We start from the raw sequence: 144179 nt of genomic DNA, 5'->3' as shown, positions 1-144179 counted from the left end.
CACTGTGGGCTATGTAGGGCAGGGGTGATCATTCCCATTCTCCATTTTCCAGAGGAGAACGTTGAAGTCTACAGAGAGCGTGGCATGCATAATTATGGTCACCAAGTGAATTAGTGACAAAATCCACCGACGTCTCCCACTAGCGCCTGCCATCCAGGCAATTGTCTCTAGAGACAGTGTGGAAATGGGAAAACGGAGAATGATGATCATAGCTAATGTTTATATAGCATTTACTATGCACCAGGTGCCGTGCTAAGTGCTTTACAATTATCATCTCATTCGGTCCTCACAAAGTCTCTAGGTGCTATCACAGATGAGGGGACTGAGGTAAATGGGTTAAGTGACTTGTCCAGGGTCACCCAGCTAGTAAGTGTCTAAGGCTGGATTTTAACTCGGGTTTTCCTGATGTCAGGCCTGGGGCTCTTTCTACCGCACCACCTAGCTGCTCCATAGAATGAGGCATGGAGGAGGAAAGAGTAATGGAGTCAGAGGGCTTGGGTTCAAATCCTGACTCTATCACTTACAATCTGAGTGACCTTGGACGAGCTGCTAGCCCTCATTAGACATCAATTTTCTCATCCGTAAAATGAGGGGGTAAGACTCAAAGAACACCCAGGTCTCTTTCAGCGTTGGGTCTATGATCCTATGAAAAAGAAGGTACTTATATAAGTTGAATATTTTATAGCTTATTCACAGCTTGAGAGACAGCTTGGTGAAGAGAATAGAGCTGGCCTTGCTTGTAGTCATGAGATCGTGGATTCAAATTCTGACTCTGCCAAAAACCAGTTGTGTGACCCTGGCTAAGTCATCTGACCCCTCAGTGCTCTGGGCAAATCTTGAAGACCACGGAGAAGATGCCAACCTGCACTGATGGAAAGGGTTTCCTCCCCCAGAGTTCCCTATACTGATGAAATCACAGGTCAGGTCCCAACCCCTATTTGACTTTTGTCACTGGCAGAGGACTGTGGGGACAAAGAACTTTTCCCAGTCTGTGAGTATTCAGGAAACTGCCTCTTTCAGTTTGGAGTTAAGCCTTGTGAGAACCTTCCACACTTAGCCTACCTTCATTCTTCATGTCCCATGAATGTGCCCAGTGACATGAGCTTTCACACAAGAAAGGACAAAACCAGCAAGTCAATTTTGTGCACGTGTTTCAGACAGCGTGGATGTTCCCACTACATACCTATGGCCTTTGCAAGATACCTCTGGTTCTTAGACATTCATCATTCCTTGTTTGTTCTGTGTCTGGCACAGAGTGGGGCCGCATGCCAGCCCTGTGCATTTGTCCTGCCTGGGTGAAATCCAAACCTCCCACAGCTGCCACCCTCCCAAAAGATAAGCTACAGTCTAGATCCCGAAGGTTGGGGTGGAGTGGGGTGAGGGTGGTGAAAGCTGTTCTATTCACACGTGATGTACACTAAATACAGGCCTCCAGTGACCCCCTGATCTGTGGATGGGCAGAGTATCACCTAGGCCCCCATGGAAAGAACACATGGGAATGATCTGAAAGGTCAAGTGAGGGACCAAGATGGCGAGTGATCTGAATACCAAGCCATATGAAAATCAATTGAAGGAATAGGCCCATTTAAGGGCAGCTAGATGGTGCAGTAGATAGAGCACCTGGCCTAGAGTCAGAAAGACCTGAGTTCAAAATTAGCCTCAGACACTAGCTATATAGACCTGGGTAAATCACTTAAGCCTGTATGCCTCAGTTTCCTCATCTGTAAAATGAGCTGGAGAAGGGAATGGCAAACCACTCCAGTGTCTCTGCCAAGAAAACCCCAAATGGGGTCACAAAGAGTCAGAGAAGACAAACAACTGAACTGAACTGAACCGAAGGGCTATTTAACATGAATAAGGCTTAAGGGGAACATGACTGCCATCTTCAATTGTTTCAACAGAGTTTTCCTCCACTCTCATGAGACAATTGGGTACCTCCATTTACCAGACCAGGGAGGAAAGCGCTTCTCCTAGGTGACAAGGAGATCACTCTGGAGAATTTAATCTACCTAGTGAGACTTATTGATCACTTCCAGCAATGGGCCAGTAGGGGGAAGCATTGCAAAGGCTTTCCAACCTGAATCTGACAGGGCCACAACTATCTGCAGGGACTGGACCCTGTAGAAAAGAATAAACTGAATCTTAGTGGCACATCCTTATTATTGTTGTGGTTGTTCATACTTTTCATTTTAATATCACCTTCATTGCCAAATATATCACTCCACTTTCTTCTATGCATGAAACCATGCTTTCAAGTCCCAGCTAGGCCCAGCTTCTGGACTTTCCCCCTCCTTCTGGATCTTAGTTTCTTCTCTCTGAGACTACCCCCAATTTATCTTGTCTATATAATTGTTTGCATGTCATCTTCCCATTAGATTGTGAGCTCCTTGAGAGAAGGGACTATTTTTTGCCTTTCTAGGTGTCCCCATTGATTAAGACAATACCTGGCATACAGTAGGTGCTTAATAAATGCTTGCTCACTTGACTTGAAACAAAGAAGCATAAGAAAGAAAAGAAAAAGCCGTTCAATAGCATAAACTATCTTCCACATTCATATTTCTCCACTTCTTCAAACAGGGGACAGAAGTTAGCAGTAAATCTTTATGGATTGATGAACTCCTGGGCTTTAGAATGGGCAGCAACCTCCAAGAAGGTCTTCGCAACTTATTGAGGGGACATTTCTCTCTAAAGCAGAACCCAGGATTAGAACTTCAGGACCTACAGATTCTAGTCCTGGCCTTGACAATGGCTATGCAAATGATTTCATCCCTCCCAGACTCAGTGTCTACATCAAGAAACTGAGAGGAACGTCACAGATACATTTTTATTGATTTTAGCAAAGCTTCAGATAAAGTACCTCATAGTATTGTTGGGAAGAAGCTGGACAGATATGGCTTAGATGAGAAATCAACCAAAAGGGTTCATAGCTGGGTGTATTGCAGAACTCAAAGAATGGTTGTTAATGCGTCAATATCAACATGGAACAGTGCCTAGGACATAAGTAAATTTTGCTGTTATTGAGTCATTTTTATTGAGTTGTTTTCACTCATATCTGACTCTCTGGGACCCCATTTGGGGTTTTCTTGGCAAAGATACTTGAGTGGTCTGCCATTTCCTTCTCTAGCTCATTTTACAGATGAGGAAACTGAGGCAAACAGGTTTAAGGGACTTGCCCACAGTCACACAGCTAGTAAGTGTCTGAGGACAGATTTGAACTCAGGAAGATGAGTCTTCCTGATTCCAAGCCCAGTGCTTTATCTACTGTACCACCCAGATGCCCTACAGATACTTTCAAATATTTGAAAGTCTGTCTTATAGAGGGAAAGAAGGGGATTAGATTTAATAGAACCAGGAGCAGTGGGTTTTATAAAGAGGCAGATTTAGTCTTGATGTCAGAAAAAAAAATTCCTAACAATTCAAGCTGTCCAAAAAAGTAGAATGAACCACCCCAAGAGATGATGGACTCCTCCTCCTTGGAGGTCTGCAAGCAGAGGTCTGCCTACCACTCCAGTGAGGGGTTCCTTCGGATCATGAGCTGGACCAGATGGCTGCTGGGGTCCCTTCTAACTCTTAAAATTCTGTGATTCATCTACAAAATGAAGAAGGTTGGAATGAATCCTCTCCAAGACACCTTCCAGATCTAATATTCTATTCTATAAACTCTGGTTTTATTAGCACCCAGATTATGAACAACCCTGGAAAAGGAGCCCTCAGGCGAGCTGCTTTTTGGGGAGGCTAGAATGAGACTGATGATGGCGGCACTTCCAAGACGAACAGTAGAGAAGAAAAGGCTTCCTTCCTTGGGACATCTGCTGAGGCCACAGGCTCCTCCTACCGTGAAGCCTAGCATCCTCATGTGTCCTTATTTCCAACCAGAGGCTAGAGTGTCCAGCATGGCCCCTCCCGACTTCAAATTAGTCAGTCAGTAGATAAAAATTTGAAGTGCCTCCTATGAGCCAGGGTCTATGCTAAGCACTCTACATATTTAAAAAAATGAAAAAGGAATACAAATCTCTACCCTCAAGGAACTTACAGTCTAATCAGGGAAGAGATTATGAAAGGATGCTGAGAAAGGAAACCGAGGAAGGTACGCGACAGAGGACCATGAAAACCAATCCAGAGGATTGCAGCTGGGTGGGAGATGAAGAGATGGCTGGCCTGGGGGCCAGCCTGAAATGGGGTTCTGGGAGAACTTTTCCATCTCCACTCTCTCCAATCAGAGGGAGGGGCCCCGAGGCGGGATGGACTTAAGAGGCATAAGTTTTGGGGTAAAGCGATTTTTCTAGATGACGAGGTTCCTCGGGGCTTGATGGCTATCACATCACCCTTGGAAGACCCAGGCCCACACACAGATGGCAATCACCCTGTGGTAGAGCAAGCTGGCCTCTCCAGGTTTGCTATTTACCAACATTTGGGGTTTCCATAATTATAATAGCTAACACTGATACAGTACCTATTGTGCGCCAGGCAAATATTAGCCTGTTTGAGCTCCATAAAGTGGGTGCTATTATGATCTCATCTTACAGGTGAGGAAACTGAGGCAAATAGAGGTTAAGTAAACTTGCCCAGGGTCACATAGCTCATACGTGTCTGAGGTCACATTTGAACTCGGCTCTTCGTGACTGCAGGCCCAGTACTGCGGCCCCACCTAGGGACCCTGCCCTTTGCATTGTCCTGTCACTATATTTTCAAAGAATTAAGCCAGTTTTTAAGCTAAGGCAGCTTTGAAATCATCCAGCCCAACCCTTTAATTTTATAGATCGAGAACGTGATGCTCACAGAGCAAGAACACATCTGTGGTAAATAGCTGAGCTGGGATACAAACTCAGGCTTGCTTCCCAGTTCTTGCTACTCCATCATCATGTAGGCTTTTGTATCTTTTGTTCAGTCATTTTCAACCGTGTCAATCAATTCTTTGTGACCCCATTTGGGGTTTTCTTGGCAGAGATACTGTAATAGTTTGCCATTTCCTTCTTTGCTCATTTTACAGATGAGGAAACTGAGGCAAACAGGGTTAAGTGACTTGCCCAGGGTCACAGAGCTAGTAAGTGTCTGAGCTTGGATTTGAACTCAGGAAGGTGAATCTCCCTGATGTCAGTCCCAGTGCTCTATCCACTGTACCGCCTAGCCTTCTCTCTCTACCCTCTTTTTATTATTTCCTTCCATCCCCACATTACTGGGCAAAGGGCTATGACATGTGCCTAGCAGACATGTTCAGGGATCTCCCTGAGAATTTCCCCTCATGAAAGTGAAGCCACAAAGAAGACAAAGTCAAGGGAGAGTCTATTATCTTTATGTTTCTTAATATTACAACCATACCTTTGATTGAGGCTCATCTACCAAAAACAATTTTACTTAATTTGTCATTAATCTACATCCAAGTCATCTCTAACTTGGGGACAGAGCTATCTAGACTGGCACAGAGGACACCCTTGCCCTCTGACATGACTGCCCCAAAGACTTCAGGTAACTTTTAGAGGAATCTTGAGAACAGATAAGTTAAAATACAGTCCAGGAAAACATTCCAGAATTGAGCAACCAAGTCCCTATCTCATTCTTTCTGGACCACTCCCAGGGAGGAATCAGTGAGGCCCCTCCCAGAGATGATAACAAGAGTCTAAATAGAATGGGAGGCTAGAGAGTACCGACAGTGGAGTGGAAGAAGGCATTTGTTTGGGGTGGTCCCTGGTCTAATCCCTTCAGATCATAAAGAAAGGAGATTGTTCTTTAATTCATTCACCTAATGAGAGGCCTTCTCCCCTCCCTCTCCCCCCCCCCCCCATCTATTAATCACCTTTCCAAGGGACTATTCCCATGGAAAGGGCTTTAGGAGAAAATATTTCTTATCATTTCTCAAAAAACTAAAAGAGGACTTTCATATTCTTACACAAAAGCCCATTGGTTTCTTCCAGCTCCTTATGCATGAAAATTGCTCAGACAGGGAAACCCTTGTGTTTTCCAGCAGGGCCCCCTCAATTCTTAATCTTAGAAGACCCCAAATACAGGGAAGGGTCTCTTTCCTTCTCCACCTGATAAGCTCCTTCTCTCTCCAACACCTTTTGCTAGCCAGGGGTGGGGAACCTGAGGCCGGTCCACCTAGAGGGCCACATGTGATCTTGAGGACACAGGTTCTCCACCCCTGTTGCTAGACCTAAGTCTTTTCTTGTTCCAAACTTTGAGCCTTGCTCAGAATCCAGTACCATGTTCTGCACCCACACTTGACAATTTTTTTTTTGAATTGCTGAATCAAATTGGTCAGAACAGTGCAAGAGAAAACATTCCCATACAGCCCCTTTGTTCTCCTGTCAGCAGGCCTGTTGGACACAACTTCTTCCCCTCCTCATCTGCCTACCTGATGTGGGAGCAGAACCCTGGTGCATCCAAGGAGAATTTTAAGATGTATGAGCCTGGCACAGCCATAGAGCCATGTGTCCTCAGCTGCTCTTTCCTGGGCCTTTGCTAGGAGACTCTGCAATTTACATCCACCAGACATGATTTCTTGTATAAGAACACCTGGAGATCTTTTGCTATAGGTGTGGGTGTTTGTGCCTGATCCTAAGCAGCTGCAAACCCTCCTGAAAGAAGAAATGAGTTCTTTTGAGAAAGTACTCTGTCTCTATGTTGTTTGACCCACATCCCACTAATGGGCATGTAACCCAAGGAGGCCAAAGACAGAAAGAAAGCCTCACCCACAAAGTATTCATTTGTTGTAGCAAAAAACTGTAAGCCTAGTAGATGCAAGGCAGCTGGTGATGCAGTGGATAGAGTACGGGGCCTGGAGTCAGGAAGACTCATCTTCCTGAGTTCTAATCTGGCCTCAGACACTTAGTAGCTATATAACCCTCTGTGAGTCACTTAACCCTGTTTGCCTCAGTTTCCTCATCTTTAAAATGAGCTGGAGAGGGAAACAGCCAACCACTCCAGCATCTTTGCCAAGAAAACCCCAAATGGGGTCACAAAGAGTCAGAAATGACTGAAAAACAATGGAACCAACAATGAAGACATGACCGTATATGAATATAATAGCCGATCAATAAGTATGTATTAAGTTGTAATCAGCCAACCAATAAGTATGTATTAAGTTCCCCCAATGGGCCTTTCTAAAGTGTTTTCCCAGTATTTAACACTATTTTTTTACAAAGTACATGGAGCTAAATAGAACCAAATTCCTATGAGGAAGAAGAGGGGAGTCTCCCATCTTACCGTGAGGAACCAAAACATTAAGGAGTTTGTTGAGGAACACAGGGAATGCAGTCAGTAATGCCCAAGACTAGAACTCAAGCAGGCAGTGTGACGTGATAGAAGACCCAGGTTCAAATCCCGGTTCTGCCACTTACTGCTTCCAGGACCGAGAGCAAGTCACAAGTTCTCTGAGGCCTCAGTTTCCTTATCTGTAAAATGAGGAGGTTGGAATTGGTAGACTCAGAGGTCCCTGAAATCTCTAGGTCCCATGACTTCTCCCGCTTGGCCCCAGAATGCAGAGCTAGGAACAATGGACAGAAGGTACAAAGGAAGCAAATTTAGGCTGGAGAGAAAGAAACATCTATTAATAGTTACCCTAAAGTGGAGTGGGCCCTCATTAAAGGGCTTCAGGTAAAAGCCAGATGACCATGCTGGGGAAATTATAGAAGGTTATCCTGTTGAGCTATGAACTAGATGGTTTGAGTGGCTAGATGAGAGCAGGCATTGAAGGCTGCAGCCAGGAATTGACAAGTATGGCTCAGGTGCCCTGCTCTCCACTTAATACCACTTCTTCTATTTCCTGCTGCCTTCTGGGAGGAGTGGTGCATGTCCCCTCCAGAGTCCCAAGTCCCAAGTCTGAATCTACCTCCATCACTTTCTAGCTGTGCGACCTTGGACAAACCTCTTATACTCCTCAAGCCTTGGTTTCCCCATCTATAAAATAAGGATACAATTGCCTACAATACCTAGCACACAGGGCTTCTGCAGTCATAAAGCACTGTGTAAATAATAATAATGACTGACATTTGCACTGTGCAGATACACTGGAAGAGGAACTTTCCTCACCAGGATTTCTCCATAGCGATGAAATCATAGGTTTGGTCAGGAAAAAAAAAGTAAGCAGCAGTCTTCCTGACACCCAATTTACTTACTGCCTTTGTATGTAGTCACTACCAAGTAACCTTGGACAAGTCACCATTTCTGGTTTTCAGCTTCTCATCTGTAAAATGGTAGGTCAGGTAAAGGAATGAAATACTTTCCACTGCTTACAAAATGGTTTTTGTAAGATCTTTTAGCTCCACCAAAAATATTAAGATTTTCTGTCACTTTTGATTTTTTTCTCTAGAATTGGAGGACAAAAAAAAATCTGAGCTCATTTCAAAACTCAGGTATGAGGGCTACTCAGTACAGTGGAAATGTTTGAAAAGAATGGCCCTGAGGTCCTTTTCAGACTTATGAGCCCACAATCCTATCCAATGTACCTCCCCAGCTACCTACCGTTACATCTTCTAAAGAAAACTTACCGTGCTCCCCCATGACTTTCTAAGGGATCAACCAAGCTTTGGTCAGTTGGGAAGCTGCATTTTTGTTTTCTTTAAGAGTAGGAGATGAGGAATAGCCAAGGGGCTGCTCATGGGGGTGGTCTCATGGGACTTTCCTATACTATTGCAGTGAAGTTCTCACAACTTGGACGGATGGTCAGTTGATAGCCTGAATTTATCTGGCATCCACCCCATAAACATAACTCCCGAGATCAAGGGCTTCACCACCTACTAGACCTCAATCTTCCTTCCCCTTCTAGTTGGATGCTTATTCTTGGGATGAGTTCACACTGCCCTCTAGTGTTTAAAAGTCAAACTGAAACCCCTTGCCCAGCCTTGTCATTGGCCCCAGGGTGCTATTCAGTGGAGGTTGCTATAACTTGTCAAGGGACCACAGGATCACAGTTTTAAGAGCCAGAAAGGATGTTTAAGAACGTCTCATCTAACCCACTTATTCGATAGAGAAATTGTCCCTGGCACAGGGACTCATCTACTTACTGAGTGGCATGGCAGTGCCAATCAAATCTAGGACATTCCCCAATGGCTTCTAACCCCCTGCCCCTAATGATAAAAATCAAACTCTTGCCCTCGCTTTATTAGTGAGATATTTTACATTCAAATTTGCTGAAATTGTTTATCATCTCTGTTTCTAATGAAAAATGATCAAGTTTGACAGGACTTTCCAAAGCTCTTAGGTTCACCGAACCCCAAACGCATTTCCACCCACCCTTTCCCCTCTTACAAAAATCATGTATATTTCAAAGCAAATACAATCCATATGTAAAGGAATCAAAAACTTTCCACTGCTTATGATATGGTTTTACAAGACCTTTTGACTTGGGGAAAAAAACCAACAACTTAAGATCTTCTATCAGCTCTTAATTTTTTTTTTTCCTTAGGACTACAAGAGGAAAAAAAATATTTGAATTCAGTTCAACACTCAGGTATAATGAGGGCCATGTGGTACAGTGGAAAGAAGATCTGGACGGTAACTCGGGTTCAAATCCTGCCTCTGATACTTCCTGGCTTCATGGCAATGGGGGAAATCACTTAACCTCTCTGAGACTGTTTCCTCATTTGTAAAATGGGAATGATATCCATAGCAGCCACCAGTTGTCTTAAGGAGCAAGTGAGATAATGTATGTAAAGCATTTGCAAACCTTAAAATGTAATGTGAATATCAGATATTATTAAGACATGGTTGATACAGCTATGCTTGATATCCCTGGGAAGTAAAGGACAGATTAATGGTGCTGGACGAAGTTGGTGGTGATGCCACAGAGGAGACCAAAAAAAAAAAAATCACTGTATTTCCTATGGCTTGGTTCTCTCCCATACAGCAGCTTGGCAGCCCATCTGGGTGGTACAGTGTATAAAGAATTTGGCCTGCAGTGAAGAAGACCTGAGTTCAAATCTAGCCTCAGATACTTACTAGCCGTGTGATCCTGGGCAAGTCACTTAGCCTCTGCTTGTCTCATTCTCCTCTAGTGTAACTTGAGAATGATAATAAGAGCACTTATCTTGAAGATTTATGAGGATTAAATGAGATAACATTTGTAAAGTGCTTAGCTTAGTGCCTGGCATTATAACAGTGCTGTATAATACTCCTTTCCCTTCTCTCAATGGGGCTATCCATAGGGAGGAGCCTCCCCTGGCTTCTGATCCTATACCCAAATTTTGGTTCTAGGCATCTGCCATGGCAGAGATTCCTTAGCCATGGAAAACCATGTGATATGTGAAGGGCAGTACCAGTATGCTATGAAAACAGAATCTCAAGGAAGAACAAAAGGAAAACTCTCTACGGGCAACATCAAATGGAGAAACCTGGGCTTGGTAGAAAGGCCTTGACCCAGATGAGACAACTCGATTATGCAGATTTCACTTAATTTCTGCACCACCTCATGAAGCTGGACTGATGCCACAGGTAGTTAGGCGATAAGGTCGCTATTGTGCGTTGTCAATATTTTTATTCCATTGATCTCCCATCAGGACCTTTGTTCTTTTTGAAGGCCCTTTCTGGGACTGCATTTTACCCAAAGAAATGAAAAGACTATTATGTGCAGGCCTGTTTTTCCTTCCTTGCTGACTATGGACACCCAGCAACACGCCTTCCTGGCTGTGAAAAATAAAGCCATTTAACCACATGCATGGAGAAAACAGTTAAGTATTCCAGGTAAACTGAGGCACACAACTGAGCAGAAGCTGGGCTTGCCTTGGGGGCCAGTGAAGAGCTGGATGTCAGTCAGCCTGTGTTCCTCAATTGTTATGTAAGACAATAAGCTTCTATCTTGAAACCAACACAAAAGAGAAACTCGAAAAGAAGCACGGAGTATTTTTGATGGTTTGCTGGGCTCCATCATTGCCTTCCTGGCCACCCTTGCTTAACGAAGTCACTTCCATTAGAAGTTTAATTGCTTAAAAAAAACCTGATGCACTACTCCAAGCTGATTGAACTGTAATGCTTATGTGCCTATGGGATCCCAAGGGGGCTAGTGTCTTAAGATTGCATGTGGAGAGGGTGACCAACAGACAAAGTGCCTGAGGAACCGAGCAAATCCAAGCCACCAGTCCATAAATGATGCCTCTTAATGCACAATGAGACAAAATTTTTGGATGTGGCCAAGGTGGGAATTTGTTTGGCTTCACTGTGCATTTTTGTTACAAGGGTTTTGTTTGTCTTTTATTCCTTCTTCTCTCCTCCCCTAGAAGTGGTGGTGGTGGCGGTGAGGGAGGGGGAGCAGGCTGAGAGAGAAAAAAATAGATTTTTATGGAAGAGAATAAAATTTAGTTTTCTAAAAAAGATGACTTTTATGGAGAAATAGCAGTTATTCAAGAAGGTTCTTTTATAAGTCAGTGAGGCAGCTCAGTGGATAGAGCACCGGGCCAGGAGTTAGAAAGATGTGAGTTCAAATCTAGCCTCAGCTACTTACTAGCTGTGTAATCCTGGGCAAGTTACTCTATTTATCTCAGTTTCCTCAACTGTAAAGTAGGGTTATAATAGCACCTCCCTCAAGAGGAATTTGTAAAGTGCTTAACACAGTGCCTAGCACATAGTAGGTACTATATAAATGCCATTCTTAATAGTTATTATATTATTATTATTAATAATTATTAATCATCCAATGTACCCTTCACACCCGACCAGCCTTTCGCTTGCCTAGATATGATAGCTTACTCCTCTTCAGTGGTTCCTTATTGAATCCCGAAGTACAAATCTTCCCTGGTATTCATTCAATTCCTGGTACTCAGGGTGGTACATCTGGTACCACCCTACTTTTCCAGCCATGTTAGTACTATTCTCTTTCTTCTGAAGACAATCTATGTTTTCTGTCCTCTGAGAGTTTGTTTCTGCTGTGTGATATCCTTGGAATGTCCTCCTTCTCCCCTTCACCTGTCCTGTACCTCCTCCTTGAGGGCTTTCAAGCAATGTGGTATAAGGATGGGGCACTGGACTTGGAGTATCGTGGATGGCATCATGGGAGGAGCTCTGGACTTGGAGTCAGAAAGCTCTGGGTTCAAAACCCTCCTCAAACATGTAATTGCTGTGTGGTCCGGTGCATGCCACTTTGTCTCTCTAAGCCTCTCTAAGCTGTAAAATGGAGCTGAAGGGTTGGAATCGATGTCCTTTCTCTAAGGATATCTCAAGCTCCAGATCTATGATTCTATGATCTCGTTCCCTGATCTTTTGTTTACCCCTCCCCACCAAGATGACAGTTTCTCACATAGCACTTAGATTTGTAGCTCGGATGCACTTGTACATTATTTTTTATCATAGTTATTATAACATATGGCACATCCCCCTGTTGTAATTATTTCATGGAGGGATGGACTATGTCTTAAATAATCTTTGTATCTTCCCTAGCACCTGTTATATTGCCCCCCACACAGTAGATGCATAATAAATGCTTCCTGAATTCAATTGTGTCTCAGCCAAATGCAGCACATGTGGGAATTATTTATTTTAAAGCTTTGACTCAAGTGATGTCTGGCCACCTGGAAATGACTCAAATATTAAAGAGACTATTAAGATTTAGTCACATTCTAGGGTACTTGGCATAACCCACCAAAGTCATATGTATCCCAGAGGGAAGTAACCCTGAAACCTCAGAGAATATTCTATATTGATTTCAAATAGCTTGCATCCATGCATAACTCAGGCACAGCTCTTGATAGGAGGCATTTCCTCATAGGTTTCATTCTTAGCACTCTTTCTTTCCTGACTTTATTTTACATGGTATATGAGGGGTAGTGGCATATATTATATATATATATATATATATATATATATATATATATATATATACACACATACATATATATGTATATATATGCGATATGTATATATGTGTGTGTGTGTGTATATGTATATAGTGGACAGACTTCACCTTTATCGCATAGCTGTGTGACCCTGGGAAGGTAATTTAACCTCTCAGCTTCCCAGGCAACTCTCTGAGACTATGCCTTGCTGGAACACAGAGGAAAAAGAATTCCCTAAGTAGAGGATGGATTTGAGCGGGAAGGGATGAGGCAGGAAGACATCTTAGAAGGCTATTACAGTGGTCCAGGCAGCAAGTGAAAAAGGATTCTGGTTCTCTGAGTGGAGAGAAGGAAAAGCATATGAAAAATGTAGTGAAGGTAGAAACAGTAAGATTTAACAAGAGATTGGAAATGTGGGGTGAGCGACATCAGGAATAACACTGAGGTGTTCACCTGGTATACTGGGGGGGTTGAAGTGTCCAGAAATTCTGAAGAAAGGAGAGTTGGGGACCCAGGAAAGCTGTATTTTGTGTTAGATAAGTTGAGTTTGAGATGTCCTTGGGTTATCTAGTTCAAAATGCCTGAGGCAGTTGAAGATGCCAGACTTGTAGGTCAGGAGAGTGCTTAGGGCAGCATCTGTAGCTCTGGGAATCATCACAAACGGTCATTGAACTTCTGAGAGCTGGTGTGGACTATGAGAGAAACTCTAAGTCAAAATGAGGTAGTACAGACTGGCAAAAGAAAAAGAGGGCTTGGGACAGAGCCATACGGTCAGTGGGTATGACATGGGTGAAAAACCAGCAAACAAGCAAGAAGCAGTAAGACACTTGGATTTTCTATCACAAAAACCTAGAGAGGAGGGGAACCTAGGAGGAAAAAGTGAACAACAGTGTCAAATGCTGCAGAGTGATCAAGAAGTGTTTAGAAAAGGCATTAGACTGGACAATTTAGAAATCATCGCAGACTTTTCGAGGTAGGTTTCATTTGAGTGATTCAGAGGGTTTAGAGGAGAATGAGAGGAGAGGAAGTATAGATTTTACTGTTGACCATTTCCTCAGAACTTAAGCCACAAAAGAGAGTTAGAGGATGGTGGCAAGCAGGTATGGCATGATCAAATGAGGGTTTGTTTGTTTTTTTTAAGGATAGAGGAGACATAGGCATATTTGTAGGCTGTATGGAAGGAGAGAGCAATGTTTGTGGAACTGAATTGAATTTTGTAGGACAATTTCAGGGTAATAAATCCTTTATTTTTTAAATTTAAAAATTTTGAACTTGACAAAGACCAGCAAATATGATTATCTCTATATGCAAAGAGTAGAAAAGAGAGGATTGCATGTGAAAATACACATTTCTACTATGTTCAGTTTGTTTTCCTTTTAAAAAATATAATAAACCAACACATCAATTTCAAAGCTATCCTGTATGTCTGTTTCTCCCTGCCAACCTTCTTGTATGTTCTCTCCTGTAGATTCTTTTCTATGTTTCATCGATACTCTTTTTTTTATTTTTCCTCTCTTTATGGGGGTATCAATATCACAATCTTTTCCTTCCCCCCACAATGTAAAAAGCCCTTCCTTGTAACAAATAGACATAGTCAAACTAAATAAACCTACACACTGTTATTGTCTGAAAGCATGCCTCATACTGAATCCCTAGTCCATCGCCTCACTGTCAGGACGTAGGAAACATGTTCCTCACTCCTCTGTAGTAAATTGCACAGACCAGAGTTCTCAAATCTTTCAAAGTTGCTTTTATTTATTAGAGGTTAGTCATTGGTTAAAGGATATGAACAGGAAATTCTCAAAGGAATATAATCTAAGTTATCAATAACCATATAAAAATAATCTAAATCACTAATAATAAGACAAATATAAATTTAAAGAACTCTGAGGTTCCACTTCATATCCATTAGATTGGCAAAGATGACTGAAGAAGAAGGAGGAGGAGGCGATGATGATGATGATGATGATGATGATAAAGATGATGACAATTGATGGAGGGGCTGAGGGAAGACAGGCATTTTAATGCTTATTTGTAGAGCAATGAAAAGCAATGAGAAATTATGCTCTAAAAATCACTAAACTATGCAAGATGCTTTGAGCCAGTGATAACATTAGTAGACCAATGCCCTCAAAGAGAAAAAAGAAAGAAGGAAATGACCTTTGTATGTAAAGATATTTATAACAGCTCTATTTATTGTAGCAAAGAACTGCAAACCAAGGGCATGCTTATTAACTGGAAAATAGCTGAACAAATTATGCAATGGAATATTATTGCACTATAAGAAATGTCAAAAGAGGTTGTTTCAGAGAAACCTGGAAAAGCATATAATCTGATGCACAGGGAAGTTAGCAGAATCAGATGAATAATTTATATAACAACATTGCGTTTGCTTTTTGCTTTTTGGCAATTCTATTATTAGACTCACTGTCTGTCCCATGACCCCCTCCCCCCACATCCATGGAAAAAAAAGAAAAAGAGAACTCTAGCAAAAAATACACATAGCTAAGCCAGACAAATTCCTATATTATCCTTGTCCAAAAAGTTACATCTCATTTTGTACCTTAAACTTGTCACCTTTTCATGAAGAGGTAGATAGCATGCTTCATCATAGGCCTTCTGGAGTCCTTGTCGGTCATTGCATGGTTCAGTTATTAATTATTCCAGAGTTGTTTTTGTATATAATGTTGTGGTTGTTATATAAATTGTTCTTAGTTCTGCTCACTTCACTCTGTATCAGCTCATAAAAATCTTGCCGGGTTTCTCTGAAATCTCTTTTTTTCATTTCTTATGGCACAATAATATTCCATTATGTTCACATATTATAATATGTTAAGCTTTTCTCCCAATTTATGGACATATTCTTAGTTTTCTTTCCTTTTTTGCAAAACAAAAAGTGTTGCTATACTATTCTCCCCCCTTTTTTTGGATTTCTTTGGGAGATAGACCTAGTTGATGACTCAAAGAACGTGTACAGTTTACTGACTTTCGGAGCATAGTTCCTAATTGCTTTCTAGAGTGGCTAGACCAATTCACAGTTCTGCCAACAGTGCATTAGTATGCCTATCCTTCTCTATACCCTCCAACAACTGCCATTTTGTCAATTTTGCCAATGCGATGGGTGTAAGATAGAGCCTTAGAGCTGTTTTAATTTGAATTAATCTTATTATTAGTGATGTAGAGTATTTTTCACAAGGTTATTAATAGCTTGGTTTTTTTCTTATAAAAAATGCCTCTTCATATCCTTTCATAAAGGTCTCATTTCCAAGGTATGTAGAGAACTGATTCAAATATATAAGAACAAGAGCCATGTCACCTCGGGCAAGTCACTTTATCTTTTGGGGCTTGGTTTTCTCATGTAAAATGAGAAAGTTGGACAAGCTGAGAGGTTGAGAGGACACTATCTCTAAAGTCAGAGGACCTCTGAGACCAGGTTCAGATGCTGCCTCTGATAGTCACAGTCTGAGGGACCTTAGACAAGGTACTAAAACCTCATCAAATTTCAGGCTCATTTTCAAAATGAAGGGGCTTGCCTTTGAGGTCCATTCCAGCTCTAAATCTATGATCCTGTCATCTCTGAGGTCTCCTCCTAGTGATAACATTTTGTTCTGTACTGTTGTGGTTACAGCACTGGACTTGGAAGGAAGACCTGCATTTGTTTAAATCCTGCTACAGCCATTACTAGCTGTGTGACCCTGGGCAAGCCCGTGAGCCTCAGTTCTTTCATATGTAAGATGCAGTTAATAATAAGGTAGCATTTACCTCATTAGGATTGTTATTAGGCTTAAATGTAATATATGAAGTGCTTTGTAAATCTTAGAGCTCTATATGAATATCAGTTATTCACTGACAGGTTAAGTGACTTGTCCATTGCCATCTAGCCAATAAATATCAGAAGTGGGATTTGAAGCCAAGTCTTCCTCTTGAACTCTAAGTCCAACACCCTGTATGTCCAGTATGCCACAACGCCAACTTGTAACAAATATGGATAGTGAAGCAAAAAAAAAAAACCCTCCAAATTGGCCATGTTCAAAAAATATGTCAATCTGCCTGCATTCTAAGTCTATGACTTCTCTCTCAGGAGGTAGGAAGTGAGTTTCATCCTGATTCCTGTGGATTCATGACTGATGATCAATTGCATTGATCAGAGTTCTTAAGTCTCTCAAAACTGTTTAACTTTATAACATTGTTACTGCACAATTGTTCTGCTCCCTTCACTCTACATCTGTTCATACAAGTTTTCCCAGGTTTCTCTGAAACCATTCCCTTCATCATTTCTTATGGCACAAGAGTATTCCATCACATTCAACTACCATAACTTGTTTAGCCGTTCCCCAATTGAGGGCACCCCTTCAGTTCTTTGTCATCACAAAAAGATCTACTATAAATATTGTTGTATGTAAAGGTCTTTCCACTTTGTTTTCCAAAGCTATATTATTGAAATCCCTGCCTTTCTTTGAAACAGTGAGTGGTCCCACTTGTAAGTAGATTTCACTTTAAGGCCAAATGGGAATTCTTTAAGGCAGACTGGCCTTCGAGGTCCCCTCTGAGGATTTCCAAACCAAAATGATGTGGGTCAGAACACACTGTGCCCCATTGTTCATCAAGCTGCCTTTGCAGGCCCTTGGATCGTTGATGGTCAGAATAATGATACTATTGTATCACTCGGTGGATGCCAATGGACAAAGTATTATGAAAATCTGAAGTCTGAAGTTCCCAACTATCATTAAATTCTGAACCAAAATGCCCTTACTGATCCTCCAGCTAGTTACCTCCCCCCTCCAAGATGTTGAGCTTTTAACTTTAAGAACCCCCAGAGAGAAGACCCATGACTAAGAACATGCACACACGTCCCTATATTTATTTATACCCTTGATTATCAGAAACAGCTGAATGGATTTTTTTTTTCTCAGTTTTACAGAGGCATTTCCTTCTCTGGGTGAGAATCTTTAGGAAAATCTCTGCTAGTGAAAGCAGGAGCTCACATGGAAAATGCCATCCCTGAGAACACAGCTCTAAAAATAAACACACCAGGTCCAGGCTCGGTAAAGACGGCCAAGTCTTACAGGGTGGGCAGCACCGGATAAAGGAAAGCAACTGGGACAGGAAGCATCTAATGAAGGTTTGTCCAGATCTGGAACAAAACTATTCTAGCAAGAAATTGAACTGGGCACTCCTACATGGGAGAAAGCCTGGCTGGAGACCAAATGTGAGGCCCTGGGCCCCATTAAGTGTTCCACAGGGTCCTTCCCCCTTTCAGACAGCCCACGTATCTCTGTCTTATAACAGAATCATTCCAGCCTTTCATACAACAAAGGCCCAGACAGAGTGAAGCTATCAAAAGGGTTTCCTCATCCATCTTCTCCTTCCATTCTAATTTTAGAGCATCACTGCCTGTGACCTTAGAGCACCAGGACTGGCCCCAACATCTATCTGAAGATCAAGTTATGGTGTCAAGAGAGTCTAACAATGGCAGATCAAAAAAAAATACACTGCTGTGTATCTTGGGCTGGAGAGGAACAGAAGAGAATGAGACATCCGAGAGATCAGTAACAAGGGAACAAACATTTGGTAGGTGTCAACTGTGTGCCTGGCATTGTAGGGGCGTGAAGAAAACCAGAGACAGTTGCCATCCAAGTTCCAGTCTTGCTAGGAAGAGGGGAGGAGGACAGAGGAGTACTAGGCAGAGACCTCACTGTATTGTTGGGCCCTGCACTGTCTCTTCTGCTTTGCTAGGAAGTCCATTATTCAGTTTTTGTTTTTATGTTTTGGGGGTAGGAATAAAGACAAAAGAAGTATGAGTTTTGTTTCTTTTTTTTTCAATTAAGAAGCATTTATTTTCTCTCCCTCCTACCTCCCTCTACCCATATGAAAAAAGAAAAAAGAAACAAAGCTTGAAAAAACATGTATAGTTAAGCAAATTCCTGAACTGGCCCTGTCCAAAACTATATGTGTCATTCTGCATCTGGAGTCTATCATCTCTCTGTCAGAGAATCAATAGTACAGGTCATCATTCTTCCTCTGGAATTATGGTTGGTCATCGCATCGATTAGAGTTCTTAAGTCTTTCAAAGTTGCTTATTTTTACAAAGTTGTTACAAATGTATTGTTCACTTGGTTCAGTCATGAGTTTTCTGACACGTGCTTCTTTTTTATGGGATCACAGGATCATAGTTGGAAGAATACTCAGAGATCAAATATTGGAACCTTTCTTTTTGCAGATAAGGAGAATGCTGTCCAGAGGGGTAAAAATTGTACAGCAGCATAGCACAGGATTTGAAACCAAATCCTCTGTTTGCCTTGGAGGAATCTAGATGGCTCAGTGGTTAGAGCACTGGGCCTGGAGTCAGGAAGACCTGAGTTTAAATTCAGCCTGGCACAAAGAACTATCTATTCAGCAATGCTATAAGGTTGTACATTTTGGAACCCCACAACCTCCATCCTGCTTTTTCAGGCTTCTGATTCATTATTCACCTCCATTCACACTCTGCAAAACAGTCATTCTATCTTCTTTTAAAACTGATCAAGGGGCAGCTAGGTGGTGCAGTAGATAGAGCACAGGCTCCGGATTCAGGAGGACTTGAGTTCAAATCTGACCTCAGACACTTGATACGTCCTAGCTGTGTGACCCTTGTCAAGTCACTTAACCCTGATAGCCTGGCAAAACAAATAGACAAAACTGAGGAAATGCTTTCTTCCCCAGATGCTCACCCAGATCCTATTCATTTTGTATATATTATGTATATGTTTATATGGCACATAAACACTGCTGCTGGGACCCAGGGGCTAAGGTAGGGTGCCTTCTCCTCCTGTCCTGTGAATGTGGTCCTACCTATATCCAGTTCAAAGCTAGAAGAGCCTTCTTAGCTGAGGAAGAGGGGTCTAAATTTTCACTGTTGTTGACTCTCTCTTCAGCATCCTGTAGAAAGTTGCTAATTGCAGAAATAGTTGTGTTGAAAGTCAAGAGGAATTGCCCCCCCAAATGAAGAAAGTATGAATCAGATATGGGACAAGAAATTTATTCCTACATAAAAGCAAAGATAATCCTAAGAATCAGAGCACATACCAACAGAATGATAAGAGCAGAATCATGACTGTCTTCTGGGAAGCTGGTAATTAAGCCTCACGGGGGCATAAACAGGTCTGAAAGGCTGCTGGCCATTCTACATTTGTCACTGTTTGTCTTTCTTCAATTAAAGAATCAAACTGAATTTCCCGCTGATATCAATTCCTTCTTATACTGTTGAAGCCACAGCCATGCTGGTAGATGTTATCTCCACTGCACACCTATGTGATCTTGCAAGGGATGGGGCAGTAGAAGAACGTGCTTCCCTTTTTCTTCTAAAATTTTTTTGGATTAGTGGGGCTGTATAGCTTGACCTACTCTAACATATGCTGTGTTGTTGATGCTCTTCCTAGTAATTCTGACCAATACAGATCATTCTCCTTCCTGATCTCCCATGATATGGTCTGTCCTACCCATATTGATACTCAATCAGTCAATAAACATTTATTAAGTGATTCTCAGGGCTAGGGACCCTCTTTTGAGTTATAGACTTCTTTAACAATCTAATGAAACCTACGGGTCCCTTCTTTCAATAGTGACTTGTTGCTTATATTCATAATGAAAGCAAATGCTAAATTTCCATTAGTGATTAGTGAAAATAAAGGTATATTTTTCCCCATCCAAGTTCACAGAGCCCCCTGAAATCTATTCATGTACCTCTAGGTTATGAACCCTCATTCTAAAAGAGCTTGTTGGAATAAATCAAGTCAAGAAACAATTATTAAATGCTTACTATATGCTAGGCACTGGGCTTATAAACTAGATATGTAGTTATTCTTAACTTTAAGTCTTGGTTCACAATGACAATCATAAAACAACTCTTTGAGGTTGGAGCAGGGGGTACTTAAGAACCCTTTTCTCTAACATGACCTCCTAAGTTATACGCCCTTAACCCTGGGATTGAGCTTCTCAATAGTGCCAAAATGGAAATTGCCTATGAAAATCTCTTCGGGTTTACCTTGCATCTCAAGCCTATTTTAAGCCAAACGACATGTTCTTCTGCCTCTCATATTCTTCCCCTCAGAGGCCTCACCATTTAGCTCCTTGGAAATAACACTAGCCAATTACTTAGGATGCTTTTCATTCTTTTTGAAATAGGGTTGTTTCCATTAGGAACAGAGAAGCACATGCAAACAAGGGAATGGCCTCATTTGGCTAAGGCTAAAGATGTAGGCTGCATGAAGCTCTGGGGCATGGTGTTCTCCTGGATTAGGCTAGATTTGGGAGACGAGGCAATGCTGGAAGTGGAATATTAAACTGCTTAGTTCTGGAAGTCAGATTGATTTCCTTTCAGTCTGGAGACTGAGGTGTAGAGGTGGCAGTTGCATTACTTAGCCAGCTAGCAAAGCTGTGGCTGTGATCAGGACTCAGCCATTGGGCAGCCAGTTTGTTTTTCTTCCAAACGAGTGTTCACTGCTCTGGAAGGAGTCACCCAGAGGTTCACAGAGTGTGGTGAGGCAGTGAAGCCTAATAAGGGAACCAGGAATGTGTGGGGGCAGGATAGGGGTGAGAGGAGCAGAAGACAACTCATGATTCTTCGTTTTAAAGGAGAAGGAAGACTGACCCAGGAAAGGGAAGTGATTTACTCCATTATATATACCTAGTTTGATTAGCAGCATAGCCAAGATTTAAACCTGGATCTCCTGGCAGCTTAGTACTATGGAAAGAACATTGGCTCTGGAGTCAAAGGCCTGGGTTCACATCCTACCTCAAATAATTACTAATTATGGGCAAATCTCTTAATGTCTCTGGGCCCCAATTTCCTCACCAAAACAAGGGAGATGAACTAGATGTCCTTTGGCAGCTATGTGGCACAGTGGATAAACTGTCAGGCATGGAATCAGGAAGACTCATCTTCCTGAGTCCAAATCTGGACTCAGACACTTACTAACTCTGTGACCCTGGGCAAGTCATTTAACCCTGTTTATTTTAGTTTCTTCATCTGTCAAATAAGTTGGAGAAGGAAATGGCAAGCCCTTCCAGTATCTTTGCCAAGAAAACCCCAAATGGGGTCATGAAGAGTCAGACATGACAGAAACAACTCAACAAAAACAAAAATAAAATGAGAGGGATGGATTAGATGTCCTTTAAAGTGAAGGTCTCTTCTAGATAGGTCTAGAATCTTCTAAAGATTCTTCTACCCATAGATCATAGGATCCTAGGATTCTTGGGTCAAATGTTTGAAAAAGCATTACACTACACCGCTTTCAAGATGGCGGATCATAAAATCTAGAGCTGGTAGGGTTCCCTTTTTACAGATCAGAAAACAGAAGCCTAGGGTAAATAAAATGACTTGCCCAAGACCACACAAAACAGTGATTAGCAGAGCTTGGATCTAACTAAATCTAAATCTTCAGACTCCAAACCCATGTTTCTCCAAACTGCCTGGGATAGGGACTGGAGAAGTGCTTTATGAACACATGCTACTGGATAAACACCAGTGCTTCCAATGCCTTTTTAATTTGGAAAACCAGCACCTGGAATCAGTTGTCTTTTGGGATTAACTTTGGATCCTGCCAAGTATAATGCTCCGTGCTTGAGAGCCCTCAATTAATCTGTACTTAAGGGCAAGGTTAAAGACATGAGTGCTTCATTTGATGTTCAGTATAACCAGTTACATGATATAAATGAGACAGTGTGGTAATGGAAAGGGTGTCAGATTTGGAGTCAAATGGACTTGGGTTCAAATCCTGGCTCTTTACCCTTACAAGCCACATGACCTTAAGCAAGTTAAGCCTCTGGACTTCAGTTTCCTCACATGCAAAATTGTACTCCATGGCCTCCAAGGTTTCTCTCAGCTCTAAATCTATGATAAATAGCATAAACTAGAATTGTCCAAATAGATGCCACACTTTCCTCCAAAATCCAGCTTGCAGAAAACTAGAATGTGGCTCTAATTTGGGCTTAATGTCAATGGATAATATTAAACATTATACAGGGTTGCAGGTTTAGAGGTGTTGGAGAATTTAGAGAAATCATCTCATTTGACCCCCTCCTTTTACAAATGAGGAAACTGAGGCCCAAGAAGGTTAAGGGACTTACCCTATAAGTCACCTAGGTAACAGGCAAATAGCAAAGCAGGGATTGCAACCAGGGCCTCAGCGTTGAAGTCCAGGACTCTTTCTATAGAGAGCAGTAAGGATGAGAATGAATAAACAACCTTTATGCTTAATTAAAATTCATTAGATTACTACTATTAGAGTTTTAAAAAAAAAACAACTTTTTGACAAAACACAACACCCATTCCTGTTAAAAACACTAGAAGTCGGGGCAGCTAGGTGGCACAGTGAATAGAGAACCGGCCCTGCAGTCAAGAGGACCTGAGTTCAAATCCAGCCACAGACACTTGATACTTAGCTGTGTGACCCTGGGCAAGTCACTTAACCCCAATTGCCCTGCCTTTCCCCCTCCAAAAATAAAAATAAAATTATATTAAAAAAAACACTAGAAGACAGAAATCCATGGGCCTTTCCTTAAAATGATATATAGTATATATCTAGAATGAAGAGACAGCAGTGTATGTAGCAGAGCTGAAGTAGAATACTTTCCAATAAAATCAGGGGTAGGAAAAGGAGAAAGAAAGAAGAAACAAAATCATCACTTTTTAGGCAAATGATATGATAGCATAATTAAAGAACCCTAGAGAGTCAACTAAAATTAATCAAAACAATAACTTCAGCAAAGTTGTAGGACATAAAAAATAAATCCATACAAATAATCGACATTTCTGTATCATACCAATAAAACTAATATGAAAGAGAAAGAGAAATCTCATTTAAAATAACCACAGAATGAGTAAAATCCTTGGGAGTCTATCTACCAGGATATATACAAGAACTATATAAATACAATTGAAAATCACTTTTTACAGAAACAAAAACCTAGATAATTGGAGAAATATTGAATGCTCATGGATGGGGTGAGTCAATATTCTAAAAAATGACAATAATACATAAGTTACTTTACTTATTCAATGTCACATCAGTTAGACTACCAAAGAATTACTTTATAGAACTAGAAAGAACATAATAAAACTCATACAGAGGCAAGAAAGATCAAAAATCCAAAGGGAAGTTAATGGCAGAAAAAAGTGAGAGAAAGAGGACTGATAGTGCCAGATCTTAGACTATGCTACAAAGAAGTAATTCCCCAAATGATTTGGTACTAGTTGAAAAATGGAGGCATTGGTGGATGGAAGAGATTAGGCATAAAATACAATTCAACAAGTATTTCAGGGGGGAGCACTGTGCTCGAGATACAAAGACAATAATAGTCCTTGTACTCAAGGGGCTTACTTCTACCGGAGGAAAATTACCTAGACGCAGATGCGTACAAAATATAACAGTAAAAGCAAAGTATTCCACAGGGGGAGGGGAGATGGGGAAGAGAACTGGGGAAGTGAGAAAAGACTTGTAAGAGAGATTTGAAGAGGGAGAGTATTGCAGGCATTGGGGCCAGCTGGTGTGAAAGAAGATACTTGTAATGGAATATTATTATTCTGTGAAATGACAAAATTGGGCAGCTTCAGAAGAAACTGGGAAGATCTCCATGAACCGATGCACAGAGAGTGAGCAGAATCAGACCAATTTATAAAATGACAGCATCACTGTAGGGAAACACAACTTTGAACAACTTTAGAACTCTGACAAGTGTGGTAATAAACCATAAATCTAGACGACTGAAGGAAAAACACACCACCCACCTCCTGCTGTAGAAGTAATTAACTTAAAATATACAGAGAAAGATACATATTTGGGCTTGGCCAATGTGGGAATTATTTTTTGCTAGACTATGTAGGTTTTTTAATGAGAATTTTATTTTTTGGTTCAGGGTGAGAAGAGGAAGTGTGAGGGACAGATTACAAATGCACGTAAATTTCAATTTTGCATAATTACTTTTCAATATATATATAGTATATGGGCATGTGGCTACCTGAGAGATCTCATTTTTATTATAACAGCTAACATTTATAACACTTACTATGTGCCAGGCACTGTGCTAAGCACTTTACAATTATTATCTCATTTGGTCCTTAGAACCACCCTGGGAGGTAGATGCTATCATTTTCCTAATTTTACAGATAAGGAAACTGAGGCAGATGGGTTAAGTAACTTGTTCAGGGTCACGCAGCTAGTAACTGTCTGAGGCTAGATTTGAACTTAGGGCTATGGCCTATATAGTTGGTGGGATAGGGTAAAATGCTATATTTTACTGTGGGTTTTCTTGTGTAAAAAAATAGCAAATGACCTGCTACCTGGTTCTTAGCACCCATTTCCTGCCTCAAGGAGGTCTTAAAAGAGTCCCACACTCAAGTGAAAAGCCAAATGCATTAGTCTTCTAATAATAAGCTGGCACAGTAATTTCTCCTCTTCACAACTTCCCCATCTGCATCTGCTTTCTGTTTTCCTTGGTATAATAAGCAACCCTACATTTTTTTGTGATGAGAATAAAAATGTTCACCAGTGCAAAGATCTCCAATGGTCCTCTTGGTGATAGTAATAAATTTATTTCGCATGGTTTTTTATCTTTTTATTTGCATATCTTTCTATGATTTTAAGTAGTATTCCTATGCACTCAACCCTCAATTATTCATATAAATGAAGAACAGAGGCAGAGATAACCCAAAGCTGCAGAACCACCTCCCCCCAATATTCTTGAAGATAAGATGAAGAGACATAGGCTAGACTACATGTTCTTATATATGTGTGTGCTTCCCCTGATATTGAGGCTTGCAACTTGGACTTCTTTCCCTGAATCCCCAGCACCTAACATAGTGCCTACAAAAAAGTGAATTAATAAGAGATTGTTGACTGCTTCATTTTCAACAAAAAACCTTCCATAGACTTCAGTACCAAACACATTACCTGACGCAAAGCTGGCACTTATTCATAAGTACTTGTTGATGCATCAAATGCATATAGATTGCTCAAGTTGATACATATTCAGGGAAAGGTGCAATATTAATACAAAAGACTCAGCTGTGAAGAGACAAAGGTCTTTTAGTTTGTCTAATGACTTTTAGCTAATGGCTAAGAGCAACCGATGGAACCACGTTCTAAGGAAGTAGAATGGCCATCTCTATAGGTCAATGTATATTAGTGTCTTAGGTTGTCTGCTAGGCTTACAGAAATCCAAGTACCTCAATTCTGATGTAAGAAAAATAATGCTGTAGGAATTCAATATATTGTCAGTCTCTTGGCTGGGCTACAGAAAAAGGAGGGAACAGGAGAATCAGCGTAGATATTAGGAGAAATAACCAAAAAGCTTGGGGGAAATTAGATCACTAAAGAGCACATCACAATGGTTTTCAAAGGTTTCAGCCTATAAACTATTTTGACAAGGAACCAAGACAGTTTTTGACTCCTGATCCCACAAAATGAAGAAATAAAATCATATGTTCATGATCGCCAAAGGTTAATTCCATCTTTATTGGAGTCCAACTTTTCTCATTGGATGATATGGGTCCAGAGAAGTTAAGGGATTTCTCATGGGTCACCCAGATAATTAGTGGAGGGCCAGGCCCAGATCTAGGTCTTCTGACTCCCAATCCAGTGTTTTTTTCCATTACCTCACCCTAATCACTATTTTGTCACACTTTTTGCTTAGGCCAATAACCATGGGGAGTGAAACATGGAAAGGGTGACTACCTTTTCTAAGCATTCATTTTTGTACTTTAAAGTATAAAGATCTGCAACTGAAATTTTGAGATATATTTAATAATTTTCATCACATGACCGTCTCTTTTTATGAGACTAGAATTTCAGACCAGCCACCAAGACTACCCGGAAAACCTCCCCAGACCCATGCTTTGATGATCATCAATACAACTCCAGGCAAGAATGAGGAAAATAGACATTGGACAAATTGATTGGAGGTAGAAATAGTCCTAATTCCTTCCTCTCAAGGGTGAAGGAGAACAATGAATGATTTTTAAACTTGGGAACTGAGAAGCTTGTTGACCAAATCAAAGGCTCCATAGACTAGAAGAGGTAAGTCAATCTGAGTGTATCGAACAAAGCAAGCAAGAATCTCAGTCGGTTCTAAGTTTGACCTTTTTCATCTCCTTCAAAGTAGGAGATAACCTTTAAATTGATTAAATAAATTCCAAAATGAAGATTTTAAAAAACCTGTCTTTTTAAAAGCAAGCCAATGGCACTCTAAGTCTCACCACCAGAGGAGTCTTTCCACAGGATCATAGATTTAGAGTTTTACGGCCTTTGAGGTTACTGTCAACTCCCTATTTTACAAGTGAGGAAACTGAGGCCCAGAGAAGTGAAGTGATTTTCCAAGAGTCACATAACTAGTAAATATCTGAGCCAACCTTCCAGTTCAGGTCTTCTTACTCCAAGTCCAGCGCCCTATCCATTATGCTACCTTACCCCTTTTCTGGACCTTTGAGGTGAACACAGGTCATTAACTTGCTTGGAATCCAATCCTCTATGTACACTAAGGGTGGCCCCAAACACCTCATTTTGTTTTTTCCAGTTGATGGGCCAGACAGCTTTCCCTATCCTGGAGTACACCCCTCTGCAGTTAGCTGGCCCATGCTAACTTTCCCTTTGAATGTTATTCAGGTTCAACTTTCCTACCCTCAACAAAAAGTAACAGACACCAACAGATTCATGCAAAATCTTTATTTGGAACATGTGCATTAGGTAGCAGGGTTAATCACCCTTAAATAGTAATATAGTACAGTAACAGTATTTACATTGTGCAGAGAAATACAAAGCTCTTTGAAGACATTCATCCCATTACATTTTACAAATATCTCATTTGCTTGCTTTATTCTTCCCCTGTCCTGAATGTCCCCTTTGCCTCCCCTTCTCACCACCCATTCTCTTGGACTGGGTGACCTGTAGCCATGGTTCGGAGCTGGCAACAAGCCATTATCTGCTGCTGCAGCTTGCCATAGGGCTCCCCTAGCTGCTCTCTGTAGCTGTGCTCACTGACACATGTGGGCAGATGCAGATTATCTGTGGTTCACCAGGGCACTTGTCTTTGCTGCATTTCAGAGATTTCTGCAAGGATGTTTCTGGTTATTTTCTCAGCCAGGCCTGGGTGTGATGGTTGGGATTTGCTGACCCAGGTGGAGAAGACCTCATTTATTTTATAATCTGGAGGTTACTGCCATTTCCCCTGGCTGGGATGTAGCATTTTTATTTCTAATTCCTGCCATATGCTGCTCACAACTGCATTCCCTTTCCTCCCACTCCAAGACAGTGAGGGCTACACAGCGAGTCTCTGGCAGTGGGGGTTGGAGGGTGAGGGGAGGAAAGAGGAAGCTAAGCTGCTTCTTTGGCCCAGCAGCTGAGATCTAGGGGACCTGGCTTCCATATGGGAAAAAGGACTATCTTCTGGAAAACACCGCCTGGCCTCCCTGCCCCAAATCAGGGTCTTTGTGCTAAGGGGAAGGAAGGCTGGATTCTAGTTCAGGTTCCTGTTTCAGTTACTTAGCAGGGGCCACGGAACAAGAAGCCCCCAATCTTCTGCATGTTGTCTGAATAAAGACAACTACGCAATAAGAGTTCATAAGCCAAAGCCAACAATTAATATAGAGAACCCTCTGACTTTCCCCCTACCCAGGACCAGGACAGTCCTAGGCCTGCAGCATCCTTCAGGTTACTCTAGAAGAAACGTGACATAACTTCTCTCTCTCCCTCCCTCCCTCCCTCTCTCTCTCTCTCTCTTTCCTCTCTCTCTCTCTCTCTCTCTCTCTCTCTCTCTCTGTCTCTCCGCGACATAACTTCTCTCTCTCTCTCTCTCACTCACTTTCTGTCTCTCTTCGTGTGTCTATCTCTCTTTCTCCTGCTACTTTATTATCTCCCTGTTCTTGGTCTGGTCAGTCCTGGCCAGAGGAAAATATCCTACTCTTTGGAGAGACCTCCCACTGTGCAGATTCTTAAAGGTCATTTGGAATGTTTTTCCTAAACCCAGTTTAGAGTAGCAACTCCACTCCCATAAACAGACTCACAAAATCTATAGCTTGAGTGAAAAAAAAAAGACACAAAAATTCCTCACTAGCAATAGCTTAGTCCCATCCCACCCTCATCTCTTAAGTCCTGCCTCCATACACAGACGGATCAGGCAGTCCCTGTTTTAAGCAGAACAATGGCCCCAAATATGAAAGTCTTTGTTTGTAAAAACTTATAACATCAGAAATATCTCCACAAGGTCAGATATTTATATAACTATAATCTTGTGGCACTCATCACTTTCCAGAAGATGACACTTAATTAACACTTAATTCTGCATTACTTAGTAACTTTTGCAAAGTTGGCCAACAATCACAAATATACTCTTTGAAAGTTGGTGGATTAAGCCTGGCTTCCTTCCAGATACTTTTTCTAATAGAATCAGAACCTGATTTTCTCTACACAATCATTAGCGTCCCCTAGTCTGCTGCTAGCACCCCAGCCATAGAAATTCCGTAACAAGCAATTGCTGGGAAACGTCAATGTTTTGCTCTCTGAAAGTGATTAGGGTCATTTCAATCTACCTCATTGGTGAGCCACTTGAATTTGTGGTGGGTGTTATTGAAATGCATCCTAGATCATGGGATAGGCTATTCCATAGGTCAATGTGTGTCCCACAGATTTGGGATAGTTTGTTTCACCATGGTGATTTTAAATAACAGTGGCCTTTCACCAATTAAAAAAAATAGTCCCCAAACAGTAAAGCCCCATTAAGGATTTGATCAGTGTGGGAATTCCCTCCTATTCCATAATGGAATGGTACAACTCCCACTAATTAATAACATCTACCCTAACCAAACTGGCCAATAAACCCAATGATACTAAAAGGAAGGGTCTCAAAAAATTCCCTGGGCCAGAAAAGTTATGCCCAGCAGAGATTGGGGTGTGTGTGTCAGGAACTAAAGGCTTCCTAGAGGGCAATCTTTACACATTTTGTTCATACTCTAGGACAGGCTGTGGTTATAGCAAAGGACACGGGGAAAGAATATTGAAACATTATCTTCAAAAAGTTTGCTACAAAGCATGACAAATCAGAACCAAGTTGCCATTAGCTAAATTTGTTTTCTTTCCTTTTTAAAGTATCATTTACTTCTATTTTACATTAGATTTTTTTCTATAAATTTCTAGCTTAAAATTGGTCATAACTAAACTTTAATCTTTTAAGTCCCCAAACTCTTGATAAACATGACCGTGTTAATAGCCATGTTTACCAAGAAAACATGTAGCCAATAAGTAGTAGTGAAATAGTTTATTGTAGTTGAATCGAGTAATTGCTCCCAAGTAATCAATTATACTCCATTTAATGTGGAGCAAACTCTGTGTTTATTGATGTTATTGGATTCAAATCTTCAAATAAGCCATATTTGGGGATGATACATTTGTCAGTTGTCTGATACTAATGGAAGTCTCAAAGTCATTATCCTCTATACTTCCTAAATTATTTATCTACCATAATGGAATGAGACATTTTGCCTCCCTTTTCCTCCTTTCTCTTGAGTTTCCATTTTTCTTTTTCCCACTGTTGACATTAGGAGGAATCTGGAGTAAGAACAAAGCTCAGTTTCACTTTTTTCCAATCATTTCTAGGATGATATTTCTAATTTGAATACCTTTAGGCAATACGTTGATAGTTTTTGAGGGGACAGGGTTAGTCTTTGAAAAAAAAAAAAAAGAAGATTCTTCCCACTTTCTAAAATGTGAAAAGGACACCAAGTCCCAAATAGGCTTGTCAGGTGGTTCAGTTTCAGGCCAGTTGGCCCTACACTAATCTAAGTGGTTAACCAATGACCAAAGTTTGAGTGAACCATTCCCCACTAAAGTCTTTCCCAGAAAGAGCAATTCCATGGCCATTCCAAGCAGTGACTTGGCCCTGGTCCCTACTGATATGAATGCTATATCTTATTGTAACTTTCCAGCTGGAAAAGCCAAAACTTAAAATGAATAATAAAATATATGCCAAGATTGTTCATTAGTATATCTGAGGGGATTTTGAAGAATGATTTACATGGATCTTATTTTGTTTATAATAGACTAAATTTATAAAGCTCTTCTGTAAGGAAAAAAAATCATATGGTGGAGATATAAAAAGAGTTGTCTAAAGCACCACAAGGGTTGTTTTTGGGGCCAAATTACAGACCACCCAAAAATGATCATTTCAGGAAGTTGAGATGAATAAAAATAGATAAGGGAGCCTTTTGAGAAAGAACAATGTAAGAGACAACTCTCATGCAAGGAAGAAGGGGGATGGAAGCAAGGAACCTTCAAAAGAATCCAAACAAAAATATCTTACAAAGAGAGTGGACAGAAACACATAAAAAATTCATAAATAAAGTTTGTGCAGATTAATGCAATATTAAACAGCAGAATGTACAGGCCTCAAAATACTCTTTTGAAATGCCACATATTTAATGTCTCAAAGCAATATTTTTAATACAGAGACTAATTCAGAACCATTCCAGGTAAAATGCTTAACTCTGTGCATGTGTACGTGTGTGTGTGTGTATGTGTGTGTGTGTAAGCGTGTGCGCGAACACACACACGTGTATGGTGGTTAGGGAAGAGGGAAGTATTGGGTGAATTGGAGAAGGTCTATTTCAGGGCTGTACAATCAGACACAATATGAAACCACTTTTTGGTAATTCTAGTTAATCTGGCACCAGTTATGATACTTGGAGGATTTCAGGTGCACCCTGAAAAGGATGACTTCCAAAAATACCCCATCAGCTATGTTTGTGAAAAATCTTTGTGAAAAATTCATTTTTAAAAAGTTAATTAACCCCATAATATTTTTTTATATATAGACATCTCTTTTCACAACAAAATCCAAATGGCAGCATTGTATACGACTATGAGATATAACACGTACATTAAAGCATCAAACTGAACCCTCCTTAGGGTTCCCTTCACACAAAGGGATACAGATTCTTTTAAATATAATACTTCTTTAAAAATCTGCCACCAAACAATAGTTTACATCATAGAAAAATAGTATTCTCCTAAAAAGAAATATAGTTACTTTGTTAAAATGGGCTATTTTAAATCAGCATTTTTTTCATATAAAAGAATTTCTAAACATCCATACAGAAAATAAAAGATAATACTGAGTGCAAAACACACAATGGTATTTTGTATGCAACTGACCAAAATATTTAGTTGCTCCATAAATAAAATCCTTAGTCCATTATGGCACAAGTCTTTACCCCTTAGGAGCTTATAAGGTATTGCTTTTATTCCCTAAATGTGGCAAGTTTACTTACATGATTAAAGCAAATTCTTTTCAACAGTAGGTGGCCAAATTGATTTTAAAATGATCAGTCTCTAACCTTACGTTCGTTCCACATTTTCCCACAACTCAAAGTGCAGAAGGACTCTCAGAAACAATGTATTTCCAAGATTCCATCCTATAAACACAAAAGCTTGGGCTTTAGAGATTCAGAAAGGGAGCTAACACATTCACATTCTTTTCCAAATCATTTTTATAGTATTCTGGTGTCTGACCTTTGACACTGAAGGACTAGATGAAATGCCCATCCCATTTACACCCTAGCTACCTCCATCAGTGTGAAAATACCTTGACAAATGTAGGCACAACTTAATTAGAACTGCTACAGAAAGCAGGTGTGGCTTCAAAGAGCAAGATTTTCATTATCTCCACAAAATAGCTCTGGAAGAACGATGAATTTCTATTGGCAGTGGTAAAGGCTTTATCAATACACCAAAAACTAGTGATGATTTCTAAGCAAACAATTGGGGCAGGCAAGCTGATCAGCCCCAAATCAGAGGATACTTAATTAGCAGGCTGGAGGGTTCAAGATTTTGCATATCACTCATGTCAGACTCTTTCAACTCGGCTAGGATCGTACGTATCTGTTAAAAGTCAAGAAAAGGAAATAATTAGTAACAGGTCAATTAAACACTTTTAATCCTCAGCCAGTCAGCAAGTAAAGAATAACATAAGGTGGTGCAGTGAGTAGAGCACCAGCCCTGGAGTCAGGAGGACCTGACTTCAAATCCGGCCTCAGATACTTGACACACTTACTAGCTGTGTGACTTTGGGCAAGTCCCTTAACCCCAATTGCCCTGCCCTTCCCCCCTCCAAAAAAAAAAAAAGAATAACATATGGGGGAAAAAGCAACATTGTCCTCCTCTTTCTCTTTCTTCTTCCCCATTCTTCAGGGCCTAAGTCAAGTTAAGCTATTTTTGCAAGACTGTTTACCGTGGACTTGGATGTGAATTTCCACCCATGTTTTAAAAGGAAGCGCATTCAGTAATTACATGGGAGGCAGGGCACATAGGTGAAGGAGTGACTAACATTTTGAGAGATTTTTTTTTCTGTGTTCAAAATGTAATACAATTAACTTTGAAACAAGCTGATTTCTGTTGTGTACATTTGTGGCTGAGAATGCCTTTTGTTTTTTTCATAGTTACATGCTTAACACAATGTACCAACTTCTCCAAGTGAACCTGAATTTCCGTCCTGAAACTCAAACGCTACAACGTGTTGGCTTGAAGAACACTCAATTCTTGGCTGCTTGCCAGACATTCTCTAAAAGGGACGAGAGAATGAAGCTGAGACCCTTAGCCAGAAAGAGTGGGCCTCCTGCTTTCAGAACCATGATCACAGGTGCTCTTGGATGCTTGGAAATTCTGCACAGTGCTTGGTTCACCTGCTGGATTAACTCAGCCTCCAGTCCAAAATGGGGCACTCACAAATTCTGGAATATGGGGTACATCCTCTCTCTCCCATTAATCAAACGTGAAAAATAGAGGATCCACAACCCTTTGATGGAGGTGGGGCTGTTCTACCAAAGCATTCTACCAGACTCAAGTCCAGGCAATGCTCTTCAGAGGCACATGCTAGCTCTAAAGATGTGATTCTATCATCTTCCCCTGGGTTGCTAGATTTGGGCATACTGAATTCAAAATGACTTCATTTCATGAATCATCACCTAAAGGTTTCTTCTTTTTTTAAAAAAAAAATTTAAAGGTAAGAATGTTGAAAAACTGCCTGGAAGGAAGGCTGGCACAGTTTGGAAGTTTTAAAAAGGAAGAGCAAGATGTTACTGCCTCCTGGTGTTATGGTAGGTACACGCAAGATTTACACATCAGGAGATCTGAGTTTGAGTTCCAGCTCTGTTTGCTAACCAAGATGACATAACTGGTAAGTCTCAACTCTTTTGAGACTCAATTTTTCTCATCTGTCAAACGGGTTTAAGAAAGGGAAAGAAGTGAACACACATTTATTAAACGCGTACTGTGTACCAAGCATTGGGTTAAGAGCATTTTACAAATATTATCATCTCATTTGATTTTTATAACAACCCTGTGAAGTAGGTGCTATCATTATCCCCATTTTACAGATAGGAAAAGGCAGATAGCAGTAACAGGACTTATCTAGGTTCACACAGCTAGTTAATGTCTCAGACTGGATTTAAATTCAGATCATCCTGACTCCAGATCCAGTGTTCTATCCTTTGTCACCCGTCCCCTGCCTGTGTCCCGAGGGCCTTGAGGATCACATGAGATCATGCCTAAAAGTGTTTTGTGGCTTTAACACAATATATTTGTTATGGCATAATAATAAAATCATTATTTCCGCTTCCCCTCTAACTTGCTGCACCTCATATAGGCCATGTAGACAATATATTAATGTCTTTATCATCAAAATGTATTCAATAATCACTTCATTTTATTCGGCTCAGCTTACTGTGTTGCTATGAAGATCACGATGATTTAAAAAAATATTTGGGGGACCCTGAGTCAGTAAAGGTTGAGATACTTAATGGTCTAGGCAATTTCTGTACTTAATGGGGGCAACACTTGAAGCGTTCAAAAAATGCTTTCTGTGTTAAAAAGAAGCATCTCTCCTCACGTCTTCTTCTGAAATTCAACACTCAGAATGATATTCACTGCTAATGTGACAGATTCCGACGTGAACCAGAAAATGCTGAGCTTTTGGTCTGGAGTTGTACTAGGCCTCTTGCTGGGTTAGTTTCTTTGAGGAATCTTTTGTTAACAAAGCCTGGCTTCCCTGCCGCCCACACTGGGGAGAGGGAGACTTTTCATTCATGAAAGTTTGAAAATGTCAAACTTGCTGCTCACTGAAGGCCTGAAAAAAGAAATCCCTCCTAAATGCCAAGTTAGTTGGATCATCAAGCTAGATGATAAGTTGTTACAGAGCACCTCCACGACACAGAGCTGCTGAGCAGCTACGCCCTGGGGCAGTCATTGGATAAATACTTATATTGTGTTGAGTCATGAAGACTCCTTCCAGAGTCTCCAGTTCAAGAGAGATGGGGCTAGACTAACTGATAACAACAGCAGCATGTATATTTCACTTTGAGGTTTGCAAAGCACTTTACCAATATTATCTCATTGTAGCTTCACAATAATCCTGGACAGGGAGTGAGGGGGAGGTGTTATTTATTATCCCCACTCTACAATTGAGGAAACAGAGGGACAGAGATTAAGTGACTTGCCCAAGGTCACACAGCTAAGACATGTCTGAGTGATTTGGACTCAAGTCTTCCTGACTTCAGACCCAGAATTCTACCCATTCACTGTGCCATCTAGCTGCCTAGGCTCAACCGGACTTGTCAGCCAGTGTGAGATTTCCTGAAGGCTGCTGATACCTGTCTCTTGCTGGCATGGTCAGTAGATGGTCACTGGACTAGAAGATTCACAGATCTGAGTGTATGTCTGCATGGGGTGTTATAAACCAAATCTGTTAACAAGACCGTGGTTCTGTTCTGACCCTGTTAAATTTCATCTGCCTCTGTTCCGTAAGACAACTCACCAAGTACTTGTAAGTGCTTCCTATGTGCTGGGCTCTTTGCTAGGGATGGAAAAATAAAGAACAAAATAAAATAGGGCCCTGACCTCAAGCAGATTACATAATCGATGCTTCAGTACAAGAAAGCTAGATGATGCCATAGTATGTAGATAGCTGCGCCTGGGGTTGGAAGACTCATCTTCCTGAGTTCAAATCTGGCCTCAGACATTTGGTAGCTGCATGTCCCTGGGCAAGTCACTCAATCCTGTTTGCCTCAGTTTCCTCAGCTATAAAATGAGCTGGAGAAGGAGACGGCAAACCATGCTAGTATCTTTGCCAAGAAAACCCTAAATGGGGTCATGAAGAGTCAGACAGAACTGAAAAACAGTTGAACACATGCTTCAGTTCAGCACAGTTCCCTGACAGCAGCTCTTCAATGGCATGACAGTGAGCCACCAATAGATTAATGGTGGCTTAATTAAGCCATCAACACTCCTCTACTGAGCTGAAAAATAGAAAACTGGATATATATATATATATATATATGCATATATATATATATATGAGATTATATATGAGATCTTTTCTTCCTTTCTTCCTTCCTTCTTTCTTTTCTTTCTTTCTTTCTTTGTCTCTCTATCTCACTCAGGTTAGAAGTATGGCAGCTACTCATGGCCCAGCTAGTAAATGTCTGACATTCAGGAAAACTTTGTCCTATTCCATTTTCCAATCTTAGCCAGCTCTCAACTCCTTGGACATCCTGGTGGCTCCTCTCATTCCTGGGAGCTGACCATATTAATGCCGAATCTAGTGTGGACACCCAATGAGCCTAGTGCACTACAGCTCAGAACTCCCAAGATCAAGAGATTCTCCAATCTCAGCCTCCCTGGTAGTGGAGGGTACAGGTATGCACCACCATCCCCAACCACGTATGAGATCTTATAGACTTTCTTCCCTTTTAAGGAACACAATAGGAAACCTAGTAAGTGCTCAATAAATCCCTGTTGAATTGAATCATGCAGCAGAGATGGCCGAAACAAACAGAGGCTGAACACAATCAGGACCTTTCCAATTGTGGGCCAGCATTGGATTACAACACAATCCATGTGCAGATGGGATCTACCAGTGAGTCAGTTCCAAAAGGAATACTAAGATAGTATAGAACTAACTCCTTCCATCCACAATGAAGGCGCTTTGGTTCAGGGAAAGGAATAATACCATATAAGAAAGACAAGAAAGTCCAGTCTACAAGCTCACAAGGGACCCCTATTTTACATAGCAGGAAAAACCAGAATTGATTGTATCTACAATTTCTGGTCCACTGTCAGGAACTGAGGTGGAGAAGGGTAGCCTTAAGTCATAAAGTCAGAGCTGGGAAGAGACTTGGGCAGACCATCCAGCCCAACCCTCACATATTATAGATGAGAAAGCTGAGGCCCGGAGAGCAGTTGTCATATGCCATGATGTTGGCCCCACAGAGTTTCTTTCTATTTCCATTTGGCCCTCCCTAGAAGATACCATATTCATGTATTTTTTTTTCTTTATAGGGAACATGGGAGAAAAGAGCTGTACAAAAAATCAGAGATAATAACAACACATATCCAGAGCTAGAAGGGACACTAAAGGTATCTAGTCCCTTCTTTCGTTTTACAGATAAAGAAACTGAGACTCAGGAAGGTTAGGTGACTTGTCTAAGAAAAGTCACACCAGGAGTAAGTGCCAGGGGTGGGATTTGAACCAGTGTCCTTTTACTCCAAAAGCAAATGCCCTTTCCTCCATATTATGCCACCTCTAAGCCAAAAAGTACATCTGTCTACCTCAGTTTCCTCAAATGTAAAATGAAGATAATAATAGCATCTACCTCCCATGGTTGTTATAAGGATCAAATGAGATGCTTATAGAGCATTTAGCTGGCACACAGTAGGTGCTTAATAAACACTCATTCGCCCCTCCCTTTCCCAAGAGCGTTGCTGTAGACAAACTTTACAACGTGCCATTTATGTGCCCCAATCTCATGTGAAGCATTCTGAAATGCAAAGTCTTCACAGTTCATTTGTTTAAAGTAGTCATGTATTAAGGACCAAGCCCTATGCCAGCTCTTCCTGACTGTGCCAACCCCCATCAACTTTCAAATGTTTAATTCCTCTGCTTAGTGGGCACAGAAAATGAATAGGAGAAAGAAAACAAACAGAAACACACTCGCCAACTCTACCCCGTGAAGGGGATGATGGAAAGAACCCTCGGTGGGAAATCAGACACGTGCTTTAATCCCGTTCTGATGCTGACCAGCTGAGGGACCTTGGGGGATGGGGGTGGGGTTAGACTAGATCATCTCTAAAATGCCTGCTAGTTGGAGGAATCTGTGATTAGAACTCACCTCTCTTACACTCATTCATTTGTGAATTATCTAGGAAGGTTCAGCAGTTAAATTACGAGAGTTTCTGCTCTAAAATAACCTTATTTTTCTATTTTCTTCTTTTTTTTTTTGGAGGGGGGAAGGCAGGGCAATTGGGGTTAAGCAATTTGCCCAAGGTCACACAGCTAGTAAGTGTGTCAAGTGTCTGAGTTTCCTGACTCCAGGGCTGGTGCTCTACTCACTGAGCCACCTAGCTGCCCCCTTATTTTTCTCACTGAGGCAGCAGTGGATAGAGCCCTGGGCCCGGAGCCAAAAAGACTTGTATTCCCATCCAGTCTCAGACACTTACTAGATGTGTGGCCCTGGGCAAGTCACTTAATAATTGTCTGCCTCAGTTTCCTCATCTGTAAAACAGGGATAATAGCAACCCCTTCCTGCCAGGGTTGTCGTGAGGCTCAAAGGAGATATTATCTGTAAAACTCTTGGTTTACAGAAGTAGCACCTTAGTAGGCATTTAATAAATGTTGGTCCTTTCCTTTCCACCCACCCCGCCCCCAACTCCTCTTCATTATTACTCTAAGATTTTGAATTTAATAGAGCATAGTTCTTTCCAAAAACCAGGAGAGCTTAACAGTCTTAGATTTCTAGTCATCTGAAGGAAATCTGTCCCTTCTACCTTATAAGATTTTTGTCTCTTTAAACCACTTTCCTCCTCATTCCCAGCTTGAATATTGGATTTATGCCTTGTGACCGTACAAAGGTGTTCCTGCCTGGGGCACATGAAATAAGCCCAGTGATTGCATAGTTCAGTCGGACCCAAAGAGAACTATTTGTGCCAGAGATTTTTGGCTCCAATCTGTGATTTCATTACTGAAGGGGGACACTCCTCATGTGCAAACTCCCTCCACAGGTAGAGATAGATGTGTTTGTAAAGTTAGTTTCAGAGGGTTGTCTGGGGCCATTGAGAATTTGAATGACTCACCTAGCTAGAGTCATATGATTACTGTGTGTAAGGGCCAGATGTCCTAACTACAGAGGCAGGCCCTCTAGGTCTGCAGCCCATAAGCCACTTGCCTCTCAGAGTTATATCAGAAGTATACTCCAAACCAGGGCAAAGAATGGTCACTGCTATTGGAAAATTGACAAATCATGCAGGTCCCTGAAAATTTAATGAGTTAGTCTTGAAGGCTTCAGCATCCGCCTTGCCAAAACTGGCTTAGAGGAGATCTGATAATTAAGACAGAAGACATATGAAAAAGCAGACCTGCTGAGTATTATGTGGAGGAATGAGAGTACAGGCTTATTCCAGCTGCTAAACCTCTTAAAGTCTATTACATTAATCTGATATTGAAGAAAGTAGCCAAGCAAATGGGGGAAAAGTATTTTGAAGGTACCACTGAAAGGCCTAGCAGGCCCGTGAGATATATAGGCCATTAGACCAGTCCAATATGGCACTTCTTTTATCTTTATTCAGTTATTAGAGGGTAGTTAGGAATATCTTGGAGGTATATTTCTAATCACCATTTATTAAATGCCTACTAAGGTGCTACTTCTGGTATATCCTTTCACAAAACAAAGGATCTTTTTTTTCTTTTTAGTTAAAATCAACAATCATTCTCCAGTTTATTTGGTCCACATGCCAAGTTTCACATATTGGTTTTTCTTAAAGCAGGATTTACCTATGTGGGCAATGCAACCTAGTGGCTAGGAGACCACCTTTGTAATCGGAAAGACCTGGGAGGAAGTTGTGCCTCTGACACCTACTGTCTTTGTGACCACAGGCAAGTCAGCGTTCCTAGTCAACTCTCTAAGGCCATATAAATTACACTCAAGTTGGTGATCTGCTTTGGTGGAGGGAGTCTCTACACCAGGAGTTCCCCCACATCAAGGAAATCACAGGTTTGAAGCTCCGCATTCCCCAAAAGGATTCTTAGTTAGTAAAGATAGATTGTATTCTTCCCTAACAAAGCATCACTCAAGTATTAATCTACTTACCTAGGCAAAAAAGATCTTGCTCTGCATTCTTCTTCACACTATGTATTGTCCGATGCCCATTTTCTTCTATGGATGTGATATGCTTAGACATAGCTCCAGCCTCCTCCACTGTGTGTCCTGGGTCACTGCCATTCAAAGAACCAAAACCAAGCCTTGACTGTCCTTCCAGTCTTCTCTGAATTTTCTCTTCTTCTGTCTCCTCCCCAGAATCCGTGCTCTTGGAACTGAGACGTCTAATTCGAGAGACAGAATCAACTTCCTTCATTCTCATTAGCCGGTCCACAGCTGTTTTGGTAGGAGGGCTGACTAATTTCTCTTGTATAGTTTCAATCACCTTGGAGGTGCTTCTGAATTTCTTTTCTGAGCCCATCCCAGCAGAGTTTCTTTCCAGATAATGAAACAAAGTTGACTTGTAGAATTGGTTTGTCCTGAGGTCCTTTTGACCATGGAGCTTGGAAGGGGATTTGGGCTCAGGTTCAGGGACCAAAGTGTTGGTGGGGTCATCTCCATCCACATCTGGGTTCAGTTCAGAATCTTGGGGAATTATATGTGTCTTCAAATGTGTGTCTCTCTCCCCGACAAAGAGAGGGCTTTGGGTCCATCCACACTTTCTCCTGCTATCAAAAGCACGTTTTGATGATGTGAGGTCAGGGTCATTTGGTTGCACCAAATTGCATGATGTTTCTGTTGCTGACAAATCAGCCTTGGGAACATTTTGAGCAGGACTGGGAGGAAGGTTTGGCTCCCTTTCCTTGTTACCACAGATGAGGGACTCCATGGCTACTTCTATGCCCAGAATCCGGGCAGCCCTTGTTTGAAGGGGTTCATTAGGAGGGATTTCTATTGCACCTGGTTTTTCTAAAATGTCATCTAACTTATTGGCACTATGCTCTGGACCTGTATCAAGCCCCACAAACTTTACTTCTGGATCAGACAGATCTTGGTTTTTGTTCACTAAAGAAATGTGTACTCCTGACTCCCTCTCTTCATCCTCATTACCCCTGGGATGAATCATTTGGTTCGGTGGAACAGAATTTAATACATCGCTATATTGCCTGTTTTCTTGGGGTTCTCTTATGTCAGCTGAGTAGCTCAAGGGGTTGGGAATTGTCTTCAGCAAACCACTCGACATCATTCTTTTCACAGGGCCTGGGCTGATGGCCAATTCGTTTATTTTAGTCTCAGTTTCCTGGTTTCTTGTTTCCGGAATTGCACTTTCATTGGTGGGCTTGACAGATTCACCTTTGCTATCTCTTCTCTGGAAAGGTATGTGTGATTGAGGATAGTCATATATGAAGTCAGATGTCAGCTCCAAACTCTTAACTCTTCCTGATTTAAATACGGGAACCTCCGGTATTGCTGTCCTTGGCTGTAGCCCAACTCTTACTTCCTGGCTGGGTTCATCAGGCTTATAATGCTTTAGTAAAGCATCAGCATCACCAACTGTATCAGCACCATCTCCCTGCATCTGCTGCTCACTTTCTGCAACTTCTCCATCAATGCTGCTGCTGCTGCTGCTGCTGCCTTCTTCCTGTTCTTGAAGCTCCTTGTTAAAACTTTCTAACTGACTTATTACATCCCAGGGACGACGGCTAACTGGTTTTAAGAGAAACTGACCGAAGAGTTCTTTACTGTTGCATGGGGCACTTGCCTCACCCTTCACAATTTGACCTTTGATGACTGGCTTAACGTCCCTCTCGTTTACATCGGCGGAGGCCCCGTAAGGCTGGCTTTGGCCTGCATTTGATGCAGGCCCCTGAATAGTGGATGAAGCAGTCCTTGAGAAAGCACTACTGCTGGATGGACTGAAGTACATCTGACCTTTCAGATTCCCAGTATTGGGCCTCAACTTCCAGTCCCTAGGAGGTGATGCTGTTGGCTTCAGGGCTTCAGAGGCAGACAGGTCTGATAATTGTGGAGTGGGGTCTGATACTTTCGGAACTGGCAGTTCATTGTGTTGGCTCTCCATCTTTTTAGCAGGAAGAAACTGGGAGGTTTGGGATTCTTGGGTGACAGTGGTCTGCGTTTGCTGGTCTCTGTACTGGTCACCTGGCCAAGAGCCAGAATATTTGAGCTCCCTGTGTTTTGTGGGGTGGCTGAATCTGAGGTCATTTGTTTGTTTGTACTGCTTTGGCCCTCCCGGTCCTTGTTTTTGTAGCTCAGTTTTACTGGCCATGTTTCCTGTAAGTGCTTGTAGCTCCAGGTCTGTGGAAGACATGCTCAAGAGACTTTGTTCTTGCAAAGCCCCTCTCTTATCACTGCCGTTCTTTTTATCAGCATTCTGTTTTAAATCATTGTTATTCCTATCTGTATCTGGCAGATGTGGCTCTGATTTAACTGGGACAGAAACCAAGCAAAATACAGTCTCGTTCACTTTTTTCTTTGAACTTTTCTTGGTCTGAATCCCAGTTTGAAATGTTTTGAGCTTAGTTATGGTTTCACAGGTACTCTCCCACTGTGGGATTTGGGAAGAAACCCTCCCTTCAGCACACTGCTGACGGCTGCTTTCCTTATCAGGCTGCTGCTCGATTAAAACACAATTGTCTCTTTGGTCAGGCAAGGCACAGATTTCTCTGTCTGGGGAGGGTGCTGCCGGGAGCCACCCAAGGCTAGGTTCATAAATGGCAGGATCTCTCTCACTTTTGGTTGCCAGGACCTGGCTTTCGGGATGAAAAAAGGCACCATCATCTTGTGCTTGAACCCGAGCTGGTCCTTGGAAACCAGAGGGACCTGTGGTATATAGATTTTCAAGGAATTTGGTTTCCTGGTTGAAGTCCTGATGATGGGCCATTTTGATGTGTCGGATTCGTGGGTCGCTGAAGGGAATATACTGAACCGAGCTGTCACGAGCATCCATGTGCTGGGGGTGTCCGGGAAGACCACGGGGGGGACACACACTTGCACCATATTGATTCCCAGACCTGTAGGAGCTAGGTGAAGAATAATGGCCAGCAATGGCCTTCTCCATCAGCTGCTGCTGCTGTTGCTGCTGCTGTGTGTGATCACCATACTGGAAATGAGGCACTTCGTTTAAGAAATGTGGATTTGTGTTCTGGTGGGGTGGTGACCTGTAAGATGGTGGTGGGACGTACATGGGAGGCTCCAAATTTGGGTCTGGATTATAAGGGTCCTGCCTGGGCTCATTAGTTTTGGGCAGAAAAGAAATACAGTCTTTCTGGTAGTTATCCTGATACCTGCTGGTTTCTACTCCACCCCGAGTTTGCCGGTGGAGTTCATAAGATGGAGGTTTTAGGGGTCTCCCATACTTGGGCTTTTGTAAAGGAATATAGGGGTATCCCTTTTCAGGGTTTCTTAGGTACTCCAAGTTTGACGTACTATTTGTAGGATAAAATAGCATTTTGGCATCCCCTTGAAAATGGTAATCATTTATTAGAATGGGCATTTCCACACATCTTAGGGTGTCGGGGGAAAGAACTCTAGGCAATGATTGGGACTTTCCCTTGTTTTGGGAGTTAAATGTATTGTCTCCTTTAGTGAATGAGTACAGATCTTGCAGCAGCTTCTCCCCATCTCCATCAGACATCTGCCTCCCCAGTCTCCTAGGCTGGTTCCAGCTCTCAAAATTTGCGTTCTGCCACTTGGGATCTCCAGATACTTTCCAGCTGTCTTCTAAAACCGCTCTCCTCATTGTATTTTCCAACCTCGATCCTACTTCCAACTGACCCTCTCTCACATTTCGGCTCATACCGTGCGGCTCTGCCATTCTGGGAGTTTCAAGGTTACCCCTGTCTGTATAATCCAGCAGTACACTGAAGTCTTGTCCTTTTCTTCTCCAGTAGGCAAGATCTGGATTAGGCTGGGAAGACCACGCTAATGGTGGCTGGTTACGAAACCTACAAAGAACAAACACACATGTCATATTAAAAAACAATATATAAAAAAATGTGTTCTTTCTTTGCCTTCTGAACTTCCAGAAGTTAAACTCTCCTCTATTCCAAATGAATTTCCATTTCCCTTTTGTTATTTACTCCCACTCAGATGGCACTTTGCTAAAACTTTTTGGAAAGACCGGATAGCTCATGCTTACTAGGATGGTGATTTGTTTTAATCTCCAGCTATTTAGAGACTAGAATAGCTGCTGTTTTCTTTAGCCTGTGAAGAGGCAAAGGCGCAAGCCCATTGCTTACTATACTATAGCTTACTTACTATATATTACTTACTATTACTATAGCTAAATCAAGATAGAGCACAGGAAAGCTTATTCCAATCACTTAAGCATTTAAGCTTGGTAGTATTGGTAATGTTGGTGAGCTAGCAGGTGAAGGCGAGGCAGAAAAGTCAGGACAGCCATGGCCATTATCTGAAGATTCAATGTTTAGTGAGACAGGTTGGCAACCAGGCAAATGATGATCATCACTGAGGTGATTCCTGTGTCATCCCTCCTCATCTGATACTGCCCTCATTTTCTCCTCCCCTCTAAGCATATGAAAACCCCTTGCAGAAACATTTATCTCTTACATCAGGTCACTGGATTTCCGCACTTTGAACAATAGGCTTTTGGCACTAGAGCTTGGGCCTAACATTTGGTTTATACTTGTTCCCTTCATGATATGGATCCTAACTTCCTCTACCATGAGGAAAACCTTTCCTCCTCCAAGATGTCCCTTGGGTAGCTCATAGTATAAGAAAAATAGCAAGCACGGCGATGGGTCAAGATGGCAGCAGGAAGGATGTGATTTTAGGTTGCCTAAAGAAGAGACTTGACCTAGAGATCTGCCAAGAGGAAATGTGGACAGTTCTTTTTCATGGGACTCTGTGTCTGATGAGGAGATTCTAGATGCCACACAAAATTTTCTCCTAGGTTGTAATTTGCCAAATGGCTCTCCTTATTCTAAGGCAATCACCACCACCACTATAAAAAAAAAAAGTTCCTGAAAAAGCTCTCTGTTAGATGCAGCATAAAAATGTTAAGAGACAGTATATTAGGGTCCAGAGACTAGGGTTTTATTAGCTAATAAAAATTCAGCTATCTGGAAAGCTGAGGAGAAAAAGCATTCCAGTAAGTGAATAGTTAAGCAGAAAACTGGTTCAATTCTTGTTGTAAAATGCTTTCTAAGATAAATTACTCCTCTTTCCAGCACAGTATCCTGAAGGTTATTTGAGAACTTGTAGTGCCTCGGGGTCTTACTTCAGAATATCAAATCTTATTGTCTAAATCTGTAGTTAGAGGAATAAGAGACAGAAATGAATGTGTATTCCTAGGGATTTACCCAAGAAGTTATTTTTTTTTTTGGCACAAATCCCTGATACAAACTGCTTTGTAGTGATTTGACTCCTTTCTCCTAAAAGTTGAAATCAGCTAAAAAAAAAAAAAAGTTCTAGAGTACTAAATCTGTTAGTTGGGTTCTGCAAGACTGAATTACATAGAAATTAAATGCATTTCAATAGAAGCATTCTGTTAAATAGCTACTTTAAGAAAAGATATCAGTGTCAAGCACTGAAAAAAAGGAGACTAATTTGCTTGAAATCCTGTTTTAGATAAAATACTTCACTGATGAACCAGAATTGGTTCTGAAGAGAGGGTTGGGTATTGGCAGGGCAAAGAAAACCACAACTTCACATAACAATCCCCAAAGGTATACCGGCACCATCAAATCCTCCTGAGTCCATGAGGTTGGCTGTACTGATTGGCTGATGGATGGCTGATGCATAAGTCATCTCTGATGCTGGCCCTACTGGCTCAGAGAACATACACACTGTTCACCATCCAAGACCACCCAACAGCACCTCAAAGCTTTACGACTTTGCTCTCCAAGAGTCCACTGGAACATCCTCCACTGCCTCCAGGAAGGTCAGGCTGAGGAGTGTAGGAGCTGAAATATTTTTAAATCCCTGGGGTCGGCTGGTTATCAGAAATTAAATTCTGCAGAACCCTGTACTTGGCAATGGTTTAACTCAAAATACATAAACTTTGTAAGACACTGAAATTGTCAGAGGTCCAATTAAAAAGTCTTCAAGATAAATCGGTTAGAAGTCCACGGTACATCCCTTGGGCCTGAAGAACATACAGGTCAACTCTGTGCTTAAGCTGCCATATGAACAGTGTTCTGCAGAACACAGAGAACAAGAGAACACTAGCTGCTAATGGCTAATATAGGGCAAATTTTCACTAGTATGCAAAAGTCCTAGCAAAGATCCTTGCTTCTTAAGAATCTATAAGCATTATGCAGTTAGGAAAGTGATAGTTTCTCATTCAAAGACCAATTGCTATAAACAGTAAAGATTTTTTTTTCATTTAAGCTTAGCATATAGAAGTGTAAACTTGTCCCCACTTTCAATCATTGTGCGATGGGACAAGATGGGTTAGTCTCATGGCAAGATCAAGGGATATCTCATGGACAGCCCATGAGCCCCACTAGCATTCTCTCACAATATCAACAGGCTATGAGGAAGGCCTCAAAGACTTAGGATAGAACTCCTTACCCTAGTAAACCTGTGGGAAGATAGAGACAGAAACCCCCAAAGGAAGCACAACTATGGATGGGTTGTAATCTGCATCATTAACGAGATTACAGCTCCCTTGGAATCTGGACCTATTCTTCACTTAAGCCTGACTCTCTTGATAGTATGGAGAAGACCCCAGCTTGTTAGAGTGCATCAGAGAGCGGATTCCATCAAGGGGAAAAGGCTTGAGTACCAGAGGAGCAGCTAGATGGCGCCATAGTGCATAGAGCACTGGCATGGAGTCAGGAAGACTCAGCTTCCTGAGTTCTAATCCAACCTCAGACACTTATTAGCTGTGTGACCCTAGGCAAGTCATTTAACCTTGTTTGCCTCAGTTTCCTCATCTGTAAAATGACCCGGAGAAGGAAATGACAAACCACTCCAGCATCTCTGCCAAGAAAACACCAAATGGGGTCACTAGGAGTCAGACATGACAGAAAAATGAAGAACACCCACCACCAGAGAAGCAACACAGCTAAGTTTGGAGAGAGTTCATCATCAGGTTGGCCAGAGAATGATGACTTTTTTCTAGCCACAGAAGCTTTCAAAGACCACCTTTGAAGTAATTGAGGACTTAATAATCTGTGCAGGGGTTAGTGTAGTGTGCCTACATAGAAGAAATCATAGATCCTTGTAATATTGATAAATTCACTCATATACACAGCATAGTGTTCCAAATATGCAATAAACTTATCTCATAACCTTCAAGTCAGATATTAACTCAACTAACATTGGATACCAGCTAGGTGAAGAAAGTAATAACTAAATTGTAAGGTGGGAAGAGAGATAGTCCCTACCTGAGGGGCTAAAAACAATCTAACAGAAGCACCTGACTTTTCACTGGTGCTGGTCATGTATAGCAGGCATTGCATTCCATCCCTGTGTGTCTCTATTCCAAACTACCTCTCCCTAGCTCTTACCTAGAACTCCTGTAAGACAAATATTCACCTAAATAATCCATTACAAGGAAGCTGATTCTCTTGGGGAAGGATACCATGAGGCATTTCCAAACCAGATATGAACTGTCAGGAAACAACATAGAGTCTCGGATTTGGAGTCAGAGGACATGAGTTCCCATCCCAGCTCGATCATTTACTACTTCTGTCTCCTTAAGCAATATGCTTCACCACTTTAGGCCTCAGTTTCTCCAGTTGTCAAATGAAAGTTTTGGACTAGATGACCTCTGAGGTCGTCTCTAGCTCTAAAACTGTGATTTTGTAATTTCTATATTATGGAAAGTTTTGAATCAATCATGTTGCTCTATCTGGGCAAGATTAAGATGATTTAAACCCACTGCTAGAGTACGAAGATCTGGGCTTATAAGTGCCATGTTTTTCATGGAATAGAATCTGGCATGTTAATGCTTCTTCCCTTCATAGAACACTTTGAGAAGTGGGTTGCCATGGATTTTCTTTCAAACTATTGTTGATAACCATTTCAGATGTTTTGACCTCCCCTAAAAGGGGGATGGGGTGAGAAATAAGAGAGGGATGGTGAAACTGGCCACCACTGAAGCAGATCAGAGGCACAGCAAGCTCAGGGAAAAGCTGTCAAATCATGGCAGCAATCTGAAGATGTGGGAGGCAGTGGGGAATAGGCGGCCAGCCTCAGAGTCAGGATTTGAGTGCAACCTCAGACACACAAGTGACCATGGGGAAATCACTGAATTGCTGCAGCTATAAGTTACAGAGACATAGATCTGTAGATGGAATTCTCACACTAATTAAATCATGGGTCCAGATGAGATATCCTTTCGTTACCATCTATCCCCTCCCCCTACCAAAAAACTAAAATCTGAACAGATAAAGAATACCTTAGAAGCTGGCCAAGGCACAGACTACATTCTATAGACAAACTACTTTATCAGGTTAACTGTATTGGTAATTAAGGAGGGCTTTTAGCACTTATTCAATCAAGTACCCTTGAAGAGTTTGGCTTTTGTTTGCTTGATCAAATTAGGAGTCCTTGATGACCTCCTTGCCTCACGGGAAAGCCTGGCTTACATGGGTTGGAGTGACACATTTGTGACATCAGAGACTTTTAGACCATGCTTTTAGGTCACGTGGGTGAGTTGCATGTGTGACTCACCTTTGACCCTGAACAAGATATATAAACCCAGAGATTGGCATTCTCCCTTGAGGTTCTCACTCCTCTGGAGGAGTGCTGGTGCAGGACTCTGGGCTGCCACTCTAAGAGCCTCCCGGCTCACCCAGATGTTGATGGTTTCTTGGTAACCATGAACTGTATTTGGTCTGTTTGTAATGTATCTTTGTAATTTGTTTGTATTTGCTTTGAAGTTCGGGGTGCTGGCTTTTCCCCCTGAACTAAGTGAATGATATTTGTATGTTGGACTGAAATAGGATTGTTAACCCCCTAACACTACTTTCCGTAGTAAAACAGATCAAAGAACCTGTGCTGACAACATTTTTTGTGTTGGGCTTGTGTTGGTCTTTCACCCCTACAGCAGCTGCTAGCTTAATTGTTGCAAAAGTAATCTGGATTTTATGGGACTAAGATCTCAATATGGGTCAATAGTACAACATGGTAGCTAAGGAAGCAAATGTAATCTTGGGCTGCATTAGATGAACATGATGTGAAAAAGAGAGGTGTAACTAGAGTATTACCTTTGGTTCTGTGGAGATTTGGAACAGGTATCAGTAAGTTATAGAGCATCCATGAGAGGGGAAATCAGGATGGTGGAGGAGCTTGAACTGAATCAATGGAAGTTACTGAGAACATTTAGCCTGCCAAAAAGAAGACAGCTGCTGTATCTGACATACATTCTAAACTGCTGTGCTACCTATGAAATCTAAAAAGAGCTCCATAATGATTTCTAGTATTTTTATGTAAGGAAGTGAGATCCTGTTTTTCTTTCAAAGAAAAATCAGCCAAAAGAAACTCAATATTGCAGTAAAAGTAGATGAATGCTAGAATGGCAGGAGGAATCTAAGAGAAAGGAAGGGAAAAGATAAGGAAATCCAATGGAATTCATAGTCCAAATAAAATGGGTCCAGGGAAGAGTCTACGTAAAGATTTATTGAGTGGGAACTGATCAGTTGCTATGGATATTTTATACATTGAATGAATAAATGATAAAGCATTTATTAATCATTCACCATGTGCCAAGCACCGTACTGAGTGCTAAGGATACAAAAACAACAAAGTAGGATAGTACCTACCCTTGAGGACCTCACATTTTAAGTGGGGAGGACAACAGATAAAAGGACCTTGAAGGGGATGCTACACATGTGTCGCATGGTTTAGAAAGAGCCAGGAAGTGAGTGGAGACCTAATTCCAGGAAAGATAAGGAAAAGCTCATCTATCCCTAGGACTGTTTCAAAGGCAGAGTCTGGTGGTCTGGTGAGAAGGGGATGAAGGTGATGTCTGGAATGCAGGCAGCATGGTTTGGAAATGCAATTCATTTATTCAGATGTGGGATTGGTGGAAGTTATGTGTTTAAAAGACTGAGTGGAAGGGACACAAGCAGAGAAGAAGCCTGCTAAGAAGATTGATTCATCCACCGAAGGCACAATTTCTGAAAATCTTTAAGAAAGATAGGGAATGAATTTTGACAACTAAGAATACCCGAAAATCAGTGTAAAATAATAGATAATACACAGGCCAGGGAATTTTTAAAAAATCTAAGCATGTATTAAGCATTATTTCTAGATGACTGACATCTTTAAAAACCAAGGAAAATTAGCAAACCTAAGAACTGAACATTTTAAAATCAATTGTGAAAGAAATCAGGACAAATAGAAAATAGGTACTAATGCATAGAGGTTGCATGTGAATGCCTTTCGAAAGAGAACATGCACACTGAGGAACAAAAATGGAAAGAGGATTGGGGTGGGAGTAGGGTACTAATGCTAGAAATCACCATTAAGAAAGTATCATTCCAATGAAGTACTGGGAAAATGAAAACACCCCAAAGCAATAAGTTGTCACAAACAATAGGTATCTAATACTACGTTGAAATAAGCTTATAAAGGTGACTGAAGGGAGAAACTGGGGGAAAAATTATACAATACACATTTATTAAGTGCCTGTTACATACCAAGTTTTGTGTTAGGCATTGAGGAATCAAAGACAACAGGAAGTAGTTTCTGTCCTCAGGGACTTACTTCTACCAGGAGCAGATTAGGTTGGCCTGGGGATGAGGACCCTTGGACTGAATCTGTTTCAAAGGCCCTGGAGGGCCCCCACCCCTGGGTTGGGCTCTTGTACCCTCAAAGTGTTTGCCTTTTGACTATGATCTAACTTCCACACCAAGTCTTATAAGTTAGAAAGAAAAAAGTGCCACAGAACTTCCTGTCATCATTTAAATCTTATATTATTATGTAGTGATATCCATGGGACTGCTTACCTCAGTGGCAAATTAAGTGCTAAAGAAGCCTTTGGTCCATAGATTTTATTTCCAGGAAGGCAGTTGGCTCTGCCCAGAGAATATACATGCCTAAATACCTCTGATTAATAACTTAAGTCCTGCAAAAGCATACAGTATTTTTTACAAATAGGGTACTCATTATTTATCTCTTAAAGCCTATATTATATGTACAATATTTGTGAAAAAAAGACTCTGAAGGAAGTCCAGTTAGATCCATATATTAGGTTCAGAACCTATACTCAAATTCATGATTTTGACAGCTGCCTTTTCCTTGTGAGGCACAGAAATAAAGACAGTAAGGAAAACCCAAAACAACCATTCTCCTGTATGAAAAAGTGCCTTTAAGTACGTGACTTTATGTACGCGACATTTTTTGTGAATTAGCTTGTAAATTCCTAAAGTATGTGTGGGGGGAGAAAGGGTACATTTTATTGTGGATTGTCTCGTAGTTACTAAATATGAACTTCTGGGGCAATTCTTCATTTCAGTTCACAGACATTTAATGGATTATTTTCAAATTGTAGGCAGAACATAAAGACATAAGCCTTCAAGGAACTTTTTGTTGTTCAGTCGTTTTTCAGTCATGTCCCACTCTTCGTGAACCGATTTGGGGTTTCCTTGGCAGAGGTACTGGAGTGATTTACCATTTCCTTCTCTAGCTCATTTTACAGATGAAGAAATGGAGGCAAACAGGGTTAAATGACTTGCCCAGGGTCTCCTTAGCTAGTAAGTGTCTGAGACCAGATTTGAATTCAGGAAAACGAGTCTTCCTGACTTCAGGCCTAGTGCTCTATCCACCCTGGTTCAAATCTCATCTCTGTCACTTAGTGGATTTAACCTTGGGCCAGTCATTTAATCTCTGTGGACCTCAGTTTGCTCATCTATAAAATGGGAAAATTAGAACAGAGAGCCTCTAAAATACCTCCCCCCACCCCAATCTATGATCCTATGAGCTTTAAAATGTGGTATAAGGTACAATATAATAGCAAAGGAGAGATCCGATCAAAGTGTGATGTTCAGAGAGTAAGACTGCTTTCAGCTAGGGAAATTAGGGAAGGCTTCATGGAGGAGGTCACAGCCCCTAGTCTGGGGTCTTATTAAGCAGTGGGTACTGTTCCCCACAATCTTGCACACTTGCACAGTGAGGCTGCTCCACCATATATTTTCTGAGCTGATGAACATAGTCAACGTGGTGCTAGGCTCTATAGAGAACACAGAGCTCTAAGATATAGGAAGAGACCTCAAGGCATATACACATCAATTTGAGCAGACATAAAATAAACAATAAAAACAATGTGTAATTAAGAGCTTAATTATGTTGTATGAACTGAAGCAGGTTTTGAACTCAGATCTTCCTGACTCCAACTCAGCATTCTACCACCTACCAGTATCTATGAATTCAAAAGAGCCAGGACTCGAACCCATGTCTCCAGATTTTAAGTCCAGTGCCATATTAGACTGCAGCTACAAATTGTAGTGAACACACCTCAATGGCCAGTCACAATATCTAGGCACCAGGACTCCTGTTCATTGACAAGTCTACTTGGAAGTACCATAAATAAGAGCAAAACCAGAAAGTTCTGTTGTCAGAAAGCATTGGGCAGATTGTTGATGAAGACTAGTTTTGGTATGAATTGGGGTATGAATTTTATAAGAAATTTAATCAGTGGAAAAATAGACCAAATTACCAAATAGACAGAGGATACTGAATTGGTATTTAACACATGAACAAAAATGAGGCAATAATTCTAATAGCTGAGAGATGGGCCCAAATAATATCAAGGTAGGATCTGGCTCAAAAAGTCTAGAACCAACCAATATACTTAGAATAAAGCCATCTTACTCATACTCCCTTCCTTCCTTCCTTCCTTCCTCCCTCCCTCCTTCCTTCCTTCCTCCCTCTTGTCTTTCCTTTCTTTCTTTCTTTCTTTCTTCCTTCCTTCCTTCCTTTCTCCCTCTCTTCCTTCCTCCCTCCCTCCTTTCCTTCCTCACTCCCTTCCTTCCCTTCCTTCCTTCCTTCCTTCTTTCCCACAACTCACTACCCATGATGCGGAACAAATCACTCAATCTTTCTGGACCACAGACTTCACATCTGCAAAATGCCTGACTTCTGAGGTCCCTTCCAGGTCTGCATCTATGACCCTATGATCCTCACTACAACTGTATGAGTCCAGTTCTGTGGGCATTACCTCCATTTTATAGGTGAAGACAATCAGGATCTTAAGGATTAAGTAAATCACTTCTGGCCACACAAACTCCTTAGCGTCAGAGGCTGATTTTTCACCCACGCCTATCCTGACTTCAGGACTTTATCCAGGACATCATGAGCTAATTACATAAAATGGAAAGGTGAAAATCAACCAAGTGCCTGCCACTGCCACGGTAGGCCTGCGAAGGCTTTCTGGAGGAGACGGCGTTTCCATTTGAACTTTACAAGACTGACATTTTAGGCACAGGAAATAGCATTAGCAAAGACCACCCTGTGTGGCATGGCATGTACAGGGGATGGCCAGTAACTGCCCAGAGCAAAGAGTGTATAGATGAGAATAACAGGGGACAAGAGCACCTAGCACATAGTAATACAAACAAAAAGAAAGAAAGACCCTTTCCTCAGGGAACTTACATTCTAATGGGGAAAACAATACACAAAAGCAAACTGAGAAAGGAGGAGAAGGGGAAGAAGGCACATGGAGCTTGGTACCAGATTGGATAGAGCTTCACATACCAAAAGACTTTGAACTTGACTCAGTAATTGATAGGGAACCACTGAAGGAATTCTGAATAGAAAAGCACCATGACCAGATAAACAAGATTTCTGGCAATGGTGTGAAGGACAGATTGAAGTAAGAGGAAATTATAGGCAGAATGTAGGGGGGTTGGGAGGCTATTCAAATCATCCAGGGAAGTGAGAGCCTATACTAGAATGGTAACCATAAAAATGAGAGAGGAAGTTGGGAACAAATGCTATTACAGAGGCATATTCAATAGCATCTGGTAATTGATTGGCTGGGCCAGCTAAGTGACTCAGTAGATAGAGAGTGCTGGCCCTGGAGCCAGGAGGACCTCAGTTCAAATCTGAGCTCAGACACTTTCTAGCTATGTGACCCTGGACAAGTCACTAAACTCCTATTTGCCTTGGTTTTTCATCTGTAAAATGGGGACACATTGCAAAAGGAAATAGCAAAACACTCCAGTATCTTTGTCAAGAAAATATAGTGATGGACACAACTGAACAACCCAACAACCACAGTTGATTAGCTAGAGAAGTAAAGAAGGAAGAATGAGTGAAAGGTGGTGATATTGACAGAAATAGCGATGTTGGGCACAGGAGCAGATGTGGGGGGAAAGGTCTCCTTGAGGAAGCTTCAGCTTTTACTTTATTTGCTAGTTGGTGTATTTTTTAAAAAGGCAATCAAATTCATTGTTGTTATTGATGCAAAGGACTGACCAACTTTACACAGTATGTGGAACATGTTAGAGCTAAAAAGGAATGAATTTGTTGGAAAATATATGTGAAACTGGAATTGGGTTAGGCAGGGATTGGGATTCTCTGAGTGCTACTAATGGAAAGCCAATCTCTATGGATGCTGAAAACAGATTGAGTCTGTTATAGATGAGGAGGAGTTGGAGAGAGAAAGGAAAATGAGGAGGGAGGAGAGAAGGGGCAGAATTTAAGTTTCTTGGGGCAGCTAGGTGGTGCAGTGAGTAGAGCATTGGCCCTGAAGTCAGGAGGACCTGAGTTCAAATCCAGCCTCAGACACTTGACACAGTTACTAGCTGTGTGACCTTGGGCAAGTCACTTAACTCCAATTGCCCTGCCCTTCCCCCCCAAAAAAAAGAATTTAAGCTTCTTGAGGGCAGGGACTCTGGGTTTTTGCCTCTCTATCTCCAAGTTCCTGGCACACAGTAGGGGATTACTGTTTATTTAATTGGGTTAAATTAGCACACAGGCTAGAAAAGGAGAATGAGCAAAGAAAGAGGCACATACATGCAGAAGGAGTGTGGCAGAAGACCACCACCAATTCTTTTGGGTGTCACTCAGTGGCACCAGCATCAAAGATTTCATGCCTTTGATTTGTTTCTGAGAAAGGTCTCTTTAGGAAAATCTTTAGAACTCTCTCTCCATGGGACATTCAAAACCTTTAACAACCATAAAAAAACAAGTCTTTAACAAATGCCAATGAGAGATAAGAAAAACCTCCCTATCTCTGACCCCTGCTACACTTGGCACTTTCTATTATCCACTCATTTCCCTGGTTGATGTAGCAATGAACTTGATAAAGCCCATCTCCCCTCCTTTTGAAGAAGCAGCTTTCTGAGAAGGCTAAGTACCAGTATCCTCATCTAGCCTGTATACAGCGAGGCTCTGCAAAGATGTAATCTGCTATTTCTGTCTAGAGTCCAGACTGTATTTACATACTTCTGAGATGTAAGGTCCTAGAATCCAGCTGGGAGGGGGAAGTTCATGCTTCAGAGATATGTTTTCTCAGAATAGAACTCCCATGTTACCTCCAAGGGTCATCACTGAGCAAACAAAGGAAGGCTTCAAACATTCCTTCCATCATTCAGGGGGTTCCTCAGACTGGCTGAACTCTTAACTGTGCAACCACTGATTACGGGTCAGAGGGAGGACCCCAAAGCCACAGTTATGGATTGCCTGATGAACTCTTGGACTCTTGTGGAACAGACAGAGAAGAGAAGAAGGGCAAATGTGGAAAACTAGGGCAATTTACCGATCACTAATTACCCACTTGAGGGTCTCCTGGGTCTCAAACTGCTGCAGAAGCTCAGAATCAATGGAAAGTATCCCAGGCTACAGGAGTTGTATTTCACAGCTGATACTCATCCCATCACAACCCATGACACAACTGAAGAGCAAAGGTGACATTTTTGAACCCTACTATCTTTCCAAGGGAAAGGGGATCTGACATAAAAGGGAGATTAGTGTCAGCTGGAGTGTTGGGAAAGTCTATCACAATTCAGCTTTTTAATATAATGTCATTTTCTGGGTCTTAATCAAAAGGACTTAGATACAGGAGTGGGGAACCTGCATCCTCGAGGCCACATGTGACCTTCTTGTTCCTCGGGTGCAGCCTTTTGACTGAGTCCAAGTTTTACAGAACAAATCCTTTTATGAAGGGGATTTGTTCTGTGAAGTTCGCATTCAAGCAAAGGGCCCACACTTGAAGACCTAGAAGGCCTTGAGGCCACAGGTTCCCCACCCCTGAATTTACAATAATTCACAAGCATGTAGCATTTTAACACATGCAAAGAGTTTGCCTCACAGTTCTGTAAGGTTGGCAATGCAAATATCACCTCCTTGATGAGGATGGGGAAATCAAGGTTTAATTTGTCTAGAGAAACAAAGTAAGTGCCAGGGCAAGGAGTTAATGCCGAGTCAGTCAATCAACAAGCATTTATTAGTCTCCAAACTTTGAGAGAATATTAAAACCAGTCCTCTTTCTACTATATCGAACTGCCCCTAATGAGGTAACACTACCATCCCATGACACAGTCTCTCATTTTATGCCCCAAAGGGTGGAACTCTAAAAGGAAGAAGATATACCTGCCATTGTAAAAACAAACAAATATTTAGTTTACCAAAATAAAGCAGGAAGTTTAGACTCTTTTTCCTCTGCACCCATTCACATAGCTGGGGCTATTTCAAATGTGGCAATGATGCTGAGGAAAAGGGGGTGTCTTAAGGAAATGGATTTTCCCGTGTGTTTATTGGAAATGAGCACCCTACACTTACCTGGGTAAAATACTTTAAACTTGTATCCTAAACAGTTTAAACTCCAGGTGAAAGGAGAGAATCACAAGTGTCTCATTTAGTGGAAAGGGAACGTTTGTGAGAACACTGAAGGAAGACCAGAGAGCGTAACATAAATGTCACAAACTGATTGTTATTATGGGCTAGATGGTTGTTTGTTGGAGATGTAAGACAAAGCTTTAGGGCAGCTGGAAGGGAGATGGCTAGACTAAACGGTCCTTTTGATGTTCCCTAGATCTGGTTTTCACACCCTGATCAACCTTGCCAAAGAAGTCACCTCAGTAATTCCTACAACACTGACCCAGTTTTATCCAAGTGAAAAGTAATTCCACAACCAGCAGCTCCTCTCCATACTGAAGCTGTGACCAAGTCCATATGGGTCATGGTTTTGAATGCTGGTGAAGTCCATTCCTCAGAGCACTAAATCATGCTGCCTCCTCTTGGGTCAGCTCCTCATTGGACATTCCTCTGGAACCACCCTGGGCTCTGATCAGTAAGTTTTTGCCATATTTTGCCCAGAACCAGGCCTCCACATCACTTCCCAACCATCTCTATACCCTCCGGCTACCATATATTGCCATTTTCTAGCTCCCTTTTAATGTGTCATTTCCCCCTGTTAGAATATATTCTCTTTGAGGACATGGACCATCTTGCTTGTTTGTATTTGTATCTAGAGTTTAATTAATTCTCTCCCTGTCTCTTTATCTCTTTCTCTCTCCCTAGCCCTCCTCCCTCTTTGGGTTTTAAATGTCCAAATGTCTCATTTTTGAAAGTATCCAAGCACAGTGCATAGAGTGCCAGACCTGGAGTTAGGAAGACCTGAATTCAAACCCGGCCTCAGAAACTTACTAGCTGACCCTGGGAAAGTCACTTAACCCTGTTTGCCTCAGTTTCCTCATCTGTAAAATGGGCTGGAGAAGGAAATGGCAAATAGGTACAGCATCTTTGCCAAGAAAACCCAAAATGCGGTCATGAAGAATCGGAAACGACTTTAAATGACTGAACAACAACAAAAAAGGACCTGCTATTAAGGAAGAGGCAAGGTGGTGTGTTGAAAGGGCAATGGACTGAAAGTGCAAGTCCCTAGCTCAGTCCCTTATTGTATGGCCCTGGCCAAGTCACTTACCTTCTCTCTATCTCCCTATCCCAGTTTCCTCACTTGTAACAAGAGCTGACAGCTAACATTTATATAGTACTTTAAGGCTTGCAAAACATTTTTATGTTGTTACATCATTTGGTCCATACAACAACCTGTGCAGTTATTATTTCCCATTTTACATATGGGGAAACTGAGGCTTAGAAAAGTTATGTTACTTGCTCAGGTTCACAAAGTTAATTAAGTATCCGAGGCAGGATTTAATTCTAGTCTTCAAGATTTTAAGTCCAGGGTTCTGCTACACCCTATTGGGCTGGGTTGTAAGGGAACCTCTTTATATGCCATAAAACACTATATAAATGTGTGCAGCTCCTCCTCCTCCTTTTCCTCCTCCTTCTCCTCCTCCTTTCTCCTCCTCTTTCTTTGACTAAAGTAGTAGTATTATTATCCTTGTTATTTCAGTAACCCATGAAACAGATTAAAATTTTTTATTACTAGAATTGAGTATGGGAGCTGGGGAGGAACCAGACCACCATGGCAGCATCAGCGGGGAGAGGAGCTCCAGCCCTAACCTTCTGACAGCTCCTTGAAAATCTGCCTTGTGAGTGAAGAAAAGCATCTCAGTTTAGGGGGTTTGAGGGTGAGGGAGGAAGGTGGTGGGATGTCTGCATCAGCAAATGTGTTCTGAAGCAGAACAGCCCAAGAAATCCATATTTCTCTCTGTGGAGGGGTCAAGACAACAGTTTCTAATACTGAAGGCACGAAATGAAATTAGTTACAAAAACAAATCACGTTTGTTGATTTGACACCAAAACAGATGTTAAATTTGAATCTTTTTTCTTTCTGAAAGCCAGTCTAAGCAGGACATGATTTTAAAGAAACACAAACAAGTCTCTCAAAATGAAGTTTTCTATGTGCAGTAGCCCTGTCTGGAGGGTGTGCTTGGCTCACTGATCTTCTGCAGGCCTCCCAAGATGAGGGTCCCCAAACCACTGTATCACAGGAGAGGGAAGCCTCTAATCAGCTACAATTCTTACTGGGGACACAGAAGTGCAGACGATGGTTAATTACAAGTTACAGTAGTGACGAACCAACAAAAATCTTTACCAGAATTCCTGCAGGGGGTTTTTGGGGTTGGGGGGGCGGGAGAAACGTTATTATAGCATGAAAAAAAGGCAGGGCTTCCGCAAATGAAACCTCCCATGGAAAAGATCACAGAGCTGGGAGTCAGGACAGCTGGGTTTGAAGCATACACTTTGTACTTCTTGGCAAACTCTCCCTCAGTTTCCCCATCTATAAAATAGAGATAATAACTCCCAGGGTTGTTGTGAGGACCAAAAGAGAGAATAATTATGAAGTGCTTAGCATAGTGCCTGGCACATAGTAGGTGCCCTATGCTAGCTATTTTCATTAGCTGCTATTGTAGCTTAAGTTTCTTCATCTTTCTGGCCTTCAAGTTCCTACACACTATAAAATGAAAGTTCCCTTCCATCTCTAGTGACTATATGATTCCTGTTGTTGTTTTTGTTGTTGTTCAGTTATGTCTGACTCTTTGTCACTCCATTTGAGGTTTTCTTGGCAAAATACTAGCGCGGTTTGCCATTTCCTTCTCCAGTTCATTTTACAGATGAGAAAACTGAGGCAAACAGGCTTAAGTGACTTGCCCAGGGTCACACAGCTAGTAAGTGTCTGAGGCCAGATTTGAACTCAGGAAGATGAGTCTTCCTGACTTTGGGGCAGCACTGTATGCACTACACCACTTAGCTGCCCTGATATGGTTCTAGGAACCTATAGAGTTCTACTGTTCTAAGTTATGGTAACGTTTCCTCTAATAATAAAATTTCAGCTCAAATACATGAACAAAACCCTGTATACTTGATAGCAATCTAAACTAATTTTAATATTCAAGTAGTTAAAATTAATATAGTTATATTATATTCAAATAATTATAACGAATAGCATTCCAAACACACAATTCAACGTCCACCCAGATCTGTGCCAAACTAGCAGAGGTTATGAAACTCTCTGTTGTTATCCTTTCCTCAGCTACTAGTCCCTCCTTGGACGGCAGGGAACCCAATATCACTCAACACCCTCCATTACATACTGGTTTGTTGTCGATAATGATATGGCACACTGAGAAATCAAAGGATCATAGAATCTCAAAGTAAGAAGTGATCTTAGAAATGATTTAATCCAACCCCTATTGAAACAAGAATGTCCTTCCCAACCTGCCTTTGCTTGAAGACCTCCACTTGGGTCTACCAACTGCTCCTGATGGAGCTTATTCTATTTTGGGGTAATTCTAATTCTTATAATGTTTTTCCTTATATAAAAATTCTATCTGCCACCCTGATGTTTATCAACTGTTCATAGTTAGAAAATTGAAGTTAGAAAATTCTAAAGCCCAAAAGAGTAAATCAAATCCCTCTTCCATTTGATAATCAATCACCAAGTATTTATTAGGTACCTACTGTGTGCCAGGCTCTGGACATGTGACTCTCACGTAATCCCTTAAATCTTCTTTGCCTCAGGATAGTCATTCCCCATTTCTTTCTATGACTCTCATATGGCACGAGCTCAAGCCCTGTCACCATTTACAATGCCTTCCTCTAGACACTGCCGGTTGTCAACATAACGTCTTAAAATGAGGCGCACAGAACTGAACACCATACTCCACATGTGATCTGACCTGGACAGAGCAAAGAGGGACTATCACCTCCCTAACCAGAGAAGATATGCCTTTCTTCAAGCAGCCCAAGATTGAATTCAATTTCCTGGTTGCCACATCATACTGTTGATACATACTAGAGTTACAGGTCATGAAAACTAGAATTCCTCTTATAGAAGGTTGTTCAGTTGAAGGAGGAAGTGCTACAAATAGATCAGATCAACAATTTCATGGGTGTGAGGAACTCCTTGTGTAAAAACTTCCTTTACCAATGCAGAGCCATCACCTTGCTCCAATTTACAATTTTGGAAAATTGTCCAGAGCACAGAGAGGGGAAGGGATTTAATGTGCTTATTATTACCTAGCTGAGATGTGTCAGAGGTTGGACCTGAGGGTAGATCTTTCTGATTCCAAGGTTAGACCTTTGCCCTCTAAGCCACACTGCCTCTCAAGGATTCCCATGATATCTTTCCCAATAGTATGCTTTTCTCTAGGCTGCTCATGACTCTGAAAAGACAATAGCCAATTTCATCACCACTTTCTCAGCCCTCCTGTCATGGTTATCAACAACAATTTAAGAAAATCAATAGTAATCAACTTCCCCAAATGGTTTGTGAAGGTGGAGAGCTATTAACATGCCAAGTTCTATTCAACTTCAACTAGACTTTAATGCAAGGGAGCAAAGGTGCTCATAAATAGCTTTACAGAAATTCTCAGTCACCAGCCCTGGGGATCAACAAATACTAAGAATAATCTAAAAACATTTCATCATGCCCTTGCTAATCAATATTCTTCTTCACAATGGTTCCTCTCCAGACTGGCCCCAATGGTACCTATAACACCCTTTCCACTTCCATTCCTTCTTCCTTCCTCTCACCTGAAAAACATGACACTTCTATGATTGTAAAATCATAGCAGTGGGTTAACAGGCTAGCATTCATTTCACCCAGATAAAGCAACCACCAGAATAACCTGACTTATTAAAAATATTTCCTAATCTAGAAATTATTAACATACGGTTTGGGATTCTCTTATGGGATCTTTCCCCGAAAGAATTAACCTCCTTCCCCTCCAGTCTTCGTACACCTTACTCCCTTCCACATAATCTATTACCTGATGACTAGCCCTGTTGTTGTTCCTCACAATACAATACAATGGATCTCTTGACTCCAAGCATTTTTTCTAGCTATCCCCCAAGCTTGGAATTCTCTCCCTCTTCATCTCTGCTTCCTGGCTTCCTTTAAGCCTCCACCCAAATACTACAATTCTACAAAAAGCATTTTCTGGTGCCCCTTCATGGTAGTGTCTTCACTCTGAAATTATTTCCAATTTATCCTGTCTAGATCTAGTTTGTACACAGTTGTGTGCATGTTGTCTGTCCCATTAGACTGTAAGCTCCCTGAGGGCGAGGAAGGTTTTCACCTTCCTTTATATTCCTGGTATTTACCCAAATGCTTGGCATATAGTAACAGATGCTTAATAAATTCTTGGGGACTTGATTCATGTTTCATCAAGGTATATATTGATTTGCCTTACTGGCTACTTGCTCCACTCTCACCCCTGTGACAGACCTTTCCTCACAACCTTCTTAGTTGTCTTGGTCTGGAAAATTGTTTCACCCCATCCTTTTGTGGGTTCTGCCACTCCAAAATTTGTTTTGAGGCATAACTCAAAGTTATTGGGAGGGGAATTTGAGAAAGAGCTCATGCAAATCCCTGCCTTTTCTCTGCCATCTTCCTTCCCAGGCCATTTTGGTAAGAGCTGGGAAATGGAGCCCAGAAGCAGAGTTATGGAACATCACATCCACAGGGACTAGCCAGCACCCAGCTAAAGGTCAAGCTTGCCTGCCTTCTCTTTCCCAGCACATTATTTAGGTTTTTCACAGGTAGGAACTGTGTTTTCTAAATTCTCACAGCACAGTTATCATTCTCTTCATCTAACAGGGGCTGTGTTACTTAAGCTCATAGATGGTCAGAGACCAACCTTTTCAGAAGGTTATAAGTCTTCTGTATATTCTTACATAGTTATTTAGCATAGAGTACCAGACCTGGAATCAGGAAGACCTGTGTTTAAATTGTGCTTTAGACACTTGCTAGTTGTGGGACCCTGGGGCAAGTCAGTCAGTTGATCAGCATTTATTAAGCTTCTACTGCATGCCAGGCACTTTGCTAAGTTCTGGGAATATAAAAAGAGGAAAAAGACAGTCCATACCCCACAAGGAGCTCACAATCTGTTGGGGAAGACAACAAGCAAATAAAAATGTACAAACAAGCCCTATACAGGATAAATAGAAAAAAAGAAAGTAATTAACAGAGGGAAGGTACCAGAACTAAGAGAGTTTAGGAGAGGTTTCCTGTAGAAGAAAGCCAGGGAAGGCAGCAAGTAGAGATGATGGGGGAGAGAATTCCAGGCATAAGGGACAGACAGAGAAAATGTCCAGAGCCAAGAAATGGAGTGTTTTGTTCATGGAACAGCCAAGAGTCCAGTGTCACTCGATTGAAGAGTGTGTGGCAGGGAACAAGGTCTAAGAAGACTGGAAAGGTAGGAAGCTATGTTTGAATATCAAACACAGGTTTTTGTATTTGATCTGGGAGGTGATAGGGAGCCACTGAAGTTTATTGAGTAAGGGGCAAATGGTTGGACCTGGAGTTTAGGAAAATCACTTTGATACCTGAACGGAGGGTGGATAGAATGAGGAGAAGCTTGAGGCAGGTAGACCCATGAGCAGAATGTTGTAATAGTGCAGGCATGAGGTGATGAGGAAATGTATTAGAGGGGTGGCAGAGTCAGAGGAGAGAAAGGGGCTTGTGTGAGAGATGTCATAAATGTGGAATCAATAGGCTTTGTCAAGATATTGGATATTGGGGGGGGGGTAGTCATTTAACTCCTCCAAGCTTGTTTCCTCTTCTATAAAGGGGGGATAATAGGGGGATAAAAATAATACAACTTCAGGACTGACACACACACATACACACACACACATACACATATAAATGTATGTTTATGTATATCTATATAGTCATTGGCAAACCCTAAAGTGCTACTAGAGAAATATTAGCTATGACTATGACTATGACTATTATATTTGGATCACTGGTATTCACTTTGTGTGGTTGTGCAGGTATGCACACAGAAACAAATTTCAATATTTCGTGAATTTAAAATTCAAGAGTCTAGAGAGAACTGCTATGGCTGAAGAATTCACAGTCTTGTGGCCAGTCTGTTGAGGAATATCCCCAAACTTAGCTAAGTTTGTCCTCCTGTACCCAAAGCCTTTTGTGTTTGGTGGGTCCTATTCAGAGTTTGGATTTTGTTGGCACAGTCCTTGAGAAGCTACAGTCTTCTCCATGTCTCAATGAGGCATCAAACCTTAATGAAACATACACCCATACAGAGCTGTGGCTGTTTCCTCCAGGAATATGGAGGGCAATCCGTCCATATCTGGCCTAACCTGTGTGACTCTGATTCGTGTTCTCCCATAAGCTCATCACACAAAGTCTCAGGCAGTATGATAGGGATTTTCCTCATTTCAAGTACAGGGCTCAGCAAACTATGGCCCAGCCTGTGAGCTAAGAATGGTTTCTACTTTTTTCAATATAATATAACTTTATTTTAAAGCATAAAATGTGTGTGTATGTATATGCATGAATATGTGTGTGTGTGTTCGTCCTGTCACTGTACAAAAACAAGTGCTCCACTGAATTCAGCCTGCAGGCCATAGTTTGCCAACCTGTTTTCTAGTGACATCACAAAGATACCAATGGAGCATGTGGGACTTCTATCAGGTATTCATAGCTCTTGCCATGTGACCAGCCTATCTTCTTTTCCAATCATACATTTATTAAAAGTAGAATATATCAACCTTGTGTATGTGCTAAACTTAAATTGTAACATGATAATTATTACTTATAGCAACTGGTCTTTGAGTATGGAACTGTTGTTCTAAAGAGAATAACTTTTAGAGAAGGAAAAAGGAATATGGGCCCCAGAAACGTAGCCCCATTTGAATATATCGAAATTCCTTTTGTAGGACCCTGTTCAAGCCATCATCATCATTAACTCTTCTGATTCACAAGGAGAAGGATATAGCTATGAATAAACAACAGCTATATTCATATCTGAATGACTAATTGTAGGGGAAAATCACTGGGACATGGAGAGGGGTCAATTGAAAATAGCATAATCTTAATTTTTGGTGTTGTTCAGTTGTTTTCAGTTGTGTCTGACTCTTCATGACTCAGTATGGAGTTTTCTTGGATACTGGAGTGGTTTGCCATTTCCTTCTCCAACTCATTTTACAGATGAGGAAACTGAGGCAAACAGAGTTAAGTGATTTGTACAGCTATTTGAGGTCAGATTTGAATTCAGGAAGATGAGTCTTCCTGACATCAGGCCCAGCACCCTGGCAACTTCACCACCTACCTGCCCTTTCACAGAAATAGATAGTCCTAAACAGTGGAGGAAGAAGAGCCTGGATAAAGGGAATTTTTTCTTTAGCATATCGGCCTTTGTTGAATTCACGTCTAACTTTTGATATACACTGATTATGTGACTATGGCAAAGTTCCTTAACTTCTCAGCATTTCAGGCACATCTAAGACTATATATAAGCTGAGGCAAGGGTGCTGACCAGCACTGGTGGAGGGAATTTCCTCATCTGAGTGTATGATTCATGTATGCTGTATGATACATATGTATGTATGACATGTATGTATGTATGATACCTATGACAGAGGTATCAAACACACAGGCCACAGACTCCATGTGGCCTGCAACACTCCAAAGTACAGTCTAAACCAGATTAAAATGCAATTGTGAAATATTTAAAACATAGATAATATTGTGTTTTAAAATTAGGTCAATATATGGCCTGCAGGGATCTTTACATAAGGTTTAGTCACTTCCATTTTTATTCAAGCTTAATACCACTGCCCTACACCAATAAATCATGAGTCTAGTCCCTATTCACAGAAATAGGGAAATCTTCTTCAAGTGACTTTGTAAATATGAAAGAAAAAGAGAAATTTTGGTAAGCTAGTTTATTTTAAAAAATATTTTATTTTCCCAATTACATGTAAAAACAATTTTTAACATTTGTTATATATATTTTTTAAGTTCTGAGTCGCAAAATTTAAGCCCTCCCTCCTCCCTGAGATGGCAAGCAATCTGATATAGGTTATATGTGCAATCATGTAAACCATTTCCATATTAATCATTTTATGCAAGAAGACTTGAACAAAAAAAAATGAAAGTGAAAAATAGTATGCTTCAGTCTACATTCAGAGAACGTCGGTTCTTTCTTTGGAGATAGATAGTATTTTTCATCATGAGTCCTTTGGGATTATCTTGGATCATTGTATTGTTGAGAAGAGCTGAGTCATTCACAGTTCTTCATCAGACAATTTTGCTGTTACTATGTACAGTGTTCTCCTGGTTCTGCACGTTTCACTTTGTATCAGTTCATGTAAGTCTTTCCAGGTTTTTCATGGTAAGCTAGTTTAAAAGAGAAGGAGGCAGCTAGGTAGCTTAGTGGATAGAACACTGGACTTGGAGTCACAAAGATCTGAGTTCAAATCCAACCTCAGACACTTACTGGCTGTGTGACCCTGGGCAAGTCACTTCACCTCTGTTTGCCTTAATCCACTGGAGAAGAAAATGGCAAACCCCTCCAGTATCTCTGCCAAGAAAAGCCCATAGATAATATTGGTTCTGTCCTGGATCCTCTTCTTTTCCGTCTCCTATAACTTCTCTCTTAGTGATCTCATCAGCTCCTTTGGGTTCCATTTCCTCTAATCAGATGATTAGACAGATCAATTCTACATACCTGGTACATTTTCTCATCCTGGACTTCTCCTCTTATGTCCCATACAGGTCTCTATGGAAGCCTCCATTGTCCTTCTAATTACCTAAATCCTCAACTTCAAAATCATCTTCAACTCTTGTATATCCCCTATATTTAACCAATGGCTAAGTCCTCTCTTTCTTGCACAGCCTTCACCTTAGTTCAGATTTTCATTATTTGTCACCTGGACCAGAGATGTCAAACTTGTGGCCCAGGGAGCCATTGATGATCCCTGTATGCAGTCTTCCATTTCCCACCTCCTTGTCTCTGCATAAGCTGTCCCTCATGCCTGGAACGCTCTTCCTTCTGACCTCTGAACCTACAATCCTGAGCATCCTTTCAAGACTGGATTCAAGTGATATTTCCTATGTGAAGTTTTTCTTGTTCCTCCTATTTATTAGTCCCCCCACCCCATTACTGTATATACCTTTTGCATTGACTTATCTGTGAACATGTTTTCTTCTCAGTAGAATGTAAGTTCTTTGCAGGCAGGGATGATTTTGGATTTTTCTCTTGGTATAGTGCCTTACAATAAACACTTACTAAACGGAATCAAATCAGGAGGGAAAGTGTATATGATAACCCTCCACTCCCCACTCTCATGTTCTGGCAAGCACCCACTCACATCCATCTCTCTGGTTTTGGATCACAGAAGGGCAATGTGATGCAGGGCAAATAACACTATTCTGTAGTCTGAGGACTTGAGTTCAAATCCCAAGTGAATGTAGGCAAGACCCTTAACCTCCCTATCTACACAGAATGAATCAATCAATTAATATAAGAAATTATTAACCACTTATTACATGTGAAGCACTGTGCCAAGTGCTAGGGATACAAACAGAGGATAGAAACAGAGCCCTCATGGGGTTCATATTCTAATAGGGGAAATCACATATATGGAAGATTTCTTCGGCAAAACAGATAAAACGATCCCATGGTCCTTAAGGTAGAACAGCAAAGCAGATGTTAATGCCTTTTCTTTAATGTCACATCCATTGGTAGTTTCTGTTGTTGAATCATTTGACAGTATCAAGAACTTTGGTGTTAAGAACTTTGTTTTCTGATTCTTCAGTAGCTGTGACTGTCGCACCTGCAGGAGCAGATGCCAGGCTGTTTCTCCAGGGGTGTGCAGCCCAGGATGAGAGCACTGGTCTGGAAGCACAGCTATTCCCAAGGCTCTTGGGTTCAGGGTTCTGGGCTGTCTCCATTGGGGTCTGAGAGATAATGACCTAGGTGGTTGGTGGTATTTTGACATTATATTTGATGATACATGTATGATACTTGAAGCCATGGGAGCTGATGAGATCACTAAGCAATAAAGTGTATATATTAGAGGGCAGAAGGCCTAGAAGAAAGACTTGAGTCTGGGACTAAAGGGAGACAGAAGGGGACAGAACCAGAAAAGAACCATCACTAAAACAAACAAGTAAACAAACAAAAGACCACAGAGGAGAGAGTATCCAGGAGAAGGAGTCAACAGGGTTACCTGGTGAAGAGATTACAAGAAAGACAAAGAATGAGAAAAGGTCAAAAGGCCAACAAATTTTAAAATGAAGACATGATTGCTGATTTTGGAGACAGTAGCTTCAGTTGAATGATGAGGTCATAAGTCAGATCAGAAAGGGCTGAGAAGGAAGAGAGAGAGAAGTAAGGCAACACAAGTGGATGTTTTTCATAGAAGTCTGGCTATGAAAGTCAATTGATATAAAAGCCAATATGGGGGAAACCAAGGAAAGATCATAGACAACAGATCTCTGAACCCAGGGGTCAAGCAGGCTCAGAGATCTGGGAGCTAGCCAAAGGCCGCATGGTGTAACAACAACTGCTACCAACATTTACGTAGCACCTTAAAGTATACAAAGTGCTTTACATGCTTTTTCTCATTTGATCTTTGCAATTAATCAACCAACAAGCTTTTATCAAATATGTGCTAGGGCGGTGAGATAAGTACTATCACTATGCCCATTTTATACATGCTGAAAATGAGGCTGACAGAGTTTCAAAGTGACCTGCCTATGGTCACATGGCTAGTAAGTGGGATCCCAATCTCGCTCTACCTGATTCCAAGTCCATGGCTCTATGCACTAAGCCCTCTTTACGCTGAATCAGCAGGTCCAGAGGATTTGGGTTTGAATCCAAAGTCTGACACCGAGACTCTGATTTATCAATGTAGCCACAGTAATAATAATGGCAGTAGCTACCATTTTTATAGCACTTTAAGGTTTACAAAGAGCATTTAGGAGGGGTGGTAGATAGAGTGCCTGGCCTACAGTTAGGAAGACTCATTTTCTTTAGTTCAAATCTGGCCTCAGACATATACTAGCTGTGTGGCCCTGGGCAAGTCACTTAAGCCTGTTTGCCTCAGTTTCCTCATCTGTCAAATGAGCTGGAGAAGGAAATGGCAAACCTCTCCAAGAAAAACCTAAATGGGGTCATGAAGAGTTAGATGTGACTGACAAACAAATGAACAACAAAAAGGTTTATGAAGCACCTTACAAATATCATCTTATTTGATCCTCACAACAACCCTGGGAGGTAAGTGCTATTTTTCCCTATTTTACTGATGAAGAAAATAAGGCAGACAGAGATTGAGTGACTTGCCTTGGCCATGTGACATCCCTCCCCCCTCCCTAGTAGCTGGGTGACCCAAATTATCAACAAACACCAAATTTTAAAATTTGATGACTTCCTCCCTCATCTTTCTTGAACTTTCTTCACCATTATACCTTCTCTTGGACACACTCTCCTCTGTGGGTTGTTTTTTGTTTGCTTTGTTCTGTTCTGTTTTTTGGTGGTAGCTTTTGGTTTTGGTTTTTTGGGGTTTTCTTTTTGTTTTTTTTTTTTGTTTTTTTGTTTTTTTTGTTTTTGTTTTTTTTTTTTTTTTTTTTTTTAGCAATGGCTTTCTCCTCCCTGGAGCCCCTGGCCACCTTTGATCTCAAGTCTTCTTGACTCCAAGTAAAGTGTTCTCTGCACAATGCCATCTGGACATGGAAGGAGCATGAGGGGAAAAAGTCAGTCATCCTCTTTGACCAAGTAGCCTTATCTGAAAAATGAGGGGGTTGGCAGAACCCACAGAATAGCAGAGGGAAACAGGGCTCCAGCCTAGGACAGCCTGGATGGTCACTGAGTAAGGTCTATTTGCACGGAGCTGGGAGCAGAGTGGAGCAGAGCCCAGCGTGGGCCGCTCTGGGACCAACCAGACCGGGAGCCAGGCAGAACAGGTCCTAGGGTCCTGAATCAGTGAGCTGTTGCAGTTACCAGACTTCTCAACCCACAAACACCAAAGAAAACAGAGAAGGTTAGTGGGGAAAAGCTGAGGGGACAGAATGAAAGGAGTTCGCAGTTCAGCCACTGCCCCAGGGGCGGCAGAGGTGGTGAAGCTCTAAGGACAGAACTACAACTGCAGTTGCTTCTGGCCCCAGGCCCACCTGGTGGGAGGAATTAAGTGCAGAGCCTGCTTAAGATCTGAGTTGCAGTCTGAGGTGGCAGTTCTTGGGGGAGGAGGAGCACTGGTGTGGCAGAGCTTGCTGTGTAGAAATAGCTCTGAAAACAACAGCGCAATCCCTCAAGCTTGGGACAAAGTACTCTCTACTCTACAAGCAGTCATACCCCGAAGAAAAATTCAAAGGTCAAGTAGTTGGCTGGGAACATGGCCAGGCAGCAAAAACAGACTCAGATTCAGACTCAGACTTTGGAATCTTTTTTTGGTGACAAAGAAGATCAAAACATACAGCCAGAAGAAGTCAACAGAGTCAAAGAGCCTACATCAAAAGCCTCCAAGAAAAATATGAACTGGTCCCAGGCCATGGAAGAGCTCAAAAAGGATTTGGAAAAGCAAGTTAGAGAAGTAGAGGAAAAATTGGGAAGAGAAATGAGAGTGATGCAGGAAAACCATGAAAAACAAGTCAATGACTTGCTAAAGGAGACCCAGAAAAATACCAAAGAAAATAACACCTTAAAAAATAGAGTAACTCAAATGGCAAAAGAGCTCCAAAAAGCCAATGAGGAGAATGCCTTGAAAGGCAGAATTAGCCAAATGGAAAAGGAGGTCCAAAAGTCCACTGAAGAAAATACTACTTAAAAATTAGACTGGAGCAAGTGGAAGCTAGTGACTTTATGAGAAATCAAGATATTATAAAAACAGAACCAAAGGAATGAAAAAGTGGAAGACTATGTGAAATATCTCATTGGAAAAACCACTGACCTGGAAAATAGATCCAGGAGAGAGAATTTAAAAATTTTTGGACTACCTGAAAGCCATGATCAAAAAAAGAACCTAGATATCATCTTTCAAGAAATTATCAAGAACTGCCCTGATATTCTAGAGCCAGAGGGTAAAATAGAAATTGAAAGAATCCATCAATCGCCTCCTGAAAAAGAGCCCAAAAAGAAAACTCCTAGGAATATTGTCACCAAATTCCAGAGTTCCCAGATCAAGGAGAAAATACTGCAAGCAGCCAGAAAGAAACAATTTGAGTATTGTGGAAACACACTCAGAATAACACAGGATCTAGCAGCTTCTACCTTAAGGGATTGAAGGGCTTGGAATATGATATTCCGGAGGTCAATGGAGCTTGGATTGAAACCAAGAATCACCTACCCAGCAAAACTGAGTATCATGCTCCAAGGCAAAATATGGATTTTCAATAAAATAGAGGCTTTTCAAGCTTTCTCAGTGAAAAGACCAGAGCTGAATAGAAAATTTGACTTTCAAACACAAGAATCAAGGGAAGCATGAAAAGTTAAACAAGAAAGAGAAATCATAAGGGACTTACTAAAGTTGAACTGTTTTGTTTACATTCCTACATGGAAAGATGATGTGTATAATTCATGAGACCTTGGTATTAGGGTAGCTGAAGGGACTATGCGTATATATAAATAGAGAGAGAAAGAGACAGAGAGAGAGACACAGACGGACAGACAGACAGAGGGCACAGGGTGAGTTGCATATGAAGGGATGATATCTAAAAAGAAACAAATTAAGGGATGAGAGAGGAATATATTGAGAGAGGGAGAAAGGGAGAGAGAGAATGGGGTAAATTATCTCACATAAAAGTGGCAAGAAAAAGCAGTTCTGTAGGAAGAGAAGAGAAGGCAGGTGAGGGGGAATGAGTGAATCTTGCTCTCATCGGATTTGACCTGAGGAGGGAATAACATACACCCTCAATTGGGTAGCTTACCCCACAGGAAAGAAGGAGGAAGGAGATTAAAAAAGGGGGATAATAGAAGGGAGGGCAGATGGGGGAGGAGGTAATCAAAAGCAAACACTTTTGAAAAGGGACAGGGTCAAGGGAGAATATTGGATAAAGGGGGATAGGATAGGAGGGAGCAAAATATAGTTAGTCTTTTACAACATGAGTACTGTGAAAGGGTTTTGCATAATGATACGCGTGTGGCCTATGTTGAATTGCTTGCCTTCTTAGGGAGGGTGGGTAGGGAGGGAAGAGGGGAGAGAATTTGGAACTCAAAGTTTTAAAAGCAGATGTTCAAAAAAAAAAGTTTTTGCATGCAACTAGGAAATAAGATACACAGGCAATGGGCCATAAAAATCTATCTTGCGCTACAAGAAAGTAAGGGAAAAGGGGATGGGGGGGAGTGGGGTGACAGAAGGGAGGGATGACTGGGGAAAGGGGCAATCAGAATATATGCCATCTTGGAGTGGGGGGGAGGGTAGAAATGGGGAGAAAACTTGTAATTCAAACTCTTGTGAAAATTAATGCTGAAAACTAAAAATATTAAATAAAAAAAAGAAATTGCCATTTTTCCTTAGGGAAGAAAAAAGAGATGATGGCAATAAATTATAAATTTAAAAAAAAGGAAAAATGATGGGGTTAGACTAAATGAGTTAACATATACAGAAGCATTTTGCAAACTTTTTGTTGTTGTTCAGTCATGTCCTACTCTTTGTGACCCCATTTGGGGTTTTCTTGGCAGAGATACTAGAAGTGGTTTACCATTTCCTTCTCCAGCTCATTTTACAGATGAAGAAACTGGAGGAAACTGAAGCAAACAGGGTGAAGTGACTTGTTCAAGGTCACACAGCTAATATGTATCTGAGGTGGGATTTGAACTCAGGTCTTCCTGACTCCACACCCAGTGCTCTATCCACTGGGCCATCTAGCTGCCCTTAAAACCTTAAAGTTCTATAAACAGCATATGAGAAAGATGACTAGACACTGAACACTTTAATGATTCTCTCAGGTGTAGAAGACTCCAGGCTACAGTTCAGTGATTAGGGAAGTTTAGAAAGTGGTAAAGATGAAAGTACAGACACTTAGGACAAAGGTCTCCTGAATTATCCAAAGAGTTGGAATCTTCAAGAAGGTGACAGGGGCCCATGTCTACTGGCCTACACATCAGAGTGAATCATGCTTTAAAAGCACAGAACAAGGTGTGTGCAGGAGTGAGGGTTAAGACAAAGCCTCAGAATTCAAGCAGCCTAAATTACATAACACTGTTCAGTTGCGCCCATTAAGATAAGGTATGTACCTTATCTCATTGGGTGTTTCCATATCCAGTGAGGTATGCCATTCAAATATTATCCCCATTTTACAGAGGATAAAATTGAGGCTCAGAAAGCATATAAGACCAGGATGAGATCACACAAAGAATAAAATGGCAGAACCCAGAACTTTTATGAAGGCCAGGTCATCTAACCATTATTTACACAAGAACTCTATCAATACCCTTGACAAGCAGTCACCTAGACTCTGCTTGAGGACCTCTCTTGATGGGGAGCCCACTACCTCTAGAGGCATCTGACTGAACTAATTAGGAACTTTTTTCCCCCATGTCTCAAGCCTAAATCTGTCTCTCTATTTTCACCCATTCTTCTTAGTCTACCCTTCGGGGCCAAACAGAACAATTTTAATTCAAAGAATCCCTTAAAGCATTTGAAGACACCCATGCCTTTCCCGGACCCCTCCATTCCCCTCCCTACTCTTCTTTTCTCCTAGCTAAACATTCCCAGGTCCCTCAGCTACTCCTTGTATGGCATGGTCACATGACCTATGACCATCCTGGTTGCTAGACACTCTCCAGTTTATCAACGATATTCTTATATTGAGGTGCTCCAAACAGAACACAATGTTCCAGAAGTGGTCGGATCTGGGCACGGTAGAGGGCCACTCTCACCTCTCTTGTTCTATCATGATGCTTCTACGTAATGCATTTTAGGTTAACATTAGCTTTTTAGTTGTCATCACATTACATCAAGGTTCAATGCTTGCATTTCATTAAATAAAAGTCTACTTTTTTCTCTAGGAACTGTTATTTAGCTATGATTCCTTCATCTTACAGAATAAATTTGATTTTTGAACCCGAGTATATGACTTGACATTGATTTCTACCAATTTCCACCTTAATCAATTTCATCCAGCATTCCAGCTTGTCAATCTTTAGTGATCTTGACTTTGCCCACTTCACTAAGTATTTTTCCCAGCTTTCTATCACATGGAAATTTGAAAAACATATCATCTATGCCTTCAGACAAGCCACTCAGACAAGCATCCAACTGCCCAGGGCAAAACCAGTTCCATAGGGCACTCAACCAGAAATCTCCCTCCAAGGTGACAAGAAGCAGTTATTAACGTTGGGGCCGGTCATTTGGCCAATTCAAAATCCACCTGACTACACTATTATCTAGCCCACAGCTTTGTACCTTGTCCAAAGGAAGGCATGAGCCTTGGCAAAAATGCTTTACTAAAACCTAAGTAAACTGCATCTGTAGCGCTCCCCCAAGTCTAGTAGCATTTCCAATAAAAGAACAGGTTGGAACAGTCACGATGTGTTCTTGACTAAGCCCAGTAGGGCCTCCCTTTCTAGATACTTTCTAGATACTTTCTACTCCCTTTCTAGATACTCAAAAATCAGCTCTTTAGTAATTACGCTCCAGAATGTTGTCCTAAGTACTGAAGTTGAGCTCACCAGTCGATACTTTGCAGACTGCTTTCTTTCCTTTTTTGGAAATTGAGACAATTGTTCTTCTCCAGCCTTGTAGCATCTCTCTCCTTCTTCCAGTTGTTTCAAAGATTTTTGACACTGACTCTGCAGACACACCTCTCAATCTTTTCACTGGGATGTAACGCACCTGCCCCAGGGAACTTGTACTCACTTAGGGCAACTGGGTGCTCTCTTTCCATCCCCTTATTTATTTTGGCTGTGTCCAGGGCTCCTGCTGTCTCTTTATGTAATCCTTGCTCTCCTCATCAAGTCTCTCCATCTTTCAGAGCCTACAAAGAGCAACTTTTCTAGGGAAAGTAGCTGGCAAAAAGGACAGGGCAGAAAGAGGGGGGCAGGCACCAAAAATTTGGAACTCCAGGAATTTGTACGTAAGGAAGTTCTGTAAGTTCTCCCCCTGAAACAGGTAATACTGATACCAACTAACTTTGAGCCAGAAATGGTTCTGGCTTTGGAACATAGATATGTTTTTAATGGACTTGAAGATGCTGAACTACAGGGTGTTCCTAAAGTCTGGACACATGGCAAAAATGCGTATTTTCAAGAAATGAAATGACTGAAATTTTCAACAACATTTTACCTAATTGGAATATTAACAAATAACATCTTCAACTTCAAATGGCACCCGATGATTTCACATTCGTATTCCAAGAGTGAATGTGCTAAAATTAACGGCAATGTGGAGTTATTGAGTTACTGCATCAAGTTCACGTGAATCTTGCAAAGAACATCAACTTTTGCCTCTCAAATGATGGAAATCATCGTTTCATTTCTTGAAAATATGCATTTTTGCCTGCGCCCAGACTTTAGGAACACCCTGTATGCTGTGTTAAGCAAGGAAATTTAGGGACAACTAGGTGGCGCAGTGAGTAGAGCACCGGCCCTGGAGTCAGGAGGACCTGAGTTCAAACGTGACCTCAGACACTTGACACATGTACCAGCTATGTGACCTTGGGCAAGTCACTTAACCCCAATTGCCCTGCCCCTCCAAAAAACCCCAAAAAGTGAAAAAAGAATCCATCTTTAAAAAAAAGAAAGAAAATTTAATGAGTTTTTTTAATAGAAGAGTTTAAAATCAACCTCTAGAGCTAAACACACCACATTCTTGCCTTCGTAGCCATTACACATCAAATTCATACCAAGCTCTCTGCAAAAGGATCACACATTACATCAGCAAGGAGCAGAAAGTCATTATATTCCTGTTTAGCTTGAAAAACAACCATTTTTGGTGGCTTCTATTTAAGCTGTCCCTCCCCCTTTCTTTTCCTTTGTTCACTTATAACCTATCCCACACAATTACATAATATGTGCCATGTACTCAGGGCCCTTCCTACCCAATCTATTCCCATTCAGACATGCACATTTCCCACTTTACAATGCAGTAGTTTAGCACAAACAAACTTTTATGATGTGACGACAGGGGCTTCCGCTGGACTGAAGCTGCTTTAATCAATATTTATAAGGTTCTTTCTCTTGCTGCCTTTGAAGTAAACAGTCTAAATCTCCTCTTCTCCTTGGTCCCCTGACCTCTATCCCACACTTTCCTCATTGAGAAAGCTACTTTCATTTGGATGCTACCACCACCACCATTATCACCACCACCACTAACCCCACCCTCCATTGAACCCAGTGTATATGCAGGAAAAAAGATGGACTGGGAGCCAATGGAACTAGCAGGCAGTATGATGCAGCAGAGAGAGCCCTAAATTTGGGAAAACCTGAGTTCAAATCCTGACTCTGTTATTTATTACCTAAGTGACTTTAAGCAAATTACCAAACCTCCCTAGTTCATAATTTCATGTATAAAATGATGGGGTTGGATTGTTGTTCTGTCGTTTCACTCATATCTGACTCTTCATAATCCCATTTGAAGTTTTCTTGGCAAAGATACTAGGGTAGTTTTCCATTTCCTTCTCTAGCCCATTTTACAGATGAGAAACTGAGGCAAACAGGGTTAAGTGACTTGCCCAGGGTCATACAGACAGTAAGTGTCTGAGGCTGGATTTGAACCCTCAAAGATGAGTCTTCCTGACTCCAGACCTGGCACTATCCACTGCACCATCTAGCTGCCCCAAGTTTGGACTAGATGCCCTCTGAAGTCCTTTCCGGATCTTTATCTGTTATAATCTTATGATCTTGTTTGAGTTAATCCAAGAAAGTAAAAAAAAAATTTAAATATAATCAAATAAAGAATATATTTTTAAAAAAAAAGAAGAAGCTAATAGGCATGAAACTGTAATCTCATCATTGTAGGTGTTCCTTCCACTGGTCCAGGCTGCAACGTGGCCACATTTCTCTTTCTGCACAATTTTTATCTGTATCCTTCTGTATTTGCGGAAGCATAGTGGATAGAGGACCATTGCTGATAGGAAGTCTCACCTCTGACATATCCTGGCTGTGTGACTATAGATAAGACGCTTAACTTCTTGGTGGTGTCCCTGGGCCACTGACAACAACCAGCAGGGCAGTGCCAACCTGCATGAGACTCTTTCCATAGAGTTCCCTATGCCAATAAAATCGTAAGTCCAGTTAAAAAACACACAAAAAAAAAATCTTCCTGTAAGTCTTACATAGAGGATCTAGCCAGGCCATTGGAGGCCTTTCTCTGGTTCTTTAAATGTTTCATCAATAGCAGCACAGTGTTCAAATTGTCCATCTGGTCTCCCTTATTCTTGCTATGTGACTGCAGCCTCTGGCTTAGCATAGACAGAGGTCCTCTCCAACAAAGAAAAATCCCCAAAGTCAAAAGGAAAGCAATTGGATGACATTGACACTTACCCCTCCTCAGAATGATGGAAAGCAGATGAACTTGGGGGGTCTCTGTGGCTCCCCGGTACTGCTCCACTGTTCTCATTGTCACTCAAATATCCTTTTCCCAGCGATTTCTTATTATAAGCAAAGGCTGTAGGGTCTGCTTCATACCCATTCAGCGTTCCATGACCAGCTCTACTCTCTGAACTCTCCTGCTGATATCCATCATATCTATCCTCATGGGGTGCTGGAGGATTGCGTGACAATTTGTATCCATGTGAAATTAGGAGATCCTCCACACTGTACATGGTGCATTGGTGTCTGTCAAAGCTCAGCCATTGGAAACCTCTCTCGGGCAGGATCCGTCACTGAGAGGAAAAATAAAAAAGCTCCGTTTGCAAGGAGTCTTTCTTCCCACGTGAAATGCTGAGTTGTATCTGACCCCATGACATCCTTCTACTTATTCCAATTGAAAACCATGCCGTAGATTAAACAATAGAACAAAATATGGGTACGAAGGATGAACTATGCATTGGTCTACTCAAGACTACTCCCAATTGTGCTCAGCCAGGGATAACAGATAAATCACAGGTGCTGATTTACCATAGTGCACTGAACAATTCTTTGACAATCATAGTTGTGATAGTTGTCCAATAAGCATTTATTAAGCCCCTCCTGGGTACCAGACATGGGAACACCAAGACAAAATGACACTGTCTTGCTCTCAATGGCAGAAAACAACATGTCGACAGAAAATTACATACAAAATATAGACCAAGAGAATACAATGTAATTTCTGGGGAGGCAAGTACTAGTAACTGGGGAGGGGATGAGGATAGATAAACTTCCTATCAGAGGCGGTATGTGAGCAGAGCTTTGAAGGAAGCTAGGGATTCCAGGAAGCAGAGGTAAGGAGAGCATTCCAGTCACAGAAGATGGCCTGTGCAAAAATGCTTTCGCGTAAGACAAGAAATCAGATGTCTTATACAAGGAACATAAAACAGCCCAGTTCAGCTGGGATGTGGAGTATCAGGAGAGTTATGTACAGTAAGCCTGGAAAGAGAACCTGGAAGTGCATCATAAGGGGTTTCAAACACCAGACAGAGGAGTTTGCATTTTATCCTAAAGGCAATCAGAAGCTACTAAAGATTTTGGTTGTTGTCCTTCATTCTCGAAGAGGACCAAAATGACATCACTGTATTAGAGTCAAGTTACCACCTGTCCAAGTGTGACTAAAGATTTATGAAGAGGAGAAGGACATGGTCAGATCTGTGCTTTGGGGATATTAATTTGGCAGTGATGTAGAGAGGCAGGTATACCAATTAGAAGACCCTACAATAATCTAGGTAAGCAATGATGAAAGCCTGAACTGGGGTGGTGGCAGTGAGTAGAGAATGAATGATCGGGATGATCTGTAAAACTATAGACCTTGGAATTAAGCATGGAGGACACAAGGGCTATTGGGAGTCTGGAAGAAGGCCAGTCTAAAATATATCTGAAGAAATAAGATGGTTAACAGGTAGGACTAAATCCTCATCCGGATATACCATGGCCCACCCACCTAATAAACAGCCATAAGGAATAAGAACAAAATAAAGGCAGAGTTTAAAGTTTAAATTACAGCTTTATAGTTTCTAAAATGGGAAATTGCCAACGTCCTGTTTAATTTCATCACATCCCACTGCTTTCATCAGATACCTTTTGCCCTAGGAGTGCCAAGTGAGATCTTTAATCAAGTAGGCATGATTGTCTCCTCTGAAGTATATATCTAAATTCTGACTACAAGGGATCCTACCACACGGCAGTTAACTGGCATCTGAAAATAGCTTCTCAGCCTTAAGGCTTATAATAAGGAAACACAGCAAACATCGCACACTCAGAAATACACTCCTTCCCCAAACTATTAGACAGTCTGAGCCCTCTCCTTTCCACTGGGAAACTCCTAAGAATCAAATTTCTTCCCAGTGGATTAGGGGGAATTGTACTGCATCTTAAAATCAAAGTCTTGGTCTATGCCCCAAAAGTGAGTTGTTATATTAGTATACCAATAGCAGTACGTTTTAGAACAAAATTTCTAGAGGCAAGATGTATTATTTGAAAGAAAGGCGGGGAAGGAGAAAAGGAGGAAGGAGAGGGAGAAAAGGAGAAAGAGAAAGAAAGGGAAAAAGGATAAAAGAAAGAAAGGAAGGAAAGAGAAAGGAAGGAAGGAAGGAAAGAAGGAAGGAAGAAGAAGAAGAAGGAAGAAAGAGAGAGAGAGAGAGAGAGAAAGAGAGAGAGAGAGAGAGAGAGAGAGAGAGAGAGAGAGAGAAAGAAAGAGGAAAGAAGGAAGGAAGAGAAAGAAAAAAAGAAAGATGTTTTCAGAACCTACAGCATGGGAAGTTAGGTGAGGTTGTCATAAAGCTTATTTAATTAAAAGGCAGCCAGGCTCAGATTAATTACAATTACTAATCTTAGTCCTAAATTACAGATGATGAAATACTATATCCATCTCCTTGGAAAGATGAGGAAGTTGGGGTCCAAAATGTTGCGTATTCTGTCAAATTTAGTAATTTTATCAAGAGGGAGAGCTTAATGGGTGTGGAAGTTGCATATCAGGAAATGACTGATAAAACAAAACTTTTTAAAAATAAAATTTCTTGATTAAACCCAAGGTCTTTTTTTTAAGTCTCCTTTTTACCCCAGGGTACAGATGATGTGTGTCAGCTTGGCTAGGCTGACAGACACCACAATCCACTCCTGCCTCGGTAGGAGTCACATCTGGGCCCTGGGAGCGGTGCACTGAGCTGGCCCTTACACACTTTGCTGAGGGATGGAAATAGATTCTGCTGCACGCATCATAAACAATAGTCAGGAAATGCCACTGGACAGCTTGCAGGTGAAAGGAAGACATGTGTGCTTCCTGTTAACAGCAGTTTTTGTTCAGTTCCAGCTCCCGGTTCTGCTGACACTAACAGGATCCCTGCTTTCAAGTCCTAGAGTACAGTATCAAGAGCACCAGAAGCCAACTGTGTCTCACCAGGCTTTGAGAGAGAGTCTGCATTTTCATCCAGCTCAATGTCCAATGTTTCCCATTAATTTGTTGTTGTCCACATGGGGCAACAGAAGAGAAGGGAGCGATCTTTGATTCTTAGGTCCTAAGTGGCCAAATATTCCATTGAAGATTCCCTTGGGTGGACAGACCCAGACACATTTCAATGCCACTGAAATCATTTCAGGGACAAGTGGCCAGGAAAGGAAAAATATCCCTCAATAAGAGGAACCATAAAGCCCTTTGGGGATGAAGTTGGGACACGTTTCCTTTAAGAGTCCTGAAATGAAAGCTAAAGGGTTTTGATAAAGGTCAGCAAGCAGCTAAGTTGTACGAAAAGCAGATGACACCATGGCCAAATATTCCTGCCAAAAGCACACGTCCAGACCATTTGGAACCATGTGAGAAAACTCAACAAGTCATTTATACACTTTGACCCTCTCTGGGATCAAAGGCAAGAAAGGTCACATTTTCATAGAAAATAGCACTTTCTGTGATACCAAAGAACTGGAAATAAAGTGAGTGCCCACTAATTTTGAAAAGGCTGAACAAATTGTGGTATGGTAAATTCAGTGAATATTTATTTAAATTTTAAGTAATATTATTGTGCAAGATCAAGGATAGGGAATGTACTTGTGATATGATCAGTGTGGGGGAACTCCCAGATGAGGAAATGGAGCTCAATTTATAATCTTGAAGAGTTGCCCAGCACACCAAGAGGGTGACTTACCCAAGGTCCTACTGCCAATCTGTGTCAAAGCACAAGAACATGAAGAATTTAGAGAAAGAAGAAAAGACTTATATAAAGACTTGTATGTATAAAGTGATGTTCAGCAATATATACAATGACTCCAATAATTAAACAAAAAAACACTAAAAAAGCAGAACTCTGAATAACTTTAATCACCAATCTCAATGCCAGATAATTGATAATGAATCATGTCCACTTCCTTTCAGTAGAGAGGTGAAGGGGTATGCATAGAAAATACGATGCCGTGGATATGTTTATGGCTGCTGCTAAATTATTTTTCTTTGTTACAAGGGAAGGCTAACTGGGAAGGGTCTTGTGTACAAATTAAAAGCAAAATTAATTTTTAAAAAACAAGGAATAGTTGGCCACACAATAAATAATTTAAAAATAATATATTTTTTTCTCTTTGAGGAAAAGCACAAGAAATCAGCATCTCCATAGGAACTGAGGAGAGAGCAGGGCAGTGAGAAATCTGCTAAAGTCCAAAGGAAAGATAAACAGCATCTGTACTGAGTAAATGGGAAAGATGGGGGGAGATGAAGGAAGAAATGGGCAAAATTCCATTGTAAACTAGACACAGGAAGTTTAAAAAAAAAAGCTCCAACAAGACAACATTTGGTAGTCATGCTATAATGAAAAAATAGGAAGAGGAATTTACAGAGATGCAGTAGAATGTAGAAAAGCAAGGATGCTGCATCAGATTTCAGCTGAATACCAATTCCCCCCAAAATAACCCTGGTTTACATTTATATGGATTACAGTTTAACAAAAAAAAAAAAAACCTCTCTTTTTTTAGTCCTCATTTGATTGTCATAATAACCCCACGAGGTAGGTAGAACAAGTATTATCCCCATTTTACAGATGAAGAAACCAAGGTGCAAAAAATTTAATTGATTCTCCAAGCAATAGCTAGTCATGACAGAACCAGAACTAGAAACAGAAGTCTCTGGGTTCTAAGTTGCCAATACTCTTTTTTTGTTAGTATCTTTTTAAAAAGATAGTATTTTATTTTTCCCCCAATTACATGTAAAAATTTTAGCATTTTTTAAAGTTTTGAGTTCCAAATCTATCCCTGCCTCCCTTCCCTTCCCCCACCCTGAGACAATAAGCACCCTAACGTACTCTTTTCCTTACATCATAAGATATCTCCAAAGAGTACCATGAATTCCTGAACCGGATTTTATATTAAATTTAGAGCTGGAAGAGACCTTAGAGACCATCTATAGTCCAACCCCCTTATTTTACAGATGACAACTGAGTCCCAGAAAGTGTATATATCATATAGGTGGCAAGCATCAAGTGTGATATAAAACTGGATTATCTGACTCCAAATCTAGGCCACTTTCCACACTGGCTTTTCATTGGCTAGCTATGAGTTCTCATAAATCAGACAGAGTATCTATCAGATATGTGCCTTCTTAGCCATCAAGAAGATTGACTCGTCCACATTAAATCTCAAGAATCTGCAGACTTTGACCCATAGCATGGCCCTGGTGGCCTGTATTACCTACTACCTGGCATCTCTTCCAGGTCATTCTAGTGAAACCTTGATAAGGGAATGTGCTGGTGACCATCAAGAGCAAAGCTGAATCACCATAGCAACACAGTCGCTCTTAAAACATAGCCCAGCCATGTCTCTATGGGGGATTTTCACACGTTCAACTCTTCATCTGTATTGGGATCAATCTTTTTTTTATTATTATTTTTTATCAGGATAAGGCATATCCAATGAGAAACTTCCTCCATCATCAGAGCTGAGCAAGCAGAACACATAGTTGATTAGAGACATAAAGAGGTTAAGTAACTTGTCCAGGGTCATTCAGATGGACTTACACCCAGGTCATCTTCCTGCCTCCAAGGACAAATCTCCATTCATCATCCCAGGCTATCAATCTGTGACCAAAAGACTAGGAAATTTTTTAAAAATGGATTTGAGGTATATTCAATTCCAGGATGGAACTACCACAGAAGCTACAACAGAAATGCAAAAGATGAGACCAGGAAAGAAACCCAAGTCCACAGATCATGATCTATCACTGGCCTTTCTTGAGAGACCCATTCACCCCTTCCATGGCTCCCAAGGGGTATGAGGAGAAAGAAGATGGGCCAGCACAAATCCTGACCTCTCTTTCCTGAGAGTGACCAGGAAAACTACAAAGTGGGTCCTCAACAGGAAAAAGGGTTAGAGACCCTTGACTCAGACATTTTTGCCTAAACAAAAATTTAGAGATTTTACATTAAAAAAGTAAAACATTCACAATTAAGTATTTTAGAACCTCTCCAGGGCCATGAGGCACACTTGGGAATTAAGGGACAGACTAGCTTTGAAGTGATCCCTATAGGGCACAGTTTAGTATTCCAGCTTTCAACATGTGCCAGAAATAAACAGAGAGTTTCTCCTATATCCTGCACTGAAAGAGGGGACTCAGGGTGGTCCTTCATCATTTCCCACCTGGCTGCTCTGCTAGACTTTCATCAGGGTCTCCAGAAATCATCTTTCTGCAAGATCTGAAAATCACACCTCCTCAGTACTCCCTGCCCCAGGGCCCCTCCCTTCCTAGGATTGAAGAGGGTAGATATTGGAATGTTCCTCCCAGGGTTCCAGGGTAATCATCTCATCATTTTCCTCTTGGCTTCAGATCTTCGTCATGTCCTCTCACCAGGTACCCTCTGCTCCTCCTTTCCGCTTTTTTTTAATGTGTTATCTTTCCCTGTTAGATTGGGAACTCCTTGAGGGCAGGGACTACCTTTTGCCTTTCTTTCATCTCTAGGCTTAGCACAGTGCTTAATAAATGTTTATTGACTTGACTAAAATGAGAATGAAATAAAACAAAGGTAGAAGCAATGCTAACAAAATCTAACTAGTAGGATTAGAGCAGGGGTGGGGAACCTACGGCTAGGCTACATGTGGCCCTCTAAGTCCTCAAGTGCGGCCCTTTGACTGAATCCAAACTTCACAGAACAAATCAGGCCATATGAAGCCTCAAGGCTGCAGTTTCCCCACCCCTGGCTTAGAAGTAAGCCTTATCCACTACAGATGAGCAAGACTGGTAATCATGGCCTTGGGTCTAGCGAGCGGCTGGATCATATGACAATCTGACATGGATATAATCATAACTGGGGGTGATGGGGAGGGGGGAGTTTCAGACTTTGTTTAAAAAAAGGCACAATATGACCTTAGAAGCATGAGGTCCAAAGTGTTTTGATTGTCTGAAATACCTAACTGACCCACAAAGGGGAGTACAATAGCAATGGATATCACACAGTGAGAAGGAGCTATCAGGAGGGCAGGGGATGAAGCAAAAGAAGTCACATGGCAACCACGTTAAATCTTCCCAGGTACCATATCTGATCCAGAAAGGGCTCTTTTCTCTCCCTCTCTCTCCCTCTTATACCTTCCTAGCTTTTTAACTCAGTCTTAACTCCTCTTTTAAAAAAAATTCTTCTATCTTTTGCTTTCCTCTCAATATATCCCTTCCCTCTCCTGTATCCAGAGAGCCATTCCTTATAACAAAGAAGAAAAAAAAAGAGGAAAAAAGGGAGGGGAAGAAATTCCATAAACATAACCAACATGTTTACCAAGTCTGCCAGTATATGCAGCGTTTAACACTAATACACACCACCCCCCACCCCCACCCCCTTCCTATCCCTCCACTCTGCAAAATCTGGAAGAAAATGCATTTTTTCCTCCTTCCCTCAAGGCCAACCCTGATCATTATAATCACACAGATCCAGGTCCAAGTTTTTTGTTGATGTCCTTTCCATTTACACTGTCGTACCTATCATCATGTGTGGTGTTTTCCTAGCTCTGTTCCTTCATTTTGTATAAGTTTGTATAATCTTCCCATACTTCTCTGTATCAGTCGTACTAATTATTTCTCATGGCACAGAAATATTTCATTAAATTCATGTCCCACAATTTATTTGGCCATTTCCTAATCAATGAGCATCCCCCTCCCCCCTCTCCCCTCCCAGGCTTTGCTGCTAAAAAAAGTGCTGCTATAGATATTCCAGTGAATATGGAGCTTTTCTATTTTTAACTTTCTGGTGCATATGTCTAGCAGCAGGCTCTCTGAATCAAAAAGCAGGAACATGTTGGTTATTTTGTGAGCTTAAGGCCAAGATAGTTTCTAGAATGGCTAACTCCTCTTTTCAAAGAATTTTTTTCATCTTTAGTATCACAGATCACTATCATTCAAACACCTAATCACCCAATTCGGTGGTATAGTAATTAGAGCACACCAGATCTGGAGTCAGGAAGACCTGAGTTAAAATCTGGCCTCAGACACCTGCTAGCTGAGCTGTGTGTCCATGGCCAAGTCACTTAACATCTGCCTCCCTCCATCTCCTTCTCTATGGAATAATAATATTACCTCCCTCCTAGAGTCATTGCAGGAATCAAATGAGATGTTTGTACTGTGCTTTGTAAACCTTAAACACACACACACACACCACACACTATTATTAATAGCAGTAGTAAGTTAGCTAGTCCTTTCCCAGTTTGTATTAATGGAGTCACTCTCCTAAGTGAAATATTTTATAGTGGTTTTTACTGAGATAGTCCACCAAATGAATAAAATTCTCTACTATTTCTGTATTATTTTGCACACTTTTTTTTTACCTTCTGAGAAACTAACTCCGGTTGGCTTCCTATGACCTAGAAATTTACTACAGAAGCATACTTCATTCACTAAGTTCCTTTTTAAGATGTACACAAACACTCCAATGAATCTGTGCTTTCACTGACACGAGGATTCCTTCCGATGTTAAAGATCACGACTCATTCAACTTATAAAAACATCACAGCACCTGCTTTAAGATGTGAGTGGTAGAGGATTGACTATATTCAATTCTAGTCAGTTTCCATAAGGTTCTTTTTTTCTTCCTCTTTTTCTTTTTTTTGTTTTGGTTACTTTATTTCTTTCCCTACCGTTTTCTTTCCCTAAATATGCCTAGCATCCAGAAGGTGGCGGTCACAAATGGTAAGGGGACTGGTAACATTTCATATGGGGCAGTTAAAGATACAGGTAATGTTGAACCTCAAAGAGAAGTCTAAGAGGAGACATAACAGCTATCATCAAATATTTAAGGTGCTTTGAGATAGAAAGGGTGTGAGATTTGCCCTGCCTCATTCAAGAGAACAGAACTGGAATAAGGGGTGGAAGTTATAGAGGAAAATGTGTTGGTTCAATACAAACAAGAGCTTTCTTAATGGGTAAAGCTGTCCAACAATGGAATGACTAGCCTCTGGAGGTATTGAGCATGCCATGACACTGGGATGACTGACAGCTTTAGCATTATTCTAGAAGCGATTCCTACATTGGGGAGATTCAATGACCTTTACTGTCCTCCTTCTCTCCCTTTTTTCTTTCTACCTAAGAGTGTGACAAAGATGTGAGCTTTAGTATAATCAAATTATGCCACTTGCATTACATAGGTTATACAATTAGCTTTGAGAATCTCCTCAGCTCACTTTCTGTTTCTGAATAACCATTCTTTATCACAATCCTACCTCTCTACATTTGCTTTCCTAGAAAATGATTACCTATTGATTTAAACTACTTTCCTAAGCCCCAGAAGTAGGACAGAGGAGAGACCGAAGCCCCTAAAAGGGGCAGGACTGTATTTTCAGCATCTCTCCTTAGTCCACAAAGCAACCAATGTGGCACTTTACCCAAAGGGAGCAGAAATAAATGTTATTACTGGACTAAGAAAACCCAATAACACTATTGTCTACTGGGAGTGGAAAATCACAGGACCTAGGGTTAGAAAGAACCTTGGTGATCACATCATTGAATATTCTAATTTCACAGATGAAGAAACCAAGACTCAGAGAGGTTAATTGACTTGCCAATGTTCAAACCAACAGATGGCAAGATTCAAACCCAAGCCCTCTGAATCCAAATCCAGCATGTCTTCTATCACACCACATTGAACTGATTTTAAATGTAATTAGAGTAGTTTCAAAAGGACACACATACTTTGAGATGGCCTATCAGATATCATGCAATCTATCCAGAGACTACTTTCTTTACCAAAAAATGGATGAGGCAATATTAAATGGGGGTGGTGTTCTGTGTTATTCATTGGCCAACCACATTTGACTACAATTTCCATTATCTCCCAGTAAGCCTACCGGGTCAAGAGAGCCATCTGACTAAGAAGTCTAGCTGAGTAGTTCAAGTTCATTGACAAAACATAAAAGAGAAATTTCTCCTGACCTTCCTTTACATTATAATCTAAACCTGGAAGCTATCACTCTAGCTCTCCCTCTTTCAGTTTGACAAAGGTAGAAAGTAATCCCTTTCCTCTTTTAAATGAATTCCTCTAATTCTTTTTGTTCTTCTGGATTTAATTGTTTTTGTTATTGTTCTTCTCCTCCTCCTCTTCCTCCTCCCCCTTCTCCTCATCTTCCTCTTCCTCCTCCTCCTTTTCATCTTCCTCTTCCTCCTCCTTTTTCTTTTTCTTCCTCATCCTCCTCTCTCCTCTTCCTCTTCCTTTTCTTCCTCCTTCTCCTTCTCCTCATCCCCCCCTTCCCCTTCTCTTCCTCCTCACTTTCCCTCTACTCCCTGGAGCCAAATATTCCTCAGTCTAATGAGACCACAATACCACCTCCCTCCCCCACAAAAAGTCACTAACAAAAAGCAAAACTCTGGCTGGTCTTTCTTTCTGCCTAGGAATTATTGTGAGCATATTATTCCTCCACTGATGCCCCATCTACTTCATTCTTTTCTCCCATGCAAACACCTCCCTTGTGGCTTAACTGGTGTCACACAGCAAAATATCTGATTAAGACCAAGTAACAGCACATAAAATTCCTCATGCAACCTTCATTGCTGCTCTCTGCTATTTTGGTCTTGCCCAACTTAGATTCTGTTGAGTAAAACCAGATTTTTAAAAAATTATTATCATTATTATTAAAACCAAATTTGTAACACTGTTTTTGCCAAAGAGGAAAGTACAGACACACATATGCACTATTTCTATTTTCATAAAAAGATTAAATCTGTACTTAGCCATGTAATATTTGTGGGGTGAAAAGAAAAGAGAAAAAATACAGCATTCTATACTCCCCTCCCCCAGCAACTGTTACTATTACCTGTTACTAAGTTGTACTTTAGGCCAATACATATTGCAAGTCTCTATGACAGAGCAGTTAAGTCCTATGGAGTTGCTTGAGGCATTGAGAAGTTAAGTGACTTGTTCAGGGTCACAAATCTATTAAGTATCAGAATCAGGATTTGAACCCAGGTCTTCTGCACTTCAGTCCAGTACTCTATTAAGCCAGGCTATCTCTGAGACTACTTACATGGTTTAAAACATATTCTGTGCTTTGATGTAAAAGTGGAGGTTAAAAAAAGATTAAATAAAGAGTAAAATTGAAGTAGGTGAATGAGAAAGAGGGATTCATCATCAATTCCTTTGTTATTTCCCTATAAAACTGCCATTTCCATAGGATGAAAAAAAAACACACGTGTGCATGGTTTCTAATTTGAGGAGGGGAAAAAACTCAACAATCTGGCAAATGTAGTTGTTTTCGCAGACCTTCTTTTTTGTTTGACTTGTGACATCCCTTGTCCTGTTCCATAATAGGCTTTGCTTCCTGCAGATTACTGCTACCCAGTTTATAGCAACAACCGTCAACTTAAGCATTGAAGTTTCCCAACAGTATAACCTTACAAATTCTCTGGCTACCCATACGGCATTCTGATTCAAGGTCAATGTGCTATTTCTCTTCCTGAGAAATCTGTACATACCTGCACACTAAAGAGAAAGGGTTTATTCTATGAGCATAAACCCGGTCAACAGACCTTGTGTCAAGGTCTAACTAAATGCACTGTATTATACATTCTCCATTTTCCCCCCCTCTTTGATTGCAATTTCAATGGTGTGGGGAACTTCCCAATTTGGAAATACAATCCAATGATGTTGACTGACAACTCATCAGTGACTAGATTCTTGGACAGTTATTTGGGGCTACAGCCCAATCTCACAGCTGGCAGATGCCTGAGGCAGGATTTGTACCCAGGTCTACCTGATTCCAAGTTAAGCCCACTAGCTGCTCTGGCCGACTGCCTCTCCAACATTTTCCTAACAATAACAAGAAGTTTTCTGATTTCCTAAGCTATTAGGCAACAAACAAGGAAACAATGTCATATATTAAACAAACCAGCACTGTGTCTAGAGACAAAATTAGACAGCCTTGGGTCTATTCTGTGGGTTTTCTAAGAGGCCTGTCTCACAGATCCGAAGTCAGTTTCCCATCTGTGAATGAAAGTGATGAGGAGAATAGGAGATAGCTTTCACAACTCTGGATAGGGGGAGGAATAACCAAACAAAGGGTAGAGGTGATCTGAAAAGATAACACAGATAATTCTAGTGAAATTAGAAAGAGAGGCAACATGTTATAGGTAGAGAATGTGGCCCTTGGAGCCAGAAACAGTTGAGTTCTGAGCTCTGCCTCTGACACATATTGGTCATGTAACCTGGGGCAAGGCACTTAAGCTCACAGTGCCCCTAAGAAATACTCTGAGACCTGGTGTTCCAGACCAGTTTGCTTATTGCAGAAACATTCCCTAGCACTTAGCACAGTGCTTAGCACAGAGTAGATGTTTCAATAAATGTTTATTGATTGATTCATCTGCAGTAATCGAGAGAATTTCCACCACAGGGAGCTTCCCACACTGAAGAAATCACAAACCTAGACCAAAAAATAAAATAAAGAGCTTTTTTAGGAATAAAATTAACAAAGACAGAAAAGAAAATAACTAATAGGAAAAATATTTGCAACCAATTATCACTGATAACAGTCTGATACCCAAGATATTTAGGGATACACACACACACAAATACATTAGACGAAGAGACATTTTTGCAATAGGTAAGTGGTCAAAGAATATGAAATATCCTAACGAAGAACTGCAAACTATGAGTACCAAATGAAAAGCTGCTCCAAATCCTTAATAATAAGAAAAATGCAAATTAAAACAAATCTGAAGTTTTATTTCACAGTCTACAAATTGGCAAAGATGACAAAAATGAGAAATCAATACTGTAAGAATGATGGGAACACAGGCACCCAAATTCAACAGTTGGTGGAGCTATGAACTGGTCTAGACAGTTGGGGCATCAATTTGGAATTACAGAAGAATGTGACTAAGCTTTTCATCCTCTTTGATCTGGCAAGTCTACTAACCAGCATAAGGACCAATGAGGTCAAAGATAGAAATAAAGGTCCAATATGTATCAAAATAGTCACGGTAGAACTTTTTTGGAGGAAACGAACAAAAACCCGGAAAACTTTAGAAACAAAGTGGGTGACCAAGATTAGGGAAAAGGTAGGAAAAACTGAGATATGTGAATGGGATGGAATCTTATTTCTCTTACCTTTACTTGAGGTAAGAAATTGGAGAAATATGAGAAGATTTATATGAATGGATTCAGGGAAAAATAAGCAGAACTAAAAGACTATCCAATAACCACAAACTCAATGAAATTATATAAAAAGAAAGCTGAACCCTGTGAAACTAACAATCAACAATGATCCCAGAGAAAAGAAAATGAAACAATCTCTCCCCCTTCTCAGAAGAGTCAAAAACTGTATATACTTAGATGAAATCATTGTATCAAGTATTTTTTTTCCTCAATTATTTTCCTTTGTTACAAAGGAGGGTCCAACTGAGGTAGGCTCAAAGGAAGGATAACTAAAATAATTTGATGTAAAAACAAAGAGTATCAGTAAAACTTATTTTAAAAAAAACTCTGAATGTGAGTTCTCACAAGTAGTCAGAATTTTGGGCATTCAAAAATATCAGTAGAGTCCTCATTCATAACTCTACTTTTGATCTCCTGGGTAGCCTTGAGCTATTTAATCATCCAGGGTTTTGGTCTCTATTAGTAACACGAGTTTGGGTTTTTTTCCCTCTTCCTATGTAGTTTGGGAAATTGAGTGTCAAGCCAAAAGGCTGTTGTGAAAAAGTGTGTTGGAAATGGGAAAATGCTATGTAATTATCATTTGTTATTCATTATAATACGATAATAATAACAAATAAGTTAGGTGGACTATACATTAACAATACTTATAAAAACTGATAAAGATGGATAAGCAATACAAAAAAAAATATATAATACAACATGCCGGAAGAAACCGTGGGCATCAGATATGACTGCTCTCAACATTAATGCCGCTGTTATCTTCCTAGCAATTATCTTCTATAAGTGATTGATACGACATATTTTGGTGTGCTTAATAAATTGTTTCTTCTCTAAAAATCCAGGAAAATGTGTTTTCTCCTTTATCTCATACTTCTAACCATGTATTCCACTCTCCAGCCAAACCATCCCCCATATAAATCCCATGCTTTCTCTCTGCTTTGGTGCACATTGTTCCCTCTGTCTAGAATGTTGACCATGAAATTCTCCCTTCCCTTCCCCTCTCCTTCTGACTGATGAAATCCTTCTCATCCATTGTTGTTGTTATTTGGCCTTCCTTCTGGAAGAGGACCATGACACCAGGAAGGTGATGTCATGGCTTGCAAGTGAATTGGATTTAAGTGAGGCAGTGCTATATAAAGTCACCAGTTTCACTCTTTCCCACAGGGGTCATCTGAGTCTAGTAGCAAGATATAGACCAGGACTACTGGAGATGGCCCCGGGTGCAGAAGGAGACCTTAGCCTTTTTAAGCTTTCTAAGTCTTTCTCAGGTCTTAGTTTGTCTAAAGCAATGCCCATTCAATGATTAAGGCTAGGTAAGAAATGAGGCAAAGAATGGCTTCTTTTGCCTAGTCAAAAAAAAAATCAATCTGAGAGGGGAAGATCCTCAGGGTTTCTGGCCAAAACAGAAATAATTGCTATTTATACTCACTCTAAACCATCAGAGCCCAAACAATGACCAAATGAGGCTTGGGCTGGGACCTATTGTTGGCCCATCAATGAGAGCCAGAGTGCTTTGGGTTTAAAGAATGGTGAGAAAAGAAATCTAGCCCATAAACCCCAAGATATCTTGTGAGGTTTCAACAATCAAGATTTATATTCCTTTGGGCAGAGTACCCACAGGTAAAACTATGATTCTCTATGTGGACAGAGGGATAAGAGGGAGGGAGACAAAAAAGGAGGAAGAGAAGGAGGGAAGGAGAAAAGGAAGGTGAGAAAGAAAGAAGGGAGGAAAGGAGGGAAGGAAGGAGGGAAAGAGGGAGGGAGGAAGGAGGGGAAGAATGAAGAAGAGAGGAAGGAAGGTAGGTAGGAAAGGGCAGAAGTAGCTGCGTTGCCCAATGGGAACTGGCCAACTGGGTCCCCAATGGGGCAGCTACTAATATTCACAAAAGAGGACCATGACATGGGGAAGTTAATATCATGACTTGCAAGTGAATTGTATTTAAATGAGGCAAGGTTTTCTTACCTAGCCTTAACCATTGAATGGGCATTGCCTCAGACAAACTGAGACCTGCGAAAGACTTTAGCTTAAAAAGGCCAAGGTCTCCCACTGAATCTAGAGCCATCTCCTGATCTATATCTTGCTGCTGGACCCATATGGCTCCTGAGGAGAGAGTGAGGCTGGTGAAATGTGTCCTCCAGGTGGGATACCCTTTCCCATAAACTGAATTGGAGGCACTCTGACAGATTTTTAATCATTCACATTTCAAAATTCCCAAATTCCCGAGATTAGTTTCTTGAATTACCTTTTGATTATATCATCCCAGCAGGATTTTTAAAATCACAGATTATTAGCATTGAAAGGAACCTTAGAACTCATCTAGCTTAAATGCCTCCCCCCACCCCTTACTTACCACCTGCCCCGCCCCTTACCAGTTATGAAAACTGAATCCCAGAGAAGAAACATGGCTTGCCTCAAGTCACATGACAAGTGTCAGAATTTGAACCCAGGGCATTTAGCTCCATGTCCACTGCTCTCAGCTGCACCCCACAGTGCTACCTGTCTTTGGGAGACCCTTTAGCCACTTGAGATCTAGGAGGGGTCCCAGTCCCTTGATGGAATCCAGAAGCTTCCCATTCTAATCTTCGACCTTCTTATATACCTGCCCTCTGACTTATCTCAGTCATTTAAAGTTGTTCCTTATTTACATCAGTTTCGGAGAGGAACATTTTATCACTTTGTGAATTCAAGAGCAGAGTTCTTAACCTTTTTATGTGTGTGTATCATGGACCCTTTTGGCAGTTTGGTGCGGCCTATGGCCCCTTCCTCAGAATAATGTTCTTAAATGAATAATATAAAGTACATAGGATTAACAATGGAAACCATTCATATTGAAACATGTTTTCAAAATCTATATGGTTTTTAAAAGTTCATGAACCCCAGAATAAAAGCCCCTGTCCTAGAATTGTACTGTGTCAGGAACCTGCAGCCTCCCATGTAATGACCAACCTATAGTCCTCCTAAGTCACTTATTCCGTATATTGCCTTGAAGCTATGTTATTTGGGTACCTATCCTCCCTGATCTACTAACCCCTAAGCCCCTTGGAGCAGAGGTTATATTTTATTTATCTTTGTATCCCTTGAACAGATTTACTATATCACTAGGAATGACTTCATAAATATTCACTTAATGAATGAAGAATATGTAATGATTAAGAATTCAAAACTTAATTCAGCTGACCTTTATTAAGCATTTTCTATGTGTAAGAGACAGTTCAATAAACATTTATTAAACACCTACTATGTGCCAGAGATGGTACCAAGCACTGGGAATACAAATAAGACAATCCCTGTCCTCAAGGAGCTTATAGCCTAACGGGGGAAGATAACACACAAAAGGAAGCTGAGAGAGGAGTTCTTTGCTCTGCCCTCCTGCCCTGCAACCAGAGGGCCAGAGACATCATTACCAAGGTTTGCAAAGCTTGTCATCGGCAAACTCAACCTCCCAAAGCTTATGCTATACACACACACACGCCCTCCTCTCCAGACACACACATGTGTATGTGTATATATACATATGTATACACCCATACGGATATACACAAATACACATATATGTGTTGTATATGTGTGTAGATACTATAATATATAGATATAATACTATATATATACATATATACTCCTATACACATGTATATGTATATATACACACATAGACATATGCATATAAAGTATATGTATGTGCATCTATGTGTATAGAAAGAAAAAGAAATGAAAGAAGGAAAAGAGAGAAGAAAGAAAGAAAGAGGGGGGGAGAGAGAGAGAGAGGGAGGGAGGGAGGGAGGAAGGAAGGAAGGAAGGAAGGAAGGAAGGAAGGAAGGAAGGAAGGAAGGAAGGAAGGAAGGAAGAAAAAAAAAAGTAAGAAAGAGGGAAAGGTAGGTTGGAGCCAAACTTTAGAGAGTATTGAATCACAAGTTTAGACTCCATCCTGCGAGCAAGGGGGAACCACTGGAGACTTCTGAGTGGAAGCCTGTGATTGTCAAGTTTGTCCATTGGAAGCTTAGCTTGGCAGCTTACATGTGGGATGAGAAGGAGGTCTTTGAGTTGGGGAATCCAGTCAGGGGGCTATGAAGTAATTTAGAGGGCAGGCAATAAGAACAGTTGTATAGTGCAAATAGAAAGGAGGGCAATGGGGTGAATGACATTGTCCAAAAAAATCTGTAGGACTTGGTGAGTGACTAAATGTGGTGAGGGAAAAGAAATCAAAGATGATTCCAAAGTTTCTAGCTTAGGTGACCAGGAAAACAGTTGTGTTATCTACAGAAATAGTTTACCAGGAGGGGGAGCCAATTCAGAGGACGTGACAAGGAAAGCTTGGTGCTTAATATTATATAGTTTTAACTACTGTTCTCTGAACACTTTCTTAAGCCGCCCCCCCCCCACAACAGAAAACAAATTCTTCCAAATTGCCAATTAGATTTTCATTAAAATCTTTTTTGTTAGCACTGACAATCCTAATGCAAGGGATCTTAACCATTTTTGTGCTTTGGACCACTTTGGAAGCCTGGGGAAGGCTATGGACCTACTCAGCTTGATGGTGCCATGGATAGAGTGCAAAGTCAGGCAGAGCAGAGTTCAAATCTGGCCTCAGCCTCAGATTTACTGACTGTGTGACTCTGAGCATGTCACTTAACCTTTTCCTGCCTCAGTTTCCTAATCTGCAAGATGAAAATAATAGTATCTACCCACCCCACCCCCAGGGTTGTTGTGAGGATCAAATGAGATGATATTAGAATAGCACTTTGCAAAACTTAAAGTGCTATATAAATGCTGGCTATTATTAAATGCATAAAATAAAATACATAGGATGACAAAGAAAACAAATTCTATTGAAATATAGTCATAAAAATGTTTTTTTTTAATTTCACAAACCCCAGGTTAAGAACTCTTGATCTGAGGATAAGGGTTGGGATTAGATCCATGAGTCCAATAGTATAGGAAACTCCCTCTACCAATGTAGGTCAGCACCTTCTCTGTAACTTAAAATCCTAGACAGCTGCCTTGAGCATTAAGAGGTTGTGACAGCCAGTACGTGTCAGAGCTGGGACTTAAATCGAGTCCTCCCTGGCTTCAAAGCCAGCTCTCTATCCACCATACCATGCTGCCTGGGATTGAAACTACCCAGGTTCAAGGAACATTATTTCATGGCAGAGTTTAAATCCTTGGTTATGGCGACCAGCTCTATAACTACTGTCCCACGTGTGCCTTACCACTCAGGATTTAAGGAACACTTTACAGTGCCAAAAAGGATCATTTAAAAATAATGGGACAAATATCTATATGGCACATAGACATATGACCACAGAACTAATACATTGTAATTGACATCATCCACTTCAAAGCTGTCACCTTGGAAAGCCATATTCTCATGAATACATGAGTTGTTGCTCAAAACAGTTTGGGGGTGTCAGGATCACCTACAAATCTGGTTTGTAAACTAGAAAAATAACCTCATTACTTTATGACTGTTGATTCAAAGTAACAGAGGAGCTTTAAAAAAGAAAACCAACAAAATTAATTCAATCTTACCCAAAACAGAGATAGTGATGATCCTACTAAATATACTTAGACCAAATCTATAGTATTTCACTGAGTTCTGGACCCCACTTTCTAGACATGGCGGTGTCTAAAAGAAAGGCTAACCATGGTGGTGGGGAGATTGGAAATGTGCCGTAAGAGAATCATTCTGAGGTAATGGAAATATTTAACATGAAGCAAAGGAGGCGTTAGAAGGGGCATGACAGCTGTCTTTAACTATCTGAAGGGCTGTCATTTAAAAGGAGTAGATTCATTTTGCGTACCCTGGAGGACAGGCCTGGAAGTAACAGGTAGAAATTACAGAGGCAGAGTTGGGTTTGATGGAAAGAACTCCAATTCAGTTCAATAAACACTTATTAAGTACCTACTATATGTTATCTGTTAAGTGCTCCAACAAGAGTCTCTCATGCATTTCTTTGGTAAATGCAATCCCAGGAGGACTAATGCCATCTAATGACCCTCTAATTATTAACACTATGCCAGGCATAAAACATTGTTTTCCTGCTTCTGCACACTTCACTTTGAATCAGTTCATATACATCTTCTTATGTGTCCTCTAGAGCCTTCTCAATGAGATCCATGATTATTCAGAAAAGAGCAATCTGAAAAAAAATGAACTAGATTAAAGATGCCTTTCATTCAAACAAGGACAAAAACAGTTTGAAGGTCAGGTCTTTGATTTAGTCCATCAACATAAAAAACTTGGCACAGGCATTGCAGATGGATAATGCATTGGTCCCAGAAATGAAAACAGGGAAGGGAAATGGGCTGGCATTTGGGAAATCATACAGTATTTTTCATGATCCCAAACTACTCCCTGACACAAAAGCCCACCATGTTTGTTGTTAACACCAATCTTCTATTAGTAACATAATGTAGAGTTACTCATGGAACGAAAGAATCAGATTGGCAGGTTACCCAAAGGGCAACTGAGAGGCACAGAATGGGAGCCAATAGGCTAAAATACATTTTCCATTTGTTACAGACAAAGTGCAATGGTTCTGGAGTCAGAGGCTCCAGGTTCAGATCCAGCATTTGACACAGATGTGGCTCTAGGCAATTCGCTTAAACTACCTAGACCTCAGGATCTGTAAAATTAAGGGTTTCGACTAATTGATTTTGAAGTCTCTTCCAACTCTGCCTCTTTGATTCCATGGTTTATAGACAAGAAGAAAAAGGGCTATTATCAAGAAAATATATGATAGGAAAAGCAGGTAGGCTGGCTATGCATTGGGAGCAAGCAATGGCCAGCCTGATCATGGCACTGGCTTAGGTCCAGGATGCTGGACAAATAGCCTATGGAGGATCTATGGGAGATCATAGGTAAGAATCACATTAGATAGAAAGGAAACAAAACCTGTACCAACGGAGGGAATACCCATACCAAGGAGATCGCAGACACCCTGAATTTATCAAAATAAGGAAAAAACTTATAAGAAAGCTATTCAAAAGTGGAGTTGGCTGCCTTGGGAAGTAACATGTTTCCTTTCCTGGAAGGTTTTCAAGAGGACAACTGGATGACCAGTTATCAAGTACATTTTAGAGAGATTTCTTGGCTAGGTACAATTAGACTACATTGACCCTTCCATCTCTGGGATACTGTAATTGTATGGCACTCATTTTTTGGTCCTCAAGCTACATTGTCTCAAAGCATCTTCATCTATTCACTTAGATTGTTTCTTGTTTATTAACCAGACATGTCTCAAAGTGACTATTTCCAAAAGTCAAATCTGTCCTCAAAGAATGAAGAAAGACACTACTGGAGGTATTTGGAAGAAAGTACACCACCAGTTTTGAAGGATTACAGAGCTGTTTTAAGCAATGGCGAAACACTGTAATAAGTTCATGGCCTTCCAGAGTGACTACTTTGATGGAGACAACACTCATTTGGATGGATAAGTTGTGGTACATTACAAAAATAAATCATTTACAATCACTTTAATTTTAGCTCATGTCATCACTTCTCACTTAGATTAGTCTAATCGACTCCTAATTGTTTTCTGTGTTTCCAGTCTCCCCACTCTGCCAAAACTGTCTTAAGACAGATGTAACCATGTTTTTCCATGCAGTGGCTCCCTATTGCCTCTAGGATAAATTACCTAGCTTTTAAGACCCTCCAAAATCTAGTTCCAAGCTACCTTCCATCTTTGTTTCATTCACATTACTCTTTAATGCGCACTCTGTTTCAGCCAAAGAGTGGTACTGGCTCTTCCCTGAACTCAACATTCTACCCTCTGGGTACCTGTGTCCAGTCAAGCCTTCCCTCAGGCCTGGAATATACCACTTCCTCAATCTCACCTGTAAAATTCCCTATTGTCAGGTTAAGGCTTAGTTCAAGGGCCTCCTCTTCCAAGAGGCCTTCTCAGATCCACTTTCACCTCCCTCTGGCCAACACCCACCCCACTCCAACACATTTTTCTTCTTCAAATTATCAAGTGTTTACCCGTTTGTGTACATCTAATTTGAGGGTCAGAATTTTTGCTTTTGCCTTTGAATCCGTAGCACAGAACACGGTGCCTAGAACACAGTAGGTGTTTAATGTTGGTCTAATTAAGGTTCAGCAACAGAGTAATGACTGTTATCTCCATCTTAATTAATTAATTCCTATTGTTAATGTTCGCTGTAAACCTATCAGAAATTTTTGTTGCTGTTTAATCATTTCAGTCATGTCCAACTCTTCATTACCCCATTTGGTGTTTTCTTGGCAAAGATACTGGAGTGGTTTGCCATTTTCTTCTCCAGCTCAGACAAGGAAACTAAGGCAAACAGGGGTGAGTGACTTGCCCAGGGTCACCTTGCTAGTAAGTATCTGAGGCCTGATTTGAACTCAGGTCTTCCTGACTCCAGGCCCTGTGCTCCATCCACTTTGCCACTGAGCTACCCTATCAGAAATAACCTATGTTCATTACATCTTCCCATATGATCAGTTTCTTGAGGATTTTTTCTCAAATTGAACCTGCCAATGAAAATGTTCAGACTAAATATTAGCACTACAAGAAGACATCCAGGTTCTAGAGCACACCAACTACCGAGGAGATGTTACAGCTAAAAATTGTGTGGTGTCGCTGTGTTGGAGACTCTTCTACCCAAGAGGACGAGAATCCTTTTATCCCTTAGCAAACAGAGTCTGTGGAAGAGCCGGATTTGGATTCAGAAGACAATGTTTCAAATCTTGACTAGGAACTTAGTGGCTGTGTTAATTCAGGCAACTCACAACCTCTTTGGACCTCAGTTTCCCCATGAGTACAATGAAGGGCTTAGATTAGATGATCTCTATGGCCCTTTGCAGCTCTAAATCTCCACCCTCTGGTGACCCCCCAGAACTGAGGCAAGTTCCTAAGTAACAGACACAGCTTGTTCCTGGGTCTGTACTTGGATCTTTTCCAACTGAGAAGAATCTGACAACATTTATTCTTTACGGAGACAACCTATGAGAATTCAGGGTCACCTCCAGGCAACGGATGGGAAGTTGGAACAAGATTTCAATGTGGGTAACAGATACATGCACACAAATGTAAGGGACCAACATTAATTTACAGAGATAAGGCTAATGAATCACTCACTATAAGTAGGGCAGGGGCTCTCAAGTTGTTTTTTCTAGTAATGGGAATGAATTCCTGAACATCCACCTATTTTCCCTTGGCTGATTTCCCTTGTGACCAACAGCATTCATTTGGCAGACAGTTAAGAGTATTTTGTGGTTGTGTAAGAGCAAAAATAGCAGTCAACATGGGGATGGACCCTATATTTCCAAAACAGTTAAATAAAATCTAGTATAATCATAAAATAAAGTAAAACTTTGGCTTCTCCCTATCCCTATCCCCGCAACCAGGACAGGCTTAATAACATGTCACATTCACATAACACTTAAAGTATTTACTTCATAGCAACCCTTAGATGTATATATTGCAAGCAATACCGTCCCCATTTTGTAAATGTGGTAGCTGAGGTGCAAACATTTTCCCATGATCACACATCTAGTATCTGGAAGAACCTGAATCTAGGTGTTCCTATTTCAAGTATGGTATTCTATCCAATAGGCCACAATACAAAAACAACAACAAAAACCCAATTGTGAATAAGTAAAGGAAGAATGGGAGGGGGGGACCCTGAAGATTAATAAAGAATTCCAATTACTTGTTATGCAGAGCCAAATCATATAAGGTATAGTCTTACAACCTGTGACATGAACTGATTACTTGTTTATGCTAAGCTTACAGCATAAGGCACCGCTGACAAAACTCAATATATAATTACTCTAAAAACATCCCAAATTTCCGGACTCAAGGAATTTCCCATACTCCACCCCCCTCCCTACCCAACCCCCCAAATATGCAACTTCTAAGCTTTATTCACTGACATTCCATACTTAAGATGTAACTGGTCTTTGGAGTTGTTAGAAGTTCAGTGTAAATGTTTTCTTCAACTGAAAACTTTGAGTTCTAATGTTATGATTAATGAGCAACAATGTACTCTCATTAAACAAAAGGTAAATATCCAAGGCATAAAACAAACTGGACATAAGTGAGCTACAAAATGATACATGGACTTGTCATCCCCACCCCGCCCCACCAAATGGCCAAACTGTTCGATTCTGTTCATAGAAATGAGGCCGCCAGCTTCTGTTATCTTAATTATTAAGCAGAATTGTCCAACAGCCACACTTAAAAATACCCAAACATTAAGCTCAAAAATTCTTCCCACACCACTGCAATATTGGAGCCAGAGCCTCAAATTTGTGGGAAGCGCTGCAGATTACCAGAGAGAGCATTCAATCTTTGAAATCATCATTCTAATAAGGACTTCTTCACTGAGTTGGGGTTTCTGAAGAGGACAAAAAAGTTTGGAAATTGGTTTCTAAAATCAAAAGCGTCATGGAACACTGGTATCTCACTGGGCTTGGTCACCACTGGGCTCTAGTTCAAGTTAGAATGGGTCAAGTATAGAATGCTTTTCTTCTCTTGAAAAATGCTACCTCCTCTTTCCTAATGATATAATATTTAAAATTGCCAATATTTATTAGGGCTTTAAAGTTGGCTGAATACTCTTCTCACAACCATCCAGCAAATACTGTATTATTATCTGCAGTTTACAGAAGAGGAAACTGAGTTTCAGAGAGGCTAAATGATTTGCCCATAGTCACATAGAAGACCTAAGTCTTTGGTTTCCAAGTCTTTTTCTACTCAGCCACACTCCTGCTCCTTATGTCTCATTTTCCTCATTACCATGTTCAGATTTGCAAAATTTCTTCTTTTCTTGACTTCTCCTTCAGCTCTGTATATCCCTTCATACAATAATGGCCCTAGTCGTATTCATTTATCACAACTTAAATACCACCACATCTTAAAATGCATCAGAAGTCATCTCATAAGGACTACAATCAAATACTTTCTAATTCCTCAGACCCTAGAGACACAGGGATGGGGGGGGCAGTTTCTTGGCTGTAAGACAGCTATATAATCTCAGATAATAGAGCAAAACATATAACCTATTATTCTCAGTCCAAATCCACATTCAGCAATGTGAGGTTTTCTCAGACATAAAATTTTAGTAACTGACCAGTACCAGGAATACCCTATATGGATTAAATCACAGGTCGGTACCAAAATAAAAAAAGAAGAAAAAACTTGATAGGTAACCTAACAATCCTGATAATTACGGAGGTGAAGTTTTTTTTTGTTTTGGGGATCTTTTCCCCTCTATATATTGACTTTTGACTGTTTACATTTAGATATTCAAGAGAATTTTAGCAGATTCTGGCAGGAAATGTAACCAATAGTACTGAATCAGAATGGGCAATATTTAGGCATGAATAGATACTCTTGCCCACTTACCCAGGATGCCCACAACTAAGTTTTTAAAGGTAAAGTTAGAGATAGATGATATTGGCAAACGAAGACAGTACTGAAGTTTCAAACTTTTTCAAGATGAGATTTGGGGGTCATCCTTTTTTCTTCCTTAAAGCCCTGATACAGAAGAGTTTTGGATTTTAAAGGCGATATCAAAGCGTTCAAAGTTTGACCTACCCTTTCCTTTTAGGCTGGATTTTGTGAGTAAGCTTCCCCCAGCATTCCTTAAGTCAGCAGGCCCTTGAAACAAAGCACAATGGCAAGGTTTTAGCAAGTGAGATAACCCTTTCCATCCAAGAGGTGGAAAACAACATCTGTTAAAACCAAATAAGATGCAGTGATGGGTTTAACAACAGACCCAGAGGATTTCAGAAACACAGTTTTTCCTTGTCAGAGAAAAAAAAATAAAAGGCATAACAATTGCTTCATACTCAATTCTCTCTGCCCCAGAACTCCCCTTGGATTAATTACGGTGGATTCTGGCCAAATTTATTTAAACAGGACTTTGCATTCCTACAGGAACTTGTTTCGAATTCGTTACCACCACAAAATTAGGAAGATGTCTTCCTTCAAATATATCCAATTTGGGGGGTGAGAAGGAAGAAAACAGGTCATACCAGAGCTTTCTCCTGCATGTGTGGGACATTGATTTTAAAAATTCCTCCATCAAGGAAAAAAAAAACTTATCATAATGTTGGCTTTTCTCACTGAACAAATAGGCTCTTGTTTACTCCTAGTACCCTAGATCACCCAACAGCAACAGCTATGGAGCTACTGAACAGTATGTGACTAATCTGTGGCCAGAGATTATGATGAGATAGACAAGCTAATCCAAGTTTATATAACATTTCACCTGGATGTTTTAAGTAACATAGGAGGAAATTTACAAAAATCCAGCTCTTTTTGTTTTCAAATATAGCCTCCCTCCAAGTAAGATTCTGGTTCCCACCCAAAGGTCTAATCTTAAAAAAAAAAAAAGACTGTAGTTATGGAATGACTATAATAATAAAATTTTTATAGCTCTTTAAAGATTTCAAAGCATTTTACAAACATGTCATTAGAGACTACCAACAACCTGGTGAGGTAAATGCCAATATATTATAATACCCTTTTAGAGATCAGAAAATGGAGGCGGTGTGCTCAGGGTCACACAACTAGCAAGGGTCCAAAGCAGTATTTGAATCCAGCACTCTGACTCCAAATCCATCATTCTCTCAGTTATGCCACCTCAGATGCCAATTTTCAGAATGCAGATGGGAAAAATAGATTCTTACAGATTTTATATGCTACAGATCATCTTTGATTTTGATGAATTTACTAAATTATCTAATCTTCTATTGAGAGATGCACCACTACCCCCCCCAAAGCCTCACTATTCATAGCCTGAAGTTCTAAAAGCAGCTTTCTAAGGCTTTCAAAATGACTCTTGATTGGCCTTAACACAATACTGTAATTCTAGTTTATCCTAACTCTTCACATTTCTCAACTTTAGTTTCCAAAACTTAGACCATTTAGCAATACACTATACCTTGAGAATGAGTATGAAGTACTGAACAGAGCATGGGCCATGGAGTCAGGAATGCAGAGGTACAGTCCTGCCTCTGACACAAACCAACTTTGTGACCATGGACAAGTCACTTGAGCTACCCAGCTGCCCCTGACTATAAATTACAGAGTTGCACAAAGGGAGTTTCCATTCTGGGAGCTTCCCCATACCAAAGAAATCTTAGATCCAGACCAAAAAAGAAATAAAACGATAGTATAAGTTGGTAATCAACAATTCAAATACTAAGCCTTCTTTTTATATTAAAAAGTATTGTTCAGTACATACAATTTAAAAATCACCTAACCTCACCTCTATTTTTAAAAAATTTGAATTCAGAACTCACACTGATTTTGATCTCTTTGAAGATCGTGGACTCTCCTGTTTGCTGGACTGAAAAAGAATGGGGCAAAGAGGGAAGCTCTGCAAGATAGCAAATAGAATGAACAGAAAAAGAAATGACATTCAAATGTCAGAGCTAGGAACACTGAGCTATATCCCCCTAGTACTCCATCCCTCTTTTTCAGTGGGAAAAGAATTCACAGCAGGATCTGAGAAATGAAACTGGGGGGGGGGGGGGAGGGAAAGGTGATAGGATGGGTAGGGCAGGGGTGAGGGGAAAAACAGATTTGCTCAATCTAATTCTGACTAGCTTAACACATACGCAGTGAGCTTACGGGGCATGGTTAAGCTTCACTGACCAAAAAAGTTTTCATTTCTGATTCTTTCTTAGTGAAATCACAGTTTATTTTTTTCAACACACAGAAGCATCGGAGGTATTAGTTTCTATTACCAGTAACAAGAAGGAAGCAAAGGCGGGTCTTTTAATCGTGTAGGCTGCCGCAGCAGGGATACAACCCTGGTTCAGTCCTGTGCTTGTGGTCTCAACATCTAAGAAAGCTTTAGTTGCTGTGACATTTTATGGCCGATTACGGCACTTCTCTTTAGAGGGGTGGAGCGAGAGGGGGATTGGGGTGAGATGCTTGAGGGAATAAAGAAAGACAGAACAGGCTTCAAGGCTCATAAATGAGCTGATTAACTGGATTTACTGCATCTTTTACAATCTCTCTCTGTCTCTCTCTCTCTGTCTCTCTGTCTCTCTGTCTCTGTCTCTCTCTCTCTCTCTCTCTCTCTCTCTCTCTCTCTGTCTCTCTCTCTCTCTCCCCCTTCTCCCACCTCTATTAGAAAGAACAATAAACACAACAGAAGAAACACGCAGTGTTCAGAATTCACAGCCAGAGATTAGAGTCATAATCCCCCAGACCTTAAACTGTGTGTGGTGTGCACGTGGGTGTGTTCCAGCAGTGGCAGGAGCCGAGGAGATCAAGCAACCACTAGCCTTTCCCTTGCCTGTGGTCATTTAAACAGGCAAAAGGCCCTGCCGGGGGTGGGGGGAGGGCAAAAGGCACAGCTTTGGATATGAAAGTTTAAAATGTTAATGCAGACAGCTCCCAATGTGGGGTTACCACAGAGATGAGGCTCCCCAAAGGCTGGTCTGCTGCTTTGCGGTTGCCTTAAGAAGAGATGTCAAAAAGGAAGCGCTGCAGGGTCGCCCCCTGCGAAGTTGGGGAACTCAGGAGACTGGGAGGAGCCTCCAAAAAGAGAGGGGGCAAAAGACACCCGCTTGTCCTCTTCGCCCCTGTGATAGGCTGGTGCCGAGGGAGCAAAGGGACAGGCAAGGTGAAGCCAGCGTCCCGGAGCTCCCAAGAAGAGAGAAAACTGGGGGAGAGAGGAGGGACCGTTTTCCCGGGGAGTTTGGAAGGTTCAGGCGGCTTGCGCCCAGGGCGCAGCCCTGGAACCTAGAGCGCGCAAAAAGGGCACAGAGTCCGCGACTCCCCAGTCCGGGGAGGGGTGCTGGGGGAGGGGGGAAGAGTGAGGCAGGCACCTCGAGTGGCAGAGCCACCGCCGCCCGGACCAGCGCTACCCTGGGCAGTACGGGAACAGGGAGGACCGCCTAGAGGGGCTGCAGTGCCGCGGGATGGCAGCGATCCGCTGGGGGCCTGCGGCGGCTGGCGGAGGGAGGAGGGCACAGGTTGGCTTCTCTTATTAATGTCCCTCACCCGAAGCAGTCTAAAGGAGAGGAATGAGGGGCGACTGCAGGTCCCAGGCTGCAAAAGTTCGGAAGGGAGAAAGGCAGGGCTAGAGCTAGAGGAGAGACACATGAAAGCAGCGTAGGAATTGGGGGGAGAGGTGCAAGGCAGAAGACGAGGAAGTCAGGGACTTACCGAGAGGCTCCCTCATGCTGCCTCCCGCTGCTGGCCCCGCCGCAGCCGCCGCCGCCGTTCCCGGCCGCGGGGTTGTGAGCGAGCGAGCAAGCGAGAGAGCGAGCAGCCCAACCTGAAGCGGCCGCTGCTGAGCGAGCATGCCTAGTCTGCCTCGCCCTCCGCCTCCTCCTACTCCTCCTCCTCCCCCAGCTTCTGCCGCCACCTCTCCCTGGCCCCCTCCCCTTGGCCCTCTCTCCTCCCCCCTCCACCTCCTGCCCTTCCTCCTCCCTCCAGGCTTAACCACTTGGAAGTGAGTGCCTCCCTCCCGCCCTCCTTCCTCTGCGTGCAGCCCCTGGTAAGAGGTTCGAGTCTCTGCAGGGGTGTAAGGTGGCGGGGGAGGAAGAGGAAGGGGAGCGCGGGGAGGGGTAGAGACAGCGGGTGGGAGAGGGAGAAGAGAGAGAAGGATAGGCAGAGGGAGGGAAGGGAGAAGATCTGAAGAGGGATGGAGGAAAAAGAAAGAGGGGAAGGGATTGGGGTAACCTTCGGAAAAAGCTAAAGTGCTCTCTTCTTTTCTGGCACAGGTGGGCTGGTCCGGGCTGCTCTCCTTAACTTGGAGGCTCACCTGTATTGAGCTGTGTCCTATACTGGAGCTTTGTCACGCTGGGCCAAACACCCGCAATACATGTGTCATGAATACATGAGATGCAGGGTCATGTGCGCCCTGCATGTAGGGGTGCAGCCAAGGAAGAGCACCTATATAAGGAAGGAGGCAGCGGAAGCCTCGGATGGCGACAAACGTGAAGTTGGGGGTTTGCTTTTAAATAAAGAACCTGGGGAAACCGGAACGTGGGAGTGGGAAGGAACCTTGGAGGCCATCCAGCGCAACCCCATCATTTCCTAGATGGGCAGATGGACGCCCAGAGTTAAGTGGCTCGCCCGAGGTCACTCGGTGGTCTAGGGCCAGACCTGGGACTAGAAGTTAAATCTCCTGCCTACACGTCCTGGGCTCGATCTGTAATTCCACATTAGCTCCGGAGATGTGGCAAGTCAAGCTCTTAGCTGGTTCTCTTAGCAAGAAAAGCTAAAAACCAAATAAAACCGTTTTTCTTTTTGAAAGGGCCCTGGATTTGGAATTAGAAGTGGGCCAAGCAACTGAGAAATAAGATATATAGGGAATGGGCCATATAAATCTATCCTGCCCTACAAGAAAGTAAGGGGAAAAGGGATGGGGGGTGGGGGTGGGGAGCGGGGTGACAGAAGGGAGGGTTCACTGGGGAACCGGGCAATCAGAATATATGCCATCTTGGAGTGGGGTGGAGGGTAGAAATGGGGAGAAAATTTGTAACTCAAAATCTTGTGGAAATCAATGTTGAAAACTAAAATATTAAATAAATTTTAAAAAAAAAGTGGGCCAAAACTCTGGGTTTGCTTGGTTTCTCTGTGATTCAGTTAGCCGCTAAATTTCTTCATCTGTACAATTCAGGGGTTGGACTAAATGATTTCGAGTGTCTCTTCATGTTCTAAATCTTAGCCTTTCTGAAAAAGATTAAAATCTCAAAATGTGTGTGTATATTCCTCAGAGGTTTGCTTTGCTTGTATGAAGTAACCAAATGAGTGATGGACTTTGAGTCAGGAAAACCTGGATTCAGGTTCTCGCTGTGACGCTTTCTGCATGACGTGGGCAAATCCCCTAAGCCTCTGCGCCTCATTAACACTATGGAAATAAGTACCAGCCTCCCAGAATTGTCTTGAGGCACAAAATGAGGATGTAAAGAAGTCTTTGCAAACCTTTTAGCACTACATAAACATTAGCTGTTAGTATGTTTATAAATAGCTTGGGTCGGTTGGTTCAACCTAGGTAAAAATGAGCTCCACATTGACTCTAATTACCACTTTTCAGGAAATTATTTAATACAAATAACCATATATGGAATATTTAAGTGTCTGGCACCATGCTAGGTGCTTTGGGGTACAAAAGAAGCCTTTACAAGTAATTTATAATCCAGTTGAGGGAATAAGACCTGTACAGTGAAACAATTAATGGGGAAAATGGGGTTTTTTGAGTTCATACTTGTGATTTCATCAGGCATAAGGGACTCCAAATCTGAATAAACCTTCCCACCAAAACCATCAGAACTTCATCAGTAACTTACAGTGTTCAAGTTGCCTGTGGTCATTGAGAGGTTAAGTGACTTGTCTATGATCATAAAGCATAGAAGCAGTACTTAGACCCAGGATTTCTGACTTCAAGGTCAAGCCACCATACATAAAGTCATACTTCCCTTCAGTGGCAATAGTGGGTAACAAAGTGCTAAATTGTGCTATACAGATAATAGGACTGACAATGACATTAGAAAGTGTGTATTGTCCCCAACTGATGTCATAGCTCCTCCTTAACTACCTTTCCCAGAAATTAAGCTATCCAGGTCATCTTTGCCCTCACCCCCATCCCCCAGAATCAACCCACTTAAGAGTTCTTACTCACCAAGGGAGTTTTCCAACCTGTTCTAAAGGCACATATTGTTGAATAGCAACATGCTTCATACATATTCTAAGTAGGGGAAAAAAAATCTACCAACTTTCAATATGTCTTTTTAGCTATAGATTAGTGCAGGAAATAATAGCCAGGAGATTCTTTTTCATTAGAATGTGAACTTCTTGAGGACAGGAGATGTATTTGACTTTATTTGTAATACTTAGCTTTGTGCCTGGGACATAGTAAGTGCTTGATAAATGCAAGCTGACTTGACTTGAATTGCCATTTAAAAAAATAAAGTATAATATGCATCCCAATGTCTAAGTGATCAAAAGCTATGAACAAACAATTCTCAAAAAAACTGAAAACTATTAACAACCACATGAAAGAATGCTCCAAATCACTAATAAAAAAATGCAAACCAAAACAACTCTGAGGTTTTATTTTTTCCTCTAATTTAATAATTTATTTTCCCCAATTACGTGTAAAAACAATTTTCAACCTTCATTTTTAAAATTGAGTTCCAAATTCTCTCCCTCCCTCCCACTTCCCTCTCTGAGAAGGCAAGCAATTTGATATAGGTTATACATGTGTAATCATGGAAGACATATTTTCTTATTCGTCATGTTACAAAAGAAAAGATAGGCCAAAATAAAAACCCAGAAAAATAAAGTAAAAAAGTATGCTTTGATCTGTATTCAGACTCCATCAGTTCTTTCTCTGGGGATGGGTAGCATTTTTCATCAAAGATCCTTCAGAGTTGTCTTGGATCATTGTATTGCTGAGAATAGCTAAGTCATTCACAGCTGATCATCTTACTACATTGCTGTTACTGTGTGCACTGTTCTCCTGGTTCTACTCATTTCACTTTGCATCAGTTCATATAAGTCTCTCCAGATTTTTCTGAGAGCATCTAGATCATTTCTTACAACACAATAGTATTCCATCACAATCATGTACCACAAATTGTTCAGCCATTCCCAAATTGATGGACATACCCTCAATTTCCAGTTCTTTGCCACCAGAAAAGAACTGCTATAAATATTTGGGCATATTTCCAAATTGCTCTACAGAATGGTTGAATCAGTTCACAACTCCACCAACAGTTCACTAGTGTCTCAATTTTCCCACATATTCTTCAACATTTATCATTCTCCTTTTCCATCTAATAGGTATGCCAATCTAATAGGTATGAGGTATTACCTCAGTATTGTTTTGTTTTGCATTTCTCCATTCAATAGTGATTTAGAGCATTTTTTCATATTGCTATACATAGCTTTGATTACTTTATCTGAAAACTGACCATATTTTTGATCATTTGTCAATTGGGGAATGGCTCATATTTTTTATAAATTTGACTCATGTCAATGGAGCTAGGATTAAAACCTAGAATCACCTACCCAGCAAAACTGAGTATCATGTTCCAAGGCAAAATATGGATTTTCAATAAAATAGAGGACTTTCAAGCTTTCTCAGTGAAAAGACCAGAACTGAATAGAAAATTTGACTTTCAAACACAAGAACCAAGAGAAGCATGAAAAGGTAATCAAGAAACGGAAATTGCAAGGGACTTACTAAAGTTGAACTGTTTTGTTTACATTCCTACATGGAAAGATGATGTGTATGATTCATGAGACCTCAGTATTAGGGTAGTTGAAGGGAATATGCATATATATATATATGTTTAAGTATATATATAAGTAAATGTGTATGTATGTATGTATCTATGTGTATATGTATGCATGTGTATGTAGGTATATATATATATATATATATATAGGTGTGCTTTTATATGTATATGTACATATATATGTGTATATATATGTAAGAGATAGAACAGACACAGGGTGAGTTGAAGATGAAGGGAAGATATGTAAAAGAAATAAAATGAAATTAAGGGATGAGAGAGCAACATACTGAGAGAGGGAGATAGGGAGAGATAGAATGGGGTGGATTATCTCGCCTAAAGGTGGCAAGAGGAAGCAGTTCTGTGAGAGGAGGGGAGAGGGCAGGTGAGGGGGGAATGAGTGAACCTTGCTCTCATCAGATTCGGCCTGAGGAGGAAATACCATACATACTCAGTTGGGTATCTTACCCCCCAGAAAGAAGAGGGAGGAAGATAAAAAAATAAATAAATAAATAAAAGGGGGGGGGGTGATGGAGGGGAGGGCAGATGGGGGTGGAGGTAATCAAAACAAACACTTTGGAAAGGGGACAGGGTCAAGGGAGAAAATTCAATAAAGCGGGATGGGTTGGGAAGGAGCAAAATGTAGTTAGCCTTTCACAACATGAGTATTGTGGAAGGGTTATACATAATGATACATGCGTGGCCTAGGTTGAAGTGCTCGACTTTTTAGGGAGGGTGGGTGGGAGGGGAAGAGGGGAGAGAATTTGAAACTCAAAGTTTTAAAAACAGATGTTCATAAACAAAAAAAAAGGTTTTGCATGCAACTAAAAAATAAGATACACAGGCAACAGGGCGTGGAAATTTATCTTGCCCTACAAGAAAGGAAGGGAAAAGGGGATGAGAGGGGAGGGGGGTGATAGAGGGGAGGGCTGACTGGGGAACAGGGCAACCAGAATATATGCCATCTTGGAGTGGGGGGGAGGGTAGAAATGGGGAAAAAATTTGTAATTCAAACTGTTGTGAAAATCAATGCTGAAAACCAAATGTGTTAAATAAATAAATTAAAAAAAAATAAATAAATTTGACTCATTTTATCTATATATTTGAGAGATGAGGTCTTTATCAGAGAAACTTGCCTCAAAATTTTTTTCAGTTATTGCCAATTGTATTTCTTTCCACCCTATTTTCCCATTTATTCTATTCTCTCTCCCCTTTCACTCTGTCCCTCCTCAAAAGTGTTTTACTTCTGTTATTGCCTCCCCCAATCTGCCCTCCCTTCTATGGGCATCCCCTGACTCTTCTTATCCCCTTCCCTTCCTCCTTTCCTGCAGGGTAAGATAGAATTTTATACCCAACTGAGTGTGTATGTTATTCCATTTGAGCCAGTTCTGATGAGAGTGAGATTAAAATGTTCCCTGCCACCTCCCCCATCTTCCCTCCCACTGTAATAGCTCTTTCTTGCCTCTTTTATGTAAGGTAATTTACTCCATTCTACCTCTTCTTTTTCCTTGATCCCAGTGCATTTCTCTTTCTCACCCCTTCATTTTATTTTTAAAGATATCATGCCATCATTCAATTCACACCTGTGCCCTCTGTTTATGTATACTCCTCTAACTACCCAAAGAATGAGAAAGTTCTTAAGAGTTGCAAGTATCATCTTCCTGTGTAGGAATGTAAAGAGTTTAACCTTGTTAAGTCCCTGATGATTTCCCTTTCCTGTTTACCTTTTTATGCTTCTTTTGAGTATTGTATTTGGAAGTCAAATTTTCTCTTCAGGTCTGGTCTTTTCATCAGGAATATTTGAAAGTCCTCTATTTCATTGAATGTCCATTTTGTCCCCATGAAGGATTATACTCAGTTTTGCTGGATAGGTGATTCTTGGTTGTAATCCCAGCTCCTTTGCCCTCCAGTATATCATATTCTACACCCCCTGATCCTTTCATGTAGAAGCTGCTAAGTCTTGTGTTATCCTGACTGTAGCTCCATGATACTTGAACTCTTTCTTTCTAGCTGCTTGCAATATTTTTTCCCTAATGTGGGAGCTCTGGAATTTGGCTATAGTATTCCTGATAGTTTTCATTTTGGGTTCTCCTTCAGAAGGAGGTCATCAGTGGATTCTTTCAATTTCTATTTTACCTTCTGGATCTAGAATATCAGGGCAGTTTTCCTTGTTAATTTCTTACAAGATGATGTCTAGGCTTTTGTTTTTTAACATGACTTTCAGGAAATCTAAAAATTATTAAATTATCTCTCCTGGATGTGTTTTTCACTTCAGTTGTTTTTCTAATAAGATATTTCACATTGTTGTCTATTTTTTTCATTCTTTTGGTTTTGTTTTATTGTTTCTTGATGTCTCACAGTGTCATTAGCCTCCACTCCATTCTAATTTTTAAGAAATTATTTCCTTCAGTGAAGTTCTGTACCTCCTTTTCCATTTGGCCAATTCTATTTTTTTTTTTGAGTTCTTTTCTTCAGTGAATTTCTATTTAGTCAATTTCCAATTTAGCCAATTTTCATATGGTCAATTCTGCTTTTTATGGTGGTCTCTTCAGTGAATTTTTGTGTATCTTTTCCCATTTGGCCAATTCTGCTTTTCAAGGCATCCCTGTCCTCATTGGTTTTTTGTACTTCTTTTACCATTTGGCCTAGTTTGTTTTTAAAGGTGTTATTTTTTTCACTATTTTTGTGCATCCTTTACCAAGCTGTTGACTGTTTTTTCATGATTTCCTTATCATTTCTCTTCCCAATTGTTCCTCTGCCTCTCTTACTTGATTTTTAAAATCCATTTTGAGCTCTTCCATGGCCTGATACCAATTCATATTTTTCTTGGAGGCTTTGATTATAGGAATTTTGACTTTGCTGTCTTCTTCTACATGTGTGTTTTGATCTTCTTATCACAGTAATTTCTATGGTCAGAATTTTTTTCTGTTGTTTGCTCATTTCCCCAGCCTATTTTTTTTACTTTTAACTCTTTGCTAAAGAGGGACTCTGCTTCTAGAGTGGAAGGTGCACCGTCCCAACCTTCAGGGGTTTTATGCAGCTGTTTTCAGAGATAGAAACTTCTAAGGACCTGCAAGTTTTCAGTTCTTCCAAGGTGGTATGATCTAAGGAGAGGTGTTTGCTACTCTTCTGACCTGTGCTCTGGTCTGTGAGTGACCTCAAGCATTCTTCTCTGCCTTGAAATTGTGAGTAGGGTCCCTGCTCTACTGTGGCCTGCAAGCTCTGATGAGCTAAGTGCTCCTCCTCGCCCTGAGACTGCCACCCAGGACTGTGACCAAGATCTGAGTTTGGGAAAAGCAACAGAGTTCTGTCCCAGGGCCAGCAAAAGGACCCCTTTAATCTCCTTCTGACCAGTTATTCAACCCCCTTACCATCTGTGGGCTGAGAGTTCTGGAAGCAGGCACTGTAGCTACTGATTCATTCACTCCCAAGGCCTGCTCCTGGTTTGCCGGGGGCCTGGTCTGCACTGGTGTGGCCTGCACTGGACTTTGCTCCACTTTTACACCATTGCAACAGACCTTTCCTACCAAACTTTTAAGCTGTCTTGGGCCGGAAAATTGTTTCACCCATCCTTTTGTAAGATCTGCCACTCCAGGATTTTTTTAGAGCATTATTTAAAGGTCTTTGGAGGGGTTTGAAGGAGAGCTCAGTTGAATCTCTGCTTTCTCGCCACCATATTGGCTCTATCCTCAACCCTAAGGTTTTAACCCACACTCTGCAAATTGGCAAAGATGATAAAATCTGAGAATAGTCAATATTGTAGGAGTTTAGGGAAGACAGCCATACTCATAGCATGACTATTTTGGAAAGCAGTTTGAAATTATGCAAATAAAATGACCCGCTCAAATTTCCATACCCTTTAACCCAGAGAACCTCAAGGAGGCCACTAATAAGAAAAAAGTACTCACAGCAGTACTTCTTTGTGATAGCAAAGAATTGGAAGCAAAATGGATGCCCACTGATTGGGGAATGGCTAACTAAAGTATGGTACCCTAAAGTAATGGAATATTTCTATGCTGTAAGAAATGATACATATGATAACTACAGAAATGAATATACACATCTGTATGAACTGATGCATAGTGAAGTAAGCAGAACCAAGAAAACAATATCTATATGACTACAACAATCCAAATGGAAAGAACAATCATACACACAAAAAAATCATAAGTGAATATTGCAAAATTATAAAGAAAAAGCATGGTTCCAAAGAAGAGAGAAAGAATACCCCTATATCCCATCCCTTGCAGAGATGAGAGGTCCACAAATATGTTATGTTGCACGTGTTTTCAGACATTTGTGATGCATGGATCAGTTTAGCTGATTTTTCTTTTTCTTTTCTTTTTGTCTTTAAAAATATTACTTGCTATGGGAAGAAAAGGAGGAGATACACTGGGGACAATTTGGGGAATTAAAAAAGATCAATAAAATTAATTTTAAAAAGAGAACATACATTTATCTACATGTGTCTGGTATTTATATCATCACTCAATCAGCATATATATGTATATATACATACACATATATGTGTACATATGTGTATATGTGTGTGTGTTTATGTATATATATAAAACCATGAACTTCAGAGACCTGGCTCTAATATGGACCAGTGGTTTAAAACCTCATGGCTTGGGATGGGGCGGGGGGCAGGGAGTGGTTTGCAAGACAACTATATTTAATCACATACCTTCATCCTGTACAACAACCTCTCTAGGAAGATTGAACCTGAACAATGACTGCATGAGCAAGACTATTCCTTAATTATTTGCTTGCTATCTTAATGTCAGTTTTTTTTCTACAAGACTATATTAATGGAAAACAGCTTTTCTGCCTCCCTCCCAAATTCTGTCACTACTCACCCTGTGCAAAGGGTCGCAGTTTACTAGTGACGCATGGATATCCAAAGCATCTCATCCATGAGCAGCCTGGATAATTCTTCTCCTGGTTTCATGGTGAAATTACTCAAGTGATACCATCCTTAAGGCAGTGACAATAGCTGGCTGTGTCCCCAATGGAGCAAAGGCTATGTATGGCATGGAGGATGATACAGATGTAGTTTAGGAAGGCAAGATGGCGTGTGTGTGTGTGTGTGTGTGTGTGTGTGTGTGTGTGTGTGTGTATGAATCCCTCCATCACCTCAGCTACATTTCATATCCCACTTATCCAAGAATCACGTGAAAATCACTAGAGATTTAAAATTTTTATTTCGTTATGTTGTGTGTTTGAATTTTTTTAAATAGGGAAAATATGAACTGTGAACCAAATGTTTCACCAACAGTATCTCCTAGCAAAATATTGCCAGTTGGCTGGAGGAGTGAGTCATAGATGTTGATTGGGTCAGTGACATCTATGAGTAGTCAGCTGAAGTTAGTAAGGAAATTATTACATAACAAACACATTTCTAAACTGATTTGTGCTTCTTCTGAGTTGGTAGCACAATTTATATTCAGAAGAGGAGGCGAGGTGAGTTACATCTTTGAAACAGACTTAGTCATACACACTCCTTAATATTACCAGTGCCTAATAATTAAACACAAAATGTCCCCCGTGGGATCAAGACTGCAGCTGAAGTCCAAGGGTTACAAAGGCAGCATTAAGTAGCCCCCACCTCAAAAACAGCCCCCCTCCCATATCCTTGAGTTCTTTGCCTTCAATCTTATCTTGTGGAATACTTTTACTTTTATATAATCTCTCTTAAGTTCTGTTTATTGTCTTTAAGCTATTTGTTTTCCTCTTAAGGGCCTCTTCTTAAGTATGTTTAACCCTAAGATCTTTTACTATTTGTGTGTTTTGCTTAATCTCATGAAAATTAACTTTCCTGTCCAGTAAATCAAAGCAAAACATGGAAACAGGGGGGAACTCTTCCTAGCTCCACCTCACCCCACCCCCAAAAAAGTTCATTTGTGGTTTGTGGGAAGATACCTGGGCCAGATAATCGAAGCAACAGAGAAGAAAATCAAGCAGGTTCATCAGCTTTTCATCACAAACAACTGACTGTGAAGAACAAACACATTCTAAAGCCAAAGCCTTGTTCAGGCTAAGAAGCTGCTGAATACTCCTGGTGCTGCTATAGCAGCATTTGCACAATGATTTAGAGTTTTGTCACAATTGCAGTGGCTTTTTGGAACTTTGAATCTTTTGTCCTGCTTTTCTTCCCCACTGAAACTATGCTGATGGTTCAGCCTGAAAATACATCAATTATTATTATTATTTTTACAAGGGAAAGCCCATTTCTCCTTGCTGAAAATCTCATTAGTGAAACCTATGGCTCCATTTGGGAACCCAACCCAAGCCAATGGTTTTAGCACATCAACATGGAACAGTATGGGGTGGGTGGGTCACCAGGGAGAGGGGAGGAAGTAATGTGTTTTTAATGATGAGAAAGGAAATAACTGCATATGCATTTTAGTTCTCAAACTAGTAAGTGTATTAATTCTCCATTTAAATGTGTGTATGTGTAGGCAGGGTTGTTTGTTTTTTTGTGTTGTTTTTTTTTTTTTACAGTTTTCCCTACAGTTCTTGGTGCCTGGAATGTGTATTAGAACGTTTGTTGAAACCACCACATACCTGAAGGTTACCATAACTAACTAGTCACAGATGTAGTATTAAATCTGCTGCTATATTTTTCTCTTCTCTATATGGCACACATTGGAGTCATAATATATTAAACTTTCTTGGAACAGATGCTATTCATAAACAAAGCTACTATTATCTTTTCAAAAAAACTAAATCCTGCTTTTATATAACAAGCTACCACCTGTTTATTTAATTCATATTTATTTTATGTCGTGAATATGAGAACCCGTTATCCGTTAAAAGGTGGGTCAAAAATGTGGGAGGGAAGAGAATGTTCATTGGTCATTTCTTCTCTGCTTCCTTAGCATAGGCTACAGTGCCAAAACTGTCTTTGTCAATTCTGGAATTTATTCTAGCAAACAGAGGCCCACTGGAGCTTAGATGGTAATGCTGGTGGTGGCTCGATAATGAGATGATGAATCACACCTTAAATAAAGTATTAAAAACAGAGGGTCTTAATGTCTAAATGTAGAGTACTATCCATAGAAGTCAAAACACAGATGAGTATTCTTTTAGTTGAGATGGAATAATGTAATAAAGAATCTGATTTCTAGAATATGAGAGATACCCTCCATCAAAGCAAGAAGAATGCAACCCACCAATGCTTTAGTAGAAAAATCCTAAGGAATTGCCTGAGGGAGGTAAAGTTAAGTGAATTGCCCAGAATCCTCTAGCTAATAAGTATCAGAATCAAAGTTTGAACCCAACCCAGCAGGCTAGCTACTCTTCCAGATTAAGGATAATGGAAGACCAAAAGAAGGAATAAAATATACTTTTAAAAATCACTTGCCTTTTCCATTAGGAGAGAGCAGCTCCATAAACTCTTAACTTCCATTGTAATTAATAATTACAAGGAGCTTTAGAATCTGTTTAGTTCTTACAACCTCTTCATGAACTGAGTAGTTTTATCATTCCAGTTTTATAGATGAGCAAACACAGGCTGAATTATTTGTTGACATAAGTATTGACATAGTAAGTCAGTAGGACTGGATTTAGAATTACAATACTTCTATTGCACTTATTTTATGCTACTCTTCTAGTATTTATCACATGTTATGTTAGATGGAGATATATTGGTCTAATATCTTTTCTAAGACTCTGTCCTAGGATATATGTATACACATATATATTCTCTCTTGAGAACCTCATCAGCTCCCATCTGTTTAATTATCATCTCTCTGTAGAACTCTATATCCACTCTCTGCATCTCTATACCCAATCTCTCCTTTGTGCTTCAGTCCAAAGTCCTCAACTGCCCATTGTATATTTCATTACTGGATATTCCAGGGATATCTCAAATTCAGCATGTCCTCATTATCTTTCCCCCAAACTCACCTCTCTTCTGAGCTTCTTTATCTCTTTAGCAGATACTATTCTTCCAGTCTCCTAGGTTTATAACCTCAGCATTTTCCCCCACTTGTCACTCTTTCTTGCTCTACAACCCAACCGGTCACCAAATCTTGCTGCTTTAACCTCTACATTGCTATTTCTCCTACATATGACCGCTTCTCTTCACTCATACAGTCTCAGGACCTCATCTCTCCACTACAGCCTATCCTCCAAAGAGCCATCAAAGTGATCTCCCTTAAGGGCAGCTCTAAGAATGAGACAGCATTATTTGATAACTCCAATGATAAAATAATATCCTACGTTTATTTATCTTTAAAAGCTGGCCCTAATCTAGCTTTCCAATCAAGTCTATGTTACTGCCCTTCCCATACCCTACAATCCAAACTGGACTTTTCTCCCTTCATTTCACACACACACACACACACACACACACACACACACACACACATATACACACACACACACATTCCCATCTCCTATCTTTATGCCTTTACACTGGCTGGTCCAAAGCTGGAATACACTCTCTCCTCACCTCCACCCCACTGAATCCTTCTCTTGCTTTAAGAGGTTGCTCAAGCATCACCTCCTACAATAAGGATTTCCTGATTTTCCCAAAGGTTAGTACTTCCCCATCAATAACTACCCTGTGTTTATTCATTCTCTTTATGTTTATCCTACACATACTTATATCTGTACCTTTAATCTCTTAATCTTCCACTGAAATGGAAGTTCCTTGAGTGCTGGGATTGTTTCATTCTTTGTATAGTATCCCCAGAGCTCAGCCCTGGACCTGGCACATGTTGTTATTGTTCAGCATTTTGTTCAGTTGTGTCCAACTCTTTGTGACTCCATTTGGAGTTTTCTTGGCAGAGACACTGGAATGGTTTGCCATTTCCTTTCCCAGTTCATTTTACAGATAAGGAACTTAGGCAAACAGTAAAGTGACTTGCCCAGGGTCTTTTGCCTTTTTTTTGTATCCCCAATGTTTGACACAGTGCCTAGCACTTAATAAATGTTTATTGATTGAAGATATTTTTCCTGAACAAATTAGTTGAGTATACACTCTGAGGTTATAGGATCAAGCTATGCAGTTATCAAAACTTTTGGTGTCAGGACCTCTTTACACTCTTAAAAATTACTAAGGAAATCAAAGTACTTTTGTTTATATGAGCTATCTATCAATATTTATCATATTAGAAATTAAAATACCTTAGTCTTTCTATGAAAAGTACTTTTGACCCGGAAAATATTATAAAAAGGGTCTTGGGGACTCTCAAAAGTCCCTGGACCACGCTTGGAAAACTGCTACAATAAATATTAAAACAAAACCCTTATTGGATGATGAGGATCCAGCAAGTTACTCTTAAAATTACTCTGACCTGTCCAACTTCTTGTTTATTTTATTTTCTTGGCTCCTCTGATATCCTGACTCTGAATCCTAGGCTCCTATTATTATTATTAATCCTCCTATTATTGTTACCTTAGTATAGGTCCCTGATAACTTCGGAGTGTGCATAACAATATTTCATATTTATCTGTCACTTGTAGGTCTACAAAACACTTTCCTCAAAAAGTAATGTAAGGTTAAGCAATGCAAACATTATCATCCCTATGTTGCAAATATTTTTGTTTTTCTTTGTGTATGGCATTGTGCTAACTGCATCAAACCCTCCCTAAAATGTCAGAGCCCCCTGGAAAAAAACAAAACCATAACATTCAAAGGAGTTTGGCCTTACCATTCACACAGGAAAAACCAAGTGGATGAATAATGTTTGTTGCAAAGATTATGACATTGTTAGTTGTACAAACTGTAGAGCTTGTCCACCAGTATGACTATAATGGGACAGACAGTTCATGTAGACCACAAATTGAGCCCAGAATTAAACAGAAGGGAAAGGATGAGGTGGATTGTCTTCAAGAAATTGCGAGACTCCTTTAGTAATCCTAAACTTCTTTTAGAAACAAAGACCCATCTTTTTTAACATCATTTTTTTTTACCAGTGTTATATGGCTCTGATTGGTCAAAACAGTTTCTGAGGAATTAAAAATGAATGTCACATAAAGGACAATGGAGAAGTGTATGATGGGTGTGAACAACTTACAACATGTAACAAATATGGAACTTTGAAGAAGAACTGGATTAAAAAAAGGCAAAATCAGAGAAATGTATGAACAAAAAAGAAGATAGACTAGTCATGTTGCACAAGTGAGGGATCACAAGTGGATGACCTAGACGCTCCACAGGTAACTTTACTATATCAGGAGAAAATGAAGAGGGTCCCGAAGCACACTGGGTGGAATCCCACATCAAATTTATGGGAGGTCATGATGGCTTGTGATCTTCATTGCAACTGGAGGGAACATACAAATTAATGAAACCACAGATCCCTTTGAGTGACAGAGACTTGCTGATGAAATTGAGACTCAGAAAGATTAATGTCAGAGTAAGGATTAGAACCCAGAAGTCCTGACTTCAAGATGCTCTTCCCGCTACACTATGCTATCCAGTTCCAACTCCTGACTCTCTAGATTTTCTCTTCCATGACACAGCAGGCTGTTCATCCTGGAAGTTCACCCTACTTCTGAACTTTCTCTGATTGGCTGGTTCCTCCCAGACCCTCCATTTTAAGGGAAATGTCCAGATCAGCCATGTCGTCATTCCTCTCCAGATTCCATTTCTGACACTCTAGATTTTCTCTTCTATGCCCTGACATAGGTACCTTCTCCTCACTGACTCCTTACTCCTTCCCAGGCCCCACTTTCAGCTTCTTTATTTATTGTCTTCCCCCATTCCTCCTTGAGGCAGGGACTATTTGTCTTTCATCTCGTATTTTTTTACTTGTAGCATTTAACACAATGCCTGGCACATAGTCAGTACACAATAAATGTTTGTTGACTGAATGTGTAAGAATTAGCTAATCAAGAACCCCCCCCCCCCACTGTGATGACCTTCCTGTTAACATAAACTCCAACTTCACTGTTTTAATAATGGTCTTTTCAGGCATCAGAAATGTTTACAGTAATAATAATGCCTAGTTTGGGGAACAGACAGGAAAAAGCCATACTTCTTTATTGTGCTGGGCTCCACAAGCATCCATATCTTAATAATCCATAATGAAGGTAGCAGCCATCAAGTAAGTTAGAATACAATAATTTAGCCATCCATTCAGTTAGACCGTCAAAGGATAATCTACAAATAAGTGCATTGCAAGTAGATGTCTGGGGACTGACAGACAGCAGACACATGTTTATATCTGGGTGATTGAAGGGTGCTTCACCACCACCCTTCACTTCCATTCTGAGTGATTATATCACTCTCTGACAATGACCAATTGAAGGTGGGTACAAATGCCAGAACTAGGGGTGGGAAATATGAAAGCTGCCTAGGGTGTGACATGGCTGTATTTGTGTGTATAATAATGGACATTTTAAACTACCAATTCTTACAAAATAACGTATTTTAATGCCAAGAAATTCTCCTTTCTATGGCACGTAGACATTGATTTTGTGATGCCAAGTCACCCGTGTTTCAGTGAAGGTTCAACATTCAGAAAGCATAATTTTTAAATGCTCCCTTGGGTGCCTAAGTGCCTTGTTCTGGGTCAGGGTGCTACCACCATTTTACCAGCTATGGAGAGCTCATTCCCCATAAAGCAAGCTGTCCTGCCAGTTAAAGAACCTGACTACACATTCTCAGTAACTGTTTTCACATTCTCTTCTCAAACAGTTTCTCCATGGCTAAATATAGCATCTCAGAGTAGCTCCTGGAGCCTTTACCCAAACTATGGGAAGGATATATGCACATGTTTTATTTATTGGAATAGAAAATCATATAGAAACACCAAATGATTAGCATAAAATCTGGGTGGGTTTACCAGCAGCCTCTGAAGGAGGATAGTGACTATAATCCTAACTGTCTTTGACACTGGCTGAAGAGGAACAGACTGTTATTGAAACAAGGAGCATAGCAGTTACTTAAATTCTGTTCCAAGATTCTGTTTAGCCTTGTAGCTAGAAAGCAAGATTGGTGTTTAGAAACAAATGAGGGTATTATAAAGCATACTGGCACTCACAGATCTGAAAAGTTTGAAATTCCCCTGGAACATACTGAAATACTGTTTAGGTCTTCCAGATATCCCCTGAAGGCAAAAAAGTCAGAGCACTGTCTTGTCATTATCTGCTTCATTCTGCTACTAAACCTAGATATCACAGAATTCCAAACATATCCCCAAACATGCTCTAAAATGAAATCTATGCCCTGGAGGGTAAATGTGTAACAAGAAGTCCTAGGCTTTTATCCTTGACACTTGGGGGAGGTCTGGGTTTTCAAGCTTTCTTGGAAAGATGATCTCAGTACAATTATTAACAACAGTAGAAGAAGGCTGTTAATCACTTTCTCTTTAGGAGTATTGACAGAAATACTATGAATGAAATAAGCAACAGAAATGAAATAATCCTCTTACCATTAGGGGTTAGAATTGAGACTGGCAATAAGGCTAGACCTGGTCAAATTTCTTTAGTATCTATATTAGAGAAGCCAACAAAATTAGCCAATATATAATATAATGTAATATGGTACGGTATGGCATAATATGGTATGACATGGATTGGTATGGTATGGGATGGCATAGTATGGCATGGTATGGTATGATATGGTTTGGTACAGTGTGAGATGGCATAGTATGGCATGGCATGGTATGATATGGTTTGGTATGGTGTGAGATGGCATAGTATGGCATGGTATGGTATGATATGGTTTGGTATGGTGTGAGATGGCATAGTATGGCATAATATGGTATGACATGGATTGGTATGGTATGGGATGGCATAGTATGGCATGGTATGGTATGATATGGTTTGGTATGGTATGAGATGGCACAATATGGCTCACTGTATAGTTGATTGAGTGCTGGACTTAGAATCAAGAAGACTTGGTTTTTAATCCTATTTGTGACACTTCTAAACAAGTCCCTAAACTTCAAATCTTTAGGCATCAGTTTCATCATCTGTACTATGGGAATCTATGGTGTCTACCTCATGGTGTCTACTTCATAGGGCTTTTGTGAGACTCAAAGGAAATAAAACAGGGTGTCCCAAAAGTCTTAATGGAGTTTTAGGCTGCTAAAGCTTAGATGCCCTTTGCAAACTTCAAAGCACCATAATAATAGTAATTAATAACAATGATGATGATAGCAATAGCTAACATTCATATAGTGCTTTAAGACTTACAAAGAACTTTACAAATATTATCGCATTTTAGCCTCACAACAACCCTGAATGGTAAGTGCTATTATTTTTCCCATTTTAGAGATGAGAACACTGAGTAAGACTGAGGTAAAGTGACTTGCCCAAGCTCACATAGATGGTAGGTGTCTAAAATAGGACTTGAATTCAAGTCTTCCTGCTTTCAGGTCTAGCACTCTATACACAGCACCACCTACTTTCCATATACATGTCAGCTACTCCTATAATTACCTCTTCATTCCTTCTAAATTTCAATGAGAGAGAACCAAGAAGGCAGTGGCAACAGCAAGACTCTTTTTTAGAGTACCATATCTGTATTATTTCCATTTTAAATATGCCCTACTTACCATGAGGGTCATTCTCTGATCAGAACTTTGAAAGAACAGGTTTTGTACACTGATAAAGGACTGCACAGTCATTGTACATCAGCACACTACTAGATGTGTGACCCTGGGCAAGTCACTTAAGCCTGTTTGCCTCAGCTTCCTCATCTGTAAAAGGAGCTGGAGAAGGAAACGGCAAACCACTCCAGTATCTTTGCCAAGAAAACCCCTAAAAGGAGTCACAAAGAATCAGACATGGCCAAAAAACAACTAAGTAACAGCAAACACCAGGAAGCCAGAGTAGAGGTACTGGGCACATGTACCACTGGGATGTCTCTCAAGAATGCAGTGGTAGTGTCCTCAAGGCATGTCCAAAATTAGCTAGGTGGTGCAGTGGATAGAGTAGTGGGCCTGAACTCAGGAAGACCTGAGTTCAAATCCAACCTCAGACACCCACTACCTGTGCAATCCTGGGATATCTTCTGTTTTAGTTTCCTCAAGCATAAAATGGGGATGATAACAGCACCTCCCTCCCAAGGTTGTCAACAACGAAGATTATATCTGTAAAGTACTCAGCCCCATGCCTGGTGTATAGTGGGTAATTAATACATCTTTATTCCCTTTCTTCCTCACCCTGCAAGAGGAAAGTCTCAGAATCTGCAGCTAGGCAAGTTTCCCATTGCTGAAGGACTTGGCTGGGACAGAGACTCCAGAAACGGCACCAAAAATAGAGGAGGAGAATCAAGGAGCATGTATTGTTTATGGCATCATCTCTTGCCTTTATTTACTCAACCAATTGTGCCTTTAGAAGAAGACTGGTGTTCCTCTAAGATAGCAATCATGTGCAGTTCCAAGAGCTCTCAGTCCAAAAGAATACAACCTAAGTATTCCAAAATGGAAGCTAAGTATATGGGTGATGGAACTGAAATCACAGCATTTTGGAGACGGGAAAGACCTTAGGCATCATGTCTAATGCCATAGTTTTTCAGATCAGGAAACTGAATCCCAGAGAGGTTTAGTGTGATACAGTCACTTAACAAGCATTTATTAAAGGTCAACTTTGTTCCAGAGATACAATTAAAGTCAAAAATATGGTCCTGCCCTCAAGGAACACATAGTCTAATAACTATGTGTATAAAAGATGACTACGAAGAAGAGATAAAAGTCAATGTCAGAAGGAAATTTCTAGCATTGGTATAGTGAAAAGAGCATTTATTCCGAGCATGTGCATTCAAATCCCACTTCTGATGCCAATTTCCTGACCTTGGGACAGTAGCTTAGCCTCCCTAAGCTTAGTTTTTCTTCTGTAAAAGGAGGAAGCTAAATGAGATGGGATTTCCAGGTCCCTTCCAACTCCAGATCTACGTTATGAATTCTTATGGACATTAACTATAACCACATTGCTGCCGTCATATGATAAAGATTCACATAACCAATATCATTGTGCTTTTGAAAAAATCTGTGTCTGGTAGGGTTCTTTGGGTTCTGCTTTTCTCATTAAAATTGCCAGTCTGGTGTACTTTTAATGCGATTGACCCAAATTCATGGAGGATAGTTTTGTTTTTTTTTAAGTGCCCCATTGATTTAACATTCATGTCAGCAACAAGAATACTGGAAAATAGTTAGAAGCAGGGACCAGATGAACAATTCAAGTGACAGACAGAGACATTTAAGCTTGCACCAACCTTATTACATTACAATCAGATGCTGGATGTTTAATGGATCCCAGGAAACTACATTCATTCTGGAGAAAAATATGGTGTGGGTTTTTTTTGCGTAATATTTAAGCAGTGCTACATCATGAACCCCAAATACCATGGTATACCAAGCTCTCAGAATCGTGAAGTCAGTTTATGGGATAGCATATAGAAAGATTCAGAAAGGGCTTAGAAACAACAACTTAAAAAGCATCATTTGAAATAAAAAGGGTATCTTTCACTATTACCAGCAAAAAAAAAGGATAAAAAGCTCTCTAGGAGAATTAAGGTAGACAGCAAAGAAATGCAAGCCTTATATATCTGTCTGGGTCAATTATCTGTTATCCCCAATCTGACACTATATTACAATCACATTACGATGCTTACTTCGAAAGGGTTATAATTTGTCAGGCATCCTTGAGCTTTGGATAATAAGTGGAGTTGGTACAATGTTTCCTAGGGTTTATGTAATTTCAGTTCTAAGTTATAAATATTGTCCAAGAAAGGAGGTTGAAAGAGTTTAGAACATACACAGAAAACTAGGAAACTGATTTTATTCTAGTGGGGGAGAAGGAAAGCTTTGGTTTTTAATTAAAATGGTTGTAGTGTATATGGTATTTGTTGATTATAATAAACATAGCTTAAATAGGTGGTTCAGTGACTAGTGCATGGACTGGGCTTAGAGTCCAGAAGACCTGGGATTGAATCTCACACCTGTCACCTTACTGTGTAACAGTAGACAAGTCATTTAATGTCTCTGAGCCTCAGTGTCCTCATCTGTAAAATGGTAATTGTAATAATACATGTAGTACCTACTTCACATGGTTCAAATGAAGCCTCAGTGGCTCCCCACCACCCTTAGGATAAAATATGAATTCTTCTCTTTGGCACTTAAATCCCTTTATAATCCTGAGTCCAGTCGACCTTTTGCAGGGTGATTATACTTTACTCCTTACTGTATATTCTATCTATGCTCCAGCCAAACTGGGAAACCTACTATTCCCCATACATGACATTCCATCTCCTGCCTCTCTACTCCCCCATCCTCAGCCCTAGAATTCTCTCCCTCATCACTCCCACTCCTCGCAACCCCTAGCTTCTGTCAAGGCTTAGTTCAAGGGCCACCTCCCTGAAGAGGCCTTCCTTGGGTCCCCTACTGGCTAGGCAAATCTCGATGTACTTATTTTGTATTAGCCTGTATGTATCTATGCATGAACATCAAATATAATGCTAGTAGAATGTAAGCTCCTTGTGGGGTAGGTGATGTCTGACTTTTGTATTTATATCCCTAGTGTATAGCACAGTACCTGATATACAGTAGGCACTTAATAAATGCTTGCTGACTCATTAAAATGAAATAGATGAAAAACGCTTTAAAACTTGAAAGCTCTATGTTGTTCTATATGCATTCTTATTATTTAGTTCATAGCTATTTAGTTCGAGTATAGTGCTCTCACCTTTCCAGAAATAAAACATAGTCCCCATTTCAATGAAAAGGGATAGACTTAGCAAACAGTTGTCAATTTCCTCCCTTTGTGATTTGAAGGACTAAAGGCAGAGTGGGTGAAAACACATAAGAACAAAGGACGAAAATCATAAGCATTTTGGCAGCTTAACAGTAACAACACAATAAGAATAGCTGGCATTTATATAGTGCCTTAAGATTTGCAAAACACTTTACAGACATTATCTTATATCCCAACAACCCTGGGAGATAGATGCTATTATTAACTTCATTTAACAGAGGAGAAAGCTAGGTGGACAAAGGTTGTGTGACTTGCCCAGGGTCAAAGATCTAGTTAGTATTATCTTAGGGTAGATTTGAACTCAGGTCTTCCTGACTTCAGATTCAGTGTTTCATCCACTGTGCCTTAGAATTTACACAATGTGCCTTAGAAAACAGAATTTTGATGAAATACTCAAAAGACATATACTATACAGCATATTTGTTCAGTCATTCAGTTGTGTCTGACTCTTCATTACCCTGCAGAACGTATCACACCAATACTGTCCATGGGGTTTTCTTGGCAAAGATACTGAGTGGTTTGTTATTTCTTTCTCCAGTGGATTAAGGCAAACAGAGATTAAGGGATTTACCCAGGGTAACACAGCTAGTAAGTGTCTGAGACCCAATTTGAACTCAGGTCTTCCTGATTTAAGGCTTGGCTCTCTATCCACTGAACCATCTAGTTGAACCTATACAGTTTATAGTAGGTAACTAATAATTTTTTACTCCTTTAATTACATTGTCTTGAGGTGTGCAAAACACTTTACATACAGCATCTAGTTGGAGAAGACCAGTGTAGTGGAAAGAATGCTGAATTTGGAGTCAGACGACTTAGGTTCAAATCCCAGCTCTGCTGCTTACATTCTGTGTGACCTTGGACAAGTCACTTAACCTCACTATCTTCATCTTTAAAATGAGGCATTTGGACTAAATGAAATCTAAGTTACCTCCCAATTCAAAATCTATTATTCTACGATACTCATAGCAATTTTAGGAAGTGAGTACAATTACAATCTCCATTTTACAGATGAAGAAACTGAGGTTCAGAGAAATTAAGTGACTTTGCCAGGATCACAAAACTAATAAGAGTCAAAAGCTTCATTTTTACCTAGTAGTTCTAACTATAAATCTAAAATTCTAACCACAGTTCTAACTACAAACCCACCACCCAATACTGTCTGTCTTTTATACTAATCTCAATACTGATGAAAAATGTCTGCATGAGAGTAAAGCCATCATGCTTTGACTCTTAGGAATTCTGAACCCTCTTAACAAGAAAGCTTTGACAGACTGAAACAAAAGTCAGTCCATAAACATTCATTAAGCTTCTACCACATGCCAGGCATTTACTAAATGCTGGAGATACAAAGAAAGATAAAAGACAGCCCCTGCTCTCAGTAAGTCTAGGTGAAACCAGAATTGAAGTCTAATGTGCTCACAGCATCATAGATCTAGAATTGGAAGGCATTTAATCTGACCCCTCATTTCACAGATGAGAAAACTGTGACCTGGGGGAGGATAGGGGACTTGCCTAAGGTTACATGGGTATTAAGCTTCTGAAGCAGTATTTGAACCCAGGCTTTTCCCTATACCACTCATTCATGTGTTCATGTTATTTCTCCATATGTGACTTCTCACAGAGAGAAAAGGTGGTAGGTCCCATGGAAATACTTGGTTCATTGGCGTGGCAGAGGCTGGAAAATTTGCCCGGCCAGAGCAATATATCAAAAACATTTCCAGGGCTCTCTTACTTTTTACTGCCACAAAGTGATCAGAGTGGCCCTCCTTCCAGGGTAGCTTCTCTTTCAATCTTTTTATATCCAGCAGAGAAAATTCATGGAGTGGCAGCATGATACAGAAATTATGAAACCCAGTGAAGACAAATACCCACACTAAAACTGGAGCACCTTAAGTGGTCTTCAGGAAAATGCACAAATGAAACTTACTTTTCCAATCCAGTCACTGAAGACAGAGTTGAGCTTTCCTGTGAAGGCCGAAGAAGAAATAATCCATTCTAGTCAACCCTCTTGGCAGCAAAACCACAAAGATGTAGTGCTGTTTTCTTGACAAATCTCACAGAACATCCCTACAGGGATTTCACCTTGTAACAGTATCAAATGTATGGTACACAAAGACTAATTGGAATTAGAGAAAGTCAAACATCTGAATCAAGGCATGTCCTTGGCCCTCCCTAAAGGCTGGGGTAAAGAGTTTCATCTTTTAATAGAGGAACATTGCAAAATGGTCATTGACAGCAGGCTAGGAAACCCCGCCCCCTGCCCCCCACCCAACACACACACACAGTGAAACTCAAGGGAGACATACCAAATAAGTACTGAATAGTCCGGATGGCTAGACAAAAGGAGCCCCTCCTGGGCTTGCTGCCTTTGAGGCAAATGTTTAGAGTTGTAGTTTAAAAGTCAGACCGGTTAAAAAAAAATACATCTGTGCTAATTGGAGACAGTTGGTGTTGAAAAATTATTCAGAGGAGCCACTTCCATAATGATTGTCTGACAGAAGAAAGTCTCCTTGGGGCTTATTTCAAACTGACCATGCCATTCCATAAGATGGTCCACAGGACAATAAAAAATCCACTTTAGAACCAGAGGAAGGCTATAGCTGGCTTGGGAGTAGATAATAAAGGATGACACTAATACTGAGAAATTGATTCACAAGAGATATGGAGTATTTTTTAAAATCCACATAGGTAATAAGGGGCTCACATCATATTTACTCCTCATGCCCTCTCTTCAGTATTTAAAATGTGTGTGTGTGTTTGTGTGTGTGTGTGCGCGCGCGCGCACGCGTGCACGTGCATGTGTGGTGGCAAAGACCATAGCTTTACAAATATGGAAATAATCATTCATTTCCAGTTGTTAGTAAAACTACATCTAACCTTTAAGATGTTTCTCTTTGGATGGTTCTTCTAGGTTTCTCTCTTACAGTGAAAACATGGTCGTTAAATATGCCAACTACAGGGACTGCTAGCTAATTGGGAGCAGAATTTCTTTACACAATCTCATAGTGAGCTTACTCACTGTATAATCATACTGGATACCAGTTGCAGGGTTTGGGAACAAAGTTTTTCAACAGGAATTTTTTTAAAGTATGGATTTTGTGTCATGTGGCAAAAAGAGACAGTTACAGACATTATGAGCTATTATGTCTTTAATTAAATTACTGAAGTCATACTTGCACAGGCATCGCTAATCCCCATTTTAACTTATCTTTGAGATTTTTTTAAAAATAGTGCAAATGTCCAAAAGAATTGGTGGTAGAAATGGGAAAAAATGTCTTTTGCTTTTTTTTTTTCCTTTTTCTTCAAACGATTTGACCCAAAGACATGGTTACAGTGTATTCTATTCATATCTGGTATTGTCCATTCTATTCTTTATGCCAGCTATTCATTCTTATGGTCACTGGGCAAGATTAAAAAAATTCGTCTTTCTATTCCATTTTTGTATTCCTCCTTAAAGAGAAATATATACAAAAACACTGAAGGGAGGAGGAGTAACTGAATATGAATACAAGAGTGGCACATTCCTATAAGAATAATGTCAAGGAAATCTAAAGACTAGTGTGAGCTAACGTTTGCAATAAATTCCGAGGACAACAGAAAGGGCATTTTGAGGTATGCTGAGGAGCAAAAATCAGCTCAAAGAAAGCCTAGGGCTACCATGTGTGGGAAAGTGAAATGATAGATAATGGGTGACTGAGAGGAGGAAGACCCATTCAATCCCTATTGTGTGTGTGTTTACCAAGGAGAATGATCTTTAGACCAGAAAGAATGGAACAAAATGGTCCACAAAGAATTAAAGCTGAAGATAAATAAGGAAATGGCCAGATTGCACCTACATTCAATAAATTAAGGTCATCTGACCCAGATCAACCATATTCCCTGTACTCCAAAAAACTTTCAGGTTGCTGAACTGCTGAGGAATCAGAGTGAATGGGAGCTATAGCTCATATGGGATGGGAAAATGTTCAATTTCCTTAAATGATGAGAAAATGGATTCTTCAAACTATATAGATTGATTAATTTTACTTTGATTTCTAGTAGGTTATTAAATGATTGTTTCATGACTACTGAAAAAAGAAGGTACAATCACTACTAGCTGGCATGAGTTCAATTCAGTCAGTCATACGAGACTCTTTCTTTTCTATTCTTCCTTCCTTCCTTCTTTTTTCTCTCCCTCCCTTTCCTTCCTTCCTTCCTTCCTTCCCTCCTTCCTTCCTTCCTTCCCTCCTTCCTTCCTTCAGTCCCTCTTTCCTTCCTTCCTTCCTTCCTTCCTTCCTTCCCTCCCTCCTTCCTTCCTTCAGTCCCTCCTTTCTTCCTTCCTTCCTTCCTTCCTTCCTTCCTTCCTTCCTTCCTTCCCTCCTTCCTTCAGTCCCTCCTTCCTTCCTTCCTTCCCTCCTTCCTTCCTTCAGTCCCTCCTTCCTTCCTTCCTTCCTTCCTTGCTTCCTTCCTCCCTTCTTCCTTAATTTCTTTTTGATAGGGTTGTTAAGTAGAAGCGTCATAGATATTTGCTCAACTGAACCTTTGTTCTTAGAGTTCCATATTTCTAGCTCACACCATTGCTCCTCTTCCCAACTTCACAGTGACTATTGCTACTACCACTGTTGCACCGATCTCCAGTCTCACAACATTATCACCCCACTCCTTCGGTATCTCCTTTTCCTCTCCCATCATATGTAGTCATCTGAGGACCGCTGTCTGTGGAAATGTGGTCCCACAGATGACAAATATTTTTTGAGCTCCTTCTGCAAAGTTGAACAAGGCATTTATCCCTGACCTCCAGGAGTAGGAGCAAGCTAGTAGGAGAGATAAGATGTACACAGAGCTATGACGAAAACAGGCAGCGAAAGTGTAACGAGAGCCAAACAATGTTATCAGGAGAGAGAGTGCAGTTCCTTCTTGGAAGGGGGGGAAGGGAAAGTGGTTAATCAGGGAGTTTCACAGGAAGAGAATTGACCTTGGCCTTGAAGAATAGGATAGGTAAGTAGGTAGGCAGCAATTAAATGGACACCGCTGCTGGGCTAAGGGCATTACATATAACTCATAGAAGTAGGAAAATGAAGGATGTGTTTGGAGAAAAACAAGTAATTCAGCTTGAGAGGAGAATGACCCAAGTGAGCAGGGCAGGTGGCACCACATTGTGAAGCCTTGAATGGCAGTCATTATTTTTTAAGTAGGTGATGGGGAACAGAGTGTCCGGGTGGGGTGAAAGGATCTGAACTGTGCTTTAGGAATATGGCAACAGGGTGTCGGATCAGCCAGGGAGAAGAGATACTGAAGGCATAAATACTGTTTCCACAGCCCAAGTGAAAGGGAATGAGGTTCTGAACTAGGGTGATGTCATTGGCAGTGAGGAGGATCATCCATTTAAAGCTAGAACAGACCTTTATAGGTCATCTAGTCTAACCCCAGCATTTTACAGATGAGGAAATTGAAACCCAGAGAGATGACCCTAAGGTCATACATGTAGAGCTAGGATTTGAACCCAGATCCTCTAGTAAGAAACAAGAGAAACATTGGAGGTACACTCAAAAAGGCTTGGACACTGCATGAAGGAAACTAGAAAGCAAAAGTAATAGTGAGTCATAGCCAAGTCTTAATACTTCTCCCTTTTGGATCTGTTCTTTTTTTCTTTTTAATTCTTTTTTCAGTTAAGCATTTAAGCATTCATTTTTCTCTCCCTTCCATGCTCCCAATGAAAAAAAGAAAGAAAATCAAAACCTTTGCAACAAAAATGCATTGTCAAAACAAAACAAATAATCTTCTTTTCTGTTCAAATAGCCACGCCTATTTTTGATCTAGCATTTAGAATATGAGAACTAATTTTAATTCGTGACTTCACTTCAAATTTCCCCCCTCTCCAAGATATCTTGCATACAAGTCAATTCAATTTAATAACCATTTTAAAGTACCTCCTAAGTGTCAGAACCTGTGCTAGGTGCTGTCAAGACCAAGACAAAGATTAAATAATTCCTGCCCTCAGTAGGCTTATATTGCGTTGGGGGAAAATAACATATACATCAATCAGTCAATATAAATACATAAAAAAAATAAATACAAAGTGATTTCAGGGTGCTAGCAACTGGGGAGATCAGGAAAGGCTGCCTATAGGAGGCACCACTGGGGTTGAGTCTTATAGACAGCAAAAGGTTCTTAAGGTCACAAGTGAGGAAGGTGGGCATTCCAAGCTTGGGGCCACCTATACAAGGCCTATCCCTGTCCTCAAGGAGTGCGGCCAACCTATTTTGGCCTTGATGAGAACCACTACCTTTTCCACAGAGATGGGAAATGGAATGTAGTATGTGGGGAACGTAAAGTGTGAGCAGAAGAATGTTCATCCCTGGAGAGGGATGCTGGGACCAGATGGTGAAGAGCTTTAAAGGTCAAACAGAGACATTTGTATTTTGTCCCAAGTGCTGTATGGAACAATTGGAGCTTCTTGAGCAAGGGGGTTTTGTGGTCAGACCTATGCTTTAGGAATATCCTTTTGGTGACTATGTACAGAATAGACTGGAGAGGGGAGAAATTTGAGGTGATGAGGTCAATTAGAAGGAAGATGCAATAGTTTTGATAAAAACTTGAACTTGGCCATGTAAATGGAGAGAAGTGATATATAATAATTGCAATACATGTTGAGATAGAATCAACCAAATTTGGCAACTTATTAGATACAAAGGTTGAAAGGGAGTGAAGAGTCAAGGGCGACTGAGGCTGTGAACCCTTGGGTGGAAGGATGTTGATATCCTCAAGAGAAATAGGAAAGTTAGGGAGAAGGGTGGGCTTGTGCAGAAAAGATAATGAATTCTATTTCAGACAGGTTGAGTTTAAGAGGTGTGCATCCAGTTGGAAATGTCCCATAGGCAGTTGTTTAATTGGAACTCAGGAAAGCCTATAGTTGCCATATAAATCTGGGGTTTACCTGCAGACATGTTATAATGGAACCCATGGAAGTTGATGACATCACTGAGAAAGGTGTACAGAATGAAAAGGATATGGAGGGCCCAAGATAGAGTGGGCAAGACATATAGCAGGCTGAGAACAAAAAAAAGAAATACTTCTTGGATACTTTCTCCTGCCTGTGTTTTTGGACATGAAGAACCAGGACCAGTGTCACAAAAAAAACCAAGTGCAGGAGAATATCCAGGAAGAGGGAGTGGCTAGCAGAATCCAAAGATGCCGAAAGATCAAGCAAGGCAAGGACTGACTGAAAGGTCATGAGGACAGAAGAATAGCCTCAGCATTTGGAATCAGTGGACCTGGGTCCAAATTCTGACTTTGCCACTTTCTGCCTGTTGTGACCTAGGCCAAATTACCTCATCTACAGGAGTGACTAGTAAGGCCCCTTCACTGGTTACCTTGGAGAGAATAATTTCACTTGAGTAATAAGTTTGGAAACCAAATTGGAATCAGACTGGAAACCTGACTAGAGGAGAGAGTGGAGGAAAAAAACATATAGATGGATTTTCTTAGGAGTTTGGCTGTGAAAGGGAGGAGAGATTTAGGACAATACCTTGAGGGGATGCTTTGGTAAGTGAAGGTTTTTTAAGGATGGGGGGGGAACTTTGGCATGTCTGTAAGTGGAGGAAAAGGATCTAGTAGCTAGGGAGATAAAGGAGAGGAGGAGGAGGAGGAGAAAGAGGAGGAGAAGGAGAAGAAGGAGGAGGAGGAGGAGGAGGAGGAGGAGGAGAAGAAGAAGAAGAAGAAGAAGAAGAAGAAGAAGAAGAAGAAGAAGAAGAAGAAGAAGAAGAAGAAGAAGAAGAAGAAGAAGAAGAAGAAGAAGGAGAAGGAGAAGGAGAAGGAGAAGGAGAAGGAGAAGGAGAAGGAGAAGAAAAAGAAAGAGGAGGAGGAGAAAGAGGAGAAGGAGGAGGAGGAGAGAGGGAGGAAGAGAGAAAGGAAGGGAGGGAGGGAAGAAGAGAACTATGTGTTTGGTGGTATATGAAGAGGATTGGATACTTGTGAGGATGAGCTGCCAGAAGAGACTGCAGGGGAGGGAGTTAAAAGTATAAGAGAGGTTGGCCTTGACAGTAAGGATCACCTCATTCTCAGAAACTGATACAACACAAAGAATTCTCTTTTCAAGTATTGCCTTGATCATATCACTCTTGTGTGCACAAAGCTACAATTAACCTCAATTTCTCATTGCACCAAATGCAACCTTCTGCTTTTGACACAATGCTCTCAAAAACACCCACAATTTTTCATCCCCCTTCACCCACCATCCTCCCCCCTCCCCAACTGTCTTCACCTCCTATTACTCTCCATTCCAGCCCAGCAAACCTGGTTAATGTCCCTGATATGACTTCCATCACCTTCATCACTGGCCATTACTGCCTGGCTCAGGGATGATCTTTCCTCTCAATTTCCCTTTTTTGTTGTCTTGGAGCATCATTCAAGAATTGGTTTTGACCCAGGAAAGTAGATAAACTTCAGCTCAATCTTAAACAGTTTCCTTTTCTTTCTTTTTTCCCTTGACAAGGTCTGCCTGAGCAGGTTATCACTTCTTTCAGCACTTTCGAGTGGTACCAGGCATGCCTATGAACTGAGAAAGCAACCCAGCATCTTGGAGGCATGTGTCCATGATGAGATAATACACATCTGGCATACAGCAGCTACTGGAAATCAGTAGACATTTGTTTGGTAGCTGAATGTGAGAAAAATCACCTCTAACACAACACAATTATGTCAAATACTGTCATAAATTAAATACCTACTTAGTCTTCACAGGAATTAAATTTATTCATAGCCAAAGGGGACATATCATTTTTGAGACTTTTTGTCAGCCAGAAGTTGTTTGAATTCTAGCCTTTTATTTCATCTAAGTAATATTTTCTGTCATTGAATCTCACTATCTTTTTCTCTGAAAATGCTTAATTCTGTATGTGTATACATACATACATATATACGTATACACACACACACAAACATATATATATATATATACCAAATACTCTGAGAAACATTTATTAAGCAGCTACTATTCACAAGGCATTGTGCTAGGTGCCAGATTCAAAGATGAAATAAGGATGAAATAAGACATAGTCTCTGTCCGCAAGAAGCTTACAGTCTAATAAGGAGAGTAAGACATGTCAACAAATAACTATGACATGAGGTAGAAATCCATACAAAATTCCATGAAAACATGTGAGGAGAGATCACTTTCAGCTGATGGGATACAGAAAGACTTCATGACAGAGGGGGTAACTGAATCAGGCCTCAAAATACAGGGAAGATTTTAAGAGAAGATGAGAGAGAAATCTATTTCAAGCATGGGCCACAGCATGAACTGAGACAGGAAGGGGCAAGATGGAAATGGGATATGGCTAGTGATAGAGATAGCATATAGAGTCCATGAAGTGAATTAATGTTAGAACATTAAAATGGTTTTGAGATTAATAGCTAAGGGCCTTGACTTAGCTTAGAGATCTTGCGCTTTATTCAGTTGGGATGGGAGCCACTGAGTAGAGAAGTGAAGGGATGAGAATAGCAATTACATGATTACTCACCTAACCATATGAAAGATGCATTGGAGAAGACATAGGTTGGAGGCAGGAAGCCCAGTTAGTACATTCTGGGTCAGAGGGGACAAGGGTGTGAAATAAGTTAGCTGGAATGTCAGTGGAAAGGGAGAGGGAACAGATAAGATATCTCAACTGATAGGACTCAACAGCTGTTTGGATAAGAAAGTGGAGCGAAAAAGAGGAGTCAAAGATCATTCTAGAATATACATAGAATATGCATGTGTATTACTGAACCCTACACATAGTATCAATGACAAGAAACCTTAAAAGATCCTTAGAATGTGCTTCTAAGTACAGACAAGACTATTCTAGCTATAAAGTTCCTACAAAGTGAGATTTGCTTTTAAAATGTTTTTATTTATTTTTAACACCATAATATATACACAAACAGTATGGTACAGTCAATAAGGAGCTAGCCTCAGTCAAAAGATTCAGATAGGTAGATAGAGAGATAGATAGAGAGAGACACATATGGATAGCTAGATAGATAGAGAAGTAGATAGAGAGAGAGGTAGAGAGAGAGATAGACAGACAGACAGACAGACAGATAGATAGATAGATAGATAGATAGATAGATAGATAGATAGATAGATAGATAGATAGATAGAACAAAGGAGATAGGGCACTGTGCTGGCAAGAGGGCAGAGGGAGTAAAGGTCTATACATTAGATTTAGTTGTAAAAGAACTTAACCATTAAAACAATCATTTTATTTCCCCTCTTCCCAGCCCAATCACCTCTCTCTGTGTATCCATCAAATATGGAGCACCTGTACTTTAATAAGCATTGCTAGGTGGGGAAAAGAGCAATCAAACTGGCCTTTAAAGAAAAAGTGGAAAGTAACTGCCGGATAGCCCACATACTCCATTGGTATCCACACAATGTCAAGAGATCTAGAGGAAAGCTCTCAACATGTTTCATGGATCATCTGTGATGGGTTTAAAAGGGGACCTGGATAAGAGTCAGCAAGGAAGGGCAGACATAGATGAATTACAATGTGCATCATTGGAAGAAGTCCCAACATTACTGAGATAACAGATAATGACCACAACAATAGCTAGCATTTATATAATGCCTACTATGTGGCAGGCACCACACTAAGCACCTTACAAATATTATCTCATTTGATCCTCACAACAACCCTTCAAGTTAGATGCTGTTATTATCCCCATTTTACAGATAAAGAAACTGAGGCAAACAGAGGTTAAGTGACTTGTCCAAGGTCACATAGCTAATAAGCGTCTGAGGGTGGATTTGAATTGAGGATTTCCTAACTTCAGGCCCAGCCCTCTATCCACTGTAACATCCAGCTGCCAACCAACAGATTTTGCTGAATATTAGAATCTGCCAGTAAGGTGCAGGAAAGTTTGGGGAATGGATAAGCTGGTGACAGGCAACATTCGATGAAGAACCAGGGGAGAATAAAGAGTTTTGAGGTCAGATAGCACTATTTCAAAGAAATTCTATATTTCAGGACCTCAGAGGTATGTAGTAGCTTGGAAGAAGGAAATTTTCAAGTACTTGTTTTGTAGGAACAAATCAGCCTCAATCTCATCCAACCTCATCACCCACAACAGCTAAGGCGTTCCTGTTCTTGACTAGGGGAGAGGGTGGCAGTCCTAGGACATCAGAATCCCGGGAGATTTGTGCCTGGGTTCAGAGAGCTCATCAGCAGGCACAGACCTAGTTGAAGAAGAAAGCTGCATGGAGGAGGTATCAATGATGATGCCATTGGCAGCCATGCATCTACCATTTTGGGTAACTATGAAGAGAATGATGAAGATAAGAGAGAGCCAGCAGGGGTGAGGAAGAAATTAAAGATCTCTATCTATAGTCATATGAAAAATGCTCTAAATCACTATTGATTAGAGAAATGCAAATCAAAACAACTGTTAGGAACCACATCTCTCCTGTAAGACTGGCTAACATGACAAAAGAGGAAAATCATAAATGCTGGAGAAGAGGTGGGAAAATAGGAACACTGTTATGTTGTTGGTGGAGTTGTAAACTGGTCCCGCCATTCTGGAGAGTAATTCCAAACTATGCCTGAAGGCTATAAAAATGTGCATACCCTTTGACCCATCAATACCACTTCTAGGATGCTATTCCAAAGAAACCACATGAGTGAGATATGGACCTGTTTGTACAAAAATATTTATAGCAGCTATTTTTGTGGTGGCAAGGGATTGGAAATCAAGGGGATGCCCATCAATCGGGGAATGGTTAAACAAGTTGTGGTATATGAATGTAATGGAATCCTATTGTGCTATAAGAAATGAGGAGCAGATGGACTTCATAATAACCTGGAAAGACTTATATGATCTGATGCTGAGTAAGGGGAGCAGAACCAGGAGAACATTATACACAATTACAGACACCTGGTATCTGTGATGACTAACTTTGATACACTTGGCTCTTCTCAGCAATATAAGGTTCTAAGACAGCTCCAAAAGACTCATGATAGAAAAAGCTATCCACATTCAGAGAAAGAATCACAGTCTGAATGCAGATTGAGACAAACTATTTGCTCTCTTCTTCTTCTTCTTCTTCTTCTTCTTCTTCTTCTTCTTCTTCTTCTTCTTCTTCTTCTTCTTCTTCTTCTTCTTCTTCTTCTTCTTCTTCTTCTTCTTCTTTGGTTTTGTTTCTTCTTTCTCACAGCTCATTCCATTGGTTATAATTCTTCTTCACAACTTGACTATCGTGTAAAGAAGTTTAATGTGAAGGTATATGTAGACCCTATATCAGATTGCATGCTGTCTTGGGGAGGAGGGGAGAAAATTTGGAACTCAAAAACTTGTGGAACTGAGTATTATAAACTAAAAATTTTTAAAATTTTAAAAAAAGAAAAAACAAATAAGAAATAAACAAAGAAACAAAAAAGAATTGGAATGATGCTACCTTATCCTCACCCCCTCCCAGTCTAGGGAGTCTACTATAATGCAAATACAACATCTCTTGGACAATACCAATATACTTACAAGTGGGACTACTAGTTCACAAGCTTCCTCTGGCTGTGTGGATGCCACTCCCACCCCCCACCCCCACCATAGGTCCACTCCACTTTTTGGGGAGCACTCTTTCCCCTAAACTACATGATATGCTCTCTCAAGATCACCTCAAGGAACCAAGACCTTCGTTGATAGATCCAGTAGTGGTTCTAATCCACAATAACATAAGATACAGACAAGCTAAATCAGCCATGAAACTTAATCACTCCTACTTATTAATGGGCCCAATTCCTCTCTGAAAGCCTGTTCATAGACATGTTCACACCTTACTTAGCTAAGGTGCAATTAAAGTCCCCAAAGAAGGCTAAGCTGATTAATCAATCCTCTATCTAGCAAATGTCCATTTAAAAATATTCATATAGTTCACACTTTTACAGGTGCTTCTATACCTTTTATGGGCTAATGAAAAGGATTTCTTGAATTCCAGTGACTTGGAAGTAATGTTACCATTGCTGCTCAGGACACATGGTTAAGTAGTTTGTGCAGGCTTCCTCTCCTCTTGACGTAGATTTCTTATTTTCTAGTTCACATTTTAAACCAACAGGTCATCAGATGGCCATCTTGTGCCTTCTGGAATGAACATTCCTACCAGCATAAATCTGACACATTTGACTGGTTGAACCTTTTTTTTCTAAAGATATTTTTCTGTTTCTCTGGAAAAGAGCCCACTAATTTCTCTCTGCTGTACTGAACACCTTTCCCACTGTATTATGAATCAGATGCTGATAAAATAGAATGTTATTCACTCTTAGAGGAAAAAACTGGGGAATCATGCTGTAAGAAACTTCCCAATGCCATAAATAAAAACAGCACTTACAGAATGCCTTAAGATTTATAAAGCATTTTACATGTTTTATCTCGTCTTATTCTTTAACAACCCTGGGAGGCAGGTGATAGCATTACACCCATATCATAGACGAGGAAACCAACACAGACCACGAGGTTAAATGATTTGCCCATGGTCACACAACTAGTAAGTGTCTAAGGTCAGATGTGAATCCAGGTCTTTCTGATTCCTAGTCTGGTGCTCTGCCCACCATGCCACTTCACTGTCTTTAATATGTATTACATCGTCAATGTGAGATCCTTCCTCAACGATGCAGATCACAATCTATTCACGCCTGCTTACATGGGAACATGCATGGCCAGCCAGTCGTTGCTGGCTATCCTATATGTATTGTCTCCTCCACGAAAAGATGAGCTTCTCTAAGGTAGGGATTCAGTGTCTTACTTTTCATTTTTATCCCCAGTGCTCTGTACATAGTAAGTGTTTAATAAATGCTTTATTCATTGATTCTTCTCGATGTCCTCTCATAAGTCACCCACAGAAAATTCATAGAGCTTTAGAGCTGAAAGCGACCTTCTTCGTGTGAGACAGGGGTGAAGGAGGATTAAGAGGCAGAAGGCATCTGAGTGATAGGAGATGGGGATGAGGGGAAAAGAGGGGGCTCATAGCAAATGGTCTTCATTTTTTTCTGTAAAATATGAGTCAAGGTTCTCAGCTAAGAGGACAGGGAGAGAGGGAGCCCTGGGAGGTTCGAGGAGGGATGAAAAGGTTTAAGAGAGCCCCTGTGGAGAGTGGGATAGTGAGTTGGTAAGGGAGATGTAAAAGGATTGCCTAGCAGCAGTGAGGGCCCAATTAAAGCTACGTAAATTTGTATGTGCATTGTTTTAACCACTTTCCCAATATTATCTCATTTGATCCTCACTACAACCCTTGGAGGTAAGTTTTATTATTATCCTTATTTTACAGAAGAGGGTACTGAAGTAGGCAGAGGTTAAGTGATTTACCCAGGGTCCCACAGCTAGTAATTATCTGAGACTGGATTTAAATTCCATTCTTCCTAAATGCAGGGTCCCTGTTCTATTCCCTGTGCTACCCAGCTTCCTCACCTTTTTTTTTCAAAGGAGAGGGTTGAAATAGACAATCTTTATAGTCCTTTCCATCCCAAAGAATTGGACTAAAAGCCCTTCAGTGAGGAGGGAAAGAAGGAAGGAAGGAGAGAGCAAGGGAGGGAAGAAAGAAGGAAGGAAGAAAAGAAAGAAAAATAGAAATGAAATAGAAAATTAAATGTCAGAATATGTTAATAAGTTATGTATGTGTCTTCTGACTCATTTGAAAAATGGAAAATTTGCCTATGTGGCAGGTGTTATGATGTAGTGGAAAGCCCATTGGATTTGCAGTCAGAAGCTTGAATGCTAGGTATGCTCCTTACTACCTATGTGCCTTTGAGAAAGTCTTTCTTCTCTTCTCTGTGGGCTTCTGTTTCCTCAACTGTAAAATGAGGGAATTGAGACATCTAAGATCTCTCCAGTTTGAAGTCCTTTGAAACCTAAGCTTTCTCATAAAGTTTTTGCTTAGAAAAAACCAGGAGAAAAACAGCCTCCATTTAAGCAAACTAAAAAGGGATTTTTATCTAGGAAAACCAAACCTGTACAAAACATACTGTAGGTGAACTGTTTAAAAAAATCAGCTAGAAACAAAGTCCACTTACAGCCTCTCAATGCACACTCAACTTTTCCTCTCAGTGACCCTAGCAGAAAAATCAGTGTGAATGGCATGACAGCTGTCCCTGACATTACTGATAGGACAAGAGGCAGGAGAACCTAGGCAGTTCAAAGGAAAATAAATAAACGAGTGAACTAACCTACTTTTTTTTTCAATTTGCCTGTGACTGGTTAGCCCAATAGGTAGAACATGTATTATCAGTGGTTTGGTTCACATAGAATATTTCGCTCTTTTTCCTACTGTGGTAACATGGAACCATGCTATATCTGAAGTCAAGAAGACCTGGGTTCAAATCCAGAATCTGCCACTCTGTGTGACCTCGGGTAAGTCACTTAACTATGCCAGGCTTCAGTTTTCTCCCCTGTGAAATGAGGGAGTTGAATTAAACTAGCCTCTCAGTTTCCTTCCCCCTTAAACTCTACAATACTGTATGAAACCGATTACAGGCAGCCATACCACCCTTTTTCTCCACCTCCCAGGCTCCTAGCTATCCATAGCAACTTCACAAATGTATAGGTTATAAGGGGCTTTGCATAAGGGAATGTGCAAATCCAACCATACTTCTGGCGAAAAAATAATTCAATACTTGTGTATTGAATTATCAACTTGAGTATTGAACTACTGACAATGGGCCAGATACAGAGTCTTTGTAAATAACCTTTCTGGCCTCAGTTTCCTCACCTGTGAAATGAAATGGTTGGATTCCATGACTTCCAAAGTCCATTACAGTTCAAAATCTTTAATTCCATGATCCTGTGAAAATATAGGCCACCCTTTGAGACAAGAACCACTGGCGTGACTCTTCCTAATCAGTTATTTTAACTTTTTTTAGGAAGGAAGGAAGGAAGGAAGGGAGGGAGGGAGGGAGAAAGGGAGGGAGGGAGGGAGGGAGAAAAGGAGGGAGGGAGGAAGGAACCAAACATTTATTAAACACTTGCTATGTGGCAGGTATTGTGCTAAGGGGATTTTAGGGATACAAATATAAGCAAAAAGAAAAGACAATCTCTGCCCTCAAGGAGCACCAACAGAGGAAGATAGGAGTTGAAAGGAAGGTGGGAGGAAATGAGGGAAGGTTTTGAAGTTGGAAGACAGGAATAGGATGGGGTGGGGAAGATTGGTCAAGGGAGTCCTCTACATAATGGAGGCTCCCAGATGTAGAAAACTGTGTAATGTGTTAGCAATCCCCAAATACTCACTGCCACAGAAGCCTGTCTTTCTAACATCAACAATCTCCCAAGGGTGTTTGTATTTAACTGAGAATCATGGAATACCACCATCTCAAAAGAGTTCCTAGTAACCTGAAGGACAATGGTAAGACCCATGGCTGTTGGAATAAGGTACAGCACATTACCAATCAACGCTAACTTGTGGATGAATAGTGGAGTAGAGACACCATCGAAGGCATGTATTGTGGAAAAGGAGATGAGTTGGCAATGCCATAAGAATAAGAGATAGAAGATGGGCAGCCTGAGAGCAACGCTGACACCTCAAGAAAGTTTAAAAACAACGACAAACAAACAAACACCAACATAGGAAGGAATCTAATGCTACAAGGTAGGTTTTCTATGGAAGATTTAAGAAAAGAATCACAGATGATAAGAAGGCGTGGAGGAGCTGTTATCTGTTCCAAGAGAAGCAACTCTCCCACATGATGAGATCACAGAACTGCCTAAGTGAGTCTTATCTCCTCCTACCAGAGCTGAAGTTTGCATAATGGTAAGGAACATATCTTAGCACTGTAGCCTCCTCCTACCTAGTACAATGGCTCAAACATAGTGGGCATGTAATAGATGTGTGTTGAAATTGTTTAAGGCGGTGGCTCAATGCCACCACCATAAACATAGAAAGGCAAAATGTATGTTTTTTCTGCCTTCTCTTTGCCCATATTCACAAATTCATTCATTAGAAAGGAACATAGGGCTTCGGCAATTCGATCCCCTAGAAGATTACAACAAAATCCTCCTATAATGGCTCTCTCCCCAGGAGCCTCTGAACTTACTATTGCCCCAGAGAGTCTGTTAGTGTCAGATAAAGCCAGAGGAATCTTCCACTCCTGCAGGCCACCCCACCTACTGGGAGAATTTGTTTTCTTAGTGTGCATGGACTGATCTGCCAGCTCAGTTTTCAGGTTAAGTCAAAGAGTTTGGTAAATAAGAAGAAAGATCTACAAAACACCCCAAAGCTCACATCAAAGGACTTAATTCAATTTCAGTTTCCCTCCCTCTTTAAAAACAAAAAGGTTCAGAACCACACTGACCCAAAGGCAGGAACTGGATAAAATCCACTAAAAAAAATTTTTTTTTAATTTCAAAGCCAAGCATAGGGGAGAAAAATGAAGACAATCTGTAATCTGAGGAGGGAGACCATGGGCACAAACAACACCCATCAGCTTTCCATTCCTTAACAAGAATGATGACCAGTTCTCTTCTTCTAGTCAACAACTCTCAAGAGCCATGGGACCACCAAGAGGCAATGTAAAGAGCCTTCATTTTGGAGCCAGATCTCCTTTTACTTTTACTACTTATATGGGTGACCACTAAGATTCCCTCAACCCCATTCTGCAGCTCTAGATCTTATGACATACTTACACTTCCTGTGTCACAGTCTGTGAATGGTAGAAGTGGTAACTGATGGAAAGGTTACCAGACACAAGCCAGGGGTTGAGGGAGTTGGTATCCCTCTTCTCAGTATCTAACAGCATCTTGTCATTCTCTGCTTCATCTGGAGGCTCCATTTGGCAGCCAGTCTGTACAACTGCTGTGATGCTCCTGTCTGTCCAATCTCAGTGGGACTTAGGGAATAAGGGTGTGAAATTCAAATATTTGTAAGGATTTTGGGCTTGTCTTTTTCACTGCTAGTGGCTGTCTAGAGAGATAAAATCTAGAAGACCTTACTTTCTGGTTGACATTTGAATGATTTAAGCAAAACATCTACACCTAATCAGACAAAATTTGTGTTAGTATATATGTTCATGTTACAAGGATGATAGGAAATTAAATTATTCTCTCCCCCACCAAAGACACAAGATATCCCTATAAACCCTAATACATGACTTAGCATACAAACAGCAGGTGGTAGATATCTAGAAAGCAGTGGGACGTTTCAGTCCTTGCTGTGG

The 144179-nt window shown here is 40.8% G+C and overlaps 1 protein-coding gene across 3 annotated transcripts; it reads right to left on the bottom strand.

Moving 5' to 3' along the window:
- Window positions 1-28559: 28559 nt before the first annotated feature.
- On the bottom strand, window positions 28560-105386 carry JCAD (junctional cadherin 5 associated). 3 transcript variants are annotated; one of them, XM_036761673.1, is made up of 6 exons: window positions 105233-105386; window positions 103354-103430; window positions 101642-101704; window positions 76893-77233; window positions 39922-43775; window positions 28560-32665 (listed from the first exon to the last, which is right to left on the bottom strand). In XM_036761673.1, exons 4-6 carry the CDS (start codon window positions 77171-77173, stop codon window positions 32631-32633), a joined length of 4170 nt encoding a protein of 1389 aa, XP_036617568.1. In that variant the 5' UTR covers window positions 77174-77233; window positions 101642-101704; window positions 103354-103430; window positions 105233-105386; the 3' UTR covers window positions 28560-32630. The 3 variants fall into 3 exon arrangements, with proteins under 3 accessions (XP_036617568.1, XP_036617566.1, XP_036617569.1); XM_036761671.1 differs by lacking the exon at window positions 103354-103430; XM_036761674.1 differs by lacking the exons at window positions 76893-77233; window positions 103354-103430.
- Between the last annotated feature and the right edge of the window lie 38793 nt (window positions 105387-144179).

This window comes from Trichosurus vulpecula, chromosome 5 (assembly GCF_011100635.1).
Source record: "Trichosurus vulpecula isolate mTriVul1 chromosome 5, mTriVul1.pri, whole genome shotgun sequence".
Classification (NCBI taxonomy): Eukaryota; Metazoa; Chordata; class Mammalia; order Diprotodontia; family Phalangeridae; genus Trichosurus; species Trichosurus vulpecula.
This window is presented reverse-complemented; position numbering and strand designations above follow the sequence as displayed.

Excerpts from the sequence above, each read along its gene's own strand:
- JCAD (XM_036761673.1), bottom strand. The coding sequence starts at position 77,173 with ATGTACAGTGTGGAGGATCTCCTAATTTCACATGGATACAAATTGTCA. Across the intron at positions 43,776-76,892 it reads TTCCATCATTCTGAGGAGGG|GTTTCGTAACCAGCCACCAT; the intron begins GTAAGTGTCAAT and ends TGTTCTTTGTAG. Across the intron at positions 32,666-39,921 it reads GCAAGATCTTTTTTGCCTAG|ATACGTACGATCCTAGCCGA; the intron begins GTAAGTAGATTA and ends GACTTTTAACAG.